The 144,179-nt window shown below is 39.4% G+C and overlaps 3 protein-coding genes across 4 annotated transcripts; 2 read left to right on the forward strand and 1 right to left on the reverse strand.

The window, feature by feature from the left end:
• Positions 1-25,694: 25,694 nt before the first annotated feature.
• Positions 25,695-43,317, reverse strand: LOC137025151 (uncharacterized). Its single transcript, XM_067393183.1, has 7 exons — positions 43,158-43,317; positions 42,591-42,979; positions 40,417-40,510; positions 28,920-28,961; positions 28,785-28,823; positions 28,284-28,691; positions 25,695-28,136 (listed from the first exon to the last, which is right to left on the reverse strand). Exons 1-7 carry the CDS (start codon positions 43,315-43,317, stop codon positions 27,733-27,735), a joined length of 1,536 nt encoding a protein of 511 aa, XP_067249284.1. The 3' UTR covers positions 25,695-27,732.
• A 3,400-nt stretch (positions 43,318-46,717) lies between these two features.
• Positions 46,718-103,158, forward strand: LOC137024712 (E3 ubiquitin-protein ligase TRIM16-like). 2 transcript variants are annotated; one of them, XM_067392546.1, is made up of 8 exons: positions 46,718-47,375; positions 62,688-62,783; positions 62,870-63,103; positions 89,640-89,799; positions 89,953-90,000; positions 90,237-96,114; positions 97,611-97,715; positions 99,300-103,156. In XM_067392546.1, the coding sequence occupies exons 1-6, from the start codon at positions 46,803-46,805 to the stop codon at positions 90,767-90,769; spliced, it is 1,644 nt and encodes a 547-aa protein (XP_067248647.1). In that variant the 5' UTR covers positions 46,718-46,802; the 3' UTR covers positions 90,770-96,114; positions 97,611-97,715; positions 99,300-103,156. The 2 variants fall into 2 exon arrangements, with proteins under 2 accessions (XP_067248647.1, XP_067248646.1); XM_067392545.1 differs by having other exon boundaries at positions 90,237-97,715; positions 99,300-103,158.
• A 25,446-nt stretch (positions 103,159-128,604) lies between these two features.
• LOC137025152 (uncharacterized) lies at positions 128,605-131,925 on the forward strand. The gene is made up of 5 exons (XM_067393184.1): positions 128,605-129,003; positions 130,698-130,789; positions 130,868-130,978; positions 131,114-131,390; positions 131,679-131,925. The coding sequence occupies exons 1-5, from the start codon at positions 128,605-128,607 to the stop codon at positions 131,886-131,888; spliced, it is 1,089 nt and encodes a 362-aa protein (XP_067249285.1). The 3' UTR covers positions 131,889-131,925.
• Positions 131,926-144,179: the final 12,254 nt, after the last annotated feature.

The following is a 144,179-nucleotide window of genomic DNA, read 5'->3' on the forward strand; positions in this document are numbered from 1 at the left end:
CCATTTTTCTTTTCCTTGGCGCTGTTAGGGCAATATATCTCTGCATGTGGCTACCATGTTTTCTCTGCAAAAAGGAAACATTCAAAACATTAAGTTAAACCAGAGATCAGTCTCCTCTCTTTGATTAAATAAAATAAGCATTTCATGTGCTTTTAGCATGTCATAGATGTATGCTACAGTGTACATTATTTTCAGAATAGGCTTGGTTAGATCACAGTCTTTGGAAGCTGAACTTTTGAAAATAACAATCACTGTTAAAAAGGAGCACTCCACCAGTCAACTGTTTTAGCATCATACATGCACCAATGCTAAATTTTCGTATAATGTAATCATTATGATCCCAACTTGTAATAATTACTTTAATTAGCTCATTGTTTACTTAAAATTAAAATAAGATGTTAGATAATAACAGCATGATTTTTATTATCTTAGAACTGTAAATTTCTGACAGAGATAACTTGGACACAGTCACCTCTGATAACAGATCACTTTAAATTGTAATGTAGACATACTTTCTGTAAAGGTACTTTGAAACTATATGTATTGTGAAAAATGCTAAATGGAATTGAATACGCTGCATGTAAAACTATTCAAAATAGAATTTATATTCCAACATAACATGTTAACATCGAATTTCACAATATCAGAGCCCTCAGCTTGAAAAGTTTCAAAAACAAATACTATGAAATATGGTGAAACAGCTAACTTAGTGACGTCACATAGTCTATATTTTAACATACACAATAAAACAGTTTTCTGCAAGCTATTGTTAGATTTCTCGTTAAAAAAAAATTGTGAAATGAAAATGGCTTACCTCTACGTGTTTCCTTAGATTGGAAGGAGAATTCTTGTATGACGAAATTGTACAGGGCCGAGGCAGGCAGAGAAGGCACTTAAAAATGAAGGACTCGTTCTTCTTTTCAATAATTTCAAAAAAAGTGCGTAAATAAGGCCATGGGTGTTGTGGCATGTTAGAGTCAGTAACGTTAGTTTCTTCCATCATTTATCAGGACACTGGCGCTCAATGTTATGCCTGTTGCATTGACGTGATGTCACGTCACTCACGTTGAACCCTATATTCGCGCTGTTGCCAAGGAGCCAACAGGGGCAAGTAAAACAAGTTCAAAACTAAACGCGTGCTGTGATTGGTGGCTCGTTTGACCACTTAAGTTTTTATCCACTCATAAATAAAAAGGAACGACTGATTTTGAAAATGTAATAGAGTAAAAAGTAAGATATTTGACCTTGAAATGTAGTGGAGTTAAAGTAAAAGTCTCCCCAAATTGAAATACTTCAGTAAAGTACAGATACGCAAAAAAGCTACTTAAGTACAGTAACGAATTACATTTACTTCGTTACTGTCCACCACTGTTTACTTGAGAGGCTGTTGCAATGCTGCCAAAGACCTCCCTAACATGTATGATCTTGATTTACCTTCCAATCTCAAGCAGATTATATCCAAGCTTCCATATAAATTATGTGAAAAGTGGAGAAGCACAGCATGTGACATTCTTGAAAGAACACACAGTAGAGCTAAATTTCAGGATGTGGTTGCTTTTATTGGAAAACAGGCAGAGATACTTCAAGATCCCCTCTTCAGCAATATTCTAGATTCTACTTCTGCAACCAAGAGTATTAAGGCTGAGACAGGCTTTCGTCCTTTCAAGTCTGGGAGTAAGATTTTTGCTACTTCCATATCACCACTGATATCCAGTACAAAAGAAATAAAGTGTGCTGAGGCTTCCGGTATTGCATTACATACCCCCTGTTTGTTCTGTTCTGGCAATCATGCATTGGAAACATGTAGTCAGATAGCGCTAAAGCCTCATGGAGAGAAGGTTGATTTTCTAAAGGGAAAAGGACTATGCTTTGCTTGTCTTCTAAAAGGGGCATATGAGCAAAATGTGTAGAGAGCGCCTGGATTGTAAGACTTGTCACAAAAGGCACCTAACAATACTCCATGTCAAAAGCATGCCCTCCAAAGAGCAATATACTTCCCAGAAGGATAAAGGTGGCAGTAACTTAATTACAATTGCCATGGTGTCAGCAGAACAGAGAAAAGTTGGTTCTTTAGACTACAAACTTGCTATCTTGCCAGTGAAGATTAAGGCCTGCAATGGGAGTAACATAATCCAAACTTACGCTTTTATTGATCCCGGAAGTTCCGCAATTTTCATTACAGAAAACCTGATGGAAAAACTGCATGTAAGAGGAAGGAGAACAGAAGTTCTACTTAGGACCATGGGACAAGAAAGACCTATATGTACATACAGATTGGATGGGTTCGAAGTAAGCAGCCTTGATGGTAACAATTTCTTGCCCCTGCCGGAGGTTTTTACCCAAGCTTCTATACCAGTTGGTAAAGAAAACATTCCTACTCAAGAGGACATTCAGCACTGGCAATATCTCAAAGAGGTCAGTTTGAGTACAATTGAAGCAGAAGTCAGTCTGTTGATTGGAGTTAATGCTCCAAAGCTTATAGAGCCATGGAGGGTCATTAATAGTCAAGGAGAAGGACCTTATGCAGTTCTAACTCAATTAGGATGGCTCATTAATGGCCCATTGGGCAGAAGCCGATCTATAAACAGGAGTGAACGACTAAAGGTGTCCTGTAATAGGATTTCAATTACCAGTGTGGAAGAGCTTCTCTTGAATCAGTTAAATTACGATTTTCCAGAAAAGGCATACAACGAGAAATCTGAGCATTCAGCTGAGGACAGGATGTTCCTCAAAATCGCATCAGATTCCGTTGTTAAACAAGATGGTCACTATCAACTTCGACTTCCATTCCGTCAAGAGGAGGTTCACCTGCCTAATAATAGAACGATAGCCCAACAACGAGCTATTAGCCCTATGAAGAGATTCCAAAGGGATGATGGGTTTTTTACTGATTATAAGGAATTCATGGGTGACATCTTGGAAAAGAGGCATGCTGAAAAGGTGCCACTTGATGAACTGTCAGGAAAATTTGGAAGAGTATGGTACATACCCCATCATGGTGTGTACCACAAAAGGAAAAAGAAAATTAGGGTTGTATTCGATTGTGGGTCCTCATTTCAAGGCATATCCCTAAATAAGGAGTTTCTACAGGGCCCTGATCTTTCAAAAAGTCTCCTTGGAGTTATCTTTCGTTTCCGTCAAGAACCTGTGGCACTCATGGCAGATATCGAAGGAATGTTTCATCAGGTAAAAGTTACACCTGAGGACGTTGACTTTTTGCGGTTCTTATGGTGGCCTAACGGTGACACTAGCCAACCATTGGCAGAGCATTGGATGTTGGTTCACCTCTTTGGTGCCGTCTCTTCACCTAGTTGTGCAAACTATGCACTCAAGAAAACAGCAGAGGACAATGAGGGCAGCGTTGGTAAAGAGGTTCTTAGTACCATTCAGAGAAACTTCTATGTTGACAACTGCCTAACTTTCCTACCCAATGAGGATGCAGCCATTACCATGATTCAAGACTTGAGAGCTGTCTGTGCCACTGGCGGATTCAGACTGACGAAGTGGACAAGTAATGGTCATTCAGTTTTAGCTTCAATTCCAGTAAAGGAGAAAGCCAAAGAGGTGAAGGAGCTGGATCTTGATATAGATACACTGTGGAGAGAGCTCTCGGAATTCAGTGGCGCACCGAAGAGTGCCTTAATCACGTGACAAACTTGAGTCGTTCCTTAATCACGTGACAGACCCATATGCTAAACCAATGCAGTCTGAGCCGGAAGCAATCTTCTTATACATATATTAGACCAATATGTCAAGTCTGCCTAGGAAAAGCAATTATTATACCAGCAAACTCAAAATTGGAGTTAAAATGAACAAACTAGGCTATAAATACTTTGTATTGTAGGCTAGGATTATTATTATACAGCCTAGTGTATTTACAGATAGACAGCTAAAAAGATAAATTAATCAATATTTTATTTATAACAGGGCTTAGTTTATTTATAAAATAATACCACACCACAGATCCTCAAGAAACAGTAACAAAAATATAATGACAGAAATGTCAGAAATAGCGTATGGGTCTGTTACGTGATTAAGGAATGACTCAACCCGAAAGACTCTTCTCTTCAATTCTCTTTCCGGCTCAGAATGCATTGGTATAGCGTATGGATCTGTCACGTGATTAAGGAACGACTCAAAACCCGACTCGAAACCCATTTTATTTACATTTTGCTAAAATGAACTAAATGACTCAAAAAAAGATTTGTTCATTTAGCTGAACGAGACTCAAAAGTCAGAGTCGGTAAAATGATCCGAACTTCTCATCACTTAATTGGAACAGTTGCATGCCTCCATACTAATGCACTTGCAAAATGTAAAAAAAATTGCTAAAGTATGGAGAGCATGGAGATGGAGATTTTGATAAAATGTGTGAAAACATGCAAGTCCATCCATCTAAGAATAGACATTAATCATCCAATCATTGAAATCACTTAATATTTCATGATACACAAACTAAAAGTAATTAGGATGCATTGTAAGGCCGGGTTCACACCGCACGCGTCAGCATAGCGTAAGCAGCGCATATTTTTTTCGGCGCCCATGTTAGCAGGTGAGAGTGTTCACATTGCACGCAGAGGCTGCGCGGCAGAGCATTGCAAGAGCAGAGCAGAAGCAGCAGTGCCACGATCGTTTTGGCGCTGGGTCTATTTTTGCTGCTCTACCAACGCTCAAAGTGTGTTTTAACAAAAAACTGGAGAATGTTAGGAAAGAAAATAATATTAAAAAAATATGTATAAAGTGACAATGCTAAATGATCATGGCCAAAATACACATGTACTGACACGAAAAAGTAATTTTCCCCAAAATTTGCATTAATGATATCTACCGTGTTTTGAGCAAATGACATTAAAAATGCATGATATTTAAATTCAAAATTTTTCCTATTTTCTTTTAATTTTTTTTTTTTTTTTTTTTTACAAAATCTGTCAAAGTACTTACAGTTCTATCCAAAAACAAACTTTTTGGCCGAAATACAAAAACAACTTTAAATAATTTATACTGCTAGTTTAGCCTTAGAGATTTATTTATTATTAGTAGTAGTAGTTGTATTCTTATAACTAGGCCTATATATTGGCAGAAGAACGGATGTCGTGCTGACATAATGCTGACAATCATAAACAACAGCATGTGGTGTCACAGGCGGTGGTCTTCAGAGTGCACCTGGAAAGACAATAATGGACAAAACAATGGTCTCATCGTGGAAGTTGAGAAACATCAAGTTCTTTATGATACACACAATGTACTTTACAAAGACTTGCAGGCGAAGGAAAAATAATAAACAAGTAAATGCTGATTTCAAGATAAGCAGGAAGTCAGGCTATGAACCATTTGCAATACACAGAATTTAAAACAGTGTATTAAATTGGTTTTCAGTATGTCCTTTGGTAAATTTGCTTGCAAATAAACCCTACACCATATTGTCCTGCCAGGACACTCTACCTTCAGGGGAGCTGAAAAATGTGCAAAGTTTTTCCCGCACATCGCAAGCCTCTCTGCATCCCCTATTTCCACCCCTGTTTGTAGCAGGTGCTAGCACTTCCCCTCTCTCTTCTGCCTCATCCAGCCACCTTTGATTGTCTGATGGGTTTGTAAGGAAGTTGTGAAGAATGCAGGCTGCAGTTACAATAGAGTCAGCATTGTCTGGCTTCACGTTGATCCGTGTATGGAGTACCCTCCATCTGGATGACAGAATGCCAAAGGCACATTCTACAACCATTCTTGCTCGTGCCAATCGGTAATTGAATATTTGTCTCCATCGTGGGATTCTGTTCCCTGGAAAAGGTCTCATCAAATATGTTTTCAGTGAGAATGCAGCATCACCCACCATGGTGTATGGCATTGGGCCTTGTACACCAGATCCAGACAAAGGGCAGTCAGCAGGGACAGACAAAATTTTGGCCTCCATGCCTCTCCCGAGAGCAGAACCACTGAACACTCCACCATCACTTGTTCTGCCAAAGTCTCCGACCTGTACAAATGTAAATCTGTACTCTGCATCTGCTAGTGCAAGAAGAACTATTGAGAAAGTTCTCTTGTAATTAAAAAACAAGCTACCAGAATGTGCAGGTGACATAATGGTAACATGTTTCCCATCAATAGCACCTAGGCAGTTTGGGAAGTTCCATTTTTCCCAAAATTTGGATGCTATGGCTCTCCACATGTGCTCTGTTGGTCTAGGGAACTGTGATGCCATCATTTGCTCCTCAATTGCTCTACAAGTCATATGGACAGATTCAGCAACGGTGCTTTTCCCTAGACGGTACTGGAAGGCCAGGCTGGTGAAGCTCTCTCCAGTTCCCAAAAATCTGTTAAAGACAAATAAATATAACATAAGTTTTTTTTCCCCTGTATAACATATGCAGTATATATACTTGTATAAATTCTCATATTAATACACGTTTATGTGTTTTACAGTGAACGACTGTAAGCGAATATGGAAGTTGTTGAGAGATGCTTTTAACAGAAACAAGAAGCAAAAAAAAGTGGTTCTGCAGGTGGCATAATCAGGGAATGGAAGTACGATAGAGTAATGTCATTTCTGTTGCCATACATGCAGCCTAGAAGGTCAGTATGTCACTTGTTGACCTCATATCTTACTCTATTTATGTTTTTTATTTTATGGACTGTTATTACAAAATATTGTTTCAGTGAGAATGAGTACATTATTATTTGTGTGTAATCTAAAAAAATACATATGAGTTGGTGGCAATATATTAATATAATTTTTTCATTTGTAGTTCCAGACACACTTTGCAGAGTGAGCCGAAACCTCTGGACATGACTGTGGCTGATCTTTCACCTACCATTACTGGCAGGTGAAAGATCAGCTACCCCCACACCACTGCCAAGCACCTGCACACCACAAATAACAGCACACAGAGCTGACACCCCTACCCCCACTATACATCCCAGGGTTCAAGCTCTGGTGACTGACAGTCAACAACACAAACAGAAACGGAGAAGAACAGTTTCTCCAACTACAAATGAGCAACAGTTATTGGACCTAATAACACAACCCACTACTCTTGCACCACCAAATGTTCCCAGACAGGAGGACGAAATTTATTATTTTGCCCTCAGTTTAGTTCCAAAACTGAACCGGCTGCTTCCCAGAAACCGTACCAGGCCACAGATACAGATAATGACCTACATGGCTGACCTGGAGTTAGAAGATGATGGTCAGAGGCAACAGTAACCCACACAGTGTATCATACCAGAGGTCGCCAGCACCCACAATCATCTGGATTTCAGCCTATTCACCCCACACCCACCTACCAAGAGGAACAAACTCATCACCCCCAACATATCACACCTCCCCCAATCTCCACTATGCTTGAACAGCATTCCTCTGTTTACCATCAACTGTAGTAATAGGGCGTAGATTTGGTTTCAACATTGGGGGGGTTGAGCGTTGTTATGCTGCCTGTTATTATTTTTTTTAATTAAAAAAAAAAATCTGTTTTATTTGTAGCATTATTGGATAATTTATTTCTTCTCTATCTATCTATCTATCTATCTATCTATCTATCTATCTATCTATCTATCATAACTTTATGGAATTTATCTATAACCATTCATCAAATTCTAACATAACGGAGTGATTCTAAAAAGAAAGAAATTATGTTAAATATTGAAACCACCAGTAGGTGGCAGCGATTCGACATTTTAATGAGTGAGCTACTTAAATCGTTCATTCAGCCAATTCGTTCAAAAGTCAGATTAATTAAGGAAGAAAACAAACACAGATAAGAATACTTTTGTCATTGATAAGACACTATTGAAAAATGAAGTAACAAAACAGATGGCTGTTTTGGTAACTGGTATACAGTTACACTGTTAGTTATGGCTAAATTGCAATGGATTAAATAGCTAAAATATATGTGGAGTGTACCTAGCTATTACAATGTTTTCATACCTCCTTCTCAGTACATGCTTTATTCTTTTTAATGTCCCTCTTTGAACAGAAGTTTAATATAGTCGGCTGGGCAACGGTTCTCTTCATTTTTTGGTGCTACCCGTGCTCTCCATTCAAACAGAGCTCCACTCGCGTTGTTTTGGTGAAAGTGCGACGCGCATTGGTTGGGCGTTACCAATCGGTTCAATGGAAGGGGGGTACTTTTTTGACTAATTTATTATGACAAACTCATATTCGATTAGAAACAAAATTATTGTTACAAAATAAACTAATTATACATATGTTAGTATAGATCTACTGTGATTTTCATGTTGAAATATTGGGGGGGTTGTAACTGATGGATTTGAATATTGGGGGGGTTACCTCCCCCCCATCCCCCCCGCAAACTACGCCCCTGAGTAATACAGTTTAACATTACAATGGTTTTAATTTATTTTATCCAACCATATGTTGTAAATAGTTCAGCAGTGTTAATGTAATAGTTTTTTGAAGGGTTATTTTTGTACTATTTTTATTGTTAAACATGGTGTTTTACAACATTCTGCATGACTTTGTTGTGATTTTTGTTCAATTTATTTAATAAATCCTTTTTATTACTTGATGCACCCAAGTCAAAGTAATTACTAGTGCAATACATGTTTAACTAACTTATTCACACAAAAAGTAAATGTATACATTCATATTTACAAATACATACAGTACAGTCCAAAAGTTTGGAACCACTAAGATTTTTAATGTTTTTAAAGTCTGCTCACCAAGGCTACATTTATTTAATTAAAAATACAGTAAAAACAGTAATATTGTGAAATATTATTACAATTTAAAATAACTGTTTTCTATTTGAATATATTTCACAAAGTAATTTATTCCTGTGATGGCAAAGCTGAATTTTCAGCATCATTACTCCAGTCTTCAGTGTCACATGATCCTTCAGAAATCATTCTAATATGCTGATCTGCTGCTCAAGAAACATTTAATGTGTACAATTGTACAAAATATTTGTGTACAATTTTTTTTTTTTCAGGATTATTTGATGAATAGAAAGTTCAAAAGAACAGTGTTTATCTGAAATCTAATCTTTTGTAACATTATAAATGTCTTTACTACTTTAATGTTTTTACTGACCCCAAACTTTTAAACGGTAGTGTATAATGCTTTGTATTTCAGATAAATGCTGTTCTTTTGAACTTTCTATTCATCAAGGAATCCTGAAAAAAAAAAGTACACAACTGTTTTCAACATTGAAAATAATCATAAATGTTTATTGAGCAGCAGATCAGCATATTAGAATGATTTCTGAAGGATCATGTGACACTGAAGACTGGAGTAACGATGCTGAAAATTCAGCTTTGCATCACAGGAATAAATTACTTTGTCAAATATATTTAAATAGTACACAGTTATTTTAAATTGTAATAATATTTCACAATATTACTGTTTTTTACTGTATTTTTAATTAAATAAATGTAGCCTTGGTGAGCAGACAAAACTTCTTTTAAAAACATTAAAAATCTTAGTGGTTCCAAACTTTTGGACTGTACTGTACATTAATATTTGCCCTAGACTTTATTACTAACATGCTGATCTTACCTCAGTGTAACTGCAAGTCGTTGCTTAGGTTCAATGGACTGCCTGTAGTTTGTTGTTTGCCTTGTAAGGTGGCCTCCAATCAGGGAAAGAATGTGATCCATTTGTTCTGCACTCATCCTTTTAGATGCCGGTCATGGTCAAGATGCAGTTCAGCGACAAGATGGTAATATGCACCATATTCTCTCCTACGTCGGTTCATGGGATGAACCCAAAGTCTGCGTCTTTTTCGTAGTCTTCGTAATAACAAATATAGCGCAATGGCCTTCCTTCTATCAACAACACGTACTGCACGAAAAACAAAGACAGCAAAAATATTTGAAATGGAAATAAAGCAATGCGAACTTACCCATTATAGAGCACTCTGTCCAAAGTCCGCTGTTCAGTTGCGCGCTGCAAACGCTGCCAGTGTGAAAGCAAAATAGCCGTGTGCTGCTTCCGCTCTGCCTACCTGCTGCTAACGCTCTGCTTCCGCTCTGCTGCCGTTTGCGGTGTGAACCTGGCCTAAGTGCTCTTTTTAAGGGTGTTATCTTGCTTCCCTATAACTTATGTCAGGGGTGGCCAGTGGACTAGGTGCACAAGATGGTGCCGGTGAGCTGCGGTGATGCAACTGTTCGCATGGTTACTTCCGCTCATGCCTTTCTGGTCTTAGCGACGCTTGCATTTGGTGCTGGAAGAAACATAAATATGAAATTTGGCTAGATATAATAGATTTTTTTAATTAAAGAGAAGATGGTGGTCTATCAGAGACAAAATAAATTATTGTTATATTATTGTGTAACGTTACCTCTGTGTGGAAATTCAACGAGATACACAGAGATACGTGATCTTTGACCTCCTTTGATCTCCTGTTGATTATGCTGTTCAGGCTCAGTGGTGATCCACAGGGATATCTTTATCCATACAAAACACTCAAGTATGTAATATATCTCCTGATTTTGTTCTGACAGCTGGGATACTAACGTTAAATATCTCAAAAACTGCCTTCTCTTTCTGCGTGGACACTGGACCATCTTGAAGATCTAATGTTTGCTATTGTCAACCGAAGAATCCTCATCAGAGATAAAAAAATAAACATGGGAATATGATATGGATTCAGTGCATGCTTTAGTAACTGTATTTGGTAACATTATTATTGCTAACTGTATTATTAGTAGCCAATGTAATTTAAATGCATAATTTTCAGTGTTTGTATTTCCCCTGTACGTTTCTATAAATTACTGCATTTATTTAGTTAAAGTGAGACGAGTAAATAGCATCTGTTGCATAAGTATCGTCTAAGCAACAGAAAACATATTTTACTACGGGAAAAAAAAACTTAAAAATGTAAATTAATCGCAATCTTTTCACAGACCTTGTTTTTATCTAAAAAGATAATTGATGGAAAGGAATCGTAGAGTACCTATGTGATCATATTGATGGAGCAATCGATGTAGGTAAGTGAAAATATATGCTCAGAACTGAAAAATATGGAAATAAATTGATCACAGGGCAAACGTGTGAATGTTCACAAGGCATTTTATGCAGACAACTCTAATCGTAGTTGTATATTTACAGGCATTATTGTCATTGTATATGCATATGCACCATGAGTTTGTTAATCTTTTCTAACCCATGCATACATGCATTTAAATGTCATTGTCTCATGTGATTGTACTATGTATCTTAGTTGTTTTTAAGTGATATAACAGATTCTATAAACAACTATAAGAGATCATTTTCGGCTTTCCCTGGCACTCTGCACCGGCATAAAGCGAAACTGGAAGTGTATATGCGTACACTCACTGATCGAAAATCCAAAATGGCGGCCCCATGCAACTAGTCCATAGGTTGATCGCGATCTACCAGTCGATCACAAAGACAATGCTGGTAGATCGCACTAATAAATGCTTTTGTTAAATTTTAATAAAAAGACATATAACAATGCCCTTTCTTATCCTTTTAGTTTCTGTCTGACTTGCATTTAATATTACTATTAATTTAAATGCATAATGTAAAGTTCATTGAGTGAAAGATAATAAAATGCCACCAAAAAAGATTGTAGATTGATTGGCGCAACCATAGTAGCCTATCTGTTTCACTACCTCCAAGAGTCTAAATAGAAATGTCTACAGACAGACCTGAATTTCAAATGTTATTTATACTATGAAGACGGTAGGGTATGGGTGTGCGATATATTTAGTCTGCGATTTTATCATAATTATTGTTTTAATGATGCACAATCGATCTGACATCCCTATATGTGATGTTGTCTTGCAAGTTAGACTAGTGTCAGTGCGCATTTAGAGTGCATGCTTTCATTTTGTGACTTTTAGTTAATAAATATCACATAAAGAGTGCCGTTTTTCTCCAGGTATCAGCATGATAACAAATGTTATATAAATTTTATTCATGTTTACATTTTATACACCATTGGCTGTTTTTGAGTACAATTTCGCCAACGAATATAGTTCAAATCAAATCCAGAGCACTGTAATTGCATCCCTGAGCAACAAATGGCGGTGTTTCTTTAATGAATGAATCAGCTTTTTGAAGTTGAACAAATAAGTTGAATCAATGAAAATTGGAAAAGATTTCAGTTTCAGTTGAACAACAGTGAACTGCGGTCAGATGAGATGTTGTCAGACTGTCACTATGTCAAATGGGCTGAATAGGGAACGAGACGCTGCGTAGTCGCTATGGGAATGCCTCTGCATGATGTCGTCATAAAGCACGTATGAAATCTTTCCAATCAGGAGACAGAACGTCATAGGCGGGTGATGTCACTGACCAGGAACTATAAAGCCGCCTCAAACACACTTGCATTCAGCTTCTGAAATAATGAAGCAAGTCGCTTACGGGCATGCTGGGAGTATGGCATGGCAATGCAGCTGTCACAGACACGTCAGGTTCCACCTCACTCCCTTACCCACGCACCCAATCACCAGAGTACTGATCACCGCCACCTGCAACTCATTATCACCATGATCACATCACTACTTAAGCCCCACACTCACACACACACATTGTCCGGTCTCGTTCATGATACACTAGTTGTATGCTTACCTCAAGGACTCCCAAAACGACACTTACCTGTCTCCATACTCTCCATCGTCTCCATCGTCTCCTGGTCTCCTCGTGTCTCTACCTACCTGTGTGTGTGAGTGTTCCCGTCTGCCAACTCCAACGTCTTCATCAAACTGCATCTGCAATACAAACAAGGACAGTATTACCTCTCTTTCATCCTCAAGATCTTCATTACCATCATTGCACTTACCTGTTGCTCTGCTGATTTTTCTAAATAAACATCCAAACTGTATTTACATCTGTCTCCGGTGTCTCTACTGTAACAGCAGCATCTCATTCCCTATTCAGGGAACATATACATAACCGAGACGTTCCCTTTCAAGGGAACTCGTGCTGCGTAGTCACTATGGGAACTACAATACAAACTTCTGCCATATGAGCAAGTGACCGTACATGTGAAGCCGGGGCGCACACATTACAGAAACACTTGCGCCCCTGGAGTGGAGCCGAGGTCTAGTTCATAGAACCTCATGAACGTATGTGGTGATGACCATCCTGCCACATCACAAATGTCAGATAGTGAAACCCAAGAAATAAAAGCCTTATAGGCAGCCATACTCCTTGTCGAGTGAGCCCTAACAGCCAATGGTGAAGGCTGTCAAACCGACTCAAAAGCAAGTGAGATAGCCTCGACCACCCACTTGCTCATTCTCTGCTTGGATGCAGGGAAACCTTTTCTTGGTGCTCCAAAACACACAAATAGTTGATCACATTTTCTCCACATGGCAGCTCTGTGGACATAAGCATCCAGTGCTCAAACTGGGCACAGCAGAAGTTTTTCCTGGTCCGGTGAAGCAAACGGAGGTGGACAGAATGCCTGCAGCACAATGGGTCTCACAGGATTAGTGAGAACCTTAGGGATGTACCTTATCCTCGGATGTAAAAATGCTTTTACATTCCCAGGCGCAAATTCTAGGCACGGCAGAGAAACCGACAGGGCTTGAATGTCTCCAATTCTCTTGAGAGACAAATGGTTAGAAGAAACACTGTCTTAAGTGTTAAAAACTTCTCTGGCACCTTTCAATGGGCTCGAAGGGTGCCATAGACAGGCCTTGTAACACATCGGCCAAATCCCTAGCTGGTACTCTCATGCGTACTGCAGCTCTATGCCTCAAAGTGCCATGAAGGAAACAAAATATATGCGGGTGTCTTCCCAGAGATACTCCACTGAAAGGAGCGTGGTAAGCAGCTAAGGCCGCCACGTACACCTTTAGAGAGGAGGAGGATAACCCTAAAGAAAACTTTCCCGCAGGAAATCTAGAACTGTGCTGACTGGGCAGTTAACTGGATCCCACTGGTGATTTTCACACCAAGAAGTGAATAATTTCCACTTTAAGGCGTACAGTTTCTTGGTGGAGGGAGCTCTGGACTGGAGTATGGTTTCAACAACCTCCGTTGAGAGACCTGAATATATGAGCTGTGCCCCCTCAGAGGCCCACGCCCACAGCATCCCTGACTCCGGGTGGGTGTGCAATATCAGACCGCCCACCTGAGAGAGAAGGTCCCTCCTGATCGGAATCTCCATTGGAGACCCGTCGAGAAGGGATACCAGGTCCGAGAACCACACTCGGGCCGGCCAGAATGGGGTTATTAATAACAGACGGGCCCCGTCCCGGCGTACTCTCTCCAGAACTCCCCGGGAGCAGCGCAATTGGAGGAAATGCGTACAGCGGTATCCTCGGCCACGGCTGTACCATAGCATCCAGCCCAAAAGGTGCTGGGCTTGACATTGAGAACCACAGTGGACAGTGAGTCGTCTCTTGAGACGCAAACAGATCCACATGGGCTTTGCCGTAGTTCTCCCATAATAACTTCACCACCTCGGGGTGAAGTCTCCATTCCCCGGGCCTCGGCCCCTGCCTCGACAGGATGTCTGCCCCTACATTCAGGTACCCTGGGATGTAAACTGCTCTGAGGGAGAGTAGTTTCCCTTGGGACCACAGGAGGATCTGATTCGCCAACTTGTAGAGTGGGCGTGATCTCAGATCCCCCTGATGATTTATATAAGAGATCACCACTGTGTTGTCTGATCGAACTAACACATGATGATCCCTGAGATCTGGAAGGAAATATTTCAGAGCTAGAAATACCGCCATCATTTCCAGGCAATTTATGTGCCATGAGAGACGATGGTCCTGCCACAGACCTCGAGTCAAGCAACCACTCATGATCACCCCCCAGTCCGTGAGGGATGCATCCGTCGTTAGCGTGACATGATGATTGACCCCTAGCACAGGTCCCTAGGACAGAAACCAAGATTGCTTCCATATGACTGTAGCACGTAAGCATCGCCGCGTGACTCTGATCATACGAAAAAGATTCCCCCTCTGTGAGAACCCCTTGGTCTTGAGCCACCACTGCAGTGGTCTCATGTTCAGCAGGCCAAAAGCTATCACATTAGTAGTAATTACCCTGGACAGAATGACAAAAAATGATTAATTACTTTGACCTTTTGACCTTTGACATATGAACTTGACCTCTCCCCTCCCCCACGGGACCACCCAAATATTATCCCATCCCCCCATAGTTAACCTCTGTATGAACTCCATGACCTTGGGGTTATGGAATTTAAATGGCGATTGACCTTTGACATGGGTTTTGAATATGTCCATTGATTCTCAGCATTTTGAAATATCTATGGTATTGACTTGCGGGTCATTTGTAGGGTGGATGATGGATGATTTTTGAACTTTGATGTCATATTAGAAGTCCTGATGGTGATTTTAAAGGCTGAAGGGTCACATGTGTTGAGCAGACATCCGCATTCCAGCACATAGTCTATAATATAAAAAGGCTGTTGTGTATTCTGCAGAAAAGAAGTGTGAAACATGGATCGTTTAAACTCACCTAAAACTCCTGAGACAGAGCGGTGTGAAGAAGAGATGGCAGAAAGCCTGACTTTGGCTCCACGAAAACCACGCGGAAATGTCTATTTAACAAAGTTTCTCCACGACAGTAAGGACTGTGTGAGAGGAGAATTTGTAATGAATAGTAACCGTGTATTTGGTTACATATTCAATAAGGAGTCCCGAGTCATTACGCTCTACACCACCGACAGTACCGGGGAATTTATACCTGGAGAAGACTCCTGTCTGATGTTTCCTGGTAAAGACTGGACTTTATTTTACACCCGCGTCTGGAAAGATCTGAATGACTGTGGAGAAGAGCCTCTGTACATCGCCGAGTGGGACGGGGTAACTCCGGATGTTCGCTATCGGGTGGTCGGCGATCACTCTAATAAGAAGCAGGATGAGTGTGTCTACATATTCTGTTGCAAAGACAAGACAAAGCTCAGAGACCGTGGCGGGGTTATCCTACATGATGAACATCATGATATGTTCGAGATGCAGTTTTTGTTCAAGTGGTGTGATCTGACTATGCTGAGCCCCCATTTCTTAAACATAAACAAAATGTTCAAGTGGTGCGACATGCGGGATGGATACAATGAAGTTAGAGTACAGCTATTCAACACAAAGAGATGCGCGCGCAGCAGCGCGTATGCTCTGCCGTCCCCGCCCATTCACTACAAGCATTTATAAGCATCAGCATGACCCACCCATATCCTCAGAAGGTCTTTATAAGTCATGGCTCATCACGATACTTCAGAGCGTGCTCACATCTGCAGTTGCGGAGTCTTTCGACTACGGGTTTGACCCTCCTGATGACAACGCTACTAGCCATATTCTGACGGAGAATCCCTGTTCATCTGCTGACAATAAACAATGGTTAGATAAATTCTGCACTGAGCTTGGACAACGCGACCTGAGTTTCCTGACTGATCACGGTGAAACTACATCTACAACAACTGAAAAGGCTCTCGACACTCCTGACGGATGCTTCACAGATGTTGGATTCAAAATCGTAAAAGCTACGATCATAGTGCTACTGCAACACCTCATTGGTAATAAGCAGAAGGAGGACTGTGAAGGCTGTGCTATAAATCATCCGAGCCAGCTACAACATTCCTGCCTGTTTGAACCTCCGACATACTACTTTGACACCCACTTTGACGAGCTGACCAGCAGACTGTTTAAGCCATATCTCCGGACCATCATAGCCTACGCGCTACGTCGGTGCGGGTTAAAGTCTCATCCTCAGCGAATTCAAGGAGCAGCCGGAGCTATTCTGCATGAACTAAAAGACGAACCATTCATCACCGCAAAACTACAAGAAATCAGAGCCAAACTTCTGGACAAATCCTGTGAGAAAGTTGTGCTCGACACCGTCGATCTCTGGGAGGGATTCTCTGCTGTGAATGGAGAGTGAGCAAGACCCCACCGCAACCATGGGCGCCGTATGTAGCCAATGGAACATCGTAGATAATCTGTTTAAAGAACATTACAGAGGCCAAATGTATGTGTTATTGGAAAATTTGCTCAGTGTGTATGATCGTCCTGATTATGAAGATGATAAGGATGTTTCCCCCCGCGAAGTAAAATTCGCGAAATACAGTGAACAAATAAGAGGCATGTCTCTTTCATGGGAGGATTTGAAAAACATATGTGTTAAAGGGTCTGAACCATATTGCGATACGATACGAAATGTTCTGGAGGTGATGACTCAAAGTAACGAACGCTTTCGTAATAGTGACATCCTCTGTATCTACACGTATGTAACAGATGTTTGTGGGGATCTCCTTAGAATCCATAATGTTGATTGTGACATTATCAATGATATTATTGAAACAACAACGAACTATGTCGTAGACCATGATTGGAAGTCATGTCGTGATTTTCTTTTCTGGCTAGACTATCACTAATCTTTATTTTTACATTTTTTACTTACTCACTTATATCATGTGGTCATCTTATGTCGTTATAATGGTTACTTACTGCGTAGAGCAATTTTGATGTATTCTTATTTAGAGTATGCTATTATTATGTAATCCTATTTCAATTTATTACCTACGACATGATGTCATTATGTATCCTGTTTTTAATATAGATCATTTTTAATAAAAGATTGATTCTCCCTGTGTGTACGTCTTATTCTTTGCGAGGGTTGAGACAACAACATGTCGGAGCTCATGAAAAAGGCTTATTACACCCCATCTAACCCCGGTTCTTTAGGCGGTAAAAAACGATTAAAAGACTCTGTCTTAAAGGATAGTGGAGTACGTCTATCCGATAAAGAGGTTTCGGAATGGTTGGCTGGGGAAGACGCATACACATTACACAGAACAGCCCCAATAAATTACAAACGCAATAGAGTCGTAGTATACGGAGTGGATACCCAGTTCCAAGCTGATCTCGTGGACATGACTGCCTATTCAAAGGATAATGATAATAATAAATATTTACTAACATGCATCGACGTGTTTAGTAAGTACGCATGGACTCGAGTGCTAAAGAATAAGAGCGGTACCGAGGTGACTAAAACGTTCGAGTCTATACTCGGAGATGGACGTGTGCCGCAGAAATTGCAGACGGACCAGGGGACAGAGTTTTTTAACAAGCGTTTTCAAGGTTTAATGAAAAAGCACAACATTAAACATTTTGCAACAGCTACCGATTTGAAAGCCAGCGTCATTGAACGATTTAATAGAACACTAAAAAGTAGAATGTGGCGATTTTTTACAGCTACAAATTCCCGCCGTTACGTAGACGTTTTACAAGACATCATGCAGGGGTACAACACTAGTTATCATCGTAGTATTAGGATGAGACCGGTGGACGTCAACAAAGAAAATGAGGGGACGGTGTTTCAAAATCTGTATGGAGATATAAAGAAAAAGAATGAAAAAGCAGTATTTAAATATAAAGTCGGAGACGTTGTTTGAATTTCTAAAGTGAGAGGACCGTTCACCAAAGGATATGAACAGAACTACACAGAAGAATTTTTCACAATATCCTCATGCATTCCACGCCAGCCTCCCGTTTACACACTGTCTGATTATGATGGGGAGGTCATCGACGGTGTTTTTTATGAAAAAGAGTTACAAAAAATAATCGTGAGCAAAAACAAAGCGTTTAACATAGAAAAGATTTTAGGAGAGAAAAAACAGGGGGGATCTACGCTTGTCTTAGTGAAATGGTTAGGATGGCCGTCAAAATTTAATAGTTATGTAGACAAAAAAACTCTGGTGGATCTGCAATCGCCTTAAAACACCTGACCGCATACGGGATTAGATCATTTGAGTAAACAGGGTACCATGGGTGACGACGGATTCTACGTTACGTTGCCGTGCAAAGCTTCTTTGTCGGTTTATCTGGAAAATCGTATCTCTAGTTACAGAACAAGGTTAGCGAGCCCTATCAACTTGAAAGGTAAATGGGAGGTGGCACTCGTTGAAATTGAATACCCTAGAAGTTGGTACTCCTTTAATGATGAAGACGGAATTTTCAACCTAAACACAGCCCCCGCACCGGTCCCGAAACAGTCACAACCTACCCCAGACCCATACCCGTTTAAAGAATTATCAGGGTTTTATGTATCAAGGAAGGTACAAATAGACGGTGGGTACTACGCGAACGTTCGTGAAGTGATTCGTGCGATAAGTAACGCTCTCGTACCGACTGCTGTATTGAGTCACGATCCTTTAAAAAACAAGATGTATATGGTCGCGAGACCTAACGTTTCAGTATCCTTCTTTGGGAAACTCGCAGCTATTTTAGGAGTGAATCCGGGTGATGCTATCAGCCGTTCGGCCTACCATAAAGATGTAGATTTTACAACGAGTCTAACTACATACGCTCCTCATCAAGCCGATATCAACGCAGGTTTCTATACTATGTACGTTTACACCGACATTATCCAATATCAATCGGTTGGCGATTCGTATGTCCCCCTTTTGAGATGCGTACATATAACGGGTGAAAACAATGATATCGTCAGTGTTAGATACGACAAACCACATTACTCATCGGTCAACAAGGAGCTCATCACAGATATTACCATCGAACTGAAGGACGACCAAAACCGCGAAATACCATTTTCTTACGGCAAAGTTGTCGTAAAATTACACTTTAAACCATCGAAACAATCCATTTTTAATTCATTTTTTAATTTAATTTAATTACAGCCCCCGCGGGATGGATGCTACGGATTATGTTAACTATTACCAAAATCAGGCCGGTGGTGGTCTACCGGGATATTCAGGGGGTGGTGTCATGTATGGGGCGGGGTTAGGGGGTTTGTTTAGAGGTTTGTTTAGGATGGCCATACCGTTGTTGAAAAGGGGGTTCAGTATTGCTAAACCCCACCTAAAATCGGCTTATAAAAATATAGTATCCGATGTTGTCTCAAACGCATTGTCGAGAACGTATAACGATAACACTAAATCTCAAGACGGTTCGGGTCTGATGGTCATGGCCCGCAAGAGAATGTCTAAACCGCCGGGTATAAGGAGGCGTGGTCATTCGATAAAGAAGAAAACAAAGCGGGGACCCAAGAGACATTCAGTTGTGCACAGAAAGTGTAAGAAGAGTGTAAAGCGAAACGTATCAGTTAAGAGATCCACCATATTCTAACATGTCATTACTCCACCGCATGTCAGGAGAGTGCATCAAGTCCGAGTTGGACAAACCAAACTACACAAAGAACAGCAGAGTAATCGAACTGTTGGCGCCTAAAAGACGAATTCTGCCTGATGAGGGACAGGGATGTGGCGTACAAATTAAATATTATGTCAGCGAGCCTATTTGTCAAGAAAGTCTCTGTATCACCGCCTGTGAGACTGGGGCATGCCCAGGCGCTGCTGACTACCGCAAAGTACCCAATAGATCGTGTTTGTTTAAAAAATTTCTCCATACCAGCAGGGTCCCGTGTTTCGAATCAAGAAAATTTGTTTTTAGGAACGCTACCAAAATCTATCGTCCTGGCTATGGTTGATAACGATGCGTTCACAGAAACCTATAATAAAAACCCTTTTGCGTTCAAACATTACGATTTGGAGTTCCTAGCAGTCTATGTTGATGGACAACAATTCCCCGCCAAACCGCTACAACCAAATTTTGAATCTAGGGCGGCGGTACGAGAATTTTATCAGCTGGCTATGGCCTCTGGAAGACATCTTAAAAACCAAGCGCTCTCTATCGACAGGGATGACTTTCTGAATGGATACACCCTTTATGCCTTCAACCTCACACCTGACGAAGAGTGCGGTCAGCACATATCGCTCATCAAGTCTGGTAACATCATACTCGAGGCACGCTTCCGACAACCGTTGCCACAGACTATTAATTTATTAGTCTACACCGTCTTTGATAGTATCATTGAAGTGTCTAACCGCAGACAGGTCCTGGTTGACTACTATTGAAATGAACACAGTACAGCTCACCGGCATCATGGACAAAATTGCGTGCAACGTTCATTTTCTTGGGGCACTCCCGAGCGATCAACTGCCTGAAACACCATTAAGGAACTCGCCATCCGCATTGATAATTAACACACACCCAGCACAGCTGCCGGGGTGAACATTGGTTGGCTGTTTATTTACATAGCAGTGGTATCGGCTATTTTTTCGACAGTTTTGGAAATCCCCCCGACAGCGACTGCTTTCCAGGGGCCATAAAAAACTTTCTGCTAACCAACGCATCTGAAGTAGTATATTCATCCAGACATGTGCAGGATTTCACATTGGATACTTGCGGACAACACTGTGTGTTTTTTTCTGTATCATTTGATCAACGGACGTAGTTATAACGATGTGTTGAAGATGTATGGCGACGATTATATTAAAAATGATAAAATGGTAGCATACTTTGTGAAAAGATTAAAACCGTATGTATGTAATGAAAAATTTGCATGTATTCAGTGTGCGCAAAAGTGTAATACTCATATGAATCATGTTTAAGTTTTCAATTCATATCGATTATAAATAAAGACTTAAAACCGAAATCTTTTATCGTGTTTTTATTTCAAATTTTAAGCAGACAGTACATATTTACACATTTCATGAAACAAATATTAACAAACAAACCATTTTAAAATTCTAACCACTGACTTCGATCGATAGTCTGCGAATTGAACACTTGACCTTCTGAAGCGCCTGACACGCGTACTTTTTTTCTTCTTTTAGAAATCGATTTACGTTCTGGTGTAACAATATCAGAAGGACTTTCAAATTCCGGGGAGCAGTATCGGGTCTTTTTAAAGAATTAATCATCCGTCTAACATTATGATTCGGTACGGTAGAAAACGGTATGTTTAATTCGGCAAAGGTTTGTATAAACTCTGACCATCCTGGAGGTCTTCTGTCATCCCGGACCTTTTGTGGCGCTGTGACATTTTTTATCAAATCAAGCATGTGCAACCCAGGTATGGCTTTTCCCCTGAACACAAACTCCCCGACTCGTTCCATGTGCTGAGTCCTTTAGCTTTAGACATCTTGTCTAATATGTACCGACTGTTTTTCACACTTCTTGATGGTACATTCTTCAGAACTTCACTCATGACATCATCCACACCTCCGTCATCTTCAGGTATAGTCGGTGGACGTTCATCTTTATGGGTTGGTTCAGAATTGGGTAGTGACAACGTTAAAACGCTACTCTCCCGTTCACCTTGTTTAACGATAGTCAAAAACCGGGTCAGGATGTTCGCATAGAGTTTGGCTTTTTCGTACTGATTCAAATCACCCCTGAGCAAGATCGTCTTTATGGAAGTGTCCAGATCGTTCTCTACAGTCTGTTGGATATTTTCACGAACATTCTCATTTTTCAGCTTTTTCAGCTGATGTTGTGGTACTAAATACATTTTCTCAGCATACTCCATACTCAGCCGCGTCTAGATGCTATCAAGCTGGAAATAAATGGTACAGCAACGCTAAGGAGCGGTAAAAGAAATCCACCAGTCTGATTAAAGGCTTTCTTCTTGGCTGATAGGCCGATTTTTTTATCGACGACAAATTTAATTTCCTTTTTTCTCCTTCTCAGTTTTTGGTACTGTTGTCGATTGACAGGAATTGTACCGTAGAATATGTTGAGAGCCACTTCACACAATGTTAAAATGAGTTCGTCGGACGCCGATTGTAAAATAAGCCTACGTTGTTTTGGCGTAGCTTTATGTATCAGTTTCAACAATGGCAGATGTTTACAAAGTCTCGCGGACATTACGGGTGATCGCGTTCTTCGTTTTTTCTGGAGATAAACCACTTGATGGTCGGACAGCAATCCTGTTCTGAGACGGAATTGTTCAGGAGTTTTTGCTTTATAGTCTATCATTAAATAACCGTAAGGTCGACTGGTTGCATCTTGATAGCATTCCATAAAGTATTTTGTGTTTCCAGGATACATTTGCCGACCTAGTACCGCCACTTGATTGGCATCCCGTGGGTTTTTAAACAAAATCATATAATTTGTGTTCAAGCTGATGGTTCTACTGGATTAAATTCTGCACTATATAAATAGCGCTAAGATTACGATGATGCACAAATTGCGTAAAAACCTTTTCGACCTGATTGTTTCCACCCGCTTCGTTCATAAGGTCGTCCAAAATCAAAAGATTTGTCTTGTTGACGGGTAATAAATCATCATCACTGAGACTCTGAGGAATTCCTTCCACAAATTTAATGTCATACAGTTTAAGCAATTCATCATACAGTGGCTGCCAACAGCTATAAATATACACAATGTTTTCAATTTTTTTAGAAATCAGTTTCAGGCCATTTTCCAACAGACTTTTTACAAAATAACTTTTCCCTGAATTAGAAGGTCCACTGATTACCGCTGAGAATGGATGCTGAAGTCTGAAATCAAAATCAGAAGCATCCTGAAGGCCCCTGTGTAGCATCGAATCAGTAGCCATAAGGAAGAGTGGTGAAATTGGGTAAAAGTCTCTGTTTATTATACACCACCTTAAACCTTTTAACGACTGATTTGTTGTGCAGAGTGAGAGTCTTTTTATTTCTCACAATGTTTTCAGTATGGGCCAGGATGCATTGTGAACTGTCACGCGATGTTACATAGTTGTTAACCAGACCAACAAGACTCTCCAAACGAATAGCTTGGGAATTTTTCGCGTTTAACGTTATACCCTTAGCTTTCATGAACACTTTACCTTTGGCCGTGCGATATCCGTAAGATTTTGGACCGCTAGAGCAAAATTCTGTTATATAATCTCTGTCGTCTATTTCATTCGTCAGCTCCCCCAGATGATCTCCTAGAGGGGGGTCCCAGTCCCCCTCCCTAGAGACAAAAATAACGCTGTCGGTGTCGGAATATAACAAGCGGTCACTGAGTTTATCCATGAGCTCGTACAACTCAAGCCGCGCATGAGCTGTTGTAAAAGCTCCTACAAACACGTTAATGTCACGAGTCTGACGAACATCACCTTTTGGGGGTCGATGTTGGACTAGAGCAACGTCATCCGAGACGAAAGTAAAATAAGTCAGCGTGTCGGTTTCGCCAAAAACAATTCTGGTGAAATCTTCAGGATCGTTCACAAGCTCGGTATAAGCCAAATTTTCGCGCATGGAGAACCTCCCCCATAAACTGTTCAGCAATAATTTATTGATAGCCCTCTGCGCGGGGTTGTGACTGATCTTTTCGGGATCAAGGCGAATACCCTCTTTTTCATAATATTCGCGTATATAAGCCTCTTTGTCAGCATCAGTGACAACATTTGATGGGTAACCAGACGCTTGTTGCTTCAGACATAAAAACGTCTTTACGTATTCACGAAATAATGTGTCTGACCGTTGTGGGAAGTGCCAAATCTCATCAATCGCTGCAATAACGTAACCCTTCTCAATCGCTTTCAAAAGCTCGATGCTTGACCCAACACCCTGTGAGCGCTCTCTCTTCATCGGTGTGGGTACAGTCTGTTGTCTGGTTTTGAGCGTGTGCACATTTACCGCACAATGGAAACATCAGTTTACCGCCGCATCTGTACGGGAGAACCGGGTGTAACAATTTACAAGGCGGATAAACTTTAGCTTTGATGATACCGTAATAATTTTCAATCGGTTCAAAATCTTTGAAAATAATTTGAGGGTGTCCGATCGGGTAGCTATTCCTAGCCTGACAGAAAGGATATAAGCTCGTAAAATCTACGTAACTTATTCTCTCACCCTCAACCGTTTTGTGATACAATTTATAAGCGTTAGTTCGTCCGCCAAACAATGCCTCTCTCGGCTTCAGTCTCTCGGGCGCCGAATAAGTACTCATAAATTCCTTCACAGAAGGATCAGACCGTTTCAAAGCGGCACGAATGTCCATGGTGAACGCAACCGTTAAATTCGAACCCGTATCTCGACTCTCCCTCCTCGTAGAATCCATCTAAAAAGTAACGACCAATCGACACCTCGCCGTGGTTAACAGCATGGTGAATGTCAACGTTTCGAGTCTTTTTTACATACTCGAGCCATTCGATCGATGCGTTTGAGTAAGTCTTACTCTGGGGGACGTAAGCATTATTATGCGTCAGAGCTAGCGTATCTTTCTCGAGATAATGGGTTTTGAAGACAGCCATGCAACAGCCGGCAAGCGTCGTTGAATTGAACGGGTCGAGCCCTGTGCAATCGATGAACACCTCTCTGTATTTCATGCATGCCTCACGCAGTAAGACGACGTCATTTACACCGTAGTCATACAACTCCTTCCTGAAATTGAAGATTTCACCCTTGACGCTATTGTACCATGCATCAAACTTTACCTGATCTTTATCAGACGTGTTTCCATAGTTGTAGAAGTTTTTATCGGGGTACTTCCCCCGGTAATCAGCATTTTCCGGTCTATTGAAAAGATGCGGAAAATACACTTTTTCTCGCGTAGTCAAATTGAGTGCCGCGGGCATCTTAGACAGGGCCATCGGTATGAACGCGTAGCTATCGATGTATCGCTGGCTATACTCTTCATCGTACATGAAGATTAATTTACATCCTTGCATTATAACATCGAGAGTAAGCCCAGCCTTGCAAAAATACTCCAGAATTAGAAAGGAGTCAAATCTGGACGCATAATGAGCTATGAAGCAGTATCCCTCGTATCAAGGTTGTCTAAACCGGGCGATTAGTTTCGCTATACAGTCAGGTCCTTTGGCTACAAATTTTTCACCTTTAAAAGTGATGGCACAGACAAAATTCGATTGATGTCGGTCATTTACATATTGCGTTTCAAAGTCGTAAAAAATGTATTTATTGCAAGGGTCCTTGGGTGGAATGGGTTGTATGAAGCAATTGTGCGACCCCTGGTCAGGCAAATCTTCATTACAATGCACGCATCGATGGACCGCACATTCATGCTTTTTGGTCTGACCTGTGACTACATATCGCCTATTGCATAGCTTGCAATATTTTAGAACGTTGCACGCAGGATTTTCAGCCCCCGGGGGGTGTTTTTTTTATGCATTTCATAACAGTAACCCGACTTACAAAACCGCAAACAATCGCCGCAGCGCACTGCTTTTTTAGGATGATTATAACATTCCCCATCAAAACACACGTTGCAGATGCGTTTGCAATGATGGTCTCTACGATTCGAGTAACCCTTGTAGCAGAATTCACACACGTAATCGGCTCCGATGAACACAGTCAAATTCAGAATCATATAGAAATGATTATTTTGCAAATAAAGACATACTGTTTTAGGGTGGGGGTCATCGTGATTTTTGTATGTTTCTAAGCCCCCCGCGCTCGTCCTGTAAAAAAACACTATTTTAATGTCTAGAAGGGATTCAAAAGCCCGTATGTTGTCGAATCCAATTTGTTTTTGAATTGAGAAGCCGGCGCTGTTATGAATGGTCACCGCAGTTCTTTCTAACTCATTCTCGGGTAATTGTGGATTGAGAAAACGTGCTAGACAGATAGAGAAGCATAAGTTGTTTGAAGCGTTTGTCGGACAAAATAGCGTCATTTTTTTCCGTTTGATGACCTGATCCAGAGCTAAATCCGTAAGTTTACGACGATGCCCTCCTCCTTGTCGATTCATGGCTACATTAGCTTCGATTTCGATGGAATCATCTGACATCAATCTATCGCTACTCTGTAAAACCTTTGCGATTTGGTCTGTAAATATGTTGACGGAGAAATTATTTCCATCTGTTAAAACAGCAGAGACTGGTGATTTTAGCGTAGGGGCTGAAAGGGTTAAATTGATTACACATGCTTCGCCACCAATATCTCGAGCATGGGAGACTATTTTGTCAAAAGCATCGTGCAAAAAAATGTGGTACGCCGCCAAATCTGTAGAGTTAATCTCCCTCAGATTCATGAGCCGTCGCAATTGCACGCTATTGAAACGCGGTCGCGGTAAAACATGATAGCCGTTAATCAGGCCGCCCTCCCGAATCAGCGTATCAATGTCTGAACGTGGTAGCGCTGACGTACCCGCCGGTTGATCGGATGATATTGTATTGTTTGCTGATCTGCCAGTATCTGTAGGGAGAGCCACAATGCTAGACGACGGCTGCTGATTGTTATCAATAGTGTCCCCATTAAACGCCGCTCCACGACTATTATTTAACCCCCCGCCGTCTTGTATTATGTTTAATAATTCCTGTAACCGTTCTGACAAATTAATATTTGGATACCTTTCAATTGCTGCTTCTAAACGTTCCAAATTTGAAGTCTGATGCAGCGGTGCATCATCGTCAAAAGATGTTTCTACACGATCTGAATACATGTCTAGCAAATGCTGCAAACTGTCACACATGTTTTGGGTACTCACGGTTTGCGTTTCAAGCATGCTTTGTAACACCTCTGAGAGAGATTGGTCTGGATGACTGCTACGTGTCTCGGCTGTGGAAAAACAGTTCTCTGTATCCATTTTAATTTTTTTTAATTTTTTAGATCGAAAGTAACAAACAGAATATGTAATATCGCAAAATGATAAAGATAAAACATCGGAAACAAGCATTCAAAGCAGAAAGGTAGACATCATAGCATAACGGTTGAGAATAAAGAAACCACATTTACAAGTATAATCAAATGAGAAATACTGCTGAACTGTATTGCGTCTATCTTCGGGAGTGTGCAGCGACTACGGCGCTAAGCAGACTCACAATTAATTGTCTCTCTCGCATCTGTTCAATTTCTAATCTTTCAACTCGGGCATAATGTTCGTCAGCATTTCTCTGCATTCTTTGGATAATGTCTATTATTTCACGCAGTCCGACACCGTGTCCATCAAACCTATTGTGCAGCGCAGCAAATTCACCTGCTGATCTCTCGTTTTCCTGCTCGCGACGAGCTTCCAACAAGTCCAAACGGTTGTGAATAAACGCTATCTCCCGTGCCGTTCTGTCACGTGCCTCTGCCGCCCTGACACGTTCCTCCGCAGCTCTGTTACATTCTTCGTTGAAGACGACACAAAATTGTTAAAAGCGGTGGCGACCGCGTCTATTTTGTCAGCACGATCGTGATTCCGAGGAGTATCCCCTCGCTCTTCCTCCTCTTCTTCGTCACCCTCTTCTTCTCCTTCACCTCCCTCTTCTCCTTCTTCGTCACCCTCTTCTCTTTCGTCGTCTCCCTCTTCACCTTCAGATACGCCGTGAAAAGAAAAGGGAGTTTGTCTACCTCTCACTGTCCACGTGTCATCTTGATCGTTTGTCCAAGACAATGAGTCCCACGCGTTCACTTGCGAGTCCGTCCACGTTGATACGTCGTCGCTGGTACCAATGCGTTGATCTGTATAGAAATATAATAACCACAACTCAAATTAAAGCTTAACCGATAATTGCAGATACAATGTTTTGACTAATACTGATGGTATTCTATATAAACACTTCGCTTTAAATTAATTTTAAAATATAATAAGGATGAATCAAAACTTACCGGAATTTATTACTACACGGGGTATACGACTTGATCCACTGTTGTGACACCTCTTCTTTGGAGGGACTACCGAGATAGGTCGTAGCAACGGCCTGGATCTGTCCTCGTGCCGTCTCTTATTCGGATAGGTGGGTGAGCTTGGACCAGGCAACGGGGTGGATTCCCCGTTGTGAGGTCTCTTATTTGGAGGTGGTGCTGAGCGTGATCCTGACTGTTCCCTAGCCTCCGACGTTAGATCTGTCGGGTCACTGGTGGAGATTATTTGTTCCTGCGATGGCAACGTTTGACAAAAATTACCGGTAGAGTCACGTCTCCTAACCCTTGACGACTCACTTGTGGTGGCCTCGTCTTCAAAATCGGTCGTGGTGAGGTCAATGAAGCCAGGAAGTGTGACCAAGGCGGGTAATTCTATTAAAAAATAAATAAATAAAAGTTAAAGTTAGATTTTAGCATACACAGGGAAAAAATGTTTCTACATGTAGAAAATAATAATATTTTTACCGTCGTCTGAGTCCTCTATAATGCTTGGGCTGTCTGCTACTACAAATAATAAAACATATAATTTTGTAAATTTTTATAAGTTTATAAATATTGTGCATTTGTATACAATTATAAATAGAATAAATATGTACTTACAACGGTCGATGGCATCGAAAGCTCTTTGTTCAGCATTTGAGGCTATAACAAAAGCAAATCAGCATACGGAATATATTGAGTAATCACATCGGCATAGCATGAACACGCCATCTGACATCGGTGGTAGTAAAAGCGTTATAGTGACGACAAATACGCATAACCCAGTATAGTATCATTACCTCGGCTATGACACGCCCAGAAGTGGAGGGAGGGGTATATTTTTCAATTGATACGTATTTAATGGCATATCACCAACTGCAACTAAATATGATTACAGTAAGACAATAGGCTTAACATGGCTGTTTGTAACAAATAAATATTTGTAACAAATAAACAATTATATTATCCAAAAGATTAATATAAAATGTTAAATGTGATTATCAAATTGGTTCAAATTGCATATACATCAAAACATACTCATTTAATAATCAAATACTGAATATCTGTTTTCCCCAGTCTGACCATAACATTGTAATATTAACCCATTTATACTATCTCCAAATCGATAACACCACGATTAAAAAATAAAGCAATTAATTTGAAACATACAAATAAAACAATTATATATATATAACATAGCAATGCAACAAATTAATGTGTAAACAAGGATGTACATAAGCGGATACACGTCATCTCGCACGCATGCTTGCTCGCGCTATCAAAACAAATACTGAGCTGAGATTTAACAGAAAATCAAAGAACCAGTTGAAACACCACGATTCAAAAATAAAGCAATTAATTTGAAACATACAAATAAAATAAAACAATTATATATATATATATATATATATATATATATATATATATATAACATAGCGATGCAGCAAATTAATGAAAAGTATTTAGCCGATTTCAAAATACCCATACACCATTAAGGCATTCCTTTAAAACGAAAGTAAAAACAACAACGGAAACTGAGAGCGGAAATACAGAGTGTAAACAAGGAGGTACGTAAGCGGATATGACGTCATCACGCACGCATGCTTGCGTACGCTATCAAAACAAATACTGAGCTGAGATTTAACAAACTTTAAGAGACACTGCTGCGTACAGAAAATCAAAGAACCAGTTGAAATGCAACACATTTAAAATAAGCAAACCACCATTTACGATTGACTTGTAAGTTCTACATTATGAATATTAGGCCTACGGCTCATCAATCCACTACTCACTTTCGAGCTACCATCAAATAAAACAATTGATATACATAAGCAATTAGTTATACAAAATACATTGCACAGACACACACCATTAAGGTGTTCCTTTAAAACGAAAGTAAAAACAACAGCGGAAATACAGAGTGTAAACAAGGATTTACGTAAGCGGATACAACGTCATCACGCACGCATGCTTGCGTACGCTATCAAAACAAATACTGAGCTGAGATTTAACAAACTTTAAGAGACACTGCCGCGTTCAGAAAATCAAAGAACCAGTTGAAACGCAACACATTTAAAATAAGCAAACCACCATTTACGATCGACTTGTAAGTTCAACATTATGAATATTAGGCCTACGTCTCATCAATATCCCGCTACCCGCTTTCGAGCAGTCATCCAAATAAAACAATTACAAGTGTAATATCCACACGAGAAAGGTGTGTGTATCGCTCGATCATTTGTTTTGATTTAATTTAGAAAATGAATGATCGACTGATATACGTACCAAGAAATCAAACATTTCCACGCTTAATGTATCAAATCAGATCACAACCAGAAAGAAAGATTTTAAAATGATCAACTTACAGTTTCTTGGCATTTTTCTGCAGGAAAAAGTTGAGAAGACGAGACGGGACAGTCTGTAGTTTCACGAATGTGATTTTGCAGGATTTTCTCCCCGTTTATATCCCCTGACTCGAAAGGGTAGGGGTCTGCGGGTCTCGCTCCCTCGGGCTATGAAACTTTTTACACTCATCCTTTGTTAGGAATAAATGTTAAATATATAAATATGTTTTCAATAACACTAAATGCATATCCGTTGATCATATCCGATCCTATATTAGAAATTAAATATATATATATATATATATATATATATATATATATATATATATATATATATATATATATATATATAACTTTTTGCTTTGTTCATAAAAAAATTCTGTAAACACTTGCGAAATATACCGAATACACTACGCACGTTATACGAGCCGGTTTATCAGATTTATTCTCTTATAAATAAACATATATAGAGAGGGAGAGAAAATAACTTATCAAATGTGCTCACAATGTGACCGACAGGTGGAACCATGTTCTATTTTTACTTATTCTGAGCTCCGTTCTGATGGATGTTTGTAGAAAATCACCCGTCATTGGCGCTATTAATAAAATACCATTTACATAAAAATCACGAACACGTTTTTGTTTTAACCTTAATATGCAAGGTTAGACTGAAAAGTGTGCGATGAAAGGTCTATTATGTTTTAAGCTGCTGATACCACATATCCAGCGAAATAATTATTAACACAGGAATTGCGCGAGGCAATGGTTAGAGCCTGAGGCCTAATGAATGAATGCTGAGCCGTGAAGAAAATCATGAATGCACTTCTTGTTTGAAGTCAAACACATATGCAGAATACTATTGTGCATTCACACCGGAGATATTACATCCGCGAGGCAGTCTCTCTGCTGGATCAGCAGGGATTGGAGCCAATAGGCTAGCCGGTGTCACAGCGGTACCCCAATCGGACGTTCACGGGAACGACCCAAAGAACACATGTGAACCTGCAGAATGCATCGTGTTAAAGAATACTATTGTTGAGACATGTGGGAATATGCTAACCCCCTCCAGCATATTGTGAGGAAGTAAAATAGTGCATTGTTTCATTGAGTGGACTGTTCTCCAGATGTCCTTTGAAATAACCATTTAGTGTTAAGGACATCAAGAAGGAACACTTTTCCCTGCTCGCTGAAAACTGTAAGATTTTTATTTTCATTTATTCGAATTTTCATTTAATTTTATTTTATTATAAAACTATAATGATTGGTGTCACTAAATTTAGTCAAGTCACCTTTATTTACTGTATATAGTGCTTTTTACAATGCAGATTGTGTCGAAGAAGCTTTACAGTGATAACTGTTTGTTATTATTAACATTGTTATACTTTTATTTATTACCATCTTCATTCAAAGAACAGAATGTTTTTCACTTTTGAAAAGCGTGTGTGTGTGTGTGTGTGTGTGTGTGCGTGTGTGTGTGTGCGTGTGTGTGAGAGAGAGAGTCAGTGAGAGATTTTTAGATTTCAGTATAAACTAAAAGCAAAATGTTTTTAGATTTTTTTACTTACAAAAATGTATCCCCCATTGGCAAAACACCTTTTAAAATTATACTAAATGATATTTTTGAAAATATAAAAATGAAAACGTTTACTATGGTACATGAGTTTAGGGGAGAGCATATTCAGTATAAATGCAACCATGTCTTATATGTCTTATGCATCTGAACATGTTCAAATCCCCTTTTTGCATCGACATTGTTAAAATAAATATTCCTTTACTAATATGAACACATTTCGTGTGTTTTATATTTCAAACTAAAAGCAATTGTTAACCCATTCAGACATCTTTGAAGTTTTTATATAAATAATAATCAGTCTCAGTAAATTTAGTAACTGTTTTTATTATTCAGTACATTATAATCTTTTGGAGATGTGAATGTTTTTCACTTTTTGAAATACATGTACGTGTGTTCGTGTGATTTATCTTTTATCTGTGTTTTATCTATTTTAAAAAATACCATGTTTATTCTTTTGTTATTTTGATTCAGCTGTTTCTTCATTAAAATCTTATTTTTGTTACTTACACATGAAGATTAGACTATGTGCTGGAATGCGGATGTCTGCTCAACACATGTGACCCTTCAGCCTTTAAAATCACCATCAGGACTTCTAATATGGCATCAAAGTTCAAAAATCATCCATCATCCACCCTACAAATGACCCGCAAGTCAATACCATAGATATTTCAAAATGCTGAGAATCAATGGACATATTCAAAACCCATGTCAAAGGTCAATCGCCATTTAAATTCCATAACCCCAAGGTCATGGAGTTCATACAGAGGTTAACTATGGGGGGGTGGGATAATATTTGGGTGGTCCCGTGGGGGAGGGGAGAGGTCAAGTTCATATGTCAAAGGTCAAAAGGTCAAAGTAATTAATCATTTTTTGTCATTCTGTCCAGGGTAATTACTACTCACGTTGGATGCTGCTGCCATAAGACCTAACAGTTTTTGAAACCGTTTGACAGTGAGTGACTGGCCTAGCTCTATGTCTGAGACAGTCGATAGAATTGATGTTATGCGCACCGGAGATAGACGGGCCCGCATAATCATCGAATCCCATACCACACCTAGATAAGTGGTCCTCTGAGCTGAAGAAAGCACACTTTTCTTTGCGTTTAGTCTCAACCCCAACCTTCTCATATGAGCGAGAACAACATCTCGATGTTGAACCACCACCATGAACGCTATAGCGAATTAACTCAAAGGGGAAATATTAATAATTATTCATAACTCATTATGATTATTATTTATGATTAATTATGAATATGCAAATCCGTTAATCAGATTAACTGGACATAGCTACATTAAAATTAATATTACAATCAGTTAACCTGTTCGTCCAGTGAACGCTCAGTGTTGATTGTTTATTAATTCTAAGAAATGTTAATTTCCAAGTTATGAAAAATAATATTTCTTATTGTACTGTACTACTCAAAGCACGTAGTCCGGATCTATCACTTAAGAGGCAATTCATTAGCAGACGGAGTCAGAACCAAACATGTCCTGTGCACAATCTTTATTAACTAACTCACAAACACATAACTAAACTAACAAACACGTAACATAACATACACAAAGGGTCACACACACATACACAAGTCAGAATGAGTAATGATGGAGTTGAACCGGAAGAGATGCTGTTACTAGAGCTACATGAAATGTCAAAGACAATCTGGAAAGGACTCATCAGTTTCTTTTAGCAATAGCAAAGGTAAAGTCTTTACAAATCAATACTAAATCGCTGTTTAGCATTAAAATGTACGATACTTGCAAGATGCCTTTAGGCTGAAGAGCGTCGGATCTGCAGGTTGAGGATAACTCTTGAAGTTATCATCTGAAGTTGTTGCCAGTCTGTTGGGTGATGAGCACATGGCTGGGTGTTGTAGGCCAGGGGCCTACCAGCCTTGCGGCAGGGCCTAGAGAGGCCGGCCGCAAGGAGATTTGTTCGGTCGTCTAGAAGCAAGGAAGAAGAGAGGGAGTGGCACTGTTCGCTGGTTTTTAACCTCTGGTCAAAGTCACACCTCTCAGTTGTTGACCGGACCAATGAAGATGTTGTAATTCTGGGTGGCAACACCCCTCCTGTCAGGGCTTTTACGACCCAGAAAGATTAACAAGCTGAGTTCTTGAATCAGAACTATTAAATATTCTTTTAATACTGATGTGTTGCACAGGTATGGATGTACCGCATACACAAGCATTTAAATCTTCCCGCTAGAACGTATAGACACTAAACATGGCATGATTGAAGTTACTGTGCAGGTCATAACATTTAACAATCATCAAACATGTAAATACAATGAGTACAATACAACATCAGTAATAATGGATACCATTTCCTGAGAAGGGTTCATTTATAGCACAGTCTGTCTATACATTAATGCCATAGAGTCTGTGTTCTGTGTGGAAAATGCAGGGAAGATGCAGATTTTCTGTGTCTCTACTCTGTTCTCCATGCGGCAACCACATTCCTCAGCGCAATAAACTTGTAACTGAAAACTTCCCGGGGGATGGGGACAGACTCCAGAGTGAGCTTAAAACTATTGGTTAACTAACCAAAAATTGTGTCTGATTTGCCTCAGTCATTACAACGCCATCTGCTCCGATTGAGCCAGAATTAACCAAAGAATCTATGTAGTTCAATATGTGGATGCCCTGCATACGCAAGGGTGCCAGAGCCGCATCTACACATTTGGTGAATGCTTGGTGAAAGGCTTAGTGGGCAACGTCAGGGCTTTGAGAGACGATGCCGCCTGCGGAGAGAGATGGCTCGCAAGCTTCTCTTCCACTCTTGGCATCGCTCCATACCCATGTTTTCTCATACCAACAATGCTGCTGTAGGTGGAGGTTTGAGGGGTGAAAACACGGGATGACACCGGTCTCTTCCACAATCTCGACACCTCAGTGTTGAGATCGGGAAAAAAGCAGCAGTGCCCGACATGGAGGTTGAGCAGATCTTGATGGCAGGAAGCGCTCATCGAGCTAAATATTTCGACTGCTGCTCTTGCTTCTTGGCTGGCCAGTCAATGTTAACCCTCTCGAGTCTGAGGCTGATTTGGGGCCTTGGAGAAGTTTTGACATGCCCTGACATTTGTGCTTTTTTTAGTTGTTCATAAACATATTAATGACAAAGGTGTCATTACACTGTATTCAGCACAAACTAGGCTACCATAATATGTGAGGAACATGTATGTACATGTTTGTGTTTTTGAAGGAATAACGTTTATGCGTGGTTATTGAAAAAACAAAAAATTTAAGTCACTGAAATAAGGCCAAAAAATATATTAAATCTGTGTTTACAAGACTTCTGGGTATTGGAGGTTGTAGGCTAGAGTTTTTGCTTCAAAATTATGTAAAAATTATCCTTCCTACTTGTTTATATAAAACAATATATTGATTTAGTTTTTGTAAGACACTTTTTGTCAAGAAACACAGTATGCGTGGAGGCGTGAATTATCATGAATAATGGGTCATTTACACCTGAGAAGACAAAATAATCGCATAAAGAACCTCTAATGGTGCTGCATAATAATGAGGCCTTTCAGTCAGGTAGGCTGTGAAAAAACCTTTTGTGATGTCTCAAGCTCATCATGGTGTATATGAAACATACAGAAAAATATTATTACAATATAAAATAATGGTTTTATATTACATACTTTAAAATATAATGTATTTCTGTGATGCAAAGAGTCTGAATATAGGCTTTTAGTTAAAAAGCATGCACATTTGGAGAAATATTGGATTCTCATATGTTTGTCAATTTTCTATACAGAGGAGTTATGTTTATTTAATATTCATTGTCATCACTATGAGCGCTGGTGTTTTCAATTCATACTTGCAGCCGGAGGGCGCTCTCTGTGCACATTTAGTCCACAAATTATCCGAAAGAAGAACCAGGAACCAGGAACTAACGGCATGTCTTCCAGAGGTCGCTAACCATGGCTTTTACATACAGATAAACACTTTTCAAGACAATAAATACATGATTGAGACGATGTATGCATGTGTTGCCTCTGAATTTGCGTCTGAATAGCGCTGGCTCCGTGGGCGTGGCCGCATGAGTGGATAATGAGCTGAATCACAGACTTCTGACATGTCTCTTTTCATACAAATTACATAAACACAGAATTTTTGTTTTCGATATGACTTACATGATTTAAAATCTGACATTTCAACGTTTCTTTAGACATAAGTCTAATTTTTTTGTGATTAGTATTCACTAAGTTACAGTTCATTTTCTGAGAACTATCAGAATAAACTTTGTTCAGAGGGAGAGGACAGATCATGCATCATGGTAGTTTTCTTTATTTTGCAAAAAGCACAATATTTTGTTTTTACTCTGAGTGTATACAAATAAAAGAAGATATTCTATAGTTTCAATTGATATATTACTTATGTCTCTATGACAAAATGACGGAGTATTTTAAGTCTGTTCCCTTTCAGTCGGTCACGTTCGACGTACGTCAGTAGTGACCGACGAATTGGGATATCGCTTAGAGAGCCCTATCAGCTTCGTGTAAACTAAAACAAGCCAATGGAATTGGCGTGCGATATTTGCATAATGCGCACCGCCCCCGACAGGTGTATATAAATAGGAAGCAGATGCAATCGCACTCTGTCTTTCGCTTCGGAGCCATTCAGTGGTGTCCTGTTTAAGAAGACTGTTTGTGTGAACTAAACTGCCTCGAAGAGGATTCACAGCAAGCCGTGTGTGCCGGTGTAACGGTGCTACAGCGAGGTTGCGAGCTCCCGAGGATCCGAGCTATAGCTCTCAACTGCTGTTTTCACAGCACACGCCTAGAGTGAAAGTGTGTGTGTTGCGATTTGGGCTGGTTCCTCGGTGTGTCCAGGGAGTGGTGTACCTGGCACATCGCGTCACTCCCTGTGTGCTTCGGCACGAGCGAGTTGACTGTTTTCCCCTTCTAAAAGAGCTTTACAGACGAACCCTGACAGTATGTCATTTCGTCTGTGCGTTAATGGGTGCGGTCGTTCCCTGGTCCCTGCTGATGGGCACAATCGTTGCATCTCGTGTTTGGGCATTCTGCACGCTGAAGCAGCTTTTGTGGATGGTTCATGTTCCCATTGCGGGAACATGACTATCGCGGTGCTGAGGTCGAGACTCTCCTTCCTGAAGTCTCAGGAAGCGGGGGTCCCCTCTCCTATGCCGCGTACGACCGTTTTTTCCGGCGGGAACCGGAATGACGGTACGGCGCTGTATAGGAAGGGTGACCTGAGGATTACGGTCAGGGCTTCCCCGCCGAGCGGAAACGCTCCTCGGGCCCCTGCTGCCTCATCAGCACCGCAACCCATCGTGCCACCGTTGGTTTCCGCTGGGCCCTCTACGGAATGTTCAGCCGTTACCTTTGGTGTGCCGGCGGCGGATCGGATGTCGATCGCTGCATCGGAAGGTGAGCCTGAGTCCTCAGGGGAGGAAGATTCGGACGCGCTGCCGCCCGGGACGGTAGCGTTGCCCGAGTCGGATCCCGAGCTCACGGCTGTGCTCTCCCGGGCCGCCTTGTGCGTCGGGCTTGAGTGGAACCCTCCACCCTGTCCCGGCCCATCTCGGTTGGACGATTGGTACTTGGGGGGGGGGTCGCGCTGGTCAAATCCAGCGTCCCGCCCCAATGCCTTTCTTCCCGGAAGTACACGATGAGGTGACCAGGTCTTGGCAAGCTCCGTATGGGGCTCGTACAGGGCCTGGTCCCTCGTCCGCCTTCACCTCCCTGGACGGCGGGGAAGCCAGGGGATATGCGAGAATCCCGCCAGTCGAGCGGTCTGTTGCGATGCAGTTGTGTCCAACGGCCGCTGGCTGGCGCGGTGAGCCGCGTCTCCCGTCCCAGGCCTGTGAATTCTCAGCCGGTCTGACTGAGAAAGCTTACAGTGCCTGTGGGCAGGCTGCCTCTGCCCTGCACGCGATGGCCCTTTTGCAGGTCTATCAGGCAAAAACGCTGTCGCAGATGCCCCAGGAAGGTCCTGACCAACAGCTGCTTGGGGAGCTGCGCGCTGCCACTGACCTTGCCCTCCGGGCAACGAAGGTGACAGCGCGTTCTGTTGGCCAGGCGATGTCTACTCTGGTAGTCCAGCAACGCCACCTCTGGCTGACCTTGGCAGACATGAGGGAGACCGACAAACTTCGGTTCCTGGATTCCCCCGTGTCTCCGGTCGGCCTTTTCGGCGACGCGGTGGAGAGCTGTGCCCAACAGTTCTCCACTGCACAGAAGCAGGCTGAGGCTATCAGACATGTCATGCCACGGCGGTCCGCTGCTGCCTCCACCCAGCCGCCCGTGGCTCAGCCTCAGCCCGCTCGTCGCCGAGGGCGCCCGCCTGCGTCTTCCTCCGCCCCTGCTAAGTCGGCAAAGCAGCAGCCTACACCAGCCAAACAGCAGGGTGCCGGTCGCGGACGTGGTGCCCAGCCCGTCTCTGCCAACCCAGGTGGCAAGTGGTCGGGGAAAACTCGGCCCTGAGACGGTCGACCTGGAGCGGAAGGTTCCTGCCCTTTGGGAGAGTATTCCATCTGCTCTCCCACCTCCGGAGGAGGGCCGGGGGGATTTTGTGGCGGCTGTCCATCTACCGCCGCTGGCTCTCCGGAGTCCAGCGGTACCCACTTTGCCACAAAAAGAGCAGTTTCCTCAAACTCCAGGTCACAACAAGGGTTGTCTGCCAGTGTGCCAGGCTCCGCCTCGCCGCTGACAGCTCCCTCCCCATTCGCCAGCAGGCGGCAGTGTGATGGCGCAGACCGCGTCCTGTGCGCTGTCTCCCATGCACACTGCTGCCTCGCAGAGTCCGACCCCACTCCGGGCCGCCCCCAAGCCGTCCGAGTCGGGTCCCTCTCTGCCTTGCTGCCCCACCCCCGGTGCGTCTGTGGTGCCTTTGGTCCCGCTGGCTCAGTGTCTGGAAGCGTGGATAGCGCTCCCCAGCCTGTCCAGTTGGCTCATTCGTACTATCAGACTCGGCTATGCGATTCAGTTCGCCCGGCCTCCCCCGGTCTTCAGGGCTGTCCACTTCACTCAGGTGTCGTTGGACAGTGCACCTGTTCTCCGGGCAGAGATTGCTGTCCTCCTGGCGAAGGATACAATCGAGCCGGTCCCTCCAGCCGATATGAAGTCGGGGTTCTACAGCCCCTACTTCATTGTATCGAAAAAGGGCGGTGGGCTACGGCCAATCCTGGACCGTCCCCAGGATTGGTTTGCAGCAATAGACCTGAAGGACGCGTACTTTCATGTCTCGATTCTGCCTCGACACAGACCCTTCCTCCGGTCTGCGTTCGAGGGTCGGGCATGTCAGTACAAAGTCCTACCCGACATGGTTTTAGCTCCCAGCCGGTTGGGTCTTCAGGTCAACTGGGACAAGAGCAAACTCGCCCCCGGGCAGAGGATCTCTTGTCTCGGTCTCGAGCTAGACTCGGTCGCACGGACTGCGCGTCTCACCGAGGCGCGCGTCCAGTCGGTGTTGAACTGCCTGAGCTCGCTCAAGTGCAGGACAGCGGCTCCACTGAAAGATTTTCAGAGGCTCCTGGGGCATATGGCATCTGCAGCCGCGGTAACGCCGCTCGGATTGCTTCATATGAGACCGCTTCAACACTGGCTCCGCGGCCGGGTCCCGAGATGGGCGTGGCAGTGCGGCACGCTCCGTGTCCCCGTGACTCCGAGCTGCCGTCGCACCCTTGTCCGGTGGTCGGACCCTTCGTTCCTGCGGGCCGGAGTACCCCTCGAACGAGTGTCCAGGCACGCTGTGGTCTCCACAGATGCCTCTGCCACGGGATAGGGGGCCACGTACAACGGGCATGCAGTGACAGGTCTTTGGACGGAGCCTCAGCTGCATTGGCATACCAATTGCCTCGAGTTGCTAGCGGTTCGTCTTGCGCTGGCCCGCTTCAAGAAGCTGTTGTCAGGCAAGCACGTTCTAGTCCGCTCACACAGCACTGCGGCCGTTGCGTACATCAACCGTCAAGGTGGTCTACGCTTCCGTCGCATGTCGCAACTCGCCCGCCATCTCTTGTTGTGGAGTCAGAAGGATCTGAGGTCCCTTCGGGCCACTCGTGTCTCAGGTGCGCTCAACCGTGCAGCCGACGAGCTGTCACGGCAGCCTCCACTTGCGGGCGAGTGGCGGCTCCACCCCCAGGCGGTCCAGCTGATTTGGCAGCATTTCGGCGAGGCCCAGGTAGACCTGTTTGCCTCCCCAGAAACTGCCCACTGCCAGTGGTTTTATTCCCTGACCAGCGGCACGCTCGGCACGGATGCCCTGGCACACAGCTGGCCCCCGTGTCTGTGCAAATATGCGTTTTCCCCAGTAAGCCTTCTCGCACAACTCCTGTGCAAGGTCAGGGAGGACGGGGAGCAGGTTCTGTTAGTGGCTCCGTACTGGCCCACTCGGACCTGGTTCTCAGACCTCATTCTCCTCGCGACAGCCCCTCCCTGGCCGATTCCTCTGAGGAAGGACCCCCTGACTCAGAGACGGGGCACCCTGTGGCACCCGCGTCCCGATCTATGGAACCTCCACGTGTGGTCCCTGGACGGGATGCGGAGGTTCTGAGTGATCTCCCGCAAGCGGTCGTAGACACCATCACTTCCGCTAGAGCTCCTTCCACTAGGAGTCTCTATGCGTTGAAGTGGAACCTGTTCGTCGAATGGTGCGCCTCTCGCCGAGAGGACCCCCGATCATGTTCGGTCGGATCCGTGCTTTCCTTTCTTCAGGATGGGTTGGAGCGAAGGCTGTCTCCCTCTCCCTCAAGGTGTATGTTGCCGCTATTGCCGCACATCACCACGCAGTTGAGGGTAAGTCCCTGGGGAAACACGATCTGATCGTCAGATTCCTGAGGGGGGCCAGGAGACTGAATCCTCCTCGCCCTTCCTCCGTACCCTCTTGGGATCTGACCCTGGTTCTCACAGCTCTCCAGGGTCATCCCTTTGAACCTTTGCAATCAGTCGACCTGAAACTAATGTCTCTTAAGACGGTTCTTCTGGTTACATTGGCTTCCCTGAAGAGGGTAGGGGATCTGCATGCATTTTCGGTCGACGAAACGTGCCTAGAATTCGGGCCTGGTGATTCTCACGTTATCCTGAGACCCCGGCCTGGATACGTGCCCAAGGTTCCTACCACTCCCTTCAGAGATCAGGTAGTGAACCTGCAAGCGCTGCCCTCGGAGGAGGCAGACCCAGCCCTAGCTTTGCTCTGTCCCGTCCGCGCTCTGCGCGTTTACGTGGATAGAACGCGAAGCTTCAGGACCTCAGATCAGCTCTTCATCTGTTACGGAGGCCAGCAGAAGGGAAAGGCTGTCTCCAAGCAGAGGATGGCCCACTGGATAGTGGATGCCATCGCCTTGGCGTACGAATCCCAGGGCGTGCCTTGCCCGCTCGGGTTGAGAGCCCACTCCACCAGAGGGGTGGTCTCTTCCTGGGCGCTGGCTCATGGCGCCTCGCTGACAGATATCTGTAGAGCTGCGGGCTGGGTGACACCAAACACGTTCGCCAGGTTTTATAGCCTACGTGTAGAGCCGGTATCCTCACGTGTACTCGCATCCACTAGTCGGTAGACGTGTTGTACCCACTCTAAGTGTCGGCTTGCAATGCCATTCCCGCCACTGGCCGGATACGTGCATACTTTCACTCCAGTCGTGTTCCCCGCTTGGCGAACCCTGTCGAGTTCCTCCGCCTCCCCCTTCGGCTCGGACATTGCGGAGTGTCTGATGCCAGGCCTACATCCGTCGCTGACGCTGTCTGTTGGCTGGGGCCCATATGTCGTGACCCCTCTACGTGAGCGGTCCCATATGTGTATTTTCCACGGTTTAAAACTCCCTACGGGCCGAGTCCGTGTCTTTCCCTTAGGTGCTATGGGCGGCTGAGCTTGCGCTGGGCACTGGAAGGGGTTTCGTAACTGTGGCGCTTTAGTTGGGATCCCAATTCGTCGGTCACTACTGACGTACGTCGAACGTGACCGACTGAAAGGGAACGTCTCGGTTACGTATGTAACCCTCGTTCCCTGAAGGAGGGAACGGAGACGTACGTCCCGTCGCCACAGTTTCTGTACCCTCGCTGTAGCGCGGACACCAGTTGTCTCCTCAGCGAAAAACAGAGTGCGATTGCATCTGCTTCCTATTTATATACACCTGTCGGGGGCGGTGCGCATTATGCAAATATCGCACGCCAATTCCATTGGCTTGTTTTAGTTTACACGAAGCTGATAGGGCTCTCTAAGCGATATCCCAATTCGTCGGTCACTACTGACGTACGTCTCCGTTCCCTCCTTCAGGGAACGAGGGTTACATACGTAACCGAGACGTTTTGCTGCAATGTGAAAAAAATCCTGCATAACGCGCCGGTGCGTGAACTGACTCCAAGGGGTTAAGCTTGGCGACAGCGTGAGTAAGCACCTCCATAAGCTCCTCACTCACGGGAGAGGGAAGTGGCGAATCTTCGGTCTCTCTCGTTGCCACACTAGCGACATCCATCTCCTCAGAACTGGATGCCATTAGAGTGACATTGTCAACCGGAGCAGAAGAAACCGCAATGCGTGCTTCCTGCCTCCGAATTGACACAACAGATGCAACAGGTGAGGGCAGAGATAAGGCTGGGTCCGACTCTAACCCCACTGCTACATCCATCTGCGAACCCCAAGACATAAGATGCGGCCCTGCCTCAGCAGAAGCGGGGCCTGAGCCCTGGGGAACGTGAACCGAGCTGCTCTCCTCAAAGAGGGCTCGGTGGGAGCGCAGCGTCCTCAGCAGAAACTGATCACAATGCACGCAGACAGCTCCTTTGAGAGCGGCCTGGGCATGCTGTACTCCCAAACAGACACAACACAACACAAAGGTCGTAAGTATCCCCACCCGTAATGAAACGAGGGCAGGGATAAACACACTTCCTAAACTGTTGCTGCTCGCTCGCCATAATACCAGATAATGATAAATGATCGATGTCATGTCGATGATGACAGACAATAATAAATAAGACAGACAAACACACGTAGCGCTTGCTGAAGACACAGAAGCTGAATGTGAGTGTGTTTGAGGCAGCTTTATAGTTCCTGGTCAGTGATGTCACCCGCCTATGACGTTCCATCTCCTGATTGGACAGATTTGATACGCGCTTCATGACAACATCACGCAGAGGCGTTCCCATTGCGACTACGCAGCGCGAGTACCCCCCGCGCAAACTATATTTTCTGACCTCGGTAATTATGAAACCCTGCGTACGGCCCTGTTTATCTAATGAAATCTGAGGTAAACATGTATTTCTACAAATGTACGCACTTTTGGACTAAAAGTTTGTGTGTGTATGCAAATAAATGGGACCAAACACAAATGAACATAAAGGTTTGTGTCTTATTATTCTATTAATAACTACCGATTGATTTTGCATGTATGTATGTATGTATATATATTATATATATAATTAATTAATTATATATATATATATATATATATATATATATATATATATATATATATATATATAAAATAATTAATTATCTATATATTATTTTTATATATATAAAAATAATATATATATTATTATCTGGCCACCCCAAATTAAAATTTCCACTGGAACACATCCACGATTTCTTTCATGTTCTGCATTTTCGCACATAGAGCTTGTTAGTGTATAATACAGTGATAATTAAGGAAGTCAGGAAAAGCATCCTCCTCCTTGTACTTAAAGGTTCCCTCGAATGAAAAATTGAATTTATCTTGGCATAGTCAAATAACAAGAGTTCAGTACATGGAAATGACATACAGTGAGTCTCAAACACCATTGTTTCCTCCTCCTTATATAAATCTCATTTGTTTAAAAGACCTCCAAAGAACAGACGAATCTCAATATAACACCGACTGTTACATAACAGTCGGGGTGTACGCCCCCAATATTTGCATATGCCAGTCCATGTTCCATTATGAAAGGCATTATGAAAGGCATTAGACAAGGGTAGAATGTCTGGATCTGTGCACAGCTGAATTAACAGACTAGGTAAGCAAGCAAGAACAACAGCGAAAAATGGCAGATGGAGCAATAATAACTGACATGATCCATGATGACATGATATTTTTAGTGATATTTGTAAATTGTCTTTCTAAATGTTTCGTTAGCATGTTGCTAATGTACTGTTAAATGTGGTTAAAGCTACCATCGTTTCTTACTGTATTCACGAAGACAAGAGCCGTTGCTATTTTCATTTTTAAACACTTGCAGTCTGTATAATTCATAAACACAATTTCATTCTTTATAAATCTCTCCAACAGTGTAGCATTAGCCGTTAGCCACGGAGCACAGCCTCATATTCATTCAAAATCAAATGTAAACAATATAACAGTATACAATACTCACATAATCCGACGCATGCATGCCGCATGCATGACAAACCCTTTGTAAAGATCCATTTGAGGGTTATATTAGCTGTGTAAACTTTGTTTATGCACTGTTTAACTCTCTGGAGTTAACGCGCCAGCGCGTTTTGCAGGATTTTTTTCACATTGCAGCAAAACAGACTTAAAATACTCTGTCATTTCTTGTCATAGAGACATAAGTAATATATCAATTGAAACTATAGAATATCTTCTTTTATTTGTATACACTCAGAGTAAAAACACAATGTTGTGCTTTTTGTAAAATAAAGAAAACTAACATGATGCGTGATCTCTCCTCTCCCTCTGAACGAAGTCCAATCTGATAGTTCTCAGAAAATGAACTGTAACTTATGTATACTAATGACACAAAAAATGACACTTATGTCTAAAGAAATGTTGAAATGTCAGGTTTTAAATCGTGCAAGTCAAATCGAAAACAAACATTCTGTGTTTATGTAATCTGTATGAAAAGAGAGACATGTCAGAAGTCTGTGATTCAGCTCATTATCCGCTAATGCGGCCACGCCCACGGAGCCAGCGCTATTCAGAGGCAAAGTCAGAGTCAATACTTGTATGCATCGTCTCAATCGTGTATTTAGTGTCTTGAAAAGTGTTTATCTGGATGTTAAAGCCATGGTTAGCGATCTCTGGAAGACATGCCGTTAGTTCCTGGTTCCTTTTCTTCTTTATATGAATTTGTGGACTAAAGGTGCACAGAGCGCCCTCCGGCTGCAAGTATGAATTGAAAACACAGAATCCAGCACTCATTGTGATGACAATAAATATTGAATAAATATTACTCCTCTGTATAGAAAATTGACAAACATATAAGAATCCATCAATATTTCTCCAAATGTGCATGCTTTTAAGCTAAAATCCTATATGAAATGCCATAGAGGTAACATAATTGTTCAGACACTTTGCATCACAGAAATACAATATATTTTTACCGTATATAATAGAATACCATTATTTTAAATTGTAATAATTGTAATAATATTGCTGTTTATGATGAGCTGAGACATGATTACAGAGGGTTTTTTCACAGCCTACCTGACTGAAAGGCCTCATTAATATGCAAGTCATTTCAGGTCATTATTATGTGATTCTTTTGTCTTCTCAGGTGTAAATGGCCCATTATTCATGAAAATTCATGCCTCCACGCATACTGTGTTTCTTGACAAAAAGTGTCTTACAAAAACTAAATCAATATATTGTTTTATATGAAGGAGTAGGCAGCATAATTTTTACACAATTCTGAAGCAAAAACTGTAGTCTACAACCTCCAATACCCAGAAGTCTTGTGAACACAGATTTAATATACTATTTTTTGCCTTATTTCAGTGACTTAAGTTTTTTGTTTTTTCAATAACCACTCATAAACGTTATTCCTTTAAAAATACAAACATGTACATACATGTTCGTCACATATTATGGTAGCCTAGTTTGTGCTGAATACAGTGTAATGACACTTTTTCCATTAATATGGTTATGAACAACTGAAAAAAGCACAAATGTCAGGGCATGTCAAAACTTCTCCAGGCCCCAAATCAGCTTCAGACTCCAGAGGGTTAAGGCAAGCGCAAGCTCCGTGGGCAGGGAGGGCACAGGATTTATAGGGGCCGCACAGCATAAATCTGCTCATATGTAATGTCATATGTAAAAAAATTAATAAAAAAAAATCTAGGGCACCTTTAATATTAATGAATCCGTTTGAACGGCCGAACATCGCCTGTGCTCCGTCAGTGATTGACACCAGTTTAGACATTGGAAGCTGTGTTTTGTCGACAAAGATTATGTAAAACTGTCTGATTTTATTCAGTGCAAATCATCAGAATAAGGTAAATGCCCTGGCTAATGTAATATGTTGTGCTGTAAGTATTTTGAGTTTAGTATTAGAATTGAAAATTGTTAAAATTGAATATTTGTTATTTTCCTGAATTCCATATAGAGATCCATGCAGTAGTAGCAACAAGCATTTGAAATTAAGCTTCTTTTTTTTTTTTGGTAGATCTCATTTACTTGATCATTTTAAAAGTAGATCATCAGGCAAAAAAAGTGTGGGCACCCCTGACTTATGTTCTTTGAGTGTCTCTCTGAGACACACATTTAGTGGGCGTGTTATTTTCTGTAACCTTTAGACTTTTGCACACGTCACTTAAACACAGAATCAGGAAACAGGAATCACATGATTTCAGGGAAAGCAAAACTAAAGTGTAGTTGAGCTGTTGTGTGTTTGTGTCTCTGTATTCATGCAGTAAAATGGCAGAAGCCAGATTTTCTCAGGATGAGTTTCTGTGTCCAGTGTGTCTGGATCTACTGAAGGATCCAGTGACCACTTCCTGTGGACACAGTTACTGTAAGAGCTGTATTACAGGCTGCTGGGATCAGGAGGATCAGAAGAGAGTCTACAGCTGCCCTCAGTGCAGACAGACCTTCAGTCCAAGACCTGCTTTAGCTAAAAACACCATGCTGGCTGAAGTGGTGGAGAAACTGAAGAACATTAAACTTCCTGCTGACGGTTACACTGGAGCTGGAGATGTGCAGTGTGACGTCTGTATTGGAAGAAAACACAAAGCCGTCAAGTCCTGTCTGGTGTGTCTGGAGTCTTACTGTCAAACTCATTTTGACCGTCATGAGGAATTTCACTCACGTAAGCCACATAAAGTGACTGAAGCCACTGGACGACTGCAGGAGATGATCTGCCAGAAACACGACAAGATCCTCGAGGTTTTCTGCTGTACTGATCAAAAGATTATATGTCTGCTCTGTACGATGGATGAACATAAAAACCATGACACTGTATCAGCTGCAGCTCAGAGGACAGAGAAACAGGTATGAACTTGTTACTGGCTCAACTTCAACTTCCTGGTTTAAAAGTCTTGTTCAGATGATTTACTGTGTAAATGTGTAAATTTCAAAGTCATTTGCTAAATGATTGCCAGGTGGCGCAAAGGGACATTTTGAAAAAAAGTTGCAGTTACCACAATTTGAAATGTAAGTGGAGTCATAAATTAACAATAAGGATGAAATACTACAATGATGGTAATGTCCAATCTTAATACTTTATAGGCCTAGAATAAACATGAAAAGTAAAAACGAGCTATTGACATTTACTGGACAATAATGAAACAAAATTTGGTGGAGTTGAAACTACAGGGTAAGGTTATAAAGTAATAATTTTATTATTAAATAAAGAAAATAACATTTGTTAATGTTGTTTAAACAAATGATCATATACAAGTTCATCAGTTCACGTAGGCTATTATTTGTATGAAGAGTGAAATGTTATATACAATTGAGCTTGAAAGAAACTAAAAAAATTGTAACGTTTTAACAAAATAAGAAGCATCATAAAAATTGCATGTTATTTTTTATTTAGTACTGTCCTATATAAGCTATTTCACATGATTACATGTAGTCCACAAGACAAAAAGTTTTGAATTTATAAAAATGACCCTGTTTAAAAGTTTAAATACCCTTGATTCTCAATACTGTTTTTTTTTTTTTTGTGATGTTGTTCGTGAGTTTCTTGTTTGTCCTGAGCAACTGTTATACATTAGTTAAGCATGAACACACTAGTAATTAATGATTAACTTAGCATATAGTTAGGGAATATTAGCCATTGAAGGATCCACATTCATGGAATAAATAAGCAAAAATAAGTTAGTAATAAATGATTAACTGAATGTACAGTTAAGGCCTTTTAGCTATTATTTAGAGTTAGAGTCACCATGCGGAAAATTCGCTCAAAATGTATGTGTTCAGAATCAGCACAAGCTTCATACTTTCGCAAATCCCCTCAAAACCAGCAAAGTCTACTCTAGAAGCGATGTAAATATGAGATTCACTGTGCAGTGTAGACTACTTCATTGTTTATGACAAGGGTTTTCATGAGAGTGCAGAACGTGGTAAGTGATGGCTTAAAGGGAACGTATTGACAATCAGAATAATTGTTTTTCATGTTGCTAGAGGACCAGTGGTTACGTTCAAACTGCAAAGTGGAGTGAAAACTGTATTTAAATGTGAGAGGAAATGAATCCGCTAAATCTTTGTTCTGTGTGAGTCATGAAATTGACATACCAACATAGTAACCATAGCGGGGTCATTCCATGAAATCGGTGCTTTTTGCGCCCCTAAGAAGTTATCGGTTATAGAAGTACAAACATATCAATACTGTGTATTGTTTTATCAGTTTTACCCAGTAAATTCAATCAAATATTATTTTAAATAGTTAAAAATTGCATTTATTCTCAAGGGTAAATCCACGCCAACGCTCATATTTATAAAAACGGTCTTTGAGGTGGAAAAGTGCTTAGAGCCACGTCAGGGTCTGAGCAGACATACACACTTTTCCTGGTCAGATTACTACAGGTATTTGTAAATCTAAGCTATTCTTGCAGCTCTCCATTCTAAATTAAAGGATTTGGATGATGGCTAGTGATATTTTATTAATTAGGTGTTGTTTCCAACAAGGAGAACTGAAACTATTCAGCTGCGTGCAAGTTGAAGATTATTTGTGATTTATAGATTTCACATCTTAAACTTTACAGTATTATGTAAACAAATATGTAGAATGTATGCTAAAGAATATGTGTCCCGTCATCCCTGTTACTCTGGTCAGTCCTGTTACCATTGTCAATCCTGTCATTAATTTCATAAATAACATAAAAATAACAATGGCCTTCCAAGTTTTTCAATTGAAACAAACACTCTATTTTGTTTTGGATAAAGCCTTTATTTCAATATCTCTCTTGTAAATATACATATATATTTTTCTTAATTGACAGGTGATTGGTCTGCAAAATTAGAATGTTTATGGTCATCTGAATGACAAATAAATGATTTTTTTTTAAATACCTAATTTGAAACAATCCCAGTGAAAAAAGGGACAAAAATAATGCTCATATATGTGAAAACTATTACTATAACGAGTCGTCACAGGAAGTGGGATCCATAAGCAGGCTTTTATTAACAGATCTCGTGGTCATACATTCATTTAAATTCTTTCAATTAATCCAGTTTCTTTCAGAAAAATAAATAAAACTTTAATAATTTGTTCTTCATTTAATATACTCTTAAGATTCAACTCATTCACTCCATTTTTCTTTAACTCATCTTTAAACCTTGCTCTTTGCGTGTTATATTTAATGCATTGACAAATAACATGCTCCACTGTCTCTTCTTCTATTCCACAATCACATGTGAAGGGCGCTTACTCAATAAATACATTGTTTTATTTAACCCAGTATGACCTAACCTCATCCTTGATATTATAGTTTGCTCTCTGGAAGTTCTTCCTATTGATTTCATTTTTCACGATGACAGTGAGGTTGAGTGGTACAGTGGCCACGTGGTACATCTGGGAGCTTTCAGAAAATTCCCAGCTTACAAGCTGTAATTACGAGCTCTACGAGGACGTGAACGCTTTTTACAAGCTAGAATCTTGTAACTACAGGAATTACCAGGCCGCGTGAACACACCTTTATATAGTCCCGGTAAATGCACAGCAGCTGGGTGTGGCAATCAGCGCCAAGGTACGGGGCTTGTGAGAAATGTAGTGTGTGTGTGTGTGTGTGTGTGTGTGTGTATGAGTGTCAGTATTCGGGTGATGGCGCCCTCTAATGGCCAGAGGAGGGAATCACAGAGTTCACAGAGAATTGAGAGAATTGTCTCTGTGACAATTACATAGTTAGGGGCCAAGCACCGAAGATGCGTAGGCACCTATTGTATCCGTTGGCGTTCTTTTTTATTATCATTATTATTATTATTAGGGTCGAAGCACCGAAATGTGTCCATTGCAAACTCTAGCGCCACCAGCTGTCCAAAGTTGCACTTATGTTTATGCTAATAACTTCTGAGCTGTAAGGGTTAGAAACAAAATTCTTTTTTCCTCTGATTCCTTGGGTCAAGACGAATCGATTACGAATCCATTTTGAATTTTCTGAAAAACCTACTTTTTCTAACTCCTCCTGGGCCGTCACTCCAATTTTCACGAAAATTGAACCAGATCATCTTCAGACTATGCTGACTAAAAGTTATGGAATTCAAGTCGATTCCTCAAACCGTTTTCGAAAAAACACACAAACGAATTGTACGTAGTGCTTGTGAAAATAGACTTAAGGCTGTATCTCTGCACTGCTTTATTGTATCCAGACCAAACTTAGTACATGTCATCACAAGCATAACTTGAGGCAGCATGCAGTGTTTCGGCGCAGCACCACCTACTGGTGTGGAGATATGAAAAATGGCTATTTTTGCTTTTAACTTCTGATGAATTTGTCCAAAAATCATAAATTTGGTCTCGTTTGATTCGGGGAATCATGCAGAGTCGAAGGATATCCAATTTTCCCATATCAGCCATTTTGGCCATCAGCCATTTCTGAATTTTGTGCTAAAATGCTGTATTTTACGAACGCATTAGCGTATCATTATGAAACTCAGTACGGGTCATCAGGACAATGCTCTGAAGGAGCCTGAGAAGTTTCGCCACTGCGCCACTTTGTGGTCAAAAGTTATAACAAAATTTTAAAAAATGCTAATAACTTGAACCAGATCATCTTCAGACCATTCCGACAAAAAGTTATGGAATTCAAATCAATTCCTCAAACCGTTTTTGTAAAACGAACGAATTGCAAAAATAGACATAAGGCTGTATCTCCGCAACACTTATATTCAGACCAAACTTTGTACATGTCATCACAAGCATGACCTGAGGCAACATGCAGCGTTTTGGCGCAGTGCCACCTACTGGTGGGGATATATGAAAAATGGATATTTTTGCTTATAACTTCTGATGGGTTTGTCCAAAAATCATAAATTTGGTCTCGTTGGATTCGGGGAATCATCCCGAGTCGAATGATAACAATTTTTCCATATCGGACATTTTGGCCGTCGGCCATTTTGAATTTTGTGCTAAAATGCTGTATTTTATGAACGGATTAACGTATCTTTACGAAACTTGATATGGGTCATCAGCACAATGCTCTGAAGTAGCCTGAGAAGTTTCGGACCAGTGCCACCTAGTGGAGAATTTTGGAGAAATGCTTATAACTTTTGATGTGGTCGGCTTATTTTCACAGGAGTCACATCCTTAGACTCTTGAATCCTTGCCGAGTCCAACAATACCAAACTTGCTAGGTTTCGACTTACGGTTTGTGTGGCGTGGTGATTTGGTGCTTAAAAAACGATTGCAAATATCTTCTAAACCATTACTCAGATCGAGACAAAACCAGCGTAGGAAACACAAATGTCAAATGTTTGATAGGAAGTGGCCAAAAAATCAAAACAAAGTCGTTCATGCGCCAGTTTTTGTGATCTCATACATATAAATGTCTATAACTCCGAAAAGAAATTAGATATTTTTGCCAAATTTGACACACACATGTATGGGCTCACCCTGAGGACACGTAAAAAAATTGGTGGGATTGTGCCTCTTGGTAGCGCTATAATTGAACAAAACCTGAAATTTCCATTGACTACAATACAGTATTATGATAAAAAAGTGCTATATTATACAAATGCATTGATGTACCATTACAAAGCTCAAGATATGCCATCAGCACCATGCTCTGAAGGTACACAATAGGTTTTGAGACAGTGCCTCCTTGTGGTCAAATTTTATAATGAAATATTTAAAAAATGATAATAGCTTTATATAAATGTGGACTATTGTAATGAGACTGGTCTAATTAGATTCTGTGGTTCATGCTGAGAACATTGATGTTAATTTTGCCATAGTCAGCATAACTATGTCTCCACCACTTTGTTTTTTTTTTTAAATCACACTTTTTTAAACTCCTCCTAGACCACTGGTCCAATCGAATCATTTCATCTTCAAACCATGCTGGCAAAAACTTATGGATTTCATGTTGATAGACATAACCTTTTTCCTATACTGCAGCAACGAATTAAGAGGCATGATGCCAAAATGACTGAGTCTGTATCTCTGCAATGCTTTGACATATTGACACCAAACTTTGCAAGTGTCATTGTCACCTAAATCTGACCATATCACATTAATTTGGTCACAGTGCCACCTATTTTTCACCAAAAATATTGAAACATGACGAAGAATAGTAATAAAATAAACAATGACATAGCCTGAGTTGACACAATATAATTTCTTGTAATTTTATGTTTTCTTCATTTCATAGATAGATTTTTTATTATTATTAAACTTATTTTAGATTTAAATTTTACAATTTCATTCCAATTTCGTGGAATGACCCAGCAAGATTTTGGTGATGGTTGTTCATGAGTCCCTTGTTTGAGCAGTTAAACTGCCCAATGTTCTTCAGCTCCTGCACATTCTTTGGTTTTCCAGCATCTTCTGCATATTTGACCTCTTTCTTGCAGTGACTGGATGATTTCAAAATCAATCTTTTCACACTGAGGACAACTGAGGGACTCAAACACAACTATTACAAAAGCTGCAAACATTTAGTGATACTAAAGAAGACAACATTAATTAAGAGCCAGGGGGTGTAAACTTTTGAACGGGATCATCAGTGTAAATTGTTCTTATTTAAAAATTCATTTCGTATTGCCCTTTAGAGTTTTAATAAGATATTAACACATTAAAAAGAAACAAAAATGTACACATCACCATCATCTTGTTCAAAAGTTTACCCCTTGCTCTAAAAGGGTTAGTTCACCCAAAAATCAAAATTCTGGCATTAATTCCTCACCTTCATGTTGTTCCACACCCGTAAGACCTAGAATTCGTTCATTTTCTGAACATAAATTAAATTAAAATTGAAAAAGTTATTTTTAATGAAATTGAGAGGTTTCTGTCCCTCCATAAACTACCACTTAATCCATAAAAGTAAACCAATAAAGTAATCCATGTGGTATAGAGGTTTAACCTCAGTTATTATTTTGTGAGGTGACATGAGTGCAAAGTTGCATTAAATCTCAGATTTTATTAAAAATACATTCATTAAAATATCTTCATTTGTGTTCTGAAGATGATGAAGGACTTACAAGTTTGGAATGACATGAGGGTAAGTAATTAATGACAGAAATTTTAATTTCTGGTTAAACTAACCCTTTAAGACATCGTTTTGCCTTCTTGAGCATTACCTTGCAGATTCTCCAAAGTGTACAATAGGTAAACTTGTGACTGAAACTGTAAATTGCAATCGTTTTGGTTAAAATATTAATTTAAGAGCTCAGTGTCGAGTTTACAATTGACCTTTCACTGGAGTTTGATTGACAGCTGAACTGTCCTATCATAATGCAGATATCCTCCATTTTGTCTGACAAACAAACCAAACCAGTTAGTAGATTAAACTTGATTGAACTTGAAAAATGGCGTGTATTAACATCTTTTTGCAGTCCTGATGTTCATTCATGTTAAATTCTATATGTGCTATAGTTAGATGATCAGTTCACATGCTCAAGGTGCTATACATTAAACTGCTACAAAACGGTATTTATTGTTTAAATTTTTTAAAAATGACAAAATTTGAAAGCTAAGACTTTATTTCATATCAAAAGTAATAAGTCAGTGTCCTCTTTTATTTTTCACTGTGTGAGAACATGATGTGTGGTGTGAGAGCAGCATAGCCGAGTTCAGACTGCACAATTTTCAAAGTAGTTGGGTCACTGTTCTTTTCACACTGCATGACTATCTTGGCCAGCATTCAGTCGCTGCTGTGTTCACACTGTGCGATGGATCGGCGACAGAAGGTTTCACACTGCATGACTTTACAATAGGAAGAATCGCCGACAACTCTGTCTGGCACGCAAACTATGTTTCACAACCAAACACCTAAGCCGAACACACGCAAGATGTGACAAGGAAACAAAGCGATACCACATGCTCAAGACCGGAGTTCTCATGTGAGACTGGGATTATTATTAAAAATGGTAGCGCACAAGAAGCTTGCAATACAAATTTCCTGTGCACTGATCTGCAGTGAAAGCAAGAAAAAGAAAAGAATATGGAGGAGGAAATGGTTGGGGAGACTGTGAATTGTGTAATGTTTAAGTGTACGAAGCCATGCTTGCTGATTGTGGTCTATAACTCCTCCCCGAACTCCCCACTGCTCTGTATCTTGCTCTCTCATTGGCTGTCGGTCATCGCCGATGTAGTTTTCAGTCAGAACACTTTTCACACAGCAGAATTTTGAATCGCCGACAGGTCCAGATATTTATCATGCCAAATATCTCACGGCATTGGCAACCCGTCTGCGATTCTCTCAAATCGCGGCTTTGCTCATTCACACTGCGTGATTGTCACTCGCGTGAACGAGCACCGATTTGCCTGTGATTTTGGGCATTTGTCTGCGATTTCACAAAACCTGTCGGCGAGCCAAAATCGGGGCTATTGGCAACATTTAAACATAAACATATTACACTTTCACAGCAAAAAAAACTTATGTCATAAAGATATACCTGTATCATAAATCAATATAATTTCCGTTTTACCATTTTATAGTTAAATGTTATATCTCTAAACCCAAACATAACCATTTTATAGAGAATATAAAATGATATACAATGTAATTGTATTTAGCAAAATGACAATTTTAGTAACACTATAGCATTAAAAGGATATTTTGAGCCACTAAATACATTCAAACCTCTAAACCTACCCATAACCATAATTCTTTATTAAGTACCATTACTAGTCTGAATGAAGATGTGTTGTAGTCGCAGTCCTCTCTGGTGATATATAATAGTTATGGAACAGGGCAGAATTTAAGTTATTAATCCACGAAAATGGATCCCATGCCACAATCTGTGAAGAAGCAGGCAAGAGCCAATTAGCTTTGATATCACTGTTGTAAAACATGTTCAATTTGGATCTGTTCCTCGCAGTCGTTGATGTCTTTTGTGAATTTATGTTGCGCTTTGGTGTATTTTCTTGCCCTGTGTCTGAGAAAACGCCTTTTGTGTCCCATGGCGAACAAAATAAGTATTACTTGATGAATAATGTTTAAACGATTACAGAAATGTTATTCATTTTAAGGTTTTAAAGTGTAGTTTTGTTTAATGTAATCCTTTGAAACAAGTTTGCAGTTGAAGTCATGAACAGAGCAAAATGTTTTTACATTTAATAATTTTAAGTGTTGTCAATATTGTACATTTCAGTGTATGGAAACATAAGTTAAAAAAAGAAAAAACTTTACATATAAATACACATTCTCATGAGATCACGTTGCAGAATAACTAAGCAAACCAATAGTGTAAATAAGAAAATATTTTTTGAATAAGGGGTCAAATTTCCTTTATTAGTACTGCAGTTTAGAAGTAATATATATATATTAGCTTATTCTGGTCAATAAACTTGAATATCACTTAATATGTGCCACAATTAATGAGGATTTAACTTTCACTTTAGAATAGGGGGTCCAATTGCCTTTATTAGTACTGTATTAATGGCAGTTTGGCCTCAATTATTGGCTTATTCTGCTCAATAAACTTGAATATCACTCAATAAGTGCCATAATTAATGTGGACATACCTTTCACTTTGGGGGTCAAATTTTCTTTATTATACTATATTATACTATTTTAGCAATTTATAACTGAAAAACATCAGTAATTAAACATAATTACTAGCTTATTGTTCAGTTAACTTAATAGACTGGCACAGAAATATAATTACATCACTACACAAAAATAATATATAACACTCAATCCCCTAACAGATATGGGGGCTTAGGAGGGACATTTTAGTTCCCATTCAGTCGGTCACGTTCGACGTACGTCGGACAGACCGACGAATAGGAATCTCGCTAGAGAGGCCAATCTACTTCGAGTGTAACTAAACGAGCCAATGCACATTGGCATGCAATCATATGCATCAGCTGCTCGCCTCGCAGCGCGGGTATATAATGAGCAGCAGGTGCGTTGCATCTTCAGCTTTTCGCTTCGGAGCCGAACGGTGTTGTTCCTGTTCTCTGCAAGCGAGTGTCTGCTAGAAGACGAGTCAAGCTTTTGGTTGAACTTCTCTTTTTTTCCGAGTGCGGGCGAACAGCACAGCAGCGGGGTCGACGTCCTCTCTTTTTCTGTTTCGTTTGCCGTTTTTGAGCAAATAGCTGTTTGACAGCGTCAGAAGGCTGTTCTCACGGCCGGTACGGTGCGCTTTTGAGCGCTGAAAAGCCGTTTTTACGGCTGGTAAGAGTGAGCGCCTTCAAAGAGAGAGAAAGCACATGACAGGCTGCACACAATCCCTGTCTGTGTTGCGGTGGCCGTTCCCCTGCGTGCTTCAGCACTTCTAAAAGAGTAAAGTCCCTGAAAGAGCTTACACAAGTAGATTCGCGTCTTGTTCAAGACGACATCCTACTTGTGTTTCTGGATGCGATCGTTCCTGTCCTCACTGACGGCCACGATCACCGTTTCGCATGTCTGGGCGCGTGCTGAAATGATGTTCGTGGGTGTTCATGTTTTCATATGAGAACATGATCACGTCGACACGCCGGTCGTGACTCTTCTTTCTCCGGGAAGCTTGAGTCCCCTCTGTTGTTGGCCAGCTGCCGCTTGTGTGTAAAAGCACAGCCGCGGCTCTGCCCGACACTCTGGGAGACCGCGGAGATCAGCGAGAGCAAACCTCTCGCTCCTCTGCGTGTCGTGTGCCGTCGAGCTGCCGGGCTGCAGCGCGGGTTGTCACGGCAACCCAGCGCTCGCTCGGCGCTCTAGATGCGCGGTTCCCTTGCGTAATCTCCATTGTAGCGCCCTCTCTGGTGCACCAGAAGAGGTCTACTTTGCTGATATGGCTTGGGTGACATGAGGTTGAGGGGTTCCTTCGGGGAACCAACCCCCTAGGGCCCCTCCCTCTCTAGCGCATTGCAAGCTGTGCAGTTTCTGGATTGGATTGCTGGTCCTTTTCATAGGGGAACCTAGCATTTCATTCAGAGCTCCAGCTGAGGGACAGACGTCGATTGCAGCATCGGAGAGAGTGCTGTTATGCTCTGGAAATGAGGGTGACGCTGCCCACTGTAATGGTGTGTGCTTATGCTGACTCAGATTCAGAGTTTACAGCCATGCTTTCCTGGGTCTTCCAGATGTGCATGGAAAACTTGGCAGTATGGGGGTATATTGGTGCCATAAATATGGAATGCCAAAGGTGCCAATCTGCATAAGTTTTTCCTCTCTCACTACCCTCTTGGATGGGGTGGCTGTACACAGACCACACCCACCCTGCATGTGAGGCCAAGGCACTCTTTTTGCATGAGGGTAGTTCTGTGCTGGGGTTGAGCTGCGCTTGTTGACTAACCGTGATCAAAGTCACGGCGCAGGCCCTCAGCCAGACGATGTCCACCTCCGTGGTCCAGAAGTGCCCCCTGGCTTACCTTGTGAGGTGTGAGAGGTTGTCAAGCTAAATGCTTTCTCAATGCTCCCATCTTACGAGGTGGCCTTTCGGTGACACTGTCGAGGACTGAGCCCAGCGGTTCTCCTCAGTTAGTAGCGGATAGGGGAGCTTCCCATGACAAACCATTGAGTTCCTCTTGGGCCGCCCCTCAGTCTGCTCGTCGCCAAGGGTGTCGTCCCCTGCAAGAAACTCCGGCCCAGCAGGCTCTGCTGTATCCATTGCGGGGAGATGACGCCTCCCGTCTCTGCAGCTGTTTAACTGGTTGGTGAGAATCACCCCTGAGACGGGCGACCCAGAGATGGGTGGGGCTGCTCTTCCACCCCTGGAGGAGGGCCAGGTGGTAAATCCTTTATTGGGTTTGTTTCTGTTCCGCCACTGACCCAAGAGGCAGCGGTACCCAAATTTTAAAGAGCAGTTCCTCCATTTCCAGGTCTGAAGAGGGTTTGGAGAGCAGTGGGAGGAGAAAAACCTCACCACTCTCATCCCCCTCTTCTGTCGCCAGCGGACAGCAGCGAGCAGCGGGCAGCCAAAGCCTCGACTGCTCCCTCTGTCCATCCGTGGAGCCAGGTAAGTGTTGCCTAGCACACTGTGACGCCGCTTCGGGCTGCCTCACAAAGAGAGCCCCCGAGCCGCGTCCCTGTGTTCCACCTCGCTGCCCTGCTGCGGGTACACCGGTGGTCCCTTTGGTCCTGCTTGTACGGTCTCTGCGAGCCGGGTTAGCGCTCCCCAGTCCGTCTCGCTGGCTCCTTCGGACCATCAGGGTCGGCTTTGCGATTCAGTTCGCCCGGCTCCCCCCAAGTTCAGGGACGTCCTCTTCACTACAGTGAAAGATGCCGATGCCCCTGTCCTGCGTGCGGAGATCGCAGTCCTACTGGCGAAGGACGCGATAGAGCCGGTCCCTCCAGCCGATTTGAGGTCGGGGTTCTACAGCCCCTACTTCATTGTACCCAGGAAAAGCGGCGGGTTACGACCAATCTTGGACCTGCGAGTTTTGAATCGGAGCCTCCACAAGCTACCATTCAGAATGCTCACGCAGAAACGCATTTTCGAGTGCATCCGTCCCCGAGATTGGTTTGCAGCGATTGACCTGAAGGACGCGTACTTCCATGTTTCAATTCTTCCGCGACACAGGCCATTCCTGAGATTCGCGTTCGAAGGTCGAGCATATCAGTACAGAGTCCTACCCTTCGGGCTGGCCCTGTCTCCCCGCATCTTCACGAAAGTCGTGGAGGGAGCCCTTGTTCCCATGAGAGAACGGGGTGTTCGCATTCTCAACTATCTCGACGACTGGCTCATTCTAGCACAGTCCCGGGATCAGTTGTGCAAACTCAGGGATTTGGTGCTCAGACACCTCAGCCAGTTGGGGCTTCAGGTCAACTGGGAAAAGAGCAAACTCGCCCCGGTGCAGAGGATCTCTTTTCTCGGTATGGAGTTGGATTCGGTCGAGCAGATAGCACGCCTCACAGAGGAACGTGCTCGGTCAGTGTTGAACTGCCTGAATACATTCAATGGCAGGACAGCGGTCCCACTGAAGTTCTTTCAGAGGCTCCTGGGGCATATGGCGGCTGCTGCGGCTGTAACACCGCTCGGTCTGCTTCATATGAGACCGCTTCAGCACTGGCTTCACGGCCGAGTCCCGAGATGGGCGTGGCAGCGCGGCACATTCCGGGTGCCAATCACTCAGGAGTGCCGCCGAACCTTCAGTCCGTGGTCGGACCCCTTGTTTGTTCGGGCAGGAGTGCCCCTAGAACAGGTGTCCCGGCATGCTGTGGTGTTCACAGATGCTTCTGCCACCGGCTGGGGTGCCACGTAATACGGGCATGCAGTCTCAGGGGTTTGGACGGGACCCCATCTGCATTGGCACATCAATTGCCTCGAGTTGCTGGCAGTACGCCTTGCTCTGAGCCGCCTCAAAGGCCTGCTTCAGGGCAAGCATGTACTGGTCCGTATGGACAACACTGCGACCGTTGCGTACATCAACCGTCAAGGTGGTCTACGCTCCCGTCGCATGTCACAACTCGCCCGCCATCTCCTCCTGTGGAGTCGGAAGCATCTGAGGTCGCTTCGCGCCATTCATGTCTCCGGTGTGCTCAACCGTGTGGCCGACGAGCTATCACGAGCTGCGCTGCCAGGAGAGTGGCGACTCCACCCCCAGGTGGTTCAGCTGATCTGGAGAGAATTCGGAAAGGCTCAGGTAGACCTGTTTGCCTCACCAGAAACCTCCCACTGCCAGTTGTTTTACTCTCTGACCGAGGGGACACTCGGGACAGATGCACTGGCTCACAGCTGGCCCCGGGGCCTGCGCAAATATGCGTTTCCCCCAGTGAGCCTACTTGCACAGACCCTGTGCAAAGTCAGGGAGGACGAGGAGCAGGTCTTGTTAGTTGCGCCTTACTGGCCCAACCGGACCTGGTTCCCAGAACTCTCACTCCTCGCTACAGCCCCTCCCTGGCCCATCCCTCTGAGGAAAGACCTTCTTTCTCAGAGACGGGGCACTCTTTGGCACCCGCGTCCAGACCTCTGGAAACTCCATGTCTGGTCCCTTGGACGGGATGCGGAGGTTCTAGGTGACTTACCCCCTGAGGTACTTAACACCATCACTTCGGCACGTGCACTGTCTACGAGACGTGCTTACGCCTCCAAAGTGGAACCTGTTCGTCGAGTGGTGCTCTTCTCGCCGGGAAGACCCCCGAAGATGCTCGATCAAAGTCCATCAAAAGTCCATACTGCTGCTATATCCGCTTACCACGACCACTTAGATGGCAAATCTGTTGGTCAGCACGACCTGGTCATCAGGTTCCTTAGGGGGGCGAGACGGTTAAATCCTTCTCGTCCCCTCTCCATACCCTCTTGGGACCTCACTCTGGTGCTGAGAGCACTTCAGATTGCTCCCTTTGAGCCTTTGCTGTCAGCAGACTTAAAGATTCTGTCTATGAAGACTTTGCTGCTGGTGGCATTGGCCTCCATCAAGAGGGTAGGGGACCTGCAGTCATTTTCGGTCGACGAATCGTGCCTGGAGTTCGGGCCGGGTGATAGCCACGTGGTACTAAGACCCCGGCCTGGCTATGTGCCCAAGGTTCCTACCACTCCCTTCAGGGACCAGGTGGTGAGCCTGCAAGCGCTGCCCTCGGAGGAGGCAGACCCAGCCCTGGCTTTACTCTGTCCAGTCCGCGCTTTGCGACTGTACATAGACAGAACCTAAAGCCTCAGGACCTCAGACCAGCTCTTGTCTGTTATGGAGGCCAGCAGAAGGGAAAGGCTGTCTCCAAGCAGAGGATGGCCCACTGGATAGTGGATGCCATCACCCTGGCTTACCAAGCTCAGGGTGTGCCCTGCCCGCTCAGGTTGCATGCTCACTCCACGAGAGGTGTCGCATCCTCCTGGGCGCTGGCTCGTGGCGCCTCGCTGACAGACATTTGTAGAGCTGCGGGCTGGGCGACACCTAACACGTTCGCTAGATACTATAGCCTTCGTGTCGAGCCGGTCTCCTCCCATGTTCTCGCCACAGGTCAGAGGCACGGAGAGGCCCCGGCTTAGTGTCGGCTTGCTGCGCTACATGCGCTTCTTTTCTCCAGAGAGTCCCTACAAGGCAGACCCTGTCGAGTCCTCCGATATCCCTTCGGCAGCCGACGTGGCGGAGCGTCTGGCGCCAGGCCTATACTCCGTTGTATCCTTGAGAACCGGGTTTAGGCTGGGTTCCATATGTGTGACCCTACGGGGATCCCATATGGTTGGTTCCACGGTTGCTCCTAAACGAAGCCCGTGTCTTTCCCTCTGGGAGAACCTACCCTTCATCGGGTTGGAGTCACCCCAGCTCTTCCATATGTAGCACAGCCCTACAGGGTTAGTCCATATGTACTTCTCCACATAACTCCTTCGGGGAAGGATGTGGCTTCCGCAGCGTTCCTTTCCCAGCGAAGGGTACGCTTTCCCAGCGTTATCCAATAGTCTCACTGAATGGGTTTTGGGGAACAGCAGTGATCGACTCTCTCTGTGTTAGCCCTGTCCCACCATCCTCGGGCAAGGGGGTTCAGGTGGCTTGCAACAGAGCGCTGGAAGGGGGCAGCTCCTGTGGCGCTTTGGTAGGGATTCCTATTCGTCGGTCTGTCCGACATACGTCGAACGTGACCGACTGAATGGGAACGTCTCGGTTACAAAGGTAACCCTCGTTCCCTGAAGGAGGGAACGGAGACGTACGTCCCGTCGCCACAGTCGCTGTACCCCGCTGATGCTGCCGCCTATCCGGTTCGGCTCCTCAGCGAAAACCTGAAGATGCAACGCACCTGCTGCTCATTATATACCCGCGCTGCGAGGCGAGCAGCTGATGCATATGATTGCATGCCAATGTGCATTGGCTCGTTTAGTTACACTCGAAGTAGATTGGCCTCTCTAGCGAGATTCCTATTCGTCGGTCTGTCCGACGTACGTCTCCGTTCCCTCCTTCAGGGAACGAGGGTTACCTTTGTAACCGAGACGTTGCTTCATGGTGAGAGTGCAGGACAATAAAGGTGTAAATTGGCGTTCTTTCATAAGAAGAGTGTCGGATAGCCAGCCTGATGATATGTTTTTTAACTTAAAGAGCAGGCAAAGGCAAAGTTCCTTTCAGGATAAATCTCTTGATGTGTCCAAATGTATCTTAAGTTATAAATGTTTTACATAAAATGTTTAATCCATTGTTCTACAAAAACAATTAAAATGCTTGGATTGGAGTTTAGAATGTTTGAGCAGTGTGTTATGATTGACAATAATCTGACATATTTCCATAGGTTCCATATTTGGAATATATGATTTATGTGATGTTTCTCCTGTTGGTTTGTGCTACAGAACCAGCTGAAGGAGACACAGAGGTCGTTCCAGCAGAGGATCCAGCAGAGAGAGAAAGATCTTCAGCAGCTGAGAGAGGCTGTGAAGTCTCATAAGGTGAGTCTGGAGAAGAAGAGAAGTTTGAGAAGTCTCAGTCAGGACTCACTGAAGCCACTGTGTGATTGTGATGTGTGTCCTAACAGAGCTCTGCACAGACAGCAGTGGAGGACAGTGAGAGGATCTTCACTGAGCTCATCCGCTCCATTGAGAGAAGCTGCTCTGAGGTCACACAGCAGATCAGAGATCAGGAAAAGACTGCAGTGAGTCGAGCTGAAGGACAACTGGAGCGACTGGAGCAGGAGATCAATGATATGAGGAGGAGAGACGCTGAGCTGGAGCAGCTTTCACACACACAGGATCACATCCATTTCCTGCAGGTAACAGAGATCTAGAAAAGTGGTTATCAACCGGGGGGTGGCAGCCCACTAGGGGGCCTCAGTGATCCTCCAGGATTGCCACGAAATGAATTTTTTTATTAACAAATTTCAGGAGTAGCACATTCAGATAATCTGCCCAATCAGTGTGAGAGGAGGCTTTTATATAGAGGCGACTTACCTGTTCCAGCATTCGGGCTCACCCTAATTGCCCAACATGCCAAGCTCTGAAAGAATTGTCTCAGATTATGACTATAACCATAGTTCCCTGAGAAGGGAACAAGACACTGCGTCCGATAGGATCGCTTTGGGAATGATATACCAAAATGCCATAATACCAAAATGCCTGTTGTGTGAAACTGTGGCACATTCATGACAGAAGCATTGAGGAACCTGGAGCTGCATCCAGGTCAAGATCGTAGTATCTCACAAAAGTAACTTCTTTGAAGAAAACCCCTGAAATCAAGGCCTTGGAGGTCGCCATACTCCTTGTAGAGTGAGCTGACAGCTAAAGGGCATTGCTGGCAAGAAAACTCATAAACCAGTGAAATAGCCTCGACTATCCACTTGCTCATTGTCTGTTTAACCGCAGGGCGACCCCTGTTATGCGGCCCAAAACAGACAAACAGTTGATCCGCTTTTCTCCACAGGGCAGCTCTGTTGACATAAGCGTCCAGTGCTCGCACTGGACATACAAGGTTAAACTTTTCCTGGTCCGAGTTCTCAAATGGAGGAGGACAGAGAGCCTGCAGCACTATAGGCTGTGGAACATTGGTCAGCACTTTCAGAATATACCCTAATCTAGGGTAAAGAAAAGCTTTGACCATCCCCGGTGCAAATTCCAAGTACATGGGGCATATAGATAGGGCCTGAAGGTCTCCTACTCTCTTAATGGAAGACATGGCAAGAAGGAAGAACATTTTTCAGTCGGAAACTTTTCTGAGATGGTATTCAGTGGCTCAAACAGAACCAATGAAAACTTTACAACACAATAGCCAAATCCCAATCAGGAACTTTAGTGCACACTATAGGCCTCGGCCTCAGGGTGCCACACACGAAACGGATTACTAATGGGTTCTTCCCCACAGTGGTAGCATCCACATGGGCATGGTAAGCCGAAATAGTAGACACATACACTTTTAGTGCAGGTCAACCCACAAGAGAAACGATCTTGTAGAAAATCTAGCACTGAACCAATAGGACATTTAACTGGATCTAGCTGTCATTCTTTTTTGAATATTATGTTTTTAATTTGGAATTAAGACAACATAGAACATTACAAAAAGACAATGACAAGAAATGGGAAAGGAAAGAAAACAAACAAACAAAAAAAACATTTTGAATGATTTTTCAACCTTGAATTACATCAGTTCCTTCAGTTTTATACATATTTCCTATAATGTTATACATTTCTAGGCCAGTGTACAAGGGCAATATGGTGACATGTGAATAATAAATGGGTCAAACCTTTAAACTGTTATCCTTGACATTTGATAGATGTTTAAGAAAGGGTTCCCAGGTGGCCTCAAAGCCAGCAATATTACCAGAGAGGTTGTGTCTGAGTCTCTCCAAATGCAAAGTGGCGGAAAGTTCAGAGAGCCAAGATTTAAAAAGTGGTTTTGATGCCTTTTTCCATAGACAAAGGATGTTTTTTTAGCTACCACCATTCCATATTGGACAGCTTTTTGAATTTGATGGCTGATGCCATGAAGAGAGTCAGACCAGCCGAAAACAGCAATTGCTGGGTCAGGAGAGAGATCACAAGAATATGCCTCAGAATAGAATCTAAAAATTTCGCTCCAAAACTCAAAAAGTTTTGGACAGAACCAAAAGAGATGTCCCAGAGAGCCCTCAGCGGATTCACATTTGTTACAGGTAGAGGAAATTGAAGGGTAAAATTTGTTAAGCTTAACCCTAGAATAATGAAGCCTATGTACTACTTTATATTGAATTAGTTGGTGCCTTGAATTAATAGAACATGTATTTATGACCTTGATAGACTCTAACCAGTCCTCGTCGGTTATCTGAATACCTAAATCCTTTTCCCAGGAATCTTTCAGATGTAAGGTAGATATGTTGAGCTGACTAGTGAGGACAGCCATAAAACGGGAAATCAAATTAGGGGCATCAGGAGAGGCAGAAAGTATAATATATTTCTCATTTTCGTCTGTGAGTTGTTCAAAGTTTGAGAAAGATGTGCGAACATAATTTCTCAGCTGTAGGTATCTAAAAAAATGTGATGATGGAAGATCAAATTTCTCTTTGAGCTGGGAAAATGTGGCAAATTTACCGTCCACATATAAGTCTCTCACATTGACCATTCCTTTACTGGACCAGACCGAAAATGTGGAGTCTGTGAGTGATGGCTTAAAGGCATGATTGCAAGCAATAGGACATGACAGAGCAGTAGATGGCAACTTAAACGCTTTCCGGATCTGACACCATATTTTAAAAGAGCTGCAAAGTATGAAGTTTGTGCTGGCCACTGTTATGAGTGGCGCAGGTGCCGCAAAAAGCAGAGAGGAAAGAGAGTGGTTTGTAACACTCTGTTCAATGGCAAGCCAAGATGGAATGTCACCTACAGGCCCTGCAAGGTGAGATTTTTTCCAATATGATAAGGCTCTGCAGTTTGCAGCCCAATAATAATGCTGGAAATTTGGAAGGCCTAATCATGCTTAGAATATAGCATGTTCATTAAGCGTCTCACATTAAAAAAGGAAAAGCGCCCTGGGATGAAACCGGTCTGATCAGAATGAATCATTTTTGTTATACATTTATTTAATCTTTTTTGCAAGAATCTTAGTGAAAATTTTAAGATCTGAATTCAGAAGGGCTATGGGGCGATATGATGATGGATCCATTTCCTCTTTCCCTTTTTTAAGAATTAGAGAAATGTTGGCATCGCACATTGATTGTGGAAATTCTTGACCGTCAATAGAATGGTTGGTCCAAAATGGGATCTAAAACCAGGTTAAAGTCACCACCAATTATTAGATGAGTGTTTGACAGATTGGGCAGGAGATTAAAAACTTTACGAAAGAAGGATGGGTCGTCATAATTTGGTCCATATATAATCAATAGTGTAATATGTACAGAAAAAATGAGACCAGAAACTATCACATATCGACCATTAGGATCACAAATAGTAGATATATGCTTAAAAGGAATTGTTTTGCGGAATAAAATGGCCACTCCTCTGGCTCTACAAGAGAACGTAGATTGAAACTGTGAAACCCAGTTACATCTTAGGAGCCCTTGTTCATTATGTTTAATGTGTGTCTCTTGCAAAAAAAATTATATCAGCAGAGATTGACTTCAAATAAGAAAAGACTTTGAATCTTTTAGCCCGGTTATTAACGCCTCGTACGTTCCCACTGGCTAGGGTAACATTACAGTCTGAAGATCTCATATTATATACCAATGTAAATGAACTTGAGTATTGTTGTAACGACTGTGTGGAACTGAAGTTATTACAGTAAACAGGACAAAACATATAACACTTAACACATGATCATGAAGAAAAAAAAAACCCAACGCCCCCCCTTTCCCTCTCATCCACTTCCCCAAACGAAGTGGAGTATAAAAAACAAACCCCATATATGAACCGTGGAGCTACAAGGCTGCTAAGGAGCAAACAAGCTGAAACGAGCTTAACTGTCCGGTGAAAACGGCTCCTCCTCCACTCTCGACACTTAAGATTAACAAAACAAATAGTTTCGAACATTGGCACGAGGCCAAAGCTAGCTTATGAACATGTCAGGACTCAGGACCATAATCCCACAAAAAGATAATTTCAATAAAAAATCAGTACTCTTAGTCTTAGTGAGAGCGCCAATTTACATCCATCATCGGCTTTCCACATCAGAAAGCCCGGGACATCAGTCTGTATGACTGCATGAACAGAAGCGTACTCACATTATCCAGGCTCCATTTGCATAGAGCAACTGCGAAAATTGTCTAAATCAAATGCGCGTGCATTAAAAAGTCAAGATGCGGCAGTGATTGTATTGGCAAATGCTTCGGCATCCGCGACTGAATCGAAGATTCTCTTTTCCGATCCGTGAGTGATGATAAGACGCGCGGGGAACAGCAGACCATATCTGACACCAGCATCCTTTAATTTCTTTTTAACTCCATCAAAGTTTCGGCGCTGTGACATTACTTCCGCTGTCAAATCAGGATATATGGAGATCCACATACCTTCAAAATGTAAGGGTGATTGTTGTTGGGACAGCCTCGGGATTAGTTCTTTCACGGGGTAGTGATGGATTCTTGCTATTAGGCAAGGCAAGGCAAGGCAATTTTATTTGTATAGCACATTTCATACACAATGGTAATTCAAAGTGCTTTACATAAAAAAGAATAATAAAAATAGAACATAAGGAATAGAAATAACAGTAAAAACAGATAATTTTGCTATCTGGATGGAAGAGCTAGGAAGTCAGTTGTTTTTGTTGTTGTTGTTGTTGTCGTCCATCAGAGTTGGATCTAAACGGATCTATTCATCAGAGCAGATCAGAATGGATCTTCCTCATCCAACAGGACTGCTACCTGTTAAGGCACTTCAAACTGATGAACATAGTTTCAATCTCCCCTTTTGCCAAAACACCTCAAACTGCACCACACAGCCCTAATCCCCCTTCCGGAGATATCTTACCTATGGAACGCAGTTCAAATTTCCCCTTTGGAAATTTCCCCCTTTGGAATGTGTCCTGACTGTAATCCAGAGATATCCTAACCATGCACTACAGCTTAAATTTCCCCATGGTTTGTCAAATTTACCAAATTTTAACCTAATCAATTTCTTCCTAATTCTCCCAGCTCTTTCAATCAGACAGCAATAATGCATTAAAAGTCAGAATAACAAGATGATACATAAAAGATATAAAATACATTAAAAATGAAATAAAAACAGGAAAAGGAATTAAAAGAATAAAAAGATAATACAAAAATATAAAAAGATGTGTTTTGAGTCTGGATTTGAATGTGGCTACTGTTGGAGCACACCTGATCTCTTCTGGAAGCTGGTTCCAGCTGCGGCTGGCGTAACAGCTAAAAGCAGACTCTCCTTGCTTTGAGTGAACCCTGGGTATTTCTAAATAACTTGATCCTGATGATCTGAGTGATCTGTTAGGTTTATATTCTATGAGCATATCTGCAATGTATTGAGGTCCTAGGCCATTGAGTGATTTATAAACAAGTAACGGTACTTTAAAATCAATTCTAAATGCAACTGGAAGCCAGTGCAAGGACCTGAGGACTGGTGTGATGTGTTCATGTTTTCGGGTTCTGCTCAGAATCCTGGCAGCAGCGTTCTGTACGAGCTGCAGCTATCTTATGGTCTTTTTGGGAAGACCAGTGAGGAGCCCATTACAATAATCCACCCGGCTGGTGATGAAAGCATGAACAAGTTTCTCTAAATCTTGACTGGAGACAAAGCATCTAATTCTTGCAATATTTTAACAGTCAAACTCTGAGGAAATTGCTGATAACAGTTCTGTAAAGTCCTCCACAAAGGCTGGAGAGTATTTTGGAGGCCTGTAGATAACTATAAGTAGAATGCGAGGAGCACCTTTGCCTCCTGGAACCTGTTGACGACTGTGTTGACAGCGTCGCTGAACAGACCAGAAGGCTCAAGTGGGGCATCAAGGAGAAAGGTCCTGTCCTTGTCTTTCATATCTGTTAGAACTTTTCTAAAAGAGCCAAAGTAGGAAAATAATGTAGTGTAATATTATTATTTTTTAAAGTTTTTATTTTAAATAACGTTTTAATAACAGTATCTTTATTAAGTCCATATACAACTAAAATACAAAAATATGCAACAAATAATAAATAAGTTGCAATATACAATTAATTGTGCTGGGCTTTCATATGAGGTTGATTTACCACCTGAGGAGCATAAATTCTATTCAGAGTTCTGAGAGAGCTAGAGAAAGAGAGCAGAAACAAGTGAAGAACAAGGCCCACACACAGTGATTACATCGACTGCATTTATGTGAATACTCACCAATGCCAGCATTTTGACATTGTGTGTATTTGACAGTTTAGATGCACAACCAAAGACCAAGGCTACTATGCTTGTCCATGTTGCACTCGGAGCGAGCACACAGAAACATCCTGTCATAAGCGGATACAGTTCAGCTTTGCATTTCCTTTTTAATATCAAGCATGTCCCGCTCTTTACTTTTTAATTCATTCATGTTTCTTTATTAATTACACCAACAGTCGCACCCACTGAAAGCTGTGTGGATTATCATAGATATAAATACAACACATTTATAAAACATAAAGGTCTATGCGGCAAAAGCGAATGTAACTGGTGAAATGTTTTGAAATGTCTCTTGGCCCAGCAGAGCACTAGTTTCAATAAAATAATATTTTAAAGTCCAGTCACTATTTACATACTTTTCGATTTTTGCTGTTTTCGCCATTGCCATGAAAAAGCTGCATAGCCACTTGAATCTGAGAGCAGGAGGTAGGTTACATAGAAACGTAAGTGGTTTGTTGTTCATTGCTGCCGTGATACTCGCAATGTCACGAACATCACTGAACACGCACTTTGGCCGGTACAACTTTAAATATATTATTATAACTCTTAATGAACTTCGGTAGGCTCTACAACACAGGAATTGTTGATCTTTACTGATGTCGAATTTGTTATCGATCATTTGTTGAGAAAGGGTGAGAGACCTGGTGAGCCACATGTTTTTTGTCAAAGAGCCAGTTGTGGCTCATGAGCCATAGGTTCCCAACCACTGCTCTAGATTATCTATAAACCTAGTATTTATAGCCTTTCTCTTCCACTATCTCTAACCGTCTTTCATATCTGAAGCCCCCAGCTCCAGCTTGCTGTGTGAGGCTGGCCATCAGCTTCAGCAGTATCCTCTATATAATAATAATGTTTAATTTATATAGTGCCTTTCCCAAGCTCAAGGACGCTTTACAGAGACAGTTCACATGAACAAGACAATCATATTACAGTCAAGTGGACAGTAGACAGTTGTCTAGTCCTAGGACAGGGATGAATGCAGTTGCATAACATTGTACAATTCATACATAAAACAGAGATACATGACATAGTAAAAAATGAACAACAGAGAAGGATAGTGGTAATAAATGAAAGACAAAAAATAATAGATACATTGAATTCACAGAGAATACAGCCAGATATACAGTAGAGACGAGTGGCTAAGGATCATGTAAAGACTGGAAATATTGGGTGAACAAATAAGTTTTGAGTTGTGATTTAAATACAGAGAATGAGGTTATTGTCCTTAGTGCTTGTGGTAACAAATTCCATAGTTTTGGTGCAATGACAGAGAATGACCTGCCGCCCATTGAAGTTAAACGGAATCTAGGTACAGTAAGAAGTGCACACCCTGAAGAGCGAAGGGATCGAGGCGGAATGTAAGGAGACAGTAGATCAGTGAGATAAGGAGGAGCAAGGCCATTGAGTGATCTATAGGTAAGCAGAAGGATTTTGTAAGTAATGCGAGAGGACACGGGGAGCCAATGAAGTTTAGAGAAGATGGGGTAATATGAGCAGAGCGTTTAGTGTGGGTTAATATTCGCGCAGCCGAGTTTTGAATGTATTGTAAACGGGAAATAGAGTGCGATTGTAATCCAGCAAAGAGAGCATTACAGTAGTCGAGGCGAGATGTAATGAAGGCATGCACTAATGTTTCAGCGTCTTTTGGTGAAACATTAGTACGAAGCTGGGCTATACGGTGGAGTTGGGAAAATGCTGCTTTTGAAAGTTTACTGATGTAAACATCCAATGTCAGAAAAGGGTCAAGATAGATGCCTACATTTCTGACAGTAGCAGATGGAAAAATTGATGTAGCATCTAGGTTGAAACTGGGAACATTTACTACATTTTTTGTTAGTGATGGGGGGCCAGTGATTAAAATTTCAGTTTTGCTCAAGTTCAAGCTGAGAAAATTGGAATTCAGCCAGGCCTTTAGCTCGGTGACACAGGTAAACAGTGATGTGGTCTGGTGGATAGAATCTGGTCAGCAAGCAGTATATATCTGAATATCATCAGCATAACAGTGATAATGAAAACCATGATGACGGATAATATGCCCAAGAGGCAGAATGTAAGTAATAAATAGCAATGGGCCAAGAACAGAGCCCTGGGGAACACCCTGACTGAGTAAAGCAGTGGGAGATTTATGATTATGCATGGAGATGTAATATTGTCTATCAGTGAGATAAGAAGAGAACCAGGATAGTGCAGCACCTGAAACACCTATTTCTGAAAGGCGGGAGAGTAATAGCTTGTGACAGATAGTATCAAATGCTGAGCTGAGATCGAGCAGTAGGAGAATGGAAAGATTACCTGAGTCACTAGAAAGTAACAGATCATTGACAACCTTAACTAAGGCAGTTTCAGTGCTGTGATAAGAGCGGAAACCAGACTGAAATGCATCAAACTGATTACTGAGAGCTAGATAAGATTGTAGCTGATTGGCAACAACTTTTTCCATAATTTTCAAAACAAATGGTAAATTGGAGATTGGGCAGTAGTTATTGAAATCAGCCGGGTCCAGGTTTGATTTTTTAAGAAAAGGAGTAACAGCAGCAGTTTTCAGTGAAGTTGGAACAGTGGCAGAGATAAAGGACATATTTACAAGGTGTGAGATAGGAGCAGAAATGACAGGAGTACAGTGCTTCAGAAGGAATGTGGGCGCAGGATCTAACTGGCATGAGGAAGAATTAGAGTTCTGTATTATTTCAGTAATTAAGACAGGGTTAGTCAAGGTAAAATTATTAAATAGTTGAGTAGAATGAGCTTGCTCACAAGTAGAAGTGGTTGGTTCAGTGCCAAGAGACCAACATAGAGCGTCCAATTTATTTTGAAAGTGACGCAAGAAAGAGCCACACAAGTTGTCAGATTCATATTGACTGGAACTATGGCTAGGTGGCTGGATTAATTTGTTGACCATGTTTTTGGCCTATTGTTTGCTTTACTGATGATGGCAGAAAAATAGGAAGAGCGGGCTGTATTCAGGGCAGTTTTATAATGCCTAATATTTTCTGAGAACATATGAAAATGGACCGTCAAGCAGTTTTCCTAAAGAGGCGTTCAAGCTGTCTGCCTTTTGCCTTCATAGCACGAAGCTCAGCATTATACCAGGGGGAGGAGCGGGACAGAGGAACAGACCTAGTCCTAATTGGAGCATGCTCGTCTAAAACATTAGAAATAGTAGAATGATATAGATCAGATATAACAGATGGACAGGTGAATTTGGGATGCCTAGCGTGAAGATGCCTCTGCAGGCAACGCAACTCCAGATGCTCCTAACACTGCTCCAACCCCAGTACCTCACTATTCAGAGCTCATCTTTCCATTAATCGCCCACTAAAACCTTTTCTTGACTCCATCCTCCAAGCAGGTTCCCTCAGAACCCTTCAGTCATAGCCGACAGGTAGGGGAGGTTTTAAGACATTCCATATTACACATAATCTGCCGTTTCCTGATTTTTCCCTGCCCTCCATCTAATAATTTCTTTCTTATCTTAACAGCATCAAAGGCCTCCAAGCTACTTTCATTAGTGGCTACTTAAGTTGAATCCAATTGTTTCATAAATTAATTTATAGCACAACCACCCCAAAGATAAACAATGTGCAGACCTCCCTCCTTATCAAATGTATTCATAGAATCCAACACACCCACTAGATGCCAGACAACCAAAAACTCTGGACATACTAAATGTATCGCCACCCTTCACTTTGATTATCACTTTACAAATACCGCCAACACACTTGACACAATGTTCATTTTAGCTTCCTTCGGTTTTCTCAGGTGCTCTAAACTCACCATCAGTTTAATTCACATCAATTCAATTCACATTTATTTGTATAGTGCTTATCACAATACATATAGTTTCAAAGCTGCTTTACAGAAAATGCTTGTCAACATTACAGTTTAGAGTAATCTGTTATCAGAGTTGACTGTGTCAGTTCTTTTTTCCAAAAATCTATTTATTGGCATTTGTTTGAACATTAAAACAATAAAATATTTCATATACATCACAATCCACAGCCTTTCATTATGTAGTTTAACTTTGCTACTTTACCAGAGTTATTGGATGTTTTGCTGGAATACAAGAACTGCATTATATATTGGATATGTCCATTACATGTCCAGTATATACAGTTGAGCTCAAAAGTTTACATACCCCTTGCAGAATCTAGAAAACTGTGAATCATTTTAACAAAATAAGAAGGATCATGAAAATTGTATGTTATTTTTTTTTATTTAGTTCTGTCCAGAATAAACTATTTCACATAACAGATGTTTACATAAAGTCAACAAGACAAAAAAAAAAAAGCTGAATTAAATAACCCTATTTAATTCCTCCTCGAAAAAAAAAAATCCATATTACATATAAAACAACACAAATATTACAAATTATGACATTAAAAAGAGCGCAAGTCACACGTATTTCTTAAGGAACACTGCCCAACAGTGACACCTGCAGGTAAAGTTACAGCAGGAGTCATGCTTTACAGTCTATGGAGTCATGCCTCCCTTTCCTCTCATAGGAAACCATTGAAAATCATTAGACCCTCGGCTTGTGGTGGGTTTTGTGGGGGGTGATTGAGAATGAATGGTTGAAAGTCACGTGAGAGGAGGCAATGTCTCCATCGCGCTATGATTGGATGTAATTGGTTATGATTGGATATGATTGGTTTGTGCAATAAATCCCGCCTCTTGTTGACATGTGCGTTCTGCCCATCAGTTTGACTGAACAAATAATGTCATCAACGGGAAGACTAATTGAAAAGTAAGTATACAGATCACCCAGTTAGATATCACCGCTTTATGTCACGTCAAAATCAAACTTGAAAAGGACTGAAAGCATGATGACTGCAGGGTTTTTAGTGCAATCAACTTGGTGAAATTAAAAATACATCTTCGCGTCTGTGACAGACAGTGATTACGGAGCATGACTGATGATCCAAAATAGCCTAAGTTGACTATTAAAAAGAAAAACATCAATACAAAAAATATATTGTTTAAATTATTATCGCCTTTAGTTATTATTTTGGAATGAATGTAGAAATGCTTAAAACACTAACTTAATGAGATTGACTTGGTTTTGATAAATAGAACATTTATTACAATACATTGTTAATGTAAAATTACAAAATAGAATTGTATTTGGTTTCTTTTTTGATGTAATGTAATGTTCATTTAACAAGGAAAATGTGTCAACATTAAGAGTAATGCATGAATTTACATTGATTCATAAATAAAAAATGCACTGCACGCCACTGCTGATGATCCACGACTGTTTTTATGTTTAGTGATGGTTGTTCATGAGTCTCTAGTTTGTTCTGAGCAGTTAAACTGAGATCTGTTCTTCAGAAAAATCCTCCAGCTCCTGCAGATTCTTCAGTTTTCAAGCATCTTCTGCATATTTGAACCCTTTCCAGCAGTGACTGAATGATTTTGAGATCCGTCTTTTCACACTGAGGACAACTGAGGGACTCAAACTCAACTATTAAAAAAGGTTTAAACATTCACTGATGCTCCAGAAGGAAACACGATGCATTAAGAGGCTGAAATGTAAACTTTTTTAATTGGATGAACAGAATACTTTTTGTTTTCTGGGAAACATGCAAGTATCTTTTGTAGCTTCCAAAGGTCAGAACTAAATTAAAAAATGTATTCTTTAAACAAAAAAAACCTTGCACATCAACTTCTTGTTCAAAAGTTTTCACCCCGACTCTTAACGCATTGTGTTTCCTTCTGGAGCATCAGTGAATGTTTGCAGCTTTTGTAATAGTTTTTTTCTGAGTCATGATCCTTCTTATTTTGTTAAAATGATTAACATTTTTGCAGATTCTGCAAGTGGTATGTAAACTTTTGAGCTCAACTTTAATGCACTTGGTTGCAGTAGTGCAGAAAGGGAGTCCAAACTTTATAAAAGACTTTTAGTTTCACTTTAACTACATATGTAATTTTTTCCAAGGCAAGGTTGTTAGTCATTTCTTTAAACCATTAATTAGGGGAGGGTCCTTGGGTCTCCCTCCATTTTAAAGCAATAACACGCTTGGCCTGAAGCAAACTAAAATCAATTAGTTTGCGCTTTCTTGCATTCACCTTTAGATTCACTGGATATATATGAAATAGACAAAATTTGGGAGCAAGAGGGACATTTGTCAATTTACCAATCATAAGAAAAATCTCCTTCCAGAATCATTAAATCTCATTGCACTCCCATATACAGTGATAAAGGGTACTGATTTCATGTTTGCATTTTAAACAACTGTCTGGAATATTAGGATTAAATTGATGTAATTTGACTGGGGTAATGTAGGTACGAAGAAGCCATTTATATTGCATCAATTTACACCTAGTATTGACACTGTTGTTTGTGCAACAGTGCAGCAGTTTAGAAATATCTTCTTGAAGATCATTCTTCCAAGCTGTTAAATAAGATAATGAACTCTCTTTTGATCCTCTAAGTATATTATAAAAGAATGATAGATTGCCTTTATCCCTTAAATGTTTTAAAGTGTGTTTTTCTATAATTGACAAAGGGGGTTCTGAATATGTTTTAATTTCAGAACTAATAAAACTATGTGTCATGTAAAATGCATCATTTTCTCATCAGTTGTTAGAATGACAACATTATACCTTCCTCATATAAATCTTTTACTTTGACTTATTCCCTTATACATTAAATGTTTAAATCTCTTATCACTTCTCCCAGGCACAAAATTTGTATTACCCCAGATTTGTTACAAACCTGACAATCTAATTGCTTCATCTAAAAAATTGTGAGCTTCATACAATACAGAGATGGTATTCCTAAGAAAAGGATTAAGAGGTATAAAAATGTTGGTAGAATTCACATCTTTATTCGTACACAGTGAGCTATACCGTGGACTTTGGGGGAGCCCACTTTTTTTTTTTATAACGTAGGTTTGTGCACTTGCGCGTGCCGCAAAAGAGGGCTTACAATGAGTTACAAAGATACATAACAGCCAAGACTGTGTACACTACTTGCTTTATGCAAGCACTAAACAGGATTTACCCTATTATACATTATCGACACAAATCGATAGGTGAAACAACATACATACAGCCACCAACAAATAGTTTATAAACAAAGCATCAGGCTGTCTTTGAGTACATGAACAATCAAGTCAAGTCAAATTTATTTATATAGCGCTTTTACAATTGGTAATTGTTTCAAAGCAGCTTTACATATTAGAAGCACAGAAAAAAAGGGAAGTGGTTAAAAATAAGCTGTACAACAAGCGTGGTAATATGTAACATATACAAGATGGTGGTACATTAAGCCAATGTCGGCTGACTCCCAGGGGTGGAAAAAACCCCCTAGGAGAAAAACCCAGCGTGCTAACACTGGGAAAAAAGTCCTAGGAGGGAAAAAAACCCTTGGAAGATATATATAATATATGTAAATGGATATGGAGATCAAAATCTGAATTATACATTTTATTATAGAGATTAAAAGTAGATTATATATAAATATATGTAAGCGGATACGGGGATTAAAAATCAGAATTATAGATGCAGCCAGAACTGGATCTGTAGGCCCATTGTCTCCTGGGCTACATTGTAGGCAGGTCCAGACACAGGTTCTCCATCTGATCTGGATACGGCCTGGATCCAGCACCCGGCAAACCTCAGGATAAGCAGAGAGACAGATATTAGCGTAGATGCCATTCTTATTCTGATGTACAGGTATATCTAGTGTTATAGGAAATGTTCTCGGTTCCGGCCGACCTAAGTATTGCAGCGTAACAATCCTTTAACGGATTTGAAAAATGTTAGTGTATTGATAATGTGTTATGTGTATGCAAGAGCAAAGAGATGTGTTTTTAGTCTAGATTTAAACTGACAGAGTGTGTCTGCTTCCCGAACAATGCTAGGAAGATTGTTCCAGAGTTTAGGTGCTAAATAGGAAAAGGATCTGCCGCCTTCAGTTGATTTTGATATTCTGGGTATTATCAACTGGCCTGAATTCTGAGATCGCAATAGACGTGAAGGACTATAATGCATTAAGAGCTCACTTAGGTACTGGGGAGCTAAACCATTTAGAGCTTTATAAGTAAGTAGCAAGATTTTAAAATCTATACGATGTTTAATAGGGAGCCAATGTAATGTTGACAGAACTGGGCTAATATGGTCATACTTTCTGGTTCTAGTAAGAACTCTAGCTGCCGCATTTTGGACCAACTGTAGTCTGTTTAAAAGCCGAGCAGAACAACCACCCAGTAGCGCGTTACAATAATCTAGTCTTGAGGTCATGAATGCATGAACCAACTGTTCCGCATTTGTCATTGAGAGCATATGTCGTAATTTAGATATATTTTTTAGATGGAAGAATGCGGTTTTACAGATACTAGAAACATGACTTTCAAATGAAAGATTGGTATCAAAGAGCACACCCAGGTTCCTAACTGAGGACGAAGGTTTAATGGAGCACCCGTCAAGTGTTAGAGAGTATTCAAGGTTTTTTCGTGAGGAAGTTTTTGGTCCAAAGATTAGGAAATCAGTTTTTTCTGAATTTAATAATAAGAAATTTCTTGTCATCCAGTTTTTAATGTCAGCTATGCATTCTGTTAGTTTTGTGAATTTGTAGGTTTCGTCAGGGCGCGAGGAAATATAGAGCTGAGTATCGTCAGCGTAGCAGTGAAAACTAACACCATGCTTCCTAATTATCTGTCCTAAGGGCAGCATGTACAGAGTGAAAAGCAACGGTCCTAGTACTGAGCCTTGTGGTACTCCATATTGAACCTGTGATCGATACGACATCTCTTCATTTACTACTACAGACTGATAACGGTCAGATAAGTACGATTTGAACCATGCCAAAGCAGTTCCACTAATGCCAATATAGTTTTCAAGTCTTTTTAAAAGAATGTTGTGATCGATAGTGTCAAAAGCAGCACTGAGATCTAATAACACTAATAGAGAAATACAGCCACGATCGGATGATAGGAGTAGATCGTTTGTAACTCTAACGAGAGCAGTCTCAGTACTATGGTATGGTCTAAATCCTGACTGGAAATCCTCACAGATTCCATTTCTTTCTAAAAAGGAGCACAGTTGTGTTGAAACTGCCTTTTCTAGTATCTTTGACAGAAAAGGTAGATTCGAGATTGGCCTGTAATTTACTAAATCTCTCGGATCTAGTTGAGATTTTTTAATAAGAGGTTTAATAATAGCCTGCTTAAAGGTTTTTGGCACGTATCCTAGTGTTAAGGATGAATTAATTATATCAAGAAGTGGACCTACGACCTCTGGAAGCATTTCTTTCAGTAGTTTAGTCGGCATTGGGTCTAACATACATGTCGTTGATTTTGATGATTTGATAAGTTTAGATAATTCTTCCTCTCCTATATCGGCGAATGATTCTAGTTTTACCTCAGGGACACTACAGTGCACTGTCTGAAGTGAAACTGTAGACGGTTGCATGTTTATAATTTTCTCTCTAATATTATCAATCTTGCAAGTAAAGAAGTTCATAAAGTCATTGCTGCTGTGCTCTATGGAAACGTCAGCAGTTGAATCTCTGTTTCTAGTTAATTTAGCCACTGTGTCAAATAAATACCTAGGATTATGTTTGTTTTCTATTAAGAGATTTGAAAAATAAGTAGATCTAGCATTTCTTATAGCCGTTCTGTACTCAATCATTTTTTCTTTCCATGAAAGGCGAAAAACTTCTAGTTTTGTTTTCTTCCAACTACGTTCAGCTTTTCTCACAGCTCGTTTTAGAGCCCGAGTGTGCTCATCATACCACGGCGTTGGATTAGTTTCCTTAATCTTCTTTAGACGTAAAGGAGCGACTGCATCTAATGTGCTGGAAAAGAGAGAGCCAATAGTTTCTGTTGCAGCATCGAGTTCTTCTAAGTTGTCAGGTATACTAAGGCGATGAAACTGCTCGGGGAGATTATTTATAAAGAAATCTTTAGTGGTAGACGTGATGGTTTTACAATATTTATGGCTGGGTGGTGGTTTTGTAGCCTTGGCTAATTGTATTATACACGAGACTAAATAATGATCTGATATATCATCGCTCTGCTGTAGAATTTCAACAGCATCAATATCAATTCCATGCGACAGTATTAGATCTAGGGTATGATTACGACAATGAGTGGGTCCTGACACGTGTTGTCTAACTCCAATAGAGTTTAAAATGTCTGCAAATGCCAATCCAAATGCGTCTTTGTTATTATCTACATGGATATTAAAATCACCAACAACAAGGACTTTATCCGCAGCCAGTACTAACTCTGATAGAAAATCAGCAAATTCTTTGATAAAGTCAGTATGGTGCCCTGGTGGCCTGTATACAGTAGCCAGCACAAATGTCAACTTACATAATGTTATATAAAGCACCATCACTTCAAAGGAATTATATTTGAAATTCTTTTGAATGATTCTGAATATATTACTATAAATTACAGCAACACCTCCCCCTTTGCCTTTCTGTCGAGGATTGTGTCGATAATCATAACCTTGAGGACTAGATTCATTTAAAGTAATGTAATCGTCTGGTTTTAGCCAGGTTTCTGTCAAACACAGCAAGTCTAGTTTATTGTCTGTGATAATTTCATTTACAATAAGTGCTTTTGAAGAAATAGATCTAATATTCAGTAACCCAAGCTTTATCATTTGTTTATCTGACTTATCTGTGATTTTCATTTTTTGAACATCAATTAAATTTTTACCCTTAAAAGGTTTCGGAAATTTTTTGTATTTACTAGTTCGAGGTACAGACACAGTCTCTATGTGATAATATCTAGGTGTAAGTGTTTCTATGTGCTGTGAATTATCTGAGTTCTGTGACGTGAGGCGGCTAGCAGACGGTCGGTTTAGCCAGTTTGTCTGCGTCCTGATCTGGGCCCTGGTTTGTCATGTTTCAGCTCTAAGACTATTTGCCAAATTTCTAGATAGAAGAGCAGCACCATCCCGGGAGGGATGAATACCATCTCTTTTCAACAGGTCAGGTCTGCCCCAAAAGCTTTTCCAATTGTCTATGAAACCTATATTATTCTGCGGACACCACTTAGACAGCCAGCCATTGAGTGATGATAACCTGCTAACTATCTCATCACTCCGACGAACAGGAAGAGGGCCAGAACAAATTACTTCTGCTGACATTGAATTTGCGAGTTCACACACCTCTTTAATGTTAATTTTAGTGATCTCCGACTGGCGAAGTCGAACATCATTTGTGCCGACGTGGATAATGATTTTAGAATATTTACGTTTAGCATTAGCCAGCACTTTTAAATTTGCTTTGATGTCAGGTGCTCTGGCCCCCGGCAAACATGTGACTATGGTGGCTGGTGTCTCTATTTTCACGTTCCGTGTAATAGAATCGCCAATAACTAGGGCACTTTCAACAGGATTCTCAGTGGGTGCGTCACTGAGTGGGGAGAACCTGTTTGATGTTCTAATCGGAACGGAAGAGTGGTGTTTGTTCTTGCCACTATGCCGCCTCACAGTCACCCAGTTAGCCTGCTGCGTGGCTTCTACAACCGGAACCGAATGTGCAGTGTTTACTAGGCTAGTCGCATCCAAAGCAGTATCTAAGGCCCTTTCATTCTCACTATCCTCAATTAAAGTTTGGATGCGTGTCTCTAATTCTGAGATTCTCTCTGTCAGCCTGACAATATCCCTGCATTTAATGAACAATGGTTAAAGTTACTCGTCAGGCTACAGAAGAATACCAAAATCCGTTAAATTAGGTCTAATACATTGAGAGCCTCACCTTAACACAGGTCTGGGGTCAGCTTCCTTTGCTGTTCGAGTTAACATACTAAACATGAGTGGCATTTGCTCCACAGCGCCCCCACACTTTGATGCTCACGACAAGAATAGCATGTATAATTATCTTTATTGCAGTGAATTAGGTTTTAATCGCCATCATGCATGAATGAATGATATTTTTTTGCAATTTTACACATAATAATCCACGATGATCACATTACACAAAACTTGCACGTCAAATTGCATGTCAAAATAACACATTGTCGATATTTTTTGAGACCCCCCCCCCAAAATTTCACAAATCATGTTTTCAGAGGAGCCCATGTCTTATTGAGGGGAGCTGAGCTCCCCCTAGTTCCCCCATAGTTCGCATCCTGTATGTACATATTTATACGTCCACTAACAGAAAATGGCAATGCATTCCTTCTCTCGAGTGAGTCAATGTCTTTCTTTACAAGTGGGTCATAATTAGTTGGTATAATATTTTTATATTTGGGGTTATCTTAATTCCTAAATATGTAAAACCTTCAGGTGAGCAGACGAATTACCTACAGGTCAAAGAGTTTCTCCTTTCATCCCCATTCAATAACAGCAAGGCACTCCTATTGTTATTATTAACTTTGTAGCCCGAAAATTCTCGAAATGTTGTTAATATATTATTAAGAGCTTTAATAGAAGGTTCTAGATTTGTAAGAAATACCACAATATCATATGCAAACAAAGATAAGCGATGTTCCCTCTCACATATTGTAATGCCTTTTATTTCAGGACTACTCCGAATTGCCATTGCGAGGGGTTCTATTGCAAATAAAAATAAAAGAGGGGACAATGGACACCCTTGACGTGTACCTCTGAAATTTGGCTATTTGTTATTATTTCTGCATGTGGGTCACTATGAAGTAACCTAATCCATTTAACTCTCTTGTGTCGGAGGTATCGTGGCGATACCACCTCAGTTTTTTTCTTACCAGTGTGAGACTAAAACTACTCTGTCAATTTTGCACATACAATTAAGAGTTATAAACCATTTTAATCTGTGAAATATCTTCTTTTATTTGTGTACACTCAGAGTAAAAACAAAATGTTGTGCTTTTTGTAAAATAAAGAAAACTAACATGATGCGTGATCTGTCATCTCCCTCTGAACAAAGTCCAATCTGATAGTTCTCAGAAAATGAACTGTAACTTAGTGAATACTAATCACAAAAAATGAGACTTATGTCTAAAGAAACATTGAAATGTCAGGTTTTAAATCATGCAAGTCAAATCGAAAACAAAAATTCTCTGTTTATGTAATCTGTATGAAAAGAGACACATGCAGCCACGCCCACGGAGCGAGCGCTATTCAGATGCAAATTCTGAGGCAATACATGTATACATCATCTCAATCATGTATTTATTGTCTTGAAAAGTGTTCATCTGTATGTTATAAGCATGATCTCTATATAGCAATCTCTGGAAGCCTCTGTTAGTTCCTGGAATGTCACATGGCCTGTTCTTCTTTAGGGTAATTTGTGGACTAAGGGTGTACAGAGTGCCCTCCGTCTGCAAGTATGAATTGAAAACACAGTATCCAGCGGTCATAGTGATGACAAATAAATATTACTGTGTATAGAAAATTGACATAAACATATGAGAATCAATATTTCTCTAAATGTGCATGCTTTTAAGCTAAAAGGCTATATGAAATGCCATAGAGGTAACATAATTGTTACCTGTGTCACGTGTCGTATGCAATAGAGATGAAGCGTCAACGGAAATCCACAATGATGGGTATTTTAATGAAGAAACACAGAGCTGAAGCATATAAACACAATACAACATTAAGAACAGACAAGGAGTGAAGGGAGTGAGTCCATATATAAAGGCAGTGATGATGAATAAGTCCAGGTGTAGATGATGAGTGCTGAAGGGGAGATGACGAGGGAAGTGAGTGCAGGTGTGGAAACAGGAGGATCATGGGAAATGGAGTTCGGGAGACAAGGGATCTGTGACAGTACCTCCCCCTCCCGGTAGGCGCGTCCTCGCGCCGTAGATGTAACACCGGTCTCCAGGACGAGTCTCTGAGCCCAGACCGCCATGGCAGGTCTGGAGACGATGGCGGCCATGGCGGGTCTGGAGACGATGGCGGCCATGGCGGGTCCGGAGACGATGGCGGCCATGGCGGATCAGGGGCCGTGGGCGGCCATGGCGGGTCACGGGAAGCGGGACTTCAAAATTAGAACCATTTAAAAAGAGAATTAGATTTAGAGAATTGACTAAGGAGAAATTACAGGCCGGTTCGCTATAATGAATTACGTCCTTGTCCAGTCCCATCAGAAACACAGCATTAAGACTGGCATCAGGCCAGCTCACCAAATAAGAGACCTCCAAAAACTCCTCCACATACCTCTCCAACGGTCTGCCATAAACGGCATAGCCGGTCCTCCGCCTGGAGAGACTCTGGGTATACTGGAGTTAGGAAAATACCCATTTTTTCACTTGTGGATATCCAGCGGTTTAGGTCTGTTCTTCTGTCACGTGTCGTATGCAATAGAGATGAAGCGTGGATTTTATTTTGTTTTATTATGTTTGTGTGGCCAGCAGACGTCCGCGAGGGTCTGCCGGCATTACTTTCGTTTTGTTCTTTGTTTATTTTGAAATTAAAACTTTGTTTGAACGTTCGCCGGTTCCCGCCTCCTTCTTCCCGTATATACGAACTGTGTTACACACACATAGTTGCCAAAATGTCCATCATGTTGAGTATCTCACGTAAATACAGTCGGTTATGCTTTAAGTGGATGTAAACATTTGGGTGAAAACAGGATATGTATCCTACTGTATCTTGAAAAACAAGTTTATTTAATTTTTATCTCTATAGTATTTGTTGTATTGTTTGTAATTTGTTTGTAAATTTCTTTTTATATAACAACAATTATATATATATATATATATATATATATATATATATATATATATATATATATATAGGTAATTATGCCCTTTGAAGGTTATTGGACACTGTAAAGTTTTTGTTCTTTAAGTTTGTGACAAGCACATAAAAATTATCACTTTTTCATTTGAGTAATAATATAAAAAGCTGTCCTACATTCATTAGTCTCACTGTGTTATGCTTGGAAAACTGCAACATCACCAAAAAAAAAGAGAGAGAGCGAAAGAGAGAGATATTAATAAAGGTATAGGTATCGGTATCGGCGAGTACTAGAAAAAAGTATCGGTACTCATACTCGGTCCTTAAAAAATGGCATCGGTGCATCCCTAGTACAGATCCTTGCAACATGGGGCTGCATTATCATGCTGCAACATGGCACAACAATGGGCCTCAGGATCTTGTCACGGTATCTCTGTGCATTCAAAATGGCATCAATAAAATGCACCTTTGTTCATTGTCCATAACATACGCCTGCACATACCATAACCCCAACACCACCATGGGCCACTTGATCCACAACGTTGACATCAGCAAACCGCTCACCCACACAACACCATACAGACTGTCTGCCATCTGCCCTGTACAGTGAAAAACGGGATTCATCCATGAAGAGTCGAATGTGAACATTTGCCCACTCATGTCGGTTATGCAAGTATCATACATTTGAACACTAAACAGCGATTTAGTATTGATTTGTAAAACTTACCTTTGTCAGCATAGGTGTTTTATTACTGAGAAAACTGATGATTCTTTTCCAGATTGTCTTTGACTTTTTCCTATTGCTCCATTAACAGTTCCCCTTCCGGTTCAATTCTATCATTGCTCATTCCTACATATGTGTGTGACCTGCATGTATGTTATGTGTTTGTTAATTTAGTTATGAATTTGTGAGTTAGTTAATAAAGAATTGTGCACAATACATGTTTGGTTCTGACTCTGTCTGCTAATAAATTGCCTCTTAAGTGATTTAGATCCTGACTACATGCTCTGAGTAGTACGGTACAATAAGAATGTTGTTTTTCCATAACCTGGAAATGAACATTTCTTAGAATTAATAAACAATCAACACTGAGTGTCCACTGGACGAACAGGTTAATTCATTGTAACATTAATCTTAATGTAGCTACATCCAGTTAATCAGATTAACTGATTTAGATATTCATAATTAATCATAATTAATCAATCATAATGAGTTATGAATAATTATTAATATTTCTCCTTTTAGTTAATTCGCTACAAATCATAAATCCTTATGATTAATTATGATATATGTCAACCCAAGAGGGAATTATGCACATATATTGTGAATTAATTACAATGGATTATAATCAATTACATATATGATTGCTAGCTTAATAGTTGTTTTAGAAAAACTATCCTACTTTGTCCAGCAAAACATTGGTTTTCTCACAGACTATTATAAAAAGAATGTTATTCTCTGGCCACAAGAATAACTTCCTATTATAGCATCAAAGCATAAAGCAGTGTTGCCGGATCGAAAACGTAGAAGTGACCTGGTTTTCTGAATGAGCAGCAGAACAATCGAGCATGAATATTATGTGTTTAATATATGAAAACTACTAATACAGAGGTTATACATCTAAATATACACAAAGGATATACATATATACAAAAGCAAAAGTAAAGACAGGAAAAGAGAGAAGACAAGTAGTAAAACTTACAGACAGTCCATGAGAGCCAGCAAATAATCAGTATCACTTGGTTAGGTCGTATGACTTATCGCAACTAAGATAGAGAAGCGGTACTTGCATGAGTTTGCGTGCTGAGTTTCGGTTCAGTGCGGCTGCAGTTCGTTGGCTTTTTCTGTTTCCGCAGGAAGATTTGAACTGAGAACTTGAAAGTTTGTTTTGCTGGAGATGGTCGTCCTGAAAGAAGATGAGTGCGTGATGGAAGCGCGGTCAACGAGACGTCCGAGAGAGACGTGCACGAGATGGCGAGGGACAGTTGGGACAATCGATAGATGAAAGACAAAGGAAAATTGCGTGTTGTTGTCTTTTATGGAAAAACACACCTCCTTGGTTGAAATAGCCAATGGTAAGGGTGCAATTTTGGCGGGCAAACCTCATCCAAGATGGCGCCGTTGTGTGTGGCCTGCCGTCTGCTCCCCTCTGTGTCTCTTAGTTTGTCTATTTTATTGTGTTTTTGGTTTTTATTTCGAGCAGTTTCACCGCTTATAGTATATGACCGTCAAACACTTTTAAATTTGCAAATCTCTACGGATGCCTTATTTAACCAAAGTCAGAGAGGCTCAAATCATTCTCCCCCTCCCTGGCTGGCGTCCCTACCTTCAAGTTTACGCCGAACTCCGTGCTCCTTGCCTGTGAAAAGACGACGGAAAAGACGGGGGAAACGAGGAGGCGTAGCTGTCAAGATCAAATTCCTTCTGGCAGCAAAAAGAGAGTTTAGACCTTGTTTGGTCATCCCAAATCATGATGTGGATTATGGACGCTTTGTTGTATGGCGTCCATCGGATCCTGTCTGTTCCTGGATTATACCAGCTTTACCTGCTGCCTCTGCTCAGCTGCCCCGGCCCCGGCCCCGTTCGCCTCGTCTTCGTCGTGGCGGTGTGCGTGTGCAGAATCTCCGCTTGCTGTGTCGGACTACACAGGCGGCGGGGGATGGCCCGGTGCGGGTAAGAATGGCTTTAGTCAATGCAAGATCAGCTGTAAATAAGACTTTTATCCTTAATGACTTCTTCACTTCACGTTCTCTGGATTTTCTATTTGTTACGGAAACCTGGTTCACTGCTGGGGATGTGAGTCCGTTTTCCGAATTGTTACCAAGCAACTGCACATTTTTAAATTCCCCACGAACTGTGAGAAGGGGAGGAGGATTGGCGACTATTTTTAAAGAGAACTTTTCTTGTCGTTCTCTAAAGACAGATGCGTATAATAGCTTTGAACTTCAACTCCTGGTTCTGGGTTCTGTCAATCCATTGGTGATTGCACTGATTTATCGACCCCCAAAACCTCATAAAGATTTCCTTGTTGATTTTTCTGAGTTTTTAAGTGGTATTATTACTAATTTTGATAGGTTTTTAATCCTTGGAGATTTTAATGTTCATGTGTGCTGTCCCTCTAATTTGTTGGCCAAGGACTTCATTAGCCTTATAGACTCATTTGATCTGGTTCAACTGGTGAAAAGTCCCACTCATTCACATGGTCATACACTTGATCTTGTGTTGTCTCGTGGTTTTTCAGTACTGGACATTAAAGTTGGAGATTGTCCAAAATTGTCCAAAATTTTGGAGAAAGTGGTTTTTCATCAGCTGCAGATATTTTTGAATGACAATAAGATTTTTGATGTTTTTCAATCAGGTTTTAGAAAGTTTAATTCTACAGAGACAGCACTTGTAAAAGTTTTAAATGATATTTTAGTGGCCACTGACTCAGGTGACTCTGTTGTGCTGGTATTATTAGATTTAAGTGCAGCATTTGATACAGTGGACCATGAGGTCTTGCTTACTCGTTTAGAACAAGTTGTGGGCATTAGAGGAACTGCATTAAGTTGGTTTCAGTCACATCTTAAAAATAGAAGCTTTTCAATCAATATTGGTCGTTATTATTCTGGAGCAGTCCCCCTGACCTGTGGGGTCCCCCAAGGCTCTATTTTGGCCCCTTTATTGTTTTCATTATATATGCTTCCTTTAGCCTCTATTTTTGAAAAGCATGGCTTGTACTATCACTGCTATGCAGATGATACTCAACTTTACTTGCCTTTGAAGCATAGAAATGGTGTTGACTCCCTTAGTGCCTGCCTTTCTGACGTCAAAGCCTGGATGTCTTTGAATTTCTTAAATCTAAACGAGAGTAAAACGGAGATCATTGTGTTTGGATCTTCTGAAGTCCCAAACATTTCTCATGGAAATTCTGGTGTTTTATCCTGTTCAGTAAAATCAGGTGTAAAAAAACTTGGGTGTCTTTTTTGACAGTGCACTTAAATTTGATAGACAAATAAATTCAGTTGTTAAATCTAGTTTTTACCACTTAAGAATGTTGGCTAAAGTAAAGACCTTTCTTTCTTTTAAGCACTTTGAAATTGCAATTCATGCTTTTATTTCCTCTAGGATTGACTATTGTAATTCCCTATATTTGGGAATAAACAGTTCCTTAATTTCTAGACTACAAATGGTCCAAAATGCGGCTGCACATCTTTTAACCGGTGTTCGTAAACACGAACATATTACTCCTGTGTTAATGTCGTTACATTGGCTCCCAGTACGCTTTAGAATTGACTTCAAAGTGCTTTTGCTTGTTTTTAAATGTTTAAATGGCCTCGCTCCCCTTTATCTCTCAGATCTGTTATATGAATATCGTCCAGAAAGAACTCTTAGGTCCGCCAACCAGAGTCTGTTAACGGTTCCAAAGTCTAGATTAAAATCTAGGGGTGATCGAGCTTTTGCCATAGCCGCACCTAAACTTTGGAACACGTTACCAATCCACATTAGAACTGCACCAACATTGCATATTTTCAAATCAAAGTTAAAAACGTATTATTTCACTAAGGCCTTTGACTATGACTTATGATGTTGTTTTTTTTCTGATGTTTGTTGGTTTGTATACATGTTCATGTATCATTGTGCAGCACATTGGTCAACTGTAGTTGTTTTTAATTGTGCTTTATAAATAAATTGAGACTTGAGACTTGAGACTTTTCTTTGTCTTGTCTTGCGGCTCGATTTGTATAATTTATGAAGTGTTAGATCAGAGTACATTTTTCTTCGAAGTACCATTAAAAATAGAACAATGCATTTTACAGTAATGTGACATACATTGTTGAATAAGGCAAAAAGAGAGCTTTACAAAGCAACCAAACTTGTCAGGTGGCAAATACACAAAAAGGGAGATACAGTTTATACTCTGATTTATCGTTTAGAATGACACTAACGCAACTACAGTCATAACTAAGCTTATACACTAGGGATACATACATGATACAGACAGCGACGGGTAGACTTTGGCACAGTCATATTATGTACATACAATCTTCATGCGTGTTTGTGTGTGTCTGTGTGACTCTCTGTGTGTGTGTGTGTGTGGTGTGTGTTGGGGCTTGGCATGTGGCCGCATGGTCCTTAACCCACATGGGTGATTCTTTTGAAGTCCCCAGAGCTGGGGACTGGGGTTCTCTGGTTAGCTTCTGATAGGGCCACAAAGATGCCAAAGTCCCAGTCTCTCCTAGACTGGCCGGAGCCGATTCATGATTTACATGCACAGTTCAGGAGGCTAAAAGCATTCTGAAAATCGTTTGGAAGCAGACCGAAACCCATCTTTTCAGCGGTCCCAGTCCGCTTGTTTGTTGTGCACCAGGATTGTGATGGCAGCGTTCACATATGTTCAAATGAACCGCACTAACAGAGCAATTGCACCAGGGTTAGTTTTTAATTGAACCAAACATGCCAAGTGTGAACGCTCCCTAAAACACATAACCTGACCTTGGGATTGTGTCCTACAAGTCCTTGTGAATTTCAGAGTCACTTACTGCTCAAAAGTTAGAAAATAATGGTCAATCTACTCATTGCCTTTGAACTGCCTTTCCAGATCAAATCTACTCAAACCTGCCATGTGACTCCATTTATGTTACTGACAGATGTTGGATCATCAAGTGTTTTCCTAGAAAGTTCACATATGGTGTAAGAGTCAAACACTAGAACTTATAGCTCTAACATGATATAATGAATATGAGAAGAATGAAGCTGATGCTGGGAAAGTGCTGGATTGAGGAGAGTTACTAAAGATCAACAAGAGCTGCTCAAATCTGACAGTAGTGCAGGTTATAGGCTGAAGTGTGGAGGTGATGAGCTTTGATTTCTGTTTTCTGTAGAGTTTCCAGTCTCTCTCAGCTCCTCCTGAATCTACAGACGTAAATGACGATCCCTTCAGTTCTCTCTCCTCTTTCGATGGCGTGAGAGAATCTGTCCGTCAGCTGAGAGACAAACTGGAGGATTTCTGCAAAGAGGAGCTCAAGAAGATCTCTGACAGAGGTAAAGTCCTGGAGATTCATCTGCTCTCAGAAATGATCCTCCATCATCTCATATCATGTAGAAGATCATATTAGAAATGTCTTAGGAACGGATGCAGGGATCATTTTCTCTTGACATGATAATCACACTCTTCATGTCTGTTGATTTCCACAGTCTCTTTCACCAACATTGTTCCCAGAACCAGGAATGACTTCCTACAATGTAAGTGATTAAGAAAACAAGCAGAAAAACTCACTGAGTGTGTTCATGTTCTTCCTGTGGAAGGAGAAAGAAAACATGACAGAAGAGTTTTATAGTTGATCATGTAAATGATGATTTGTACAGGATATCTGGTAAACTGTACTGAGACACTGCTGATATATTGAACATGAAGAGTTCAGATACATTAAAAGATCAGATTCATAATTCCTGATTCTGATGTGTTTTATCTCCATCAGATTCCCATCAGTTCACTCTGGATCCAAACACAGTAAATAATAACCTCCATCTGTCTGTGAGAAACAGAGTGATTACTTACACTAACACAGTCCAGCCGTATCCTGATCATCCACACAGATTTGATAAATACCTTGAGGTGTTGTGTAGAGAGAGTGTGTGTGATCGACGCTGTTACTGGGAGATTGAGTGCAGTGGTGAATGTGTGTATGGTGTGTATGTAGCAGTTTCATATAAGAGCATCAGCAGGAAGGGAGAGGGTAATAAGTGTCGGTTTGGACATAATGATCAGTCCTGGAGTTTGATCTGCTATTCCTCCAGTTACTCATTCTGGCACAATAACATAGAGACTGTTCTCCCTGTAGAACCCATCAGCAGGAGAATAGGAGTGTATGTGGATCACAGTGCAGGAACTCTGTCCTTCTACAGCGTCTCTGGAGACACAATGATCCTCATCCACACAGTCCAGACCACATTCACTCAACCGCTCTATCCTGGGTTTAGTGTTTATAAAGGATCAGTGAAATTGTGTTGATGAATCAGAATAGACTGTAGAGAGATTCTACCCATAATGCTTTGAGCTCATGATAAATCAGTAACAGTGAGATGTTATAGAGTCTCTTATTTTCTCTTCATTACATTAATACTACAGCTGAACTTCTGTCAGTGAAATAACATGTCAGAATAAATGTGTGTAATGAATCCTCATATAGACAGTAAGATCAGTGTGTGTTTGATGATCAGTGATCAGTGTGTGTGAGTTATGATGAGTGACGGTGCGTATCTGTGCTTTTATCAAACTCTGTGTTGATGGAAATCAGGAAAATTGAAGCAGATCTGCTAATCTTTGTTTTGTTAAGATTCCTGAATCATCTGAAGGCCATGATGTTCTGCAAATTATGTACTTTATAGGCCAACAGAAATTTCAGGGGTGGTCGTGTGGTGATATGTCTCCTCTAATTTAATCTTAGAATTAATTACACCTTGATGTGTAAGCTGGTGTCCTGTCTGATAGCTTTAGCGATCACACAATTATCTTTTGTACATGAAAAAAATTATAATTCTGAAATCACTTCCTATAGTAATAAAAATCAGATAACATAAGAAGATGAATTCAGAGTTATTCATTAATGATTCAATTTGAATATGTATCAGTTAATCCCCAATGTTCAGGATGCTTGGGACTTTTTATATTCTTAGTTTACTCGAGTAGTTGATAAACATGCTCCATGGAAAATATCAAAGGGCAAGGAAAAACACTTACCTTGGATAAATAAAACAAAACATTTTGAAACATTATAAACACTTCCCCTCACTCCACAACAAATCCTTTAAATTTAATGGTGTTCAGGAACAGAACAAGAATGAAAAATAAGTAGTGTTGGGGATAAACAGTTTAGGACCCTTGAGACCAGATATTTTGAATAAAGACCCAGAGTCAAAGTTGAAAAAAATAATTAATAAATTGAAGAAAAATTTAATGAAGAATAGTTTGCAGTTTTATCAGCAGAAGCCAGCTTCAGGTCGCACAAGGAGTTTGTAGGCCGCTCTGCGTACATTCACATTTTCAGACCAATTATACTCTAACAGAGTCTACTAAATATGTCATTACTAAGGTAAAAATGATTCTGATTGGTTAAGAGAAGATAGACAAGATTAGAAATTTTCCACACATGGACAGATAGTAAGAAGCATATCTCCCTTCATCACGGTGATGACGAGGGGGACCCTGGATTTAGGTACCGGATGTCCTTTTGGGGTCATGACATGACGTCTGCTGGTCTAGCAGAGTTCTAGTTGTCCACCAATAACAAAGGGACCTGCACAGAACACTTAGCGCACATACACAGATACACATGATTCACAGCTTCTTCGAGGCTGAAGTTGATCTGAGCTCTGCTCTGAGCAGGAAACTTTCCCCAAAACATACTGATAACGTTCTTTTCTCTCAGTGAGAGGTACAGAGGAAAATAGATCCTTTAACATACATTGAAGAAGTCATTTAAATAATTTAACAGAAATATAAATGTAGATTAATAAAAATATAAATTGAAGCAGCAGTGGTTTCCAGAATCCACCCCTTCAGTAGCTATAAATTATATATTGAAATATAAAATAAAACACAAAGTAGGCTAAAGTGGCTTTCATTTATAAACAACATTCAAACACAGTGACACAAGTCAGCCCCGGGCCCATATGCAAAAACATTTTTACGGGCCCCCATCGGTTGTGCGGGGGGTGTGGGGGCCCCTATTATGAATAAGATATTATCAAATCAACATGCAGACAAAAAAAAAAATTCTAGAAATGACAACAACAGAACTACAGTACTAGATGCGTTTCTCCATCATTTTGACTTTGCATTGATCTATTTCAAAAATGTCAAAAAACGGCTTTTCAACACAGTCTACATTTGAATTTTACTGATTTGACTCTGGCTCTGGAATTTCAGAATGAGCATAGCATCATTTCAGATGTGATGAGTCCGAAGATTATTCCAGTTATGTATTAATTATTCTGTCACAGACTTTTTTAATGTTTTATTCCTAATAAATTCCTTGTCAAAATATTTTTTCCATCACGTTTTATGTGCATTTTATTTTGTTGAATAAAGAGTATCCATTCCACCCCAGTGATGGGTTACATTTATTCACATCTTGTGCAGTAGCCTATCTTAAAATATGCACACATAGTTGTTTTTTGAGAAAACCAATATGACTCATTTAAAATGATGTACTAATTCGCCCGGGCAGGCCCATATGCATGCATGTGCATACCTTGCATTCCCAGACGTTACGCCACTGTTCAAACATCAAGCCAAAATGAATTTATTTAAAATGAAATTGAAATGACATTGGGCTCACCTCTCTCATTCTGCAAGAATCCAAATATGTTTCCATATTAGCCATGTAACATTTGGTTGCTAAACTGTAATCCATTATGTAAACAAGGCTTTGTATTTCACTCGTTCCAATATCCTTGTAAAACAGCATCCTTCACATGTGTAAAAATGTGTTTGGTTGGGCACTGGGCTGATTTTACAGTGGACCATTTAATTTGAGCAGTGTAACTTTTGGTTGACTGCATTTTAGATTGATGATGAATGGCTTAAATGTAAAGTTAGCAATGCTGGAATGATATGTTGTGTGTGCACACACGTGAGGCGCCTGCGCAATCAGTTGGATTTAATAAAGATATAAAGAAAACTGCAATGTTTTAGAGTGTCATAAAAATGAGTGTAGGGCATCGCTCGACAGAACTTACCAATGACTTTATCAATGAACAACGTGATCGAACAAAGCTTCATTTGACAAAGGATTAATTCGCTGACCCCAGAATCCCCAGGGGCACTGGATAGCTCCTAATTCCAGCTAGTCAGCATTAAGAGAAGTGGTAACATGACTTAAGAACAGAGAATATCTGTTCTGTGGCCTTCCTGATCACATTAAATTTATAGACGCTCACAAAACCCTTTTGTATCAAACAACCGGAACAGGAAACACTAATTAAACGGACCTGAAAAGAACAACAGATCCACACAGACATCCTCCTCATTAGGAGTCCGTTTTGACCCGGTCACTTGTGACTCTGGTCGCTGTTCAATGACTCTATGCTTACAGACTAAATTTTGAATCTCAAATGGACAATCATTGAGAGATCATTTTAAACTATATTCAGAATAATACATCCCTTGTGAAAAAGAAGTGCACTTAATTGTATTGAAAGTGTACTTTTTGTGTACTTCAAGTCTTAAAAGTATACTTTTTAAAAAGTGCACTTGCAGATAATATAATATAATTAAAATTAAAGGCCACTTAATTGTACTTAAAAAGAATATACTTTAATGACAATATTTATTAACACACTTAAGTGCACTTTTTAAAAATGAACTTTGTAATAATGTCTAATTAAGTTGTACTTAAAGAAATTACACTTTAATGACAATATTTATTAACATGCTTAAGTGCACTTTTTAAAAATGCACTGTAATAATGTCAAATTAAGTTTTACTTACAGAAAGTACACTTTAATGACAATATTTATTAACATGCTTAAGTGCACTTTTTAAAAATGCACTTTGTAATAATGTCAAATTAAGTTTTACTTACAGAAAGTACACTTTAATGACAATATTTCTAAATATGCTAAAGTGCACTTTTTAAAAATGCACTTTTTAATGATCTCTAATTAAGTTTTACTTAAAGAAAGTACACTTTAATGACAATATTTATTAACATGCTTAAGTGCACTTTTAAAAAATGCACTTTGTATTAATGTCTAATTAAGTTGTACTTAAAGAAAGTACACTTTAATGACAATATTTACTAACACGCTTAGGTGCACATTTTAAAAATGCATTTTGGAACAATGTCTAATTAAGTTTTACTTAAAGAAAGTACAATTTCAAGACAATATTTCTAAACACACTTAAGTGCACTTTTTTAAAAATGCACTTAATTTTTACTTAATTATGTCTTTATAGTGTTTTACATAAGTACACTTATTTTGATGTATTGACTAATATGCTAAAGCACATGAAAAAATAATTTATTTTAATTTCAATTTAAGTGTTGTCCAAAATGACATTTGTTAATGTATTTAGTCTTTAATATATAGTATACTGTGTGCATTAATACACCTGAAATGTATTTTTCTTTTGAATTTCAATACACTTGCTTATACAGTATAATCCAGTACTTATTGTTGAAATTTTTATCACTAGCTCCTGCTCTAAACTCAATTAGTGTCAGTTTTCTACATAATATTTGACATAAATGTCATTTGTGGAGTGCTAAATTTGTGATACTTAATGCAATAGTGCTGTACTTTACATATGTGTCTAATAATTTTAATATCATTATGTTGTTCTAAGTCGAATAAACATATTTAATTGCATTAGTTGCAAGCAAAGGTTTAACAAATCTAAACAAAATTAATTTGAATTCATATTCAGTTAAAATACATTAATAATTTTAATCAGACTAAACTGTAAAAATGATTGACTTTTAGTTAGGTGAATGAGTCAAGTTCCCTAAACATACAGTCAAACTACAACAGTGAACTAGAAAAACTTCAATTTGAACAGAAATTAAATCATGCACATAGCCTATAAACTTTTTGTTTAATGCGCATGCGCCAAAATACTACGTCATGACGGCGCACTACTTCACCAGAGTTTGGAAAATGCACTTTCAGCCATCTTTCTGTGATCGCGATGCGCGAGGCAACTCTGCTGATCAAAGAAGAAGAAAACAAAGGAGTGCACGTTTGGATGACTACAGATGAGACGTTATGTACTACAAATAAAGAAGCAAGTAAGTATCTTGATATATGCTCTCTTCATTTTTATTTTTTCACCGTAACATAGCAGTTCTTATTGCCATTAGAGTGTAACTTGTTTAGTTTAATCGCAATATGGAGGGGAATTAATCATGTTTACTATATTTTTTTTAATGATTGCATTATAATAATTTCTTATATATAAATGTGATCGCGTGTGTGGGCGTGTTTAAAGAATTTGGTTGCTGAAAATATTTTAATTGAACTCTGACTTTTTAAATCATTTTAAATGACTTAAGGTTAAATTTGCAGAACTAAATTCAAAGATCTGATCTTGTAACATTCAAAGACATTTACATTTAATCCATCTAAACGCTATTATAACCACCAGTAATGTTCAATATATCACCCCCTCTAGAAATATTGCTTATAATCTATTTTTCTTTTTGCATTTGAAAAGTGAGGTGTTCAGTTACTGTTTGTGTTTGTAATATGTAATATTTTTGTGCTTATCTAGTTATTCATTTTGTAGGATCAGTACAGATCTGTCAATGGAGATACAGTGCAAGCTGTGTGGAATCAAAGACCCATATTGATGAGGTGATGTTACAAGTTTTGCCATTAATTCAGCCAGCACACCCTGATCACACATTACAAGCTAAAACACTGCCATCAACTATCCTTTTAGCTTTTAAATGCTTTGAATCTTTTCTATTTGCAAGTAATACATTCTCACATGTGCACTTACAAAACCCCATCTCATCATTATATATTTATAATGATATTATATCATTATTTTCAATATATTCTGTGTGAACGCCCGCTCAATTTGCTTGGGTCTTGGGTTATTTATCTGTATTTGTGTTAGGGGTGTAACGATACGCTCAGGTCACGATACGATACGTATCTCGATACGGAGTTCACGATACGATACGTATCACGATATTTTGAACAAAATGAAACTGAAATTCAAACAAGATTTATTAAAAAAACATGAACAAATTTCAATATTTTTCCTTGTTGTACATACAAGATCACATTTCAATAAAATAAATAAATATAAAATGTTAATAAAAACCTTCTGTATTCAAATTAACAGTTGAATAGGGCTGTCTGTCACTGAAATTTTTTTTTAAATTTAACATGAACTTAGAATTATGAATAGGGGCCGTTCACATATCGCGTCTAAAAACGCGTGGAAGGCGCGGCTGCACCGCTTCTCCTTCTTTCCAAAGCGCTTGCGCTCCCGTGGCGTCGGTCGTTGCTATGCAACCATGAACTGAGCTCTCCAAGAGGATCAGGATGTTTCTGCAAAGGATAAATGATTTCTAGCCCTTGCATTAGTTTTACTACGAGATATATTGATGGAGATAAGATATAAAAACCACCATGTACAGCTATGATCATCTGTTCGGCTGAGCTTTTGATGTTTTGTTACGGAAAGGCCATAGCTGATCGGTTGATTCTTGTCACACGACCTGCGGTGCGCTTGCTGCATTCTGAGAAGTTGAGAATTGCATGCGCGTCGATCCCATTATGAGCGCGCCTGCCGCGCGGCTACATTTGAAAATAATAACTGAATTGCACGCGGAAAAGACGCAATATGTGAACGGCCCCACAGAACTTCTTAAAGCAAAGCATCGCAAGCGTCTTTTGCTTTTCTGTGAGCACAGCTGTTGCTGTGCACTGCGGTGAAAGAAAGCCACGACTTTTCTCACGCGACCATGCAAGAGACTGACATGAGAAACGTTTAAACCTGCTTGCAAGATTCAATGTGTGCCCGAAACACTTACTGAACTAGAGAGCTGATTGAGACACACCATCTACGATAAATCGTTACACCCCTAATACTTATAGTAATTTAAAAATGTGGTAGCATTGGATCTGGACAGGAAGGATAACTCTGGGAGTTGGAAGGGGTGTGTCGCGATTCTGCCTTCTCACATCGCGATACAGGTTCGTGGACCTGCGTATCGCGATTTCGGTTTCATATCGCATAGCGTTACAGCCCTAATGTGTGTAATTGATAAAGTTATGTTTAATTCCCTGTAAAGTAGGAATAATAACATTTATAAAAATGTTCTCTATGTTTAAAGGCCAGTGTCAGTGAAGATGGTGTGGTCACTGAAATCCTGGTGTTTGTGGGAAATGTGAAGGAGCTTCTCCCAGGATTCGACTACAGTGTTGTCCTGATGACTGAGGTAATTCATCTTAGGTGATGCAGTTGCAGTCAAAAGTTTACTTACACCTTGCAGAATGAACTGCTTCATCAGGGAAGTACTAAATAAAAAGACAACATGCAAATTTTTATGATACCTTTTATTGTTAAAATTATTTTGCGAATACTGCAGGGTGTTAGGGTGATTTGCCTACAGTGGTTTAGGCTGCAGGATGGCCGAATGACTAAAGAAACGTTATCAGACAAGAAACCCACTGCCACCTTTACCAACAACGGAAATAAGTGCAGTTATAATAGCAAAATATGTGGGAGATCATTGCACATCAAAGTTAATACCTAATCAAAACTATAGCACATAATTTATAATTGAAATAGTTTAATAATATTTGGTTTAGGACTGCACGATATTGGCAAAAAAAAAAAATTCTGCAATATATATTGCGATATGAAAAAAATTCACCAGATGACTTAAATAGCTCTATTTGAAAAGAAGTAATCATTCTAGGAGGATTGGGTTGATTTTGTAGGTGAGTGAATGCACATAGAAAATAATGAACAAATTATAAGCATAGATAAATATAGAACAAAGATACAAATGAAATAAATAGTGCTTTATATTTTATATTTTTATTCAGTAGGGCTGGGTATTGACAATGTTCACGATTCGATTAGATTTCTATTCACAAGCTTGCAATTCGATTTCGATTCAATATCGTTTATTTTGGATGTATATCAGATACAGTTAATGACAAATTTTCTTGAGGAAAAAAATCTCTCAAATAATGCTATAAACTAGACGAGGGAGTCACTTGGTACTATATTACTATAATATGGAAGGTTAAAATTAACTTATTTACATACAAACACTTAAATTACAATAAATAGTTTTTTTTATAATAAAGTTATAATACTAACTTTAGAATTACATAATCATATTTCTACTCCAATTTGTTTTTTGAAATATAAACATTTAAATCATGGCTGTCATAAATAATTTATTCAAACATGCATTAAATACATAGATTAATTATAAATAAAATAAAAATTTAAAATAAAATTATAATGAATATGTAACGTGGTGCATATAATTAGCAGAATGCTCCTCTCTATAGCTGACTAATGAGTTTATACTGAATATGATTTTTCTGAAGTAAATGTGACATTACATGACATTGTTTACAAGCTGTTTCATTGACGTCTTTCCACGCGTTGAAACACTGATCTGAGCGATTAAATGTGACATGTTATGGATCAGTTGTACTGTATCTTGTAACATACCTTCAGATGTTCATTCATATTTATTTCACACTGTAACTGGTATTAAAGTGGAGGAGATGATCGTTACACAGTACACATCTTGGCTTCAATCACTATCAGCAACTCTTTGCCTTTAGGAATACCAAATGGGTCTAGGAGGGTGGTGGAAAAGGACATCAAATGTCTTTGTTCATTTTTGATTATTTTCAAACCTACAAAGGTGTATATAAACTTTGGAGTGCAACTATATCTCTATATCTATTGCTTTCATTTAATTGAGCCAATTATAATAATGGACTGACTCTGTTTACAAACAATTGTTTTCCTTCTGTTTATCTTTTTCCTCAAGGTATTTTTTTCCCTGCCTCTTTGGAACATGTCCATTTATGCATACTGTGTAGAGATGGTGTGCAGCTTAATGGACATTTGAGGTTTTCTGCTGATGGAGAGCTTCTGGGACATTGACATAAACAGCACTTTTTCCTACAACTTCAAAAAAGTTGGTGATAGACAATTTTGGTTTCTTGTTTTTGTGCCTTTGGAATTTGTCAAGTTTTTTGTTTTGTTTTGTTTTGTTTTTCTTTTCAAAATTACATTCACTGTAATGCTGGAGAAAGATTTTAGAAGAAACCTTTTGGTCCTGTTTAATGTTCGATGCTAGTACAGGTTTCAGAGCTTATAAGTAACTAGGTTCGATAACACTTTACAATAAGGTCTCATTTGTTAACATCAATTAATATATTAGACAACATGATCTAACTATGTGCATTAACTTTTTACAGTATTTATTCATCTTTTGTTAACATTAGGTAATAAAAAATATAGTTTTTTCAAGTTAGTTAATAAAATGTATAGTCATTGTTCATGTTAGTTTACAGTGCATTATCTATTAACATATGCATGATTAAAATCAAAAGTTACATAAGTAAATGTTAAAATGAATATTAACCAGGATTAATAAATGCTTTGAAGTATTTTTCATTCATAGTTCATGTTAACTAAAATAGTTAACTAATAAAAAGTTATTGTAAAGTGTTACCCAAAGTTTTGAATCTTTTCTTTTCTTTACATTTTGTTTGTATACATTTTTGTTTGTATCTTATTTATCATCTTATAGATCATACCGAATGATTTTATCTGAAAATGTAAAAATGCAGAAAGTGATGGGTAGGTTTTAGGTACCTTTGTATGTGAGGGAGAAAATGATAGTGCATATAAGCCTCTCTGTCCTGTAAGGCCTGATTTTCCTGCTAAACAAAAACTGAGATCAAGCGTCCTGCAATAAAGTAATAAAACTTTAATCTGGAAAGAAGATCTCAAAGAAGTAGCAATGGACAATGCCTCACCCTAACCCCAAAAGGACAACGCCTCCCCCACAACACACACACACACACACACACACACACACACACACACACACACACACACACACACCTCCCCTTCCTCTGGCTCAAGTCACTGAAAGTTATTCAAAACATATAATGTAACTTGTGTATCTATTGTTTTTCCCTTTCATGTTTGGTATCATTTAAATTGTCTCAGTGCGATTGGTTAGATGGTCTCAATTTCACAGCAGTCACTAGTATCATGAAGAAGATTGAAAACTAAGGAAAATTCTGTCCTTTTTTGGGTGGTGCCTTTTGTGAAAACCCACTCCTCTCCCCCAAAACAGGTGTTGGTGTAGTAAATATTTATGATCCTTTCTGTTCTGGTCTGTATATAAGGTAAAGAGCAAAGCAGTCAGGGGGGATCTTCTGCAGGCCCCAACAGAGATGGGTGAATGTCTGAGGACATTCACCCATCCCTGTGTATATATGCATTTCTTTGAGTAATCGATATTATGCATTTATCATTTCTGAATTGGCTTCTAATTGTCTAATTGTAATGTAATTGGCATCATATATTTTTACTTGAAAAATAAAATGTTATATTTAAATAATTGAAGACATAAGGTAATCAGAATAATCGAATATCTAAATTAATACATAACAAATGATTAATTTCTAATTGGAAACACAACCTAAGTGTAAGAATCATTTGAAATTGGAGTCAGATTAAGCGAGTGAAATTAAGTGAACTTAATAGAGATGCTGAAAAGGCATACACGCGTTAACCTTCCCCGTCCTGTGGGAAACCGTCATTGGGCCCATTAGGCGGGCCTTACAGTCCTCCAGACTCTTTCTATATGAGAGTTAAAGTGTTGTAATTGTTTGTGTTTGTATAGTGTTTCTTGGGTTTTTCTTGTGCATCAACAAAAAGGTTTTTGTGCATTTGTTTTAGAGATTATTTTGTCAGTAAATGTAGAGGGTTTCAATTTGCATTTGTGTTGATTGTAATATTTTGAAATATACTAAATTGTAACTTCATTATTATATGTAACTACAAATAATGTAATAACAAATGTAAATAATGTAATTACAAATGTATTAAATGATATAACATTGTACATGTAAATTACATTGAAGTATATTTTAGTTCACATTAATTGCTTGTCAGTACATTCGGAAGTATACTTTTACCATATTTCAAAGTACATAAAAAATTGTATTAAAGTCGCACTTAAGTAGTTTAAAAAAAATCACTCAGAAATTCAACTTATTGCATTTAATATGAACTTAATCTGTGATATATTTAAAATTAATTACAAATAGAATGCACTTAAGCGCTGAAAACATTACATTTAATTCACACTTAAGTGTATTTATAACTGATATTAAAATATTTTATTTCACATTAATTGCTTGTCAGTACATTAAGCAGTGCACTTCAACTATATTTTAAACATACTAGACATAATTGTGAAGGTTATCATAAAGTTGTATTAAAGTACCACTTAAGTTGTTCAAAAAAATCACTCAAAAGTTCAACTTATTGCATTTAATATGAACTTAATCTGTGATACATTTGAAATTAATTACAAATAGAATGCACTTAAGCAATGAAAACATTACATTTAATTCACACTTAAGTGTGTTCTTTTTAAGTATATTATTTGTGCAATAAGTACACTTTATAAAAGTATACTAAAGTGCACCTTTTTTTCACAAGGGATGCCATGATGTAATTACTAACATGTCTATTCAATGTATTCAATATGTGGGTTTTCTTCAAATGCATTATTGTAATCATTGATTTATTAGGTCAGTCTAGTAATATGTGTGTAAAAAGTGTGTCATGTTTGAGTTCTAAATACAGGATTTATAATTATCTTTAATTCTGTGTGCATGAAACATTGAAATTCGATATCAGGAAGATATTAGGAAACTTTATAAAGTTGTTAATAAAACAGGAGAATGTTACACGGATATCACGTGATGTAATCAATAGACAATAGACGGGGCGTGTCTAAGCTCCGTAGCAACGTCTTATTGGAGGATAGCATCTGAAGGATGGAGCCAACTTGCTCCTTTAAAACAATGCTGTCCAAAACAAGCTAGTAGTTGAAGCACCGATACTTTGACCATGGTTGAACTTTACATCTAAAGCGCCACAGCTGCTTTCATCCACAAGCCGAAATCCAGAACTCCGAAACACTCCGTGAACTATCTGACCAAAGTCTCCAAAGAAGAGAGCCGCTCAAGCCAGACTCTCAGAACAGCGCGTTTCACCAGCCGGCAACCTCCTTCAAAGCTTCCACGCAACCCAACGCCGGTGTTACAAAATATTCGGTTCCTGAAATATTCTGTTCCACTGGGTGGCGCTTACGCGAATATTCATGATATCCTTCTATTGTGGGCGCGTCCTTGAGAGAACGCGCAAGCGAATGGAACTGAATGGAACTTCTCAAATCGAATCGGTTTAATGGATTATTTCGAAAAGGTAATAAAATATTCAGTGTTAAGCAACAGTTCACATGTTCAAAGCAATGCATAGTTTGTGTAATATGATAAATCGTCAGAGCTATTTTGCCTGATTGAGTATAGGACAGGCATTCAGACAGTTAACGTAATGATACATCAGAGCAAACATGAGCGAATAACCTTGTTTTAAACTGATGTGTTTTCTGTTTAGCTTTTTTATTTGTGAGGCTTTAAAAAGTTTTTGAATAGTTTGCTTCCTTTGTTGTAATTCTGTGACTACAGGCTACTGCATAGTGTTGACAACTTGAAACAAACCTCTACAAATGTATCTGTGGCCTAATAAAAAGCTATAGCCTGGTGTGAATATTCTGCCATCCTTAATTTCTTGATTATTTTGATATTTTCAGTGTTTATCATAGGGCTGGATGATTATGGCCTAAAATCAAAACCTCGATTAATTGAACATTTTACCTCGATTACGATTAATGAACGATTAGGCCTATTTTATTTCTGATTTTTTATTTTTTTTTTGCCCTCATAGTTCCCTGACAAGTTTGGTACTGTAAATAGCCTATGATTGACTATTAAGGTGGGATATTTTTTTTCCTGTTGAAAGAGTGATCTGACATCATAGCTCACTATCAGCAGTTATTTTATCTATGGTTTGTAACATTTCTTACAGGTTTCTGCTCGTTGTAAATCAGATAAAGATAAATTAGCACAGTACCAGTAGTGATTGCGTGTGTGAATTAGTCATACCATCTCTCTAGTAATTGTGAAGCTGTGGGTTGTAAATAGTTCCTTCAAAAGTAGAAAAAAAAATAGATGCTATAACTTTTGAGTTTCTAAGCTATTTTAGTGATAAATCACAGGACAGCGCTGACAACAAGTTTCTGCGTTCCTCTGTGTGCGCGCGATCTTCACGTTTTGCGCAGCTGTTTGTATGAGTGTTCGTGCAACATGCAACTGCGCGAGCGCGGCATAGATATATGTATATATCTATGCGAGCGCGGTAGCTCGATATAATAATACACATCCGATCGTCTAATCGCTTGAATGTCCAAACCATAAAACAAATACAACTGACAAAGTTTAGTCAAGACGCAAGGCTCACCGCTCGCGCGCCATCACTATGTGTTGAACCGGCGTTCACCTCCATGTTTTGCTTTTATGCCACTGACTGGACTGGGCGGAGTCACGTGGCTACACACGCAGTTATGTTTTTAAGGGGGAAGTATTAACAGGATTAAAAAACCGAAATAACCGACATGGGAAAATTACGTCGGTTAGAGGTTCTGAATTTCGGTTTCGATTACTTTTCGATTAATCGTCCAGCCCTAGTTTATCACCACAGTAAGACTTACATAGGCTACCCTTTATGAACACCTAACTACAAATATTTTCTGTTTTCTCATATTTTACTGGATATCATGACTAATTAACAGGCGTTTGATCAACAGAGTATCTGAAAGTCTGATGTGGCACCAGCTGCTTTACAGAGCATCTCATTCTCATGGACAGCACCAGATTTGCAGCTCTTGCTGTGAGATGTTACTTCACTCTTCCATCAAGGCATTTCACATTCTCAAACATGTCTGGTGGGACTTATGGTTACATGTGGTTTGGCACTGGAAGGACAATCAGCTGTCCTTCTGTCTCCCTGTAGCACTGTCTCAGGCATCTTTGTGTGTGTGTGTGTGTGTGTGTGTGATGGAGGGATTCCCGCACACCATTCAAATTTTTTCCATTAAAATTTTAGGAACATTGCAGTTTATTGCCGTGTTCACATCTGCAGTCCTCATACCTCCTGCAGCAGGACTAAGGCACATTCACACAGGTGATCAGAGACCCTGGGCATCTTTATTCTGGTGTTTTTCAGAGTCAGTAGAAAGGTCTCTTTAGTGTCCTAAGTTTTTGTAACTGATTACCTTGATTGACCTATAGATGCATGTGAAATAATTGAAAAACATGACAAACATTGTTAAAACCTTTTCTAAATATCTGTAAAGCTTATTTGGATTGTACAAAATCATCTTTAAAATATTATCCTGGAAATTGACTCTTTTCTTTTTTTTTTTCAGATTTTTTCTTAGTTTTATTTTTTTTTTTAAACAACAAATTCAGTTGTAGCCTATATAAATATTAAAAACATTAAATGTTATAACAAGTACAAAAGTAATTACTCTATGAATGTAACACAAATGTCTCTGAAAAGACATTTAAAAATTCAAAACAATGTGTGAAAAGAAGCAATGCTAAATGTGAGGATGGTAAATATTAAAACAGGGCCTTGGCACTCGGGAACAGCCATCATGGATGTCCGGATCACACACTGCCAGAGCTACCCAAGACTTCAGCTCTCACATCTAGTCTGAAACAGACAGTGACTTTACAAGATGATGAGTGTAATGTGGAAACAGGGCCGGCGCGTGCCTATAGGCAAACTAGGCAGCCGCCTAGGGCGGCAGCACAGTGAGGGCGGCAAAAGGAGAGAGATTTAGTTTTTAAGTTAATTAATGAATTTATTTTTGGGACATTCGTTTGGAATTATTTCACTTATATCAAAAAAGTTATCACCTGATTAGTTATTCTAAATCTAAATTATCTTTCCCTCATTCTACTGACTACCAAACCCCGCCCCAACCTAGAGCGGCATATCACTGAACAAAAACTGGAGTGGACTATATGAGTTTGCACGCAGGGGCGTAGCACCAAATTTTGGGCCCTGGGTACAAACCATCTTGCTGGGCCCCCGTACCAAATACCATAGTGATACCAATGGGAGGGGTATTGCATTTTTATCATAATAACACTTAAAGGTGCCCAAGAATGCTTTTTTACAAGATGTAATATAAGTCTAAGGTGTCTCCTGAATGTGTCTGTTAAGTTTCAGCTCAAAATACCCCATAGATTTTTTTAAATTAATTTTTTTAACTGCCTATTTTGGGGCATCATTAACTATACACTGATTTTTTCAGCGCGCCGCCCCTTTAAATCGCGTGCTCCCTGCCACACGAGCTCTCCACTATATTACAGCACATTTACAAAGTTCACACAGCTAATATAACCCTCAAATGGATCTTTACAAGATGTTCATCATGCATGCTGTGTGCATGCTTCGAATTATGTGAGTAAAGTATTTATTTTGATGTTTACATTTGATTCTCTGAGTTTGAGGCTATGCTTTGTGGCTAACGGCTAATGCTACACTGTTGGAGAGATTTATAAAGAATGAAGTTGTGTTTATGCATTATACAGACTGCAAGTGTTTAATAATGAAAATAGCGACGGCTCTTGTCTCCGTGAATTCAGTAAGAAACGATAGTAACTTTAACGACATTTAACAGTACATTAGCAACATGCTAACGAAACATTTAGAAAGACAATTTACAAATATCACTAAAAATATCATCCTATCATGGATCATGTCAGTTATTATTGCTCTATCTGCCATTTTTCGCTGTTGTTCTTGCTTGCTTACCTTGTCTGTGCACAGATCCAGACGTCAATACTGCCTTTCCTTGTCTAACGCTCGAACATGGGCTGGCATATATGGAAATATTGGGGGCGTACATATTAATGATCCCGACTGTTACGTAACAGTCGGTGTTATGTTGAGATCCGTGTGTTTTCCGGAAGTCTTTTAAACAAATGAGATTTACATAAGAAAGAGGAAGCAATGGGGTTTGAAACTCAATGTATGTCTTTTCCATGTAGGCTACTGAACTCTTGTTATTCAACTATGCCAAGGTAAATTCAATTTTTGATTCTAGGGCACCTTTAAAATGTAAACAAAATAAGCCACACTCTGATTAATATATTTTTTGTCTGAAACTGAAATATATGGCTTTAAATGGTTGCTAAAATATCCTTTATTGTCACAATACCTTTTTTAAAGTGTAGGCTAAGTACAAGTTAATTGCTGATTATTTGTCTGTTTAAAATAAATGCAGACTATAGAATCACAGGGTACACTAACCGCCAAACTAAACATTCAGTCTTTGAATTACGTTTTAAAATAAGTCATTTTCAATCATTAAGATGTGCATTAAACTGAGAACAATCCTGTACTTAATGTAAGAGCGTGCGCGAGCTAATTTGCATAACAATGCAGTAAAATAGGCGCTAACGATCTGTGTTTTCGCGGGTGTTAGATTTTGACAATGGAGGGAAATATGCAGTGTTTTCATGTAAACTTCTGACTCTGGGGAGAACTGCAGCAGAAGAGGAGACAAGCTGCTCAGCTGCCTGGAGTGGCAGTGTGTTGAGCTCCCAGCTCCGCCTCCGTCTGCTTCTCACTCCCTGTTATTTACTCAGAAATATTGTTTGCTCGCTATGTAGGGTGTGATACTATAAAGTATTGGTATATTATTCAAATAGAGTACGAACATAAATGTATGCTATTCTACCTGGAGTAGATATTTATGTTAAAACAATGTCAATGCTCTGATGCATTTGGAGCTCACCTTTCTTTTCAAAAAACTGAGTGAGCAACTGCTTGCCCTCATTTGCCTTTCTCTCTTTAATCTTCTTTTCTTTTCGTTTTTGACCCCCTGATTTTCCTTTCTTAAGGAAAGACATGACTCTTCCCCTGTCTTCCTAGTTCATATCACGGCTAACTCCAGCTCCTGTCTCATTAACTGATTCACCGCAGGTCCGCAGCAGAAGCACCTGACTTGCGGGTCGTACCATTTACATTGATTCGAGAGGGGTGGTGGGGCCCTGCACAGCATGAAAATGATTTTTTTTTATACCAAACCAGTGTCTAACTACAAGTTTAGTTTTGCACAGGAGCTTTTTTATTTGTAAATGCTATACAAATGTTAGTGTATGTATATGCATGTATAGAAAACTGACTTCTAAGGGGGCCCCCCCTGCCTCGGGCCCTGGGTACTCGGTACCCTTTACCCCCCCAGTCCGACGCCCCTGTTTGCACGATCGCAAATTCTCTCATTAAAAACAAAACAAACAAAAAAAAAATCTAAATAAGAGATTCAATGTGTGACAGCTTCATTTATTATAACAGAACTTTGTGAGATATGACAACTTTTTAGTGATTACAGAGGGAGCACTCTTTGCACGCCTTCTGCCATGCTCCCTTACTGTAGGCCTATTTTCTATTAAAATTAACAGTGGTTTGTGAACGTAGTGAACAGACGTCCCCGTTTTCCGGGGACAGTCCCGGTTTTTTGTGCTCCGTCCCCGACTGGAGCTGTCATTGGGAATGTCCCCGTTTTATAGCTCGTTCAAAATAACCCGCAAATACATTGCAAAAAAAAGCCCGACCAACATACAGCAGCCTGTTGGTTATCGGAGCAATCATGTAGTGATTATATTCACCAACAGAGGGGGCTGTGCTGCTACACTGTCACTGCTACACTTGGTCGCGTGCGCGCTGCTAACCTGGACCAGAGCAGAGCGCCACATCATCAATTATCAAAAGAAACATCGTTATCTGTTTCGACTTTCAAGGTAGTAACATAACTATTCATGTTAAATTAAAGTAATACAGTTATGTGTTTTATAACAGGGTGTGGGATTGTTTTAGACAGTTTAAATGTCCCCAGTCACAACGCAGCAGTTTCCACACGTCTTATCAAGTGGTGAAGGTACACTCAGATATGAATAAATAAATAATACACTTGCAACTTACTTAGTGCTTAAATTGAGACTAAAATGCAAAATAATAATTACAAGTTTAAAAAGCTGACATTTCTGTAGGCTACAGGCTAGCCCAGCTCGTAAAAACGAAAATATTAAATTCACTAATAAATGATAAAAAATATTTGTTAAATGCTGTTTTATTAATCTAATCTAATATTTATGTTGTTTTATTTTTGTAATGTGATTTTTCAAAATAGTGTAATAGTTTTTTCTTAGTTAGGCCTGGTTAATAGTGTAATATTTTTTGGTGAATTGTATTAAAAACAGAACAAAAATCCTAATAAAATTAAATCATAATCAAATCAAAAAAACAAAAACATTAAAAAAAATGTATTGTCCCCGTTTTTTATTAATAGATAGCCTAATAACAAATGAGATTTTGGTGAGATTTTTGCCTATGTGTGTGAGAGAAAGCGGAGCAGTCACGTTGCTCACCTTTGTGTGCACAATATTTATAAACAGGGGCCCCCCCTATAAGATGTCTTGTGATTGGTTCATTTTATGGCCAATCAGTTTATAGTCTCTTCTGAAGTTCGCGATTCAAAGAAGTGCAGCGTCAGAGAAACAACGGTCGTCGCGGACTTGGACTTTTACTTTATTAAGTGTGGGAAGTCAAGACACCAAACAAAGAGCTGGTAGGTAACCTTTATGGATGGTTTAATATGTTTGTATGGTTTTCTCAGATCAATGTTTTTACCCCGTCAGGATCTGCTCGCGTTGGTCGTGGTTGATTTCAATCGAATGTTCAGTCAACGTTTAATAAAACACAATAAAAGTAAAATACGCTGGGCGCTATCAAACAGTAAACACTCATGGTGATTTGCATATTTTGTATCAGTTTATTTTGTGACAGTGAGTTCCCAGATAGCACACGTACATCTGCAAGATGTCTGTTAAAGATCACTTCATCTGGAAAGCATCTGCTGTTTACAAACATCAGATAGACATATTTAAGATGTCAGTTTTACATACAGTAGGTGGCCATCCAAAACGGCGTTTCTACCGCCGTGCGTGCCCCCGCCGCCGCGTCGCAAAGTGCATTTGCAGCTTTTGACCGCTGAGTGGCGCTTTAACCACAAGTTATCCAACAAATGCATCAAAGCACATTTATCTTTATGCAAAATGTCAATTTTCTCACATATTAGGCCTATATTTATCACAAATACATTTTTTATTTATATGTTAAACTCCTTTAATAAAACAGCATGGATTTTTGACACGCACATTCTTTGTTATTCGTTACCTGTCCTTTATTTGACAGATAACTACTTGGGAAAAATATAACCTGTTTGGACACTGATTAAGAAATTGTTGCGTGTTTCATGAATTATATCCTTTAGTATTTTAGTAAAACGTGAGTCACCGAATAATTTCGCTCCCATTATTAAGGCACAATTTAGCTAAATAATTGAAACTAAAAAGAATGGACGGATTAATAAAACGTCATAAAAACAACTGCAACTCCTGCAGCCGCATTTAAATGCAGGAGTGTATTTTATTCCTTAAAATATCAAATTCAGAAACAACACATTCCAGTGGATAGATCGCCTCTTATTTAACACAGACCTACGAATTTATTATCGAACTGAGATATTTCTTTCTTTATTCGCTGAGTTTAAGTTCATTTTTGATACGTTTCTCACAGAGAGACAGCTAAAAGCTCACCCTGTTTTTTATTTATTTTATTTTACTAAAGCACAAGGTTTTGTTGTTATTGTGAGCGTACACAAATAAAAGTAAACCATTTGTAGTCTTGCATCAATCTGTAGGCTATCGCCAAAATGACGGAAGGCCTGTTTGAAGTTGTTTCAGCTGTCATGAGGAGGAAATCCATCAGAACGCGCCGGCGCTTTCGTCGGCCAGAGGGATAAAAATTTAACCAATTTAGTTTCAAATTTATATTTATATATTGGGCTATAGCCTAATATATTTTTTTTAAGATGTCACCAATGTTGATTATGAAAAGTGAATAGCATGACGGATGCGCAGCGACATGCAGCGGGTCAGACATATGTTTGACCACTTCATTAAGTTTTGTTTTATAGTAAGTCTTTCTTTAAAGTGAATTTCGTTTTGTATAAATTGTATCTTAATTTCAATCCATGTTTCATCAACCAATTGCCTATATTTAATAAATAGGAAGAAAACCATGAACGTCGGGAGTGGAATTGATTGCGTAACAAACGAACTCATGTTTCCGCGGCCTTTAAATAAGGCTGAAGCAATAGACGTCTTTCTGTTTTTATTAAATTTATTAAATACATGTCTTTATCACTTAAAGGATTAGTTCACTTTTAAATATACTTTTCCTGATAAATTGACTCACCCCCATGTCATCCAAGATGTTCATGTCTTTCTTTCGTCAGTCGAAAAGAAATGAAGGTTTTTGAGGAAAACATTCCAGGATTTTTCTCCATATAGTGCATTTCAATGGCTACCAACAGGTTGAAGGACAAAATTACAGTTTCAGTGCAGCGTCAAGAGCTTTAAACGATACCAGATGAGTAATAAGGGTCTAATCTAGTGAATCGATCGGTCATTTTCGAAAAAAATACAACCGTTTATGCTTTATAAACAAAATATCGCCTTGAACGTACTTTCCGCTTCCGCATTCTTCATAACGCTTACGCTGAATGTCCTACAAGGCGTAGGACATTCAGCGTAAGTTGAATCCCTATTCAACTTACGGAAAAAAACTAAACTGGCGCCGCATTCGTTCCGTAAGTAGAATAGGGAAGGCATAGGACATTCAGCGTAAGCGTTATGAAGAATGCGGAAGCGGAAAGTACGTTCAAGGCGATATTTTGTTTATAAAACATAAACGGTTGTATTTTTTTTTGAAAATGACCGATCGATTCGCTAGATTAGACCCTTATTACTCATCTGGTATCGTTTAAAGCTCTTGAAGCTGCACTGAAACTGCAGTTTGGACCTTCAATCTCTTGGTAGCCATTGAAATGCACTATATGGAGAAAAAACCTGGAATGTTTTCCTCAAAAACCTTTGTTTCTTTTCGACTGACGAAAGAAAGACATGAACATCTTGGATGACATGGGGGTGAGTTAATTTATCAGGAAAAGTGTATTTAAAAGTGGACTTATCCTTTAATTAATTGATAAGATGTTTTGGTCTAACAATATATTTTAGCAGGTCTAAATTCTAAGTTAGACACAAATTTGCGTATAGGCTAGGCTATATAAGGTTTCCTTCTAGACAAACGCGTAAATTGCTGTTTCGGCCGCAAGTTTTCAGTAATTTCGATCAGTGCATCAAATGATATAGGCCTAAACTAAATTCATGTATTTACAGTAAAAGAATAAGGAAATAGCCTAACTCTAGACTTAATGGCTATGATAATTACATTTGGGCAATATAATAATAATAATAATAATAATATCTCAGCAAAGAATGAACATATTTATTTGTCTCGGCACATGACCGCTAACAATAACACAGTAGCACAGCGCATTAAAGCTTGCTGTTGTCTTGGCTACCTTACAAACGGCGATGGAAACAACAGTGAATTTTTTCCCCCTTTTGTGGTAATTTAGCACTATTTTCTATGGTATTCTGCTTGCATTTCTGGGCTTCAGTTGGATGCTTTATTTTTATCTTTATAGTCAATTGAGTTTAGTTCAAAAAAAGCAAAGGCTAGTAAATAATCTGCGATGGGGCCCATCATAGGGTGGGGGCTGAGGGGGTGTCCCGTACGCCCATGATGTAATGGTAACACATCGCTTACAAAGGGTTCATGTTAACTACTGTATGATTATCAGACGATTTTAATGTGTTAATGTTTCAACCATATCGTGCAATTATAGCTGCAACAATCTGATAAACGGTAATTGTGCAGTTTGTATCCATTAACACGCTCATAAACATTACAAAAAGAAATGTCATGCCATAATATTCCAATAATCAACATTTTGTTATTCAAGAAGTGCTAGGCTATTAAGATAAAAAGTTTCTGCTATAGATAGTTTGCGCCTAATCTGACTCTTCACAATGGGCTACACAATGCATATTTTAAAGGCCTATTTGTATTTTGACTGCAGTTAAGAGCAAAATGACGAGAACATGTTTAACACTGGAAGTTTAAGATTCTTTATTAAATATTCTTACTTTATGCAAAACATATAGGCATCTGTACATTGTACCTCTATAACATAACATAAATTATTAAATTATTAAATTATAGTTCAAATGAACCGTACAAACCCAATCTTGGTTTTTGCTATTTATTTAGGCCTATTTATTTATATCAGCAGATCTGTGTTGATTCAGTTCATTTCAATAACTGCTGATGTTGCAAACTGTGGTTAAGCTGTAAAGCAGCTCGAAAGAATTGACCAAGATATGTAACATTATGGCTCCGTATTATTAGAACAATAACTGTACAGAATCTTTACTGCCATCAAATGTTCCTTAAAGACAAAGAAATAAAATAAAAATGTTAAAGAAAAACAAACAAAAACAACAAACCGATCGTGATCCGTTTATATATCAATGTATAATATTTACATTATCTTGTGTGTATAAAAAAGCACTCACCCAACCTAACAGTGCTTGCTCTGCAACACTTGACAAGTTTGAGATGGGGGAAGGGCGCTTTGTTTAAAATGTTTGTCACCAAAGCCATTAATCTGGAGGGCGGGAGACTCAAAATATTAGCCTAAGCTATGCGCGTGACAGACCTTTTTGCAATCTTAGTGCTTTTTGTTAATTTTAACATCCTGATCTGATCATATGAAATAAGCTGATGAAATACACAATTGTTAGATTCTGTTATGAGTATTTGCAGTAAGTTTCTTTATCTGTTTGTATTATGGAGAATCGCAGTGTTTTGCAGTGTTTCACGCTCCACTCCAGAAGTTCCGAATGTGATCAACCCTCCCCCCGCGTGTTTGCCAGCGTCTGCTGCTGCCGAGCAGAGTGTGCGAAGTTTTGACTGGAGCGAGGAGGGATTTTGTAAAAGTTGGAGCGTCGTGTTTTTTTTTTTTTTGTTTTTTTTTTTTTGTTTAAATCTGCAAGAAATGTTATGAGTTTGGCTTGTGTTAGGAAAAAAACGTTTGCACAATAAGCCACTACGCAAATTTGTGTCTAACTAGACCAGCTAAAATATATTGTTTGACCAAAAACATCTTATCAATTATTTAAGTAATAAAGACAAAGTAATACATTTAATTAAAACTGAAAGACGTATATTGATTCAGCCTTATTTAAAGGCCACGGAAACATGAGTTTGTTTGTTACGCAATCCATACCACACCCGACGTTCATGGTTTTCTTCCTAATTATTAAATATAGGCAATTGGTTGATGAAACATTGATTGAAATTAAGATACCATTTCTACAAAACGAAATTCACTTTAAACAAAGACTTACTATAAAATAAAACTTAATGAAGTGGTCGAACTCATGTCTGACCCGCTGCATGTCTCCCAACATTGCGCATCCGTCATGCTATTCCCTTTTCATAATGAACATAGGTGAAATTTAAAATAATAATAATAATAATAATGATAATAATAATAAGTTCTGATGGATTTCACACAGTTTTCACACAGACAATCGAGCGTTTCGTTCTGGTAAAAGCACAAAACAAAATGCACACAACGTGTCCTTGCTCTTGATGCACAATCACTGATGAACACCTTTGGTTTTAATGAGTAAATTAGCCTAAATATTTATTCCTGCCGGTATTTTAGTCTGCGATATCAACATCACTAAACATTACATAGCATATATGTAAAATATAGCCAAAAAAAAAAAAAAAATCAAGAACAATAAAAAATCAAGATGAATAGCACTTAATAAGAATTATTGCTCTTAATGCGGTCTTAATGCTGGACCGTTCTCATTTCGCTCCGCATGTGGAACTTGAAGGATTTTTTTTTTTTTTGCTAAGAGCCAACCAGAATGAAAATATTACATTTTTAATCCGTGTGTGTGTGCTCCTATATATATATATAGTCTTTCTTTTAATTTTTGATGCATAGACTGTAGCCTAAGACTATCCCACGTTTTGAAATTAACTCTCACTTTAAATTTTCTGATGGTTTTTAAGGATGTTAAAATGTTATATTATAATGTTATTGTTGTTTTACTTCGTCCTTTCATCTCCGTTTACAAACCGACATTTTATTATTAGTCACTTTCCAATCCGTCCCTTTGCGCCATCTGGCGGTAGTTTTTTACACGCGACTGAATTTCAGTTAACGCAACAGCCCTGCGGCGGCGGTATGCGCGGCTGTAATACCCATTTTGATTGTCCACCTACTGTACATTCTAAATCATAAACATCTTAAGGCCAATTCACACCGCACCGACAACAGCCAACAAACGCCAACAAATACCCCTTTTCCACCAAGGTAGTTTGAGTGCTGGTTCGGAGCCAGAGCCTAGTTTCAAATCAGTTCTTTGTCTTTCGACACACAAAGCACCAGCTCCGAACCAGAAAAACTGGTTGGTAAGTAGCACCAAAACATTGCTGGGCTAGAAGTAAGAACCCCTTACGTCAGTGGCTGGGGGCGGGGTTACCGTGACCAACGAGACGAACACAAACTGTTGAGCGCCATATTTAAAAATAGCAGCTAGCTATCACAAACATACAGGATGGACGCTATTAAGCAAAAACAGCAGTGATCCGAAGAGGAAACAAGTTTCTTTCTTGCAGTCTGGTCCAGTGCAGAAGTGCAGAGTAAATTAGAGGGTGCTTCACGGACAAAACTGGTATTGCAGCAAATTCAGCGTGAGATGGCCGCTGCTGGGTTCGACTGGAACATTGAACAGATTAACAACAAACAAAAAAAAACTCAAGAAAGATTACCGGGACAAAAAAAGGACCTCGGTCGGAGTGGTAATGGGCGGCCACGTCGAAACCCACATTTTGACATCCTCGACGCTGTCCTCGGCGATAGGCCGGCATGCCAGGTGACCGGGGCGCTGAACTCAGCAACAGTTATGCTGGAATCGATGGTGGATGATTCGCTGCAGCAAAGTTGCACTGATCCTGGTAAGTTCTATTTTTACTATTTTCTAGGTAGCTATATATTTTTTAGCCGTTTAGTGGAGTACTAATTCCTTATATCAGTGTTCGAAATACTGCTAGCTAGGACTGTTATTTCATTCTATAAAGTATCACAGAACAATGTATACAGTATAGTGAACAACAATGATTTTTAAAGTGCTGTCGTTTTGTTTATTTATAGAATTGTCTGCCATCAACGACGGAGATGACAACGTTGAGTTACCACCACCACTGGGCTGCAGCTCTCCCGCACCGTCGTGTAGCAGCTCTGGAGATACATGTCCTGCATCTTCTGAACAAGACAAACGGGGTAAGACTTGCTGTGCAAATAGTGGTCACACCATATACTATGCAAACAGAAATGTGTGTATTACTGTCAGGTACTTAAATAATTTCATATTTCAATAAGGTTATATTTTTCCTTCATGTAATGTAATGTAATGAATATGAATCCATATTGCTTTGATATGTAACATTGAATACATTAGATTACACGACTAAAAGCAAAAGTATAGAAAAAGTGTAATTTTTAAATTTAATATTGAATTAATCTGAAATTAAGTTGCTATATTAAAACATAAGGTCAGTGATCTATCACACCATGTAGCAGATGCTTACACAATTCCCATATGACAACACATTGATGATCTATGTCATTTGCTATTGTTGTTGTACACAGGAAAAAGGAAGAGAGACAGTACTTCAGAACTGATTCAATATTTGGAAAGGGCAGATGAGAGGTTTTTGCAGCACAGCAAGGAAATGGATGATGCCTTGCTGCTGGAAATGAGAGCGGACACACGTTCTCTGCTTGGACTCATGGGCCGCATGGTGGCGGTAATGGAAGCACAATCACAAAAATGATCGGAAATAAATCACACCACAGTATTTCTTTTCTCATGTACAATTTTTATTTTATAAAACTATTTACAATTTATTTACTGCACTTTATATTTTGCAAAGATTTATAAAGATTTGTACTGTGTTTGTAAAAAAAAATATATATATAATAAACTAAGTTTTATATAAACAAATGTGTGATTAAGTTTCTTTAATCAATGGAGAATATAATAACTGTCCTCAAACACAAACTGAAGAGGTTACAAACATATGACATCGGTGTGTTGTGTTCTAAAGTAATTCAAAGGATCACTCGTTCCCGCTGTTAAAATGCATCATTAATGCAGCTCTGATGTCAGCCCCTTCAGTGTTAGCATGCTCAGGTAATGTCTGAACAGGAGGCTGAATGTTTACAGTCCTGTCTAGGTACTCTTCAGTGAAATTATCACCATGCTCCTCACAAATGTTATGAAGCACACAGCAGGTCAGTGCCATTTTCTTGCTCAATTTCCTATCAAGTATACAGTGCTGTATACATACTATAAAGACAGTTGAGATGTAGCTGTGATGTGATTAATCTATATACAAGCACCACTTAATAAGCAGGGATACTTTATTTTCTGTATGAGCAACAATTATGTGTTGGTATATAACTGCTTGTTATTTCTTTTCACATATTCATACAATGTCTTTTCAGATACTTAGTTTCATACCATTCTTGTCCATTGAAAATGCATAAATCTAAATTTGGTCATTATTAATATAAATAGAATGTTTCCCATTTTCCATCTGTTTATTGAACAACTCAACAGTATATAAAGTAGTTGAAATTAGCAACAACCAGAACTGACCTACAGCAGTACAAAACAACACAGGCTACACATCAATAATAATAATATATTATATATATATATGTGTGTGTGCATATCTTTTTTCACAATACTGTTTCTGAATACTTCCACTAACGTTTAATTTTATTTAACTGTAATGTGACCGATTATCAGGAGGGAAGCTACATGCTGAAGCTAACGTTGACATCGTATTATTCAATGTTAATAATAAATAAAAAAAAAAATATGTTATGCACTTACCGTTATTCTCGCATGTAATCGCCGTCTGTACATATTACGGCGAGCTGCACGAACACGTTGGATTCACCGTGTTTGAATGCCGATATAGGTTCGGAGAGCCATAAACATCAATAGAACATCAATTGAAGGTGTTTGTGTTTCGCGCTACCGTGCTAGCGTTGCTGGGAAAGATGAGACGTATACAGTGACGTAAGACCTGGCTCTCTAGCCTGTGGAAAGGCAAACCGGTTCTTAGAAGGCTCCTCAGTTGAACCAACTCCGAACCAGCACCCGGTTCGTTTTGGTGGAAAAGGGGTAAACTCGTCTGTTGGAGTTTGTTGGATCGGTGTGAAACCCCTGTTGGCGTCTGTTGGCGTTGGTCGGAGTCGGTTTTCACCCGACTGAACATATTTAATCGGCGTTTGTCGGGTCGTGGAATGTCTGCGCGGTGTGAACAGATTTCCAACAAACGGCAACAAACTCTGACGTAATCTGACCTGGCTACGAACCGTTGCCATGACGATGAGGCAAGTCCCCTGCAAAGACAGCTGTTTGATCGCGCCCGCGCCTCACACACAACAACCCAGCAAACATGCTTCCACAGTGGCAGCCCACTGTGGGCCCAGATACCGGCGTGAAATGCGGGGCACGTGTGGGTCCCGCACTATGGGACCCAGGTGGGGACCCAGTGGGACAGTCCAAAGTGTGGGCTGACTATGGGCTGGCCCACACTAAGCAGAGTGGGCCCCTGTTGGGGCCATTTGTGGGCCCACAGCAAGCCCACACTGTGGGCAAAGTGTGGGTACACTGGGAAAAGAGTGGGCATACTGTGAACAATGCACAAATGTGTAAGAACATACCTTTGGCTTTAACAAACAACAAGATTAGTTTGGTTCTACTTTGCATTTGCCACAACACACCCAAAACAAGTTCACTTGTTAAAAGAATAAATTAGAAGTCATATGTTTCAAATAATTTCATTTATTCACATTCAGGTAAACATAATAATAAAATAAAAAAAATATATATATATATATATATACATATACATATATATATATATATATATATATATATATATATATATATATATATATATATATATATATACACACAATACATTACCATTCAAAAGTTCAGTAATATTTTTAAAATGCTTTTGAAAGAAGTTCTTTCTGCTCATCAATGCTGCATTTATTTGATAAAAAACCCAAAAACATTAAAAAGAGTAATATTCTGAAATAATATTAACTTAAAATAACTGCAGGGCTCGACATTAATGCTTGTCCAGGACAAGTGGATTTTTTGAAGTGGCAAGTGAAAGAGAATTGTACTTGCCCGACTGGACAAGCAGCCTGATAAAAATGCCAATAACAAAAAATAACTAGGGAATCACCAAAAACATGAGAATTGTTCTGGATTCATTTAGTGTAAATGGTGACTGATAGTAAAAAATAATATAAACACCCGTAAGACCTTTGTTTATCTTCGGAACACAAGTTAAGATATTTTTGATAAAATCCACTGGCTCGTGAGGCCTGCACTGAGAGCAAGTTAACTTAGACTTTCAAATGCCCAGAAAGGTAACTGTTACTAAAAACATATTTAAAACAGTTCATGTTACTACAATGGTTCAACCTTAATGTTATGAAGTGACAAGAATACTTTTTGTGCACCAAAAAGTAACAAGCATTTATCATACGATCTCAAACTGCCATAGTCATGTGATTTCAGTAAACAAGGCTTCATTGCATCATAAGTGTTTCAAGATTTCAATGGTACAAGTGACTTTGGCAGTTTGATACACGCTCTGTCTGAACGACTGATTTGAAACAAAAGATTCATAAAGCTTCGAAGCTTCATGAAGCAGTGTTTAGTTCAGTGACGAGTGCTAGATATTGTTGTATAAAGTCGTTATATTGTTTTTTTGGCGCACAAGTATTCTCTTCACTTCATAACATTAAGGTTGAACCATTGTAATCACATGAACTGTTTTAAACATGTTTTTAGTAACAGTTACCTTTCTGGGCATTTGAAGGTCTAAATTAACTTGCTCTCAATGCAGGCCTCATGGGTCATTGGATTTTATCAAAAATATCTTAATTTGGGTTCTGAAGATGAACGAAGGTCTTACATGTGTGGAACGACATGAGGGTGAGTAATTAATGACACAATTTTCATTTTTGGGTGAACTAACATGACCAAGAGTGCTGAATTACCATCACAATTGAAAATGTGACACTGATTTCATGTCATTGTTTGAATTAATGACTTAATGACTCACTCATTAAGAGTTACCTGCCGCCACCTACTGGCAGTTTAGTTTCATGTTTAAAAGTATCATTCTTTCCGACATTTTTTTATTATCTAATCTCACAACATTTTTAAATACAGTTGTAATTTTTCAGTGTAAATTATTTAATTTGACTGGTAACAGTGTCTTATTACACTAATTTAATTTATTGATCAAATTTAAGAATTTAAAATGAAAGATGAAGCATTTATTTAATAATGGGGAACATGCCCTTTATAAAGGTAAAAATATCACTGATATTAACACTGATGCTGCAGAATAAATTGTATTTATAATAGAGTTTGTGAATGACCGATTTACTCGTCACAGGAAAATGTCGAGCCCTGAACTGTTTTAATATATTTTACAAAGTAAAATTTTCCTGTGATATTAAAACTTAATATTCAGCAGCCTGCATCCAGTTGTCAGTGTCACGTGATCACCCAGAAATCATTCATTTGTGGATGGAGATGAGTGATCAATTCCCTCGGGTACCAGTAGATCTTTGCCTGATCTCCAGTCTTCTGGTTCTTCTGCTCCTTCCACCATCCCGGTCTCTTGCATTATGGAGCCATGATTTGACAGGAGTTTCCACTTCGGAAGCTGTGGCCTGGCCGCTTTTTGTGTGCTTTTTTATCTGAAGTGAGAAAAAAACAATTGAAACATTAATTTAAAAACAAAAAACAAAACACGAGTTTTGTATACATTACATTTGTGTTTTCCCAAGGATTAGGACATTTCCAACCCAGGGAACAATCTTTTGAGAACATCTAAATGCACTTTGACTGGAGAAACCTGAGAATAATTTAAGTTCCTGAAAAATAGTTCCAGGTGTTGTTTATTAATGTTAAAAACAATTTTAGACTGTTGTTGAGAGAGAAAGATACAGAAAGTGAACAAATTGAGGGCATGATGTTGTCAACACAATGTAAAGAAAAAAATTGTTTGCTACTCAACCTTGTGTCATTCCAAACCGTGCTGAATGTGCTGATGAAATGTAGCCTATACATTCAAGAGAAGTTATACATTAATATTTAATGTGAATATAACGGAAGTAAAACATTTAGGCCATGAAATTATATATTTTCATAATTAATTAATTACAGATGGTTGATTTCATGTGCAATACACAGGCCAATGACTTCTCTCTCTCTCTCTCGCTCTGTCTCTCCGTGCACGCGCCAGCTTGCGCTGAGACAAAGCGTTCAATTTGTTATTTTTAGGTCACATTAACATGATAGCAATATAAAAATACAAAGCACATGTATATAAATATGGTTTGCTGTCTAAGCTGTCAGCGCACAGGGTTTATCGATGTATGAACGGTTATAAAATCATATGTAACGAGATTTAATGTAGGCTTCGTTTACGTCGCTATTTAACTATAAAACGGACATGACTGACTCATTATGCCTAGCTCGGTCGTAGTTCGCTAAAATAGCAACAGGAGAACAATAATAAATCAAATTAACACCAAAATGGATGTAAAACAATTCAAGGCATTTAATTTATGCAGTTTTAAAGTAACTTACATATATAAAGTATAGATTACCAGAAAATGGGCTAGTCGACCGTTATAACCGTTAGTCATTTAAACGGCAGCATACATTACAATCAGATTAAAACACTAAAAATTGGTGTAATTTAATTTTAGTCAATAAATTCATTAGCATTTTCATCTGTTACACTAATTTTAACAGAAAACTCAGAAAATACCATTTAAAAAAGCTTATAACTTAAAAAGCTTACCTGTTTGAAGCAGAACTGGGGTGCGTTTCCCAAAGCGAACTATGGTCGCAAGTTCCGTCGTTACCAATAGAGTTCAATGGGACTAACGACCATGGTTCACTAACGATGCTTTCGGGAAACTCACCCCTGGGCAGTGCAGTCCAATCCGGAATGGCCCATTAGCGATGCAGTTCCAGCAGTCTCATTGGTGAGAATTAATCACGTGATGACGCCATCTTTCGTATTACTAATAATAATATATATTTTTTTTCTTTTTTGCCATTTCAGAAATATATAAAAATATCAAATTCATCAGTGATGTATTTAATATGTGTGTATATATATATATATATATATATATATATATATATATATATATATATATATATATATATATATATATATATATATATATATATACATATATATACATAAAGACAAAAATGGCTAAATATATATATATATATACACATATACACACACACATATATATATATATATATATATATATATATATATATATATACACTACACACATAACTGATGAAGACCAATGATAATAGTGAACAAATCCATCATTGATCAACCATTTACATTGTTTTATTGTGACAAATAAATTAATTTTATTTAATAAATACGGTAACACTTTCTATGAAGACTATAATGAATTTTAGCTCCATTTATACTTATTTATGTTAAGTATTCTATAAATATATTTTAAAAACTCATTAAGACATATACTGCATTAAAAGAACAGTTATAGTTACATTTATATTATTTTTATCATTACTTATAAGTCATGCATTTGCTTTTTCAGTGCGCATGCTCATAATCCATTACACTGATTTATAAGTATTAATTAATCAGTCGATTCCATGAATTTATAAAGATGCAACCTGAATCGCTATGTTATTATATAACAATGACATTTTAGTAATTCAGATTTATTTCTGTTAAATAAGTGAATATATTGTTATTAACCTGTGTTGAGTTTTTATATTGTGAGTGATAATAGTTACTAACCTCTATAAATGCATTGTTGATGGCTTTAAGTAAAGTCAAAATATAGGATGCAATTTTCCTAAAAAAAATGTTAAGTAATCATGAGGATGTGCACATTATACATTTTAAGTTGTTTTGCAAATGTACTTAACTAACAATAATTCCAATATAAAAAAAAAATAAAACAGCTGCTAAGCAAACAGGCAAAGACATCTTCTTGACTATGTGCAGTTTTATTTAAGTATGGTGTGGGCTGTTGAATGTAATGACATATATGACATTTTACTGAATCGTTAAAAAATAGTTTGATTAACCCTGATTTAACAACGATTTAACTGTGCTGTTAACATGGTGGGCTGCCCACAGTAAACTCCCATGTTGGCACTACAATGAAAAACTTCTGTGGGCCCTGTATGAGATAACACACTGGGGGCCCGTGTGGGTTTTCTGTGGGCAAGCCCACAGTGGGTTGCCCAGAGTAAACCCTCATGGGGGCCCAAACGGGCAAAACTGCTATGGGCCCCGCATGGGCTAACCCACTGGGGGCCCGTGTGGGTTTTCTGTGGGCAAGCCCACTGTGGGTTTGCCCACAGAAAACCCACATGGGGACCCAAAGGGTTTGCCCTTGCCCACACTGTCCCACAGAAAACCCACAATTACCCACAGTGGGCCCACACTGGCATGTTTGCTGGGAAAGTACTGGAAACGTGACATCGCAGCTTGTTCGTTATAAAAAATAAAATACAGTAAAAAAAATAAAAATATACAAAAGGTACAATAGTCCATAGTGCAATCCGTGCCATTCAGCAAGAGCAGCTGCTCCACTTCACCGAAAGAGAGAGGTAACGTTAACCACTATGAGAGCAACGCAGGTTTACCTTCAGTTTCGTTTTTAATAATTCGTTTTGGCTTGTTTAGCTACATGGTTGTACATGCTTATGGGTCTCGTTAATAAAAAGGGTCACGCTAAAAAAAAAAAAAAAGTATAAAAACCGGTGTATACCAACCAATAGGTTACGATCAGATCGATGGCTACAGCGCTTCGGATTTCAGGTATTTTTGTTTTGCCTCAATACTTTAATACAATGAAAATATATATGATACTATATTATTAATATAATAAACTTGCCTGACAATGTTGTTAACATGGTTACATATGTAGTTGTGGAATTTTCCCAGTCAGACGTCACTCGTTGGTTGTTTGTTGGGGCGGTGTGAACATGACAGTTTTTTCTCATAGAATTCTAAATCCAACGGCCAACTTGTTCCTTGGCGTTTGCTTGTGTTTGTTGGTGCGGTGTGAATTGGCCTTTAAAGACATCTTCTAAACGTCCATTTGACATCTGACAGGAAACGTCCTATAGACGTATTGCAGATGAGCAAACACTCTAAAAAATACGTCTTCCAGACGTAAACACAGACATCAAATAGACGTCTCCGAGATATACGTGTGCTCTCAGGGTTGAGGTACGCCTTCTTTATTTTTCGACTGTCTTTCTCTCTTTCTGCTACTGTTTTTATTGTTTCTAAACTAAAGACTGTTCTTTAATATGTCAGCTGAGCACAATGTAATTGGTTCCATATTTTATTTTTAAACTGTGGTGTTTTCATTTGAACTGTTACAGTGTTAAAACTTTAACTCTGTGTTACTCAGCTTTTTTGTAAATTAATCTGAATGAAATGTTGAATGAAACACTATGATGTTTTGGCCAAACCATTTGATTTATTACAGTGGGGGGATTTTTTTTATTATTTATTTATCATTATTTGAAAGAGATGGTGAATAAAACTACTGTATATTGTAATGGCCAAACTACTTATTAAAAGCAAATAGTTGACATCGTTTCTGCTTCTGGGTTTTTAAAATTGCTCATTATTAAAATTGCTTTTATTTTATAAACTTGTTAGTTTTATTAAAACACTAAAAATAATAAACACTGGCTCTCAAATTTAACTTAATGGATATATACAGGGATGACAAAAAACTAAATTAATCAAAAATGTGCTTTATTACTAGGGGAGAGTGGGGTAATGTGAGACATCGGGTAATGTGAGACACCCCCTGTATCTCGAAAAAGGAACACATTTGTGGTTATGTGACAATTATGTTTTCAAGCCCCTCACATTTCCCCTTGGCCATGAAGGAGAGGACCTCATGGTGCTGTGCTAAGCATGTTTTTTTCACAAAAATATATTTTTTGCATATAAAAGTAAATTTTCTTGCGGTCAACTTAATCAAATGTTGTGCCAAAGCAAACTGATTCAGGTAGAAAAACTTATATCATACATGTTGATGAACTATCAACATATAAAACCATGTGATGATGCTAGCTGAAGATTATCCTGAATTGCTAAGAGAGATTGTTTTTTTCTAAAATGTAGTGGTGGGGTAAAGTAAGACAAATGCTTTGGGGTAAAGTGAGACATGAGGCACAAGTTAAATTTAGTCTTAAACATATTTTAATGTAATATTACATTACATATGTTTTATTTTTAATGTCATAAACATTGTAGAAAAGCCATCATGCCAAGGCAAAACATCAGGAAGACAACCTCTGGGGCAAAACACCCCTCGAGGAGAATGATGTGGCACATGTTCCTAAAAGGGATGTGGTAAAGAAGCTGCCTCAACCTAAAAGGCCTGGAGAGATGGAGAGAGCAACTCCTCATCTTTCCCTGTAACCTTCAGGGCTGGAATGTAGAGTAGGCCTAGTTGTAAAGTATGACAGTAGGCTGATGTTCTAATACAGGTGGGTCTAGTCCTGTGTTCTGAGTCCCAGGCTGTTCTAGCTGGTTCTGATTGTCCTTTGCTCTGACCCCCAGACACTAGCTGGCTCTAAGGGTGCATTCACACTTGTAGTTCGGTTTGTTTGGTTATATTTGGTACGGACCAAAGAAGAAAAAAAAACATTTAGTCCCGGTCCAATTAGCGTTCAGATTGGCAATTTTATCACCAAACCAAAAGATACCGAACCTTGAGTTCATTACGTTCAATACATTCACAACGTGATTGGTCAGATTTTATGACGTATTGCCTATTTTGAATTGGAACTTAAAGGTACAATCTGTAAGATATTCGCAGTAAAATATCCAAAAACCACTAGGCTAGTGTTATATATTTTGTCCAGCTGATGACTAACAATATCTCTAATGTTTTCAACTACTTGTAAATCATGAGAAAATTCCCATTCTAAACAGTGACACGGGGCAGTGCAGTCGCCTGTCAATGACGTCGGTCACCCTTTGTTACCGCCTTTACTGACGTAGAAACCACATGACAACAGTGCCGTGGACAAATGCAGAAGTAGTGTCTAGCGTCCAGCAAACCACTAGCTTGCTTCAAGCAGTTCCTTATTTACTTCTTGCACATTTTATGCTGGATTGTGTTACTTATTTATGGAACATAATTACTGTTTACCGTCTGCCGCTGGTTCTGTCGTCAAGGACAGCTCCCGTAAACCTCATACTCATGACCGGAAAAGCAGAAGCGGCGCCGGCGACTGTGACATAATAAAAGTCCCACTGCTCATGGGGCGTGTGTTGCGTAATCGCTCCAGCTCCTCGTTCAGCTCCACAACACTCGCTCCTGCTCTGCTTCATACTACAGTAACGTTAATAATCACATCCATGAACATGAGTTCTTCCCGACTCCAACTTCTTGTTGTGTGTGTGTAGCCTGCATGTGATGGTATTTTGACCAGCTGGGAACTCATGAAGAGCTCATAAAATGTGTAAAGTAGTCAAAATAGCGGTGGAAATCCATCCGTTACACACACAAACGAGACGCGCGTCTGATGCCTGTGATGGGCAAACTTGCGACTATGACAAGAAAAACCAACATGCGTGAGGATTCTATCCTTTTTAGGGTTTCAAATATGTTCAAATGAACCGCACTAACTGAGCAATCGCACCAGGGTTTGTTTTAATCAAACCAAACATGACAAGTGTGAACGCACCCTAAGGGTCCTGTGTTCTGACCCCCAGTCAATTAAAATATTTTGAATTATATTATGTTGTATTTGATTTTGTTCAAAGTTACTTTCAAGTGTTTAGGAAAAACAAGTGCTTAATTGACCAATCCCCATGATTCTGTTACTAGTCCGACATTAGTTCTGGAATGTGTGGTTGTCAAACTAGCTGTCAGGATTCAAACGGTTACAACAAGTGTTATATAGTTTCACAGTGGAAAAAGTAAGTGGATCAGTTTACCCCCAGCTGGTTCACTTTACCCCCTTGATTTTTGTGGTCTGTCTCAGTTTACCCCTAAACTGGGGTAAAGTGAGACACAAGATGACTTTTTTAAAAACGATCATATTTTCACGTATCTTCATCCTGAATACATTCTGATCATTTCCATGGCTAGGAAACATCCTGAATTAATGGGAAAGGTGTAAATTTTACTGATATATCATTTTAGCTCGCTTAGAGGGGAGCAAATGTAAAAAATGTCCCACTTTACCCCACTCTCCCCTACATTTGTTTACAAGTAACTTTATTCAAGTTAAAAAAAAAAATAAAATCAATAGGATTTATGTAATATACTGTAGATTTTTTTTTTTTTTTGGTCACTGGCGGCCACCCCATTTGGAGGCAGTGCCCCAGCATGGCCCCCCCACTGAAAATGCTCTAGACACGCCCCTGTTCACGAATATGGAAACATTTGGATTTGTGCCGAAATGGAGAGGTAGGCGACATGTTTTTTTATTTTTCGTTATGGTTCTGTTCTGAATAGGCTACCGTTTATAGGATATGTTGTCTATAGCTATATGTTTATAGATTGTTTTCTGTTTAAACCGTCTAACCGATAGTATTAATTGGTCCAACTTCTTGGTTAACAGTTAACTATGGCGGCATTTTAATGTCATTAATGATCGAGCGCACAACTGATGTTTGCGCGCGCAGTAAATCACTTCCGCGAGAGGATAACAGATCTACACGCGAGCAAACGGGAGCCCGCGAGCTCATTTTAAACCCGCGCGCGCGCATGACATCTCCTTTGCGCGCAGATCAAGCCCTCGCGTGCTCGGACAAGATTCGCAGCACGCGCGTCATCATTCCCCACACTCGCGCTCAATTATGGCGACATTTTAATGCCATTAATGACCGAGCGCACAATTGATGCTTGCGCGCGCAGTAAATCACTTCCGCGAGAGGATAACAGATCTGCAAGCGAGGAAACGGGAGCCCGCGAGCTCATTTTAAACCCGCGCGCGCGCATGACATCTCTTCTGCGCGCAGATCAAGCCCTCGCGTGCTCGGACAAGACTCACAGCACGCGCGTCATCATTCCCCACACTCGCGCTCAATCTTCTATTTCGCTCGCGCGAACACTTTTGATTTTTGTCAGTCGTGGGGCGGGACTTTACTTATTTCATTGAAACCTGAAATCTCATTGGTCAACTCAGTTTTTCCGGAAGTCTGTTGTGATTGGACGCATGTTGTAGAGCGATTAGACATGGCTTCATCAACAGACCAGATGAAAGTGAGTAAAACTTTATTGATTGATTGATTGATTGATTGATTGCATTATTATTATATGTCCTTACCAGATACTATATTAACTTGATTTATTATTATTTTTATGTAACTGTAGCTGGTGGGGAAAAATATAACACAAATTATATTTGCTGTAGTTCACCACTACATTACCACTACCTCCACTAAACAGTATCTATGTTTAGTGTTATACAGCACAATTTATATCAGTTCTGAGAACTACAGAAATGTAAAAAAAGTGTACAATAAATAGTTGTAACCATGATTCTAATGAGTTGTTGTGTAAGCTTTTTGTTATCATTCTTTGTCAGGTTAATATATTGTCAGGTTAATATAGTTTCCATTAAATACAGTATGAAAGTGTTTCAGCACTTACACCATTGAAAAGTTACAGTTACAGAACACAGCATGAATGATCATACCCCTCTGAAACCCAATTTAGAAATTAATCTTTATATCTAGGACATTATTTTTAATAATATGTTCAGATGTGGTCAGGTGTACTCATTTATACTGTGTGCTGTACTTACTTTGAATTTAACTGTTACTGATGATGATTACAAAAAAGTTAATGATTAAAGTTACCTTATCATTTGTTAATATCTAATGTTGCTAAGTTTAAGCACATTTTGTCCTTCTATTCTGCAGCAAATTCTAAAAAGGCATCTTTTGGAGGACCTTCTCTCCAAGTTTGAGAGAGCACTTTTAGATCTCCCCTTGACCAGGATTACATGGAGTTTGTGTGTCGCCAGCAGCTGTACCTCCTGCAAGCACTGTCAAGACATGTGGAAATACCCCACGAAATCATTCAGGCTCTGCAGGAAGTGTTTGAACTTGTTAAACAACCTCCATATTCCACAGCTCCACATGCAGTGGTGGATTCCTCTGATGGTCTGAGAGGACGTCCAAGGTTTGGAATTGAAAGAGAAGAGTTAGCAGAGATGCTGCAGACAAACCTTCCTGTCCACTACATTGCAAACATGATGGGTGTTTCCACTAGAACCATCTTTAGAAGGATGAACGATTTTGGCCTTTCCATCTCAGAGTTGTATAGCTGCATGACTGATGAGGAGTTAGACAATGTTGTGAGAGCCATAAAGGATGATATGCCTGCTGCTGGTTACAGAATGGTCAGAGGGAGGTTGTTGTCTTTAGGTCTGCGTGTGCAGTGGAAGAGAATAGCTGCCTCAATGCACCGAGTTGATTCAATCGGAATCCTTTCGAGATTGGCCAGCCTGGGATGTGTGGTGAGAAGAACGTACTCCGTTCGAGGGCCCCTTTCTCTTGTGCACATTGACACAAATCACAAATTGATAAGGTATTTTAACAGCTATATATATACATACACACATTTAATATAAGAACAGCATTTTGACTTCATTTTCACTTTTGGCTAGTATTTTATAATTTAAAAAAAACAAAAAAAAAAAAACAATTTAGGTTAAAAAGCAAAGCAGTGAAACAATATTTTACTTATAATTATTAATAAATAACTGGTTTCTTAAAGGGTTAGTTCACCCAAAAATAATGCTATTTATTACTCTCCCTCATGTCGTTCTACACCCATAAGACCTTCGTTCATCTTCAGAACACAAATTAAGCTATTTTAGTTGAAATCCAATGGCTCCATGAGTCCTCCATTGGGAGCAATGACATTTCCTCTCTCAAGATCCATTAATGTACTAAAAACATATTTAAATCAGTCCATGTGAGTACAGTGGTTCAATATTAATATTATAAAGCCACGAGAATATTTTTGGTGTGCCAAAAAAAACAAAATAACTTATTTAGTGATGGCCGATTTCAAAACACTGCTTCAGGAAGATTCGGAGCGTTATGAATCAGTGTATCGAATCATGATTCAGATCTCGTGTCAAACTGCCAACGGCTGAAATCACGTGACTTTGGCTCCAAACAGCAGATTCGATACACTGATTCATAACGCTCCGAAGCTTCCTGAAGCAGTGTTTTGAAATCTGCCATCACTAAATAAGTCGTTATTTTGTTTTTTTGGAGCTCCAAAAATATTCTTGTCACTTTATAATATTAAAGTTGAACCACTGTACTCATATATATATATATATTGAACCAATTTAAATATGTTTTTAGTACCTTTATGGATCTTGAGAGAGGAAATGTCATTGCTCCCTATGCAGGCCTCACTGAGCCATCAGATTTCATCAAAAATATCTTACTTTGTGTTCCAAAGATTAATGAAGGTCTTACGGGTGTGGAACAACATGAGGGTGAGTAATAAATGACACAATTTTAATTTTTGGGTGAACTAACCCTTTAAGTGACATTGAAAAGCTACCTACAGATTACTAAAGTTTCATTGAACTTCTTTTCATTTTACAAGTTTTTAGACAATTGTACTTTACCTTTGATTGTGGACGCTTTTACCGGATATGAAACTTCCTCGGTCAGTGCCTCTTGAGGAAAACATGAACCTGGCTATCTGTACATTCTCCACTCCTTGGTCTCCCCTGACCCTGATTTAAAAAATAAAAATAATAATAATTTTACTTTATAATTTTTCAAATAATATTTTATATTTCTTTTATCTTGTAAATAGATACAACATCGTAATATTTGGTGGTGTCGATGGTTATTCCAGGAGGGTATGTTTACAGTTTATGTTTCTATAAAAACACAAATTTGAGTGTTACTAGTAATCTGCTGTTAAGATCAGTCCAGTCATTATGATGTCTATAAAAAATAATTCATGTTTATTAAAAAGTAGCCTGTAATACATTAAATTCCAATGTACATTACATTTCCTCCTACCTATATTTACTTACTCTTTGTTCCTTTGTGTTTACAGGTCATGTACTTGAATGCGGCAAATAATAACCATGCATCGACAGCATACCACTTCTTCTCAGAAGCAACCCAAACATTTGGCTTACCATCAAGGTGAGTATAGTAAAGAAAAAGCAATAGAATTTTATGTCTGAAACTTTGATTTTTTTTTATTTTTATTTTTTAAATCAGGGTCAGGGGAGACCAAGGAGTGGAGAATGTACAGATAGCCAGGTTCATGTTTTCCTCAAGAGGCACTGACAGAGGAAGTTTCATATCCGGTAAAAGCGTCCACAATCAAAGGTAAAGTACAATTGTCTAAAAACTTGTAAAATGAAAAGAAGTTCAGTGAAACTTTAGTATCTGTAGGTAGCTTTTAAATGTCACTTAAGTAACCAATTATTTATTTATTAATAATTATAATATCGTTTCTAATAGGATTGAGCGCCTCTGGCGGGATGTCAGAATCATGGTCACCAACAAGTACTCAGACATGCTGCACTCCCTGGAGGCAGAAGGATTGCTTGATATATCAGTGGTTGAGGACCTTTTCAGTGTGCACTACACTTTTCTCCCAAGACTTCAGGCAGACTTGGACACATTTTCAGAAGCCTGGAATCATCATCCACTCTCCTCAGAGGGCAATCGAAGTCCCGAGCAGCTGTGGCAGATTGGAATGATGCACACAAATAATGACCGATCTGAGAGATACGAGGTATGGTAATGCCGTCTTAGTCAGTAGCCCTTCACTGCAGAACACACAAGATCCAGGGAGTTGAGACAGATCGGTTTAAGGCATATTTAAAGTGTGAGGATTTGGATCTAGATCCAGGGGGTGGAAACAGGTCGGTTTAGGGATACGTAAAGCGGGAGGAGTTGGACCAACCCCACCCCCCAAATCTTGTGTTCTGCAGTACGGACCATCTCATCTTTGTTATTCTGTCAGCACACTGCTGTTCATGTAATAAGTTAATTCCTAACTATTTAACCACTAAACCTTCAGGACATCGAAGAGCCAGATCTAGACTGGGACGTAGCAGCTACTTACGATGCCTGTGAAGATCTCGGAGTTGTTGTTCCAGAATTTGAATGTCCTTTGAGTGCAGATGGATTGAGGGCTCTTGAACATCTGCTGAATTCAACTGGTCCTAATATCCCTGTCAAAGAACTGTACTTGCTTTGTCGGGAGTTTGTTTCAACAAATATGAATTAAAAAAAAACAAAAACAAAACAAAAAAAAAAACCCACACAAGCATAAAGACTGAACAGCATAATGGATTTATTTTGCTCTGAAGCTTACTGTGTGTTGATGTACAGTTTTTTCACATCTGAATAGAGTTTGGAACAATTTGGCAGCAATCTTGGCTGCTTTTGTTGTATTACAAGTCAATGATGAATTAAAAAAAATAAAAAACTAGTCAAATATCCAAAAGCTACTGCACCCCTATTCTTTTAACATATTGATACCGCCATAACAGTTACAGAGGGTAAACAGTAAACACTATACTAGGATTCAAGTTCATGAACGACCAAATTCAAGCTACTGCACCCCTATTCTTTTAACATATTATTAACGACATAACAGAGGGTACACAGTATAGTGATTAAACTATAGTAAGAATCAAGTTCATGAACGACCAAATTCTCTGCTATTGCTCACAGCCTGTCTCATAATGCCGAGGAACTCTGTGTTTGTCCCTAGGTGCTGTGTAGGCAAGGTCACAGTACAGGAACATGCATTTACTAGAGGGAAGCATAAACTATGCTGACCATATCGAAGCTGGCAGTCATGATCAAATTCAACATGTATTTTAAATTTTTCTCTTTGTGCAGAAGTAATGGGGACATGCCCCTGGCCAGTAATCCACTGCATGAAACTGCTGACGGTGATCTTGTCTTGTTCTGCATCTCCTTTTGTGCAGTTTGTTTTATCCTCCTGTTCGCTGTCATCTCCAACCCTGCTCTCCTTACTGCTGCTCCCTTCTTCTGCAAAAAACACACATCTCTGTCTGCAACCTTACTTGTATTAACAATATCTGAACTTGGACTGACAATATCTGACATTTTTAAAATGCTCCTAATATACTATTTTAAAATTGTTTTGGAGGTTTCCTACAACAAGTTTATATTCAAAAGTGTGAAGCGATCCAAATCTTCAGTCTTGCTAAATCACACCTTTCTGCAATCCCTCTCTGCTCTGATTGGTCAAATGGCCCAGTCGATGGTTGAACTGATGCAATTTAAGAATTAAGAGTAAGAGTTATGATGTTACCTTCATCTTCAAGGCTTTGAATGAAGTCCTGCAAGTAGTTCACAATTCTTGATTCTCTCTGCCGCTTCACTGAACCCACCTCACTTAAAATGGGTGACAGGGCCATCATGAGAAAATCTGCATCAGGCTGCAAATCAGAATAAAAGAAACCTTTTATTATACACAGCTCAAAAGCCATCATGACAAAAAACAAACAAACAAACAAACAAAAAAAAACGCAAGCAACAACACTTACTTTTGTAAAGTGACCAGGAACAAATAACGGCTGAAATAAAGGCTGATTTTGTTTCACCATTTCATGGAGGCCATAGAGTTCCAATCCTCTGCACATTTGCTGCAGCATTGGGAGGATTCGCACAGACGAATGCAGAACAACAGCACTACATAAAATAATAAATCCAGGAAAGAACAAATTATATTAAAAAGGTTCAATTAACTTATGTTAATAAAGTTTAATAGAAGTGCTTGTTTGAAATAAAAGACTAAGTATAGAACATTAATCTCTGCCAGATTGAAAAAGCATTTGTAAATTATTTTACAGGCATCGTAGGTGTTTAAATACTATAAAACAGATCAACTAGAAAAAAAAATTACACTGACTATATATTTTTTTAGGTCTGGAAATTGCGCAACACCTGACAATCTCTTCCTTTCGATCACATGTTAGGGGTCCTGTGTACCCACATGCTACAATTCTTTCAGAAAGGTCAAGCAAGGCTGTAGTGTCTGCGGTCTCAATCTAAAGAAATAAAAATGATGAGTAACACAGACATACAGTACACATATGTATACATAAATCTTAATTGAGTTGAATTAGAAAACCTTGTCAATTAGATCTAGCAGGTCTGCATCTGTTATGTCAGCCTTTGTCAGCTCATCTTTTTTAATCTCGCCGGAAGAAATGAAATTGTATATCCACTCCATGAAAAAGTTGGGTGGAGGTCCATCCTGAGTAATGCTCACTGCCATTATTTCACCAACTATCCTAAAGTAAAACAGGGCAGTTCAATTGACAAAGAAAGGCATTAACTGACAAACTGTTATAGGATTTGAATTAGGGCTCGGTATTGACACAAATATTTATATATTATATTATATTATATTATATTATATTATATTATATTATATTATATTATATTATATTATATTTATGTGGTACATAGCAGCTTAGTTGCTATTACATTACTATTATACTGAAGGTTCAAATAAACTGATTTATATACAAACACTTAAATTCTAAACAAGGAGCATTTCATAATATTAAAGTTACAATACTATTTTTACATAACCATGTTTTTTTAAATGTAAACATTTAAACATACATTAAATATTGATTAAACATTACAATGAATGAAATATGGTGCATATATTTAGCACAATGCTCCTCTCCAGAGTTAATTTTCTAGCTGATTACCAAGTTCATGGTCACTGAATATGGATTTTATGAGAGAAACATGACAAGCTGTTTGTGACATCTTTGAAGTATGGCTGAAGCACTGATTGATATATACACACACACACATATGGTAACACTTTATAATAAGGATCAGTAGTTAACATTAGTTACTTGTATTAGTTAATATGAACTAAGCATTAACAATTGAAGTTAATTTTAGTTAATGTTAATTTCAGCATTTGTATTAAATGTATTAACAAATGTATTGCTCACATGTCAGTTAATACATTAAATAATGTGAACAAATGACACCTTATTATAACGTGTTACCATAAATATATATATATATATATATATATATATATAATATAGAAACTGAGAATTTGGGGGCTCGTCTAACAGGTGGTAACAGATTGTTATCCTGTTTGCAACAGCGTTGAACTACTCCATTGGTGGGTGATCGGATCTTTAATTGGTAAGTGTCCTTTTTCTCTTTGTTTTGCCTGGCTGTTTTTGCTCTTTGTCGTGGGAGGAAAAGTTAATGCTTGGGTTATGGAGTTTGATTTAATTTCGTTTACTTTAGTTCCCACTGTAGAAGTGTATAACCGTTGTCGTAAAAAGGATTTAATGTATAGTTTGAAACAAATGTATAGTTGACATTTGAAGCTTTTCAACTTATTTTCATATAAGAATATGGCATGCTGTTGCTTTAAACAATGGTAAAAAGCTATTCAAAACATCATTCAATGTAAATTTTAAAAATCAAATAATCTCAATTACAATTTCAAAGGAATAACTGACAATTATGATTTGGCATAATTGTATAATATATAAATTTAATAAGTAATTAATCTGAAAATGAATCTGTATGAATAAATAAAATGCAATATTTTTTAAAAAATGATAACATTTCCTTCTATAAAAATATACTAAGTAGTCCTGCATTGGTTTTACCTTGGCATCCATAACCACTGAAGGTGAATCCAACTCATTCCCTAACTGTGGATAAAAACAAATATAAAACATGATCAAATTTGAGAAATCGCTTCATAGTTTCCATACGTAACTATCCATTATTTAAAACACATCTTACATGGCCACTACACCGATTCAATTCTGTCGAAGTAGATGCCACTTCTTCATTTGTAGGGTCTCCAGGATCCTTTTACATAAAAAACAGTTGTCAGTTGTCAGTTGTGGTTGTATTAGTATGGGTAACACAAAATAATTGTCTTCTACCAAGTAGAAGTTCTGCAACTCGGCCTAATGTATATGAAAGCATTATTAGGCCTGACTGATATACAGGCCTACTGTCTACTAAAAATAATGGCAACAGGACGTTTCATCATAGTTTATTAGCTTTAAGATAAAGAGAATTATGCACTGAATTTGAAAATATTTCAGATATATTTATTTTTACGTATAGAAAGCTATGGTTGTGGGGTTAGCTTCAAGCTAGTTACACGGCTACAAAGAATGCTTAATAGAAAATCTTGTTGTATAAAATAACCATACAAAACATAACATTGTTAAAATGAAATAATAAAATTAGCAATCACTGACGTACTTACCTCTCTTTGGTTGTCCATCTTGATAACTCTGCTTCAGCTCTTGATTGCTACTCACAGGCGTCCAATCACAACAGACTTCTGGAAAAACTGAGTTGACCAATGAGATTTCAGGTTTCAATGAAATAAGTAAAGTCCCGCCCCACGACTGACAAAAATCAAAAGTGTTCGCGCGAGCGAAATAGAAGATTGAGCGCGAGTGTGGGGAATGATGACGCGCGTGCTGTGAGTCTTGTCCGAGCACGCGAGGGCTTGATCTGCGCGCAGAAGAGATGTCATGCGCGCGCGCGGGTTTAAAATGAGCTCGCGGGCTCCCGTTTCCTCGCTTGCAGATCTGTTATCCTCTCGCGGAAGTGATTTACTGCGCGCGCAAGCATCAATTGTGCGCTCGGTCATTAATGGCATTAAAATGTCGCCATAATTGAGCGCGAGTGTGGGGAATGATGACGCGCGTGCTGCGAATCTTGTCCGAGCACGCGAGGGCTTGATCTGCGCGCAAAGGAGATGTCATGCGCGCGCGCGGGTTTAAAATGAGCTCGCGGGCTCCCGTTTGCTCACGTGTAGATCTGTTATCCTCTCGCGGAAGTGATTTACTGCGCGCGCAAACATCAGTTGTGCTCTCGATCATTAATGGCATTAAAATGCCGCCATAGTTAACTAGTTAATTATGAGCATACCTAATTAAAACTTTCCAGTGCGGATGCCGTGCTTTTTCTCTCACGATTCTCTGTCTCTATGAGAGTGTTCTTCTGGCTGTAGCATGTTGTCTCGCTTTTCATTTGAAAATAAAATGACCATGTTCAGTGGTGAAGCTTTGATTTTGATGCACGTCTGTGACTGCGGTCAAGTGGGCCGCGCGTCGAAAATACACAGTCAAGCCAGCCGCACTTTTTTTTAGTTTGCGCGTCTATTCCTGCACTTACGGTATGGGTGCTGGAAACGGTCTAAATGCATTTAACTCCCTCGGGTCGGCGGTCACGCCGGCGTGATCACTGCGTTTTTTTTCTAACCAGTGTGAAAGAGACTCAAAATACTCCGTCAATGTTGCACATACAATTAAGAGCTATACACCATTTTAATCTGTGGAATATCTTCTTTTATTTGTGTACACTCAGAGTAAAAACAAAATGTTGTGCTTTTTGTAAAATAAAGAAAACTAACATGATGCGTGATCTCTCGTCTCCCTCTGAACGAAGTCCAATCTGATAGTTCTCAGAAAATGAACTGTAACTTAGTGAATACTAATCACAAAAAAATTAGACTAAAAAACGTTGAAATGTCAGGTTTTAAATCGTGTAAGTCAAATTGAAAACAAACGTTCTGTGTTTATGTAATCTGTATGAAAAGAGAGCCATGTCAGAAATCCGTGATTCAGCTCATTATCCGCTAATGCGCCCACGGAGCCAGCGCTATTCAGAGGCAAATTCAGTCAATACATGCATTCATCGTCTCAATCGTGTATTTATTGTCTTGAAAAGTGTTTTGAATAGCCATAGTTAGCGATCTCTGGCCTCTGTTAGTTCAGTTATTTCCTGGATTGCCTATTCTTCTTTAGCATTGCCATTTGTGGACTAAACGTGCACAGAGCGCCCTCCGGCTGCAAGTATGAATTGTAAACAGTATCCAGCATTCACAGTGACGACAATAAATAATGAATAAATACTCCTCTGTATAGAAAATTGACATAAACATGAGAATCCATCAATATTTCTCCAAATGTGCATGCTTTTAAGCTAAAAGCCTATATGAAATGCCATAGAGGTAACATAACTGTTCAGACACTTTGTATCATAGAAATGCATTATATTTTAATAATAGAATACCATTATTTTAAATTATAATAATATTTCACAGTATTGCTGTTTGTTCTGTATGTTTGATTTACATTATGATGAGCTGAGACATGATCAACAGAGGGTTTTTTCACAGCCTGACTGAAAGGCCTCATTATTTATGCAGGTCATTAGAGCTCTTTTATTCGATTCTTTTGTCTTCTCAGGTGAGAATCACCCATTATACATGAGGATTCACGCCTCCACGCATACTGTGTTTCTTGACCAAAGATGTTTTAGAAAATTTAAATCTCTCTATTGTTTTATATGAAGGAGTAGGAATGATAATTTTTACATAATTTTGAAGCAAAAACTCTAGTCTACAACCTCAAATACCCAGAAGTCTTGTGAACAAAGATTTAATATATATTTTTTGGCTTTATTTCAGTGACTTAAGTTTTTTGTTTTTTCAAGAACCACGCATAAACGTTATTCCTTCAAAAATACAAACATGTACATACATGTTTCTTACATATTATTGTAGCCTAGTTTGTGCTGAATACAGTGTAATGACACTTTTTCCATTAATATGTTTATGAACAACTGAAAAAAGCACAAATGTCAGGGCATGTCAAAACTTCTCCAGGCCCCAAATCAGCCTCAGACCCCTGAGGGTTAAAGACAGCAGTTTCCTTTATACTCTTGCAGATAACCGTAAAAAGGGCAAGAACATAAAGAGACATCAGATAAGTTATGTATTGTTTTTTTCCCCATCTTATTATGACTCAAATAATTTTTTATATAAAAAAAGTCTTTTATTTTCAAATTTGTTCTTTGTATATTTGCTATACATCATATGTTAATGTTAATATTAATGGTAATTATTATGAATCATTTATTAATTTGATTTTTTAAAGTATTTTTTATTATTGATTTTAATGTTTTATATATATTATACATTATTATACATTATGAATATTAATTAATGTTAATGAGTTTTATGCATAATTTATTAATTTTATTACATTTTTGTTGGATTGTAATGTTTAATATTCGTTTATTGTTCTACATTATTAATTTTAACATTAATCTTAATAGTAATGGTAATTAATATTGATCATTAATTTTACTATTAAATTAAATTTTTTGATTTTAATGTTTTTATATATACAATAATTATTAAACATTATTTATTAATTTTAATGTTAATTATGATACAGGGTTAATGTAAATTGTTTTATTTTTATATATAAAACATACATACATCAAAAATAAAAATTGTAAAAAGTACCTTTATAGGTTTGCTCATTCTGTCAACTGATATTTTTTCAGGGTCATCCTAGATATTACTGTACTCATTGTCAAATCATTTTACTATACAGTTTGGGAGAAAATTAAAGTCAAACTAACCCACAATATCCATTTCAAACACTCATAAAAATATTTTCTTTACAGGTTTGCTCATTCTGTCAACTGATATTTATTCAGGGTTAACCTGACTATTACTGTACTCATTTTCGTATTATTTTACTGTACAGTTTGGGAGAAAATTAAAGTCAAACTCACCCACAATATCAAAGTGCATTTTAGCACTTGCACCATGTCCCATTTTCCAACACCCATGAAAATCTTTCCTTTAAAGGTTTGCTCATTCTGTCAACTGATATTTATTAAAGGTTACTCTGGCTATTACTGTACTTATTTTCGTATCATTTTACTGTACAGTTTAGGAGAAAATTAAAGTCAAACTCACCCATAATATCAAAGTGCATTCAAGCACTTGAACTGTGGCCCATATTCAAACACTCATAAAAATATTTTCTTTATAGGTTAGCTCATTCTGTCAACTGATATTTATTCAGGGTCACCCTAGATATTACTGTACTCATTGTTGTATCATTTTACTGTACAGTTTGGGAGGAAATTAAAGTTAAACTCACAATATCAAAGTGCATTCAAGCACTTGCACTGTAGCCCATATTCAAACACTCATAAAGATATTTTCTTTATAGGTTAGCTAATTCCTTCAATTGATTTTTATTCAAGGTTAACCTGTCTATTACTGTATTAATTTTCATGTCATTTTACTGTACAGTTTGGGAGGAAATTAAAGTTAAACTCAAAATATCAAAGTGCATTCAAGCACTTGAACTGTGGCTCATTTTAAAACACTCATACAAATCTTTCCTTTATAGGTTTGCTCATTCTATCAACTGATATTTATTCAGGGTCACCCTGGCTATTACTGTACGCATTGTCATATCATTTTACTGTACAGTTTGGGAGAAAATTAAAGTCAAACTCACCCACAATATCAAAGTACATTTTAGCACTTGCACCATGTCCCATTTTCCATCACTCATGAAAATTTTTTTTTATAGGTTTGCTCATTCTGTTAACAGATATTGGTTCACGGTCACCCTGAATATTACTGTACTCATTGTTGTATCATTTTACTGTACAGTTTGGGAGAAAATTAAAGTCAAACTCACCCATAATATCAAAGTGCATTCAAGCACTTGCACTGTGGCCCATATTCAAAATATCTTACCTTTATAGGTATGCTCATTCTGTCAACTGATATTTATTCAGGGTCACCCTAGATATTACTGTACTCATTGTCATACTATTTTACTGTACAGTGTCATATTATTTTACTGTACAGTTTGGGAGAAAATTAAAGTTAAACTCACCCATAATATCAAAAGTACATTCAAGCACTTGCACTGTGGCCCATATTCAAACACTCATAAAAATATTTTCTTTATAGGTTAGCTAATTCCTTCAATTGATTTTCATTCAGAGTTAACCTATTACTGTATTAATTTTCAAGTCATTTTACTGTACAGTTTGGGAGAAAATTAAAGTCAAACTCACCCACAATATCAAAGTGCATTTTAGCACTTGCACCATGTCCCATTTTCAAACACTCATGAAAATCTTTCCTTTAAAGGTTTGCTCATTCTGTCAAATGATATTTATTCAGGGTCACACTGGCTATTATTGTGCTCATTTTCATATCATTTTACTGTACAGTTTGGGAGAAAATTAAAGTCAAACTCACCCATAATATCAAAGTGCATTCAAGCACTTGAACTGTGGCCCATATTCAAACACTCATAAAAAATATTTACTTTATAGGTTAGCTAACTCTTTCAACTGATTTTTATTCAGGGTTAACCTGACTGTTACTGTTTTAATTTTCAAGTCATTTTACTGTACAGTTTGGGAGAAATTTAAAGTTAAACTCACACACAATATCAAAGTGCATTCAAGCACTTGCACTGTAGCCCATATTCAAACACTCATAATAATATTTTCTTTATAGGTTAGCTAATTCCTTCAATTGATTTTTATTCAGGGTCATCCTAGATATTACTGTACTCATTGTCATATCATTTTACTGTACAGTATGGGAGAAAATTAAAGGCAAACTCACTCCAATATCAAAGTGTATTCTATCTCTTGCACCGTGTCGTATATTCACTCATAAAAATCTTCCCTTTATAGGTTAGCTAATTCTTTCAAATGATGTTTGTTCAGAGTGACCCTGACTATTATTGTCTTCATTTTCAAATAATTTTACTGTAGAGTTTGAGAGAAAATTAAAGGCAAACTTGCCTCCAGTACGAAAGTCCATTCTAACTCTTGCACCATGTCCCAAATTCAAACACTCATAAAAATCTTTCCTTTATAGGTTAGCTCATTCTGTCAACAGATATTTGTTCAGATTTACCCTGACTATTACTGTACTCATTGTCATATCATTTTACTGTAGAGTTTGGGAGAAAATTAAAGGCAAACTCACCTTCAAACATCAAAGGTCATTCTAGCACTTACATCATGTCTTATTTTCAAACACTTATAGTCCTATACAGCCATGTCCTATACACACACTTATAGGTTTGCTCATTCTGTCAACTGATATTTCTTCAGGGTCAACCTGACTATTACTGTACTTATTGTCATATATTTTTACTGTACAGTATGGGAGAAAACTAAAGGCGAATTCACTGTTTAGCATTATCCTGTTCTAATAAAAATGGGACGATTTCAAGGGGACCAAGAACACAGTGGTGGCGAACTCTAAGAAGGTGCAGGCCTGTGTGCCACTCACAAGGTGGAACACGTCTTTCAACCAGTGCTGTAGTGGTTGCAAATGGCCTAGCAGCTTCTGAAATCTATTGAGGGGAAGAATAGACCCCAACTTGAAGGAGGCTGCCATGCTCCCGATTTTCTGTTCTGTTGCAGAAAAGAGAGGGCCGCATCTACACACTTCATAAAGTTATGCGGAGCTAGAGAGAGTCTGAATGGAAGGAATTTATATTCGTATACCACTCCCTCAAAGGCAAATCTCAAGAATGGCCTTTTGTGGGGGGCTTTCTAGATATGAAAGTCACAGTCTTTCAGATTGATCAATATAAATTAATCTCATGAGGATCCGGTTCAGACGTCACAGATCAAGAATGGGCCTGAGACCGCCATCATTCTTGGGAACGAGGAAGCAGCAGCTATAAAAGCCTGACTCTATGCATTCTGAGGGAACTACCTCCACATCGCCTTTTTCTAGCAGATACTGCACTTTGGCTTGGAGTACATGAGACCTGTTGCCTGAGACTGAGGAGTAAATCATGCCCAAGAGGCGTGGTGGTCTGTGAGCGAAATGGAGCTAGTAGACTCGTTCTATTATTTCCAATATCCAGCTCGACAGCATGGGGATGGCCTGCCATGCCCGGAGTCGAGTGGCGAATTATTGAAGTGCTACTGGCTGTGTTTCGCACTGAAGAAAGTAAGAGGCACCTGTCACAGCATTGAGAGGAGGGGAATGCTATTTTTGTGAGAATGCAAAAATTTTGCTTGATGTGTTACAGGCTGCATCTCACGCTGGAGTGGGAGAGCGGCACCTGTTATAGCATTGAGAGAAGGAGGAATGTTCTTTTCAATGACATTTGTCTTTTTTGATGAACACAATCAGAGTTATATTAAAGGGTTAGTTCACCCAAATTTGTTTCATGTCAAATTATATTTATGCAAAATCCAAGAGGTTTTTTCATCCTCCATTGAAAGCAACAAAGTTGCAACATTCAAGGTCCAGAGAAGTAGTAATAGCATCAATAAAATTGTCAACATGACTACAGTGTCACATATCTGCTGTGTTGTGTTTCTTAGTTTGACTTAGTTTCTGTCAGTCTGTTAATTATGTAATTAGTTTCCTCCTGTGTTCATTTACTCCCTTATTAGTTCCTTTGTTTGACTTCACCACCAGTCCCACTCCAGTGCCAGCCAACCACCACCAACGATGTACGATGTGACGGAGATGCTGTTTGAACCCACCACAGACAGTGGAGACTGGCCACCATGAGAGACGAGCCCATACCAATGATAAGGACAGAGTGTTTTGTAGCCCAGACCACCTACAGAGTCTGACCAGGTGCGCAAGCTGGCAACACCATTCATCACTAAGTTAGTGATTGTGGAGTTTGAGGGCTGGGAAAAAAAACTGCCCACAACACCACTGCTGTGGAAATGTGTATGTCAAACTCTGGCAAATATTTTGATGAACTGAAGGATTTGTTGAAGTGATCTTGATAGACTTTTTCGGAGAGGTGATTCTACCCTGTATTTCCAGCGGGGTGCTATTCTGCCTCCCACCTGCAACTCCACCCTGGGGCCTCTTCCTCTCTGGTCTCTGGTGTACCATCTGGCTATATCTCCAGAGTCTCCTGTATCTCCAGCACCTGTATCTCCAGTGTCCCTTGTATTTCCTGAATTCCCGCCCAGCCTCCCTCTCACACCTCTTCATTCAGCCAGTTCCTCAGCCCCACCATCGTTGCTGTCCTGCAGCCTTCTACATCCTCCACGTGCCAGCAAGAGATGCCAAGTGTCTTCAGGCCACCAGCTCCTTCTTGCACAGAGGATCCCCTGTTTCCACCTCCAGCCTCTGTGCCCCATGCTCCACCTCGGTCCTTCGACACTTCAGATCCACCATCGGCCATACAGCTTCTCTGGGTTCCCTCATCCCTCAGGCTCCCCCTTGGTCAAGCATTGGTTCTACCTTCCCCCCAGCTCTGCCTCCATCCTCAGTCCCACCGGCTCAGCCTCTGTCCTCAGGATTCCCGGCCACCTCGGTCACCAGGACAATCGGCTGCACGTGAGCTCATCAGCTCCATCTGGGTCTCCATCTTCGGTTGCATCTCTGTTGGTTGTCCTCAAATGGGCCACAATGCAAGGGCTTGAATGCACTTTGATAGTGGAGGTGAGTTTGACTTTAATTTTCTCCCAAACTGTACAGTAAATTGATACAATAATGAGTACAGTAATAGCCAGTGTGACCCTGAATGAATATCAGTTGACAGAATGAGCAAACCTATAAAGAAAAGATTTTCATGAGTTATGGAAAATGGGACATGGTGCAAGTGCTAAAATGTACTTTGATATTGTGGGTGAGTTTGACTTTAATTTTCTCCCAAACTGTACAGTAAAATAACTTGAAAAT

The sequence above is a fragment of the Chanodichthys erythropterus genome, chromosome 8, assembly GCF_024489055.1.
Source record: "Chanodichthys erythropterus isolate Z2021 chromosome 8, ASM2448905v1, whole genome shotgun sequence".
NCBI classification, from domain to species: Eukaryota; Metazoa; Chordata; class Actinopteri; order Cypriniformes; family Xenocyprididae; genus Chanodichthys; species Chanodichthys erythropterus.

Excerpts from the sequence above, each read along its gene's own strand:
- LOC137025151 (XM_067393183.1), bottom strand. The coding sequence starts at position 43,317 with ATGGGAACGCCTCTGCGTGATGTTGTCATGAAGCGCGTATCAAATCTG. Across the intron at positions 40,511-42,590 it reads ATTCGCCACTTCCCTCTCCC|GAGTTGTGCGAGAAGGCTTA; the intron begins GTGAGTGAGGAG and ends GACCTTGCACAG. Across the intron at positions 28,692-28,784 it reads TATAGAGGACTCAGACGACG|AATTACCCGCCTTGGTCACA; the intron begins GTAAAAATATTA and ends ATTTTTTAATAG.
- LOC137024712 (XM_067392545.1), top strand. The coding sequence starts at position 46,803 with ATGGCAGAAGCCAGATTTTCTCAGGATGAGTTTCTGTGTCCAGTGTGT. Across the intron at positions 47,376-62,687 it reads CTCAGAGGACAGAGAAACAG|AACCAGCTGAAGGAGACACA; the intron begins GTATGAACTTGT and ends TTTGTGCTACAG. Across the intron at positions 62,784-62,869 it reads AGGCTGTGAAGTCTCATAAG|AGCTCTGCACAGACAGCAGT; the intron begins GTGAGTCTGGAG and ends GTGTCCTAACAG.
- LOC137025152 (XM_067393184.1), top strand. The coding sequence starts at position 128,605 with ATGGAGTTTGTGTGTCGCCAGCAGCTGTACCTCCTGCAAGCACTGTCA. Across the intron at positions 129,004-130,697 it reads CTGCTGCTGGTTACAGAATG|GTCATGTACTTGAATGCGGC; the intron begins GTCAGAGGGAGG and ends TTGTGTTTACAG. Across the intron at positions 130,790-130,867 it reads ACATTTGGCTTACCATCAAG|GGTCAGGGGAGACCAAGGAG; the intron begins GTGAGTATAGTA and ends TTTTTAAATCAG.